Source organism: Musa acuminata, chromosome BXJ2-9, assembly GCF_036884655.1.
Source record: "Musa acuminata AAA Group cultivar baxijiao chromosome BXJ2-9, Cavendish_Baxijiao_AAA, whole genome shotgun sequence".
Lineage (NCBI taxonomy): Eukaryota > Viridiplantae > Streptophyta > Magnoliopsida > Zingiberales > Musaceae > Musa > Musa acuminata.
The window spans coordinates 46052965-46190890 of record NC_088346.1 but is presented as its reverse complement, the minus strand read 5'-3'; the positions used below and the strand labels follow the sequence as shown (position 1 = coordinate 46190890).

The window sequence follows — 137926 nt, the reverse complement described above, 5'->3', positions numbered from 1 at the left end:
AATCTGATTAATCATGAAATTGATAAAGATGATATGTTGTTAGAATTTATTATAAAATCTTTGAGAAGAACTATAACTAGTTGATCGTGCCGAGTCATCAATTTAACAGGCTAACTACCTGAGAATAACTTAAACAATAGTTCTGTAAGCTTACTTGGATAGTTTCATCGATTAGATCCACATTAAGAACAACAGGAACAAAACCAGCTCCTATTCCCTGAATTTTATGTGGTCCTGCTCCATAAATCCATTCATATCAGATTCAATATGATAATTTTTTAAGAAAAAAAAAACAGAAACTTCCATAGCATGTCCCAATTTATATTCTCCAAAAATGCTAGAAATTAACCTCCTTGAATCAAATAGATAGTATAAGTGGAAATATGCTCTTGTTCAAAAGATCCAAATGAATATCGGAACATTAGTAAGTTATTACAAGACATTATCATAAAAAGGATAAACACATTGTATAATAAAAAACTATTAGTTCCTTTTGTGTCAGACCATTCACCCAAACTCCAGTAAAGCAAGAATTGAGGAGCTTACAGTGTCAAGATTCTTATGAAACTGATAATTCAAAGTATAACTCAATATCCCGACTATGTTGTTCTCTTGTCATTCAAACAAGCAATATTATGAGACAATAGATCAATTATCAAATGCATGATATGAATTGAACTTTGGCAACTAAGACTGCAAGGATACATAAAAGAAGTTATTTTGGTCAACACATACTTTGACACATGCATAAAAATTTGTAGAGCTATTGATTATCAAATTTATCAAATCATTAAAAAGTCACTCAGATAGATTAGCTGGAAAAAGAAGGTAGAGCAACAAAGAAGCAACTTTACTCATACACACAAGAAATGAATATTCGACGGAAAGCCATTACTGTAATATTCTTTCCTGGCCCATTGTGGTGAATTAGTGCATATTTCAAATTGGCAAACAAATGAAAACCCCTTATATTTCATTCATATAGTCATACATGATCAAATAACAAATCCACTCCCAAGAAAGTAAATAAAGAACAATCAAGATAATAACTCACCAGGTTTCCCTCCAGATAACACAGCACTTTCAACTGGCTCCACTCCATACAACTAAAACAGTGCAGAATTCATACCAATTCAAAACAAGTGAATCATAACAGTTAGAAATATTATATACATGTAGAAAATCTTTTGATATGGACATAAAACTGTTGATATATAATGTAGATCAACTGACCTTGATGTCTGGATTTTGCTCTTTCAGATATCTCCCTGCTCCAGTAATTGTACCCCCAGTTCCAATACCAGACACCAGAGCATCAACTTTACCACCTGTTCCTTTCCATATCTCAGGTCCAGTTGTCTCATAATGAATCTGCAAGCACCAAAAAGGTGCATCAATATGTCTAAAACCATCATAAAAGTCCATGTAACATCTACCTTTGGATTTGCTGGATTTTCAAATTGTTGAAGGATATATGAATTTGGTGTTTTTGCAGCCAACTCTTCTGCCTTCTTAACAGCTCCTTTCACACCCAAACTAGGATCAGTCAGGAATAATTCAGCACCAAAAGCTTTAAGAATGGTCCTCCTTTCGAGGCTCATCGAGGCCGGCATTGTTATTGCAAGCTTGTAACCCTTTGCAGCAGCTATGAAGGCCAGCCCTATTCCAGTGTTGCCACTAGTAGGTTCAATCAGGACGCTCTAACAAAAATAACAATGGAAGACATATGAGCATGTCAGTGAAAGTTTTGATCAGCCATTTCCAATTATCAAGTATTTGAATTAAGCACAATAAGCTGCAATGCCCTATATAATTAGAAGATATAATCTACAATGTAATTTGTAAAAGCAAGATAGATGGCATGTCTTATGGCTTCCGTTTATAGCAAATCTTCTTCTGTAAACGAAATTGTTAAAGACACAGGTAATGACCTACATCTCATTGATTTCCTCAAAGATCATGCATTGTGTATATTTTGGATTTTGGTTTGCCAGCCTTTGCTTCAATTATAATTGATGAAACAGATTAATTAAAATGAAAAATGGCTTACCTTCCCAGGTTGGATAAGCCCTCTCTCCTCTGCATCAGCAATCATACTGTACCCAATCCTGTGCACAAAGAATTGATCATTGTATAAAATTAAATTACAAAGAACGATCCATTCCCTCCAACATGAACGAGGAACAAATTGTGAGTACCTGTCCTTGACACTGGAGCAGGGCTCCATGCCCTCCAACTTGGCAGCAACATGAGCCACGCAGCCAGTGGTGACATTGTTGAGGTAGACCAAAGGAGTTCTACCAATTAACTGTCCATCCACCATGTCAAATCCACCACACGAGACAAGAAGAAGAAGAAGAAGAAGAAGGGGAAGAGGATCACAGAACTCACTTCAGTGATGTCCTTTGCAATCGTACCGGCTTCGCCCATCGTTCAAATCACCTGCAACAGCAGAACCATATACTACAGTGTAAAAGATCCATTTTTTCAACGGGAAAACATATGTTTGCAAAATTCCAACATCGAAAATTCTAAAGCGGAAGAGGGGAAAGATCCTACAGAGAACACCAAGAATCTAAAGCGGAAGAGAACCTACAGAGAAGCAGAGAACACGAAGCCTGCACGATAAAAAGCCTTCCTTTGGAACCACGAGAGGAGAGCAGAGGAGGAGACGAGAGGGAGTGATGGAGACGGATGGAAACGCGAAGTCCGCTCCTCGGCTTTTTGTAGCAGTTGCTCTCGATGAACAAAGCCTCGGATATGGGTCAGATACGCAGGGTAAAACCAGGTGCCAGATTAGCTACATGTCCCGCGGCAGCCAACATCGTTATACGCTTAATCGTGCGATTTTATTGGCTGACGGAGGTAGTTCCGCGGTGGGACCTCTTTTTACCGTGGTTAGATGCCCACAGTGACGACAAAAATGGAAAGTTCGTGCCCATAGTGACGACAAAAAGGGAAAGTTCGACGAAACCGCATCAACGTTGAATAATGTGCGCCGGGAACAGTGTATCGAGACGCTTTTCCCTTCGTCAAAGGAACGATCTTTGTCACAGAAGATAGGGGGAAAAAAAAATCTAGTGAACTATTTTGGCATCAAATCATAATGTTTTTCTCTTATAAAAAATATTTTTCTTCACAAAACGATTTGTTATCATTAGCACTCACAATCTATTTTGTTTACATTAAAATAAAAGATTTTCCTTGTTCCACAAAATCATATTTTTATCCTAACTATGTAAAATTATATTGAAGAGGATATAATGTTTAAATACAGTGTATTCAACTAATTATTTTATTTTTTTATTAATAATTTTTTAAAAAAGGTAAGTATCAAAGGTGAAATTTAAGACTCATATCTAACACTATAAAGAAAGTATTGGAAGAGATTGTTAGTGCTCAATATTTGATATAATATTTTAAGTATAATTAGTGATAATTAATTATACCAGAGATGAGATTTGATTTTTTTTTAATTTTTTATATGCGAAGGATAAGTGATGAAGAAAAAAATTAATCTTAATTTTTTTTAAGCATGACCAAGGAATCTATCAATTGAAATATCAAAAAAAATCTTTAAAAAAATCTCAAAATAGATATTTACATCGTATCACAAATAAGTAACCTTACCGTTTTTCTTGTCAAAAGTCACCCTACCGAATGAAAAAAACTATCACACATTCTTCCCAAAAACGGATAAAGTAGCACGAGATAGAAGCATGTATATGTTTGCAATAACCAAATCAGAAATACAATACACATCGAAAATTATTCAACAAAGAACTATATCGATGTTCGTTTTAGATATAACCATATAGCAATTGTCACCTGTGTTGTAATTGCTACTCTTTGGCTTCAGCTTTTCAACAGCATCAAGATCTTTAGAGAAAACTAACCCCAATCTGGGGCTGAATTAGCAGGAGGTTGGAAATACATAGAGCTTTATTAGAATATTTGTCCAGTTATAGAGTTTGAAACACAAAAGAGCCAGAGGATATAACATAGATCATGTTGGCTAGTAGATAGATCCCGCTGGCTGGTAGATTAGGCATATTCTTGGAACTAAGATACTGCTGTTATTTATCTACACATTGTTCTTCAGAGGGGATTACCAGCTTCCAACTTCCAATCCATTACCTACAAATATTTGGAATCTTAATTAGACTCTCTTTCCTAGCAAACATAGGTCAAGAACTCTGCTTCCAATCAACAATAACAAATGCATTTCAAATTGCAATGTCAAAAAGACCAGAAGATGTTGCTGTCAACGTGAATGTCAGATTGAGTAACCATGTCTTCCCTCTTGGCAATAAAATTCTAGAAAGGCAATGAGGATAAAATTGAGAAATAAGCATCAGGAAACTAAATTCCAGTGAACCGCAGCTCTTGCAAGTTTTGTGGATGGCATGGTTTATTAAAAGTATTGACGCTACACATGGGAATAGTAACCTATAATCACAAGGGAAAAATTGCAGCCCTTTCATGGTGAACACAAGATCAGCTTCAGTCAGTTGTTCATTATTGCCAAACCCTCATTACCATGAAATTGGTCAGTTTAGTGGTCCAAAGTGATACTGATCACTGAAACCAAATAATACTAGCCAAGGTAAATCATGTTTTAACAATGCCATCACTCGTTTTAATATATTGCTAACTTTACAATAACCTACAGTTTAGAGTATTTACTAATATTTTTTTCTTTTTCTAACTTTTCAGTAATGATCCAAAAGTTAAAGCCATTGAGACATCAATACTCTAGTATACCGTTAAGCATGGTTCGTCTTATCGGTCCGTACCGATGTACTGACCGGTGGTACGATATGTACCAACATACTAACACATGATACGGTTGGGTGTACCGATGGATCGGTATGTATCACTCATACCGGTACCCTATCAAACCGGTATGTACCGCTCGTATCAGTCAGTATGTCGTGGTACGACGAACCTTGGCGTTTAGTGACCCAGATAAAATACAAACCAAAATGACTGTCACAACCATTAAAATGGGTGTTGAGTTGATAACCTCATCTATTAGATTGAGAAGGATCCTAATGTGTTAGACCATACTTACTAACTTGTAAATCTTCCATCAAAATAATTCCCTGAGTATAAATCTTTAGAAAGGAACCTTTCCTCCTATGCTCCTCACCACCTCCAATAATTCATTCATAACCCAAGACAAAAAAAATTCAAGGCCAGTTTGGTTAATTAAGATTGGTTAAACATCTAAGTGGTTAAATCTTTGTATTTGCAACAAATGAAGTTGTATTTCCATGAATCAGCCAGCAGCCTTAATGAGACTTTAAGGCAAAAAGTCGAAAAAAAACTTCATAACATGTTTCTTCCTTTTTCCCTTTCACATCACCATGGTGACAATAAATTAAGTCTAACAAAGTTCACGACAAATTGAGATGCACATATTATAGCTGCCAACCCCAACATGATGTGCTTTTTAATCATGTTCAAATCCTAAACCCAATCAATACTCATAGATTAACCTGACTTGTACAACCCATGTGATAGACATGTAGGGCCAGATAGTTTCAGGTCGAAGAATACTAACAACCCACTTTTCACATATTTTAATTCGATTGTGCAAACTAAATCAAGAACTAAACCCAATTGAAATAATTAATTAATTAACGATGTGAGTAGGTAGGTTTATGGACCCAAAACACAAAATTGATTTGTTAAACCAAAACAATGAATTTACCATGTTGCTCACGTATTAACCAGGTTAAATTGTTCAAATTGATCATGTCAATTATTTATAAGCCAATCAAAACCCACCAATTGCACATTGTGTTTGGGTATGCTCAGTTCTTACTTTCTTTTTTTTTCATAGCATATTAATTCTATCAGTTAAGATTTCATCTATGCTTATTCATCTTTTCCTTTTTATTTTTTTTATTTAACTGAATTTTTCCTCTTTTTAATTTCATTTGTTCTTCTCTTTTAGAGCAGTAGCTTCCTGCATTCTTGTATTTTATCTTTATCATTTTCCCTTTTCTTCATCTTTTTCTATTATTTCCTAATATATGTGCAAGCTGCAGCTAAAACACATAAAGCCAGGTATCAGCCTAAATCCAATGGTTTAGGTCAAGAATTAAGCTCTGAAATTGCATATTTAGGCTAAAATTTTCAACTCTCATCCATCTATGAAATGTCCCTCCTCACCCACAAATGTGACACATTGTTCATGATTTAGTTCCCATATGGTCTTGATGTTGAACGAATGATTTCACATCCTACAGAACTCTCTCTCTCTCTCTCTCTCTCTCTCTCTCTCTCTCTCTCTCTCTCTCTCTCTCTCTCTCTCTCTCTCTCAGACTATGAAGCATATCCAAAGCCAAAGAACCAACACAACTTTAGACTCCAAATGCTAAATAATTTAACCCCTAAAAAAAACAAAAGAAGAAAAAAAGTACATAATTGCAAACAAACTCACCGTCGGGATCAAAGAAGAAGACTTGCTTCGTCTTCCCATCCGGTTGGGTTTTCTCAAACGTCTTGATCCCTTTCTCCTATTAAGATAACAACCCAAGCTAAGTCGGGAAAAAAAAACCCAATCTTTATCCTAAAAGAACAGAGAAAGGACAGGAGCAAAATGAGGAAAGATTGAACCTTCAGAGTTTGGACGAAGGTTTCATAGTTGGAGACAGCGAAGGAGATGTGGTGGCCCCTCGGAAGAGCGCTGGGATCAGCGACAGCGGACGGTCCCTCAGGAAGCTTCGACCGGGGGTCCTTCTCGATGAGATGGAGCGAGAAAGACGGCGGGAGGCGAAGCCAGATCACCTCGAACTCCCCAAATTTGGGGGTCTCGATCCGCTCAAAACCTAACACCTACGAAAAGAGAAGGAAAGAAGAGGAGGAGGAAGGAGAAGTCCGCGAGCATGGAGGAACGAATCGTTTCGAGTGGGTACTGGCACTGGAAATGGTAATTGCATACCTCTTGGTAGAAGGCGGCGAGGCGTTTGACGTCGGGCGATTCCCTCGCGATATGGTGAAGCCGAGCGCCTTCCGCGGCCGCCATAAGCGAGAGGGAGTGGGAGAGCGCAGATGGTCGAAAGAGGCGAGCGGAGCAAAGTGGTCCAAAGGATGATGATTTAAGGACCGGAGTTTTATTTTATTACGTGTATATACAGACATATATTATTGTAGAATTAAAAATATTTATCATTATAAATTTTAAGGTATTTGTTTTTTTATAAATAATTATATATTAATTGGATAAGCTAACACAGGAAGCGTAGGGACAAATATTACAGCATTTCGGATGAGTTTCAACAAGTATTAAAATTTAACATATCCCAAGTTTCACTTATATTTTCGTATAAATTATAATGTGTATTTTAAAAAATAATTGAGAATAAATTTATCAAGGGTAATTTATTTTTTAAAAAAATAAAACATTCACTAATTGATTACCTTTATTAGAAATTTATTATTTTTAAAATAAATAAAATAAATAAATTTTTGAAAAAAATCCTCTTTAAAATTTTTTAACTGAGTGCATTAACTTTGAAAATTTTTGCCCTTTTTTTATTTCAAAACAAATATCCTATCCTTATCGTCGATCGCCCTCCCTTAGTCGTCTATATCATCACGCATGGGTTGGACCTGTCATTTGCACTATCTCCTCTTTTGGTCCTTTGCACCTTTGCAGATAGGCCACTATTCTACCATCGTTGCTTGTGGCACTGCGCATAGGTTGATCCTGCTGTCCATGCCTCTAGGTTTGGTAAGGGTAGTGACAGAGATAATATAGGGAGGAGGAGGTGGAATATAGGGAGGAGGAGGTGGCGACGGGTCCGAGGAAGATACGGGTAAAATGATATTTTCATGTATCCAAGGGTGCTATATGAAAATTTCTCAAAGTTATGATTTTTTAGAAATTCATTCATGAATAAATATTTCTTTAATCTTTTAGATCTATTTGTGTTTTTCTTTTATTAAATTAGAGCAAATCAAATCGAATCGGATGATTTGATTTTCTTCACTCCTATCTTCTTCACCCCTCTTTTCTATTACTCCTCGATTGTGCTTTAGTTATCATCCCCTTGATCATCATCCTTTGATGATGCAGAGAAGGAGGGAAGGGAGAAGAATAATGAGGTTAAGGAGTGAAGGGAAGAGGAGGAAGAAATCTATGAGTAAGAGAAAGGGTTCGCTTGAATTAGTTCACAATCAGAATAGCACTTTGAAAAAAAAAAAATTGTAGTAGACGAATAAAATTTAAATATATAAAAAAGGTCCTTGAGATAAGTTTTAAACAGCATTAAAAACCAATTGGTATGAACTTTTTATGATAAATTATCCATATGTTTATAGTATTTTTAAAAAGAATATTAATATTAATTAAAATTTTAATATTATTTAAAGAATCGATATTAGAAATAATTGTATGTTTGTAATTATTTAGTTATGTATGGATATATATGCCTTGCAAGCCCTTGCAAAAAAAAAAAAAAAAAAAAGTCAACTCATTTTGATTCCAATTCATAAAATAAATCAGAGTTAGATTAAGGTAAGCCATAAGCATGGCTAGTAGTTGAATTCATATTGACTATAAGTGTTCTCTACCTCTTGATATGGTTCTCCACTCTAATCACCCCGATTCTCTTAGTGTTCTTTTGATCAATTTCCCATCCTCTCAAAGTCTCAGATGTTGATATCTCTCGCTCGAATTTCCTCGATTCTCTTGATGTTCATTCGATTAGTTTCTTATCAACTTAGGTTTCGGATGCTAATCTCTCTTTCTCCGATCCTCTCAATTTTCTCAATGTTTCTTTGATTGTTTCCCTATTTGCTCAAGGTCTCATACTCAGATCTCCATTCTCCAATCTCCTTTATCTTGGTATTCCTTCGATTAGTTCCCGTATGCTCTAGGTCTAAGATGATGATTGTAAAAATCAAACTTGTGTATAAACCTCAGTGGAGGTCATCATGTAGAGATAGTAATTTTTAGAGAGTCAAGTGATAAAAATTCTCTATCCATAGGATAGGTACATATTTTAAAGATATTAATCCATTATTTACTTGAGTCTCAAAGAATATATATTACTCAACATCATGATGATAAATATAAGTAAAAAGTTCTAAATTATTGCATAAACTATATCTCCACATAAATCTTACAAGCAAGTATACACGATGGATAAATGATAACGATCCCATGACAACATAAGATCAATATTGTTGAAAGGGTAGCAAAGATGATCGACGAATAACGATTATAGATAAATCAAGCGAATCTGGATAGAGATAAGGGTTATCGGGAGATGTGTAATATCGTTTGATCTTTATCCATCAATTTTAGAATATTACCTTATTAATTATTTTTTCTTTTATTCATCAATTTAAAAATATATAATTAGAAGATTGGGTCCCATTGATCAAATCCTTATTGATCCATTCATTTCCGACAGTTATAAATTGCTTTTTAAGTCAGTCCCTTTCACTCGTTGTCGTTCCTCAAACCCTTCCCCCTCTCACTCTCCGATTTCCCTTGGTCGGCTATTCGATCTTCCTCGCTCTCAAATCCCCTAATTCCATGACGTCGGTCAAATCCTTACAGCTCTACCATTTCCTTTCTTCGTTGCTAGCATTAAGAAGGGCTGGATCCCTACAGCTCTAACACCATTGATCGAGAACCTTGTGGTGCATCTTTTGGTCGGTGTTTCCAGTTCTCATTACCTACTTGGTATTGACGATAGATAACTACTAATAACAATCCTAAGGTAACATGATGATCAATTATAATATAAATCAGGCCTCTGCACCAATCTGGATAGAGATCAGGGCTATCAGGACATGTGATATCGTTCAATCTTTATCCATCAATTTTAAAATATTAGCTTATTAATTAATTTAGATTAATTAATAAATAATCCATATGAATCCCATACGAATTTGGATTCCCACTACTATAAATGGCCCTAATTTTTTGTGTGCCCCCTCGATCCTTTCCCGATAGCCTCAGATAGCGGAATTCTCACCTCGACTTCAAGAAAAGCCTCGGCTGCATCCCTACAGCCCTACCATTTCTTATCCTCATTGACGGCATCAAGAAAGGTCGGATCCCTACAGCTCCGACACCATTGATTAAGAACCTTGCAGTATCTTCTGGTTAGTGTTTCCAATTCTCATTGTCGTCTTCAAGAAGGTCCTCAGCCGCGTTCCTATAGCTCCGACAAATCTTGTGGCTCTTATAAATTATCACATAAACTATGTCTCCATATAAATTTTATAAGCAAGTATGCATAATCGATAACTAATAATGATTCCACAGTAATATAACGATCAATATTAGTAAAAGATTAGCAAAGATTGAGCAACGACAATTATGATTATAGATAAATCAAGCCTCTACACCAATTTAGATAGCAATAAGGGTTATGGGGAGACATGTGATATAGTTTGATCTTTGTCCACCAATTTTGAAATATTATATTATTAATTACTTTTTCTTCTATCAATAAGTTAAAAAAAAAACATAATTAGAAGATTAGGTCCCACTGATCAAATTGTTCCTATCCATCCTAATCCCACACGAATTTGGATTCTGAGTACTATAAATTGCTCTTTAGGATCAGTCCCTTCCATTCACTTTGTCATTTTCATCCATAAAACCCATTACCCTCTTGCTCTTCAATTTCCCTTGGTCGGCTATTTGACCTTCCCCGCTCCCGAATTCCCCCAGTTCCATGACATTGTTTCCTGTGCCCCCTCATCCTATCCAGGTGGCCTTGGATCATGGAGTTCTCGCCTCGGCCAAATCACGGTGTCCTCAAATCACAGAGTTCTTGCCTCAATCAAATGTCTTTAATAAAATTATTAAAGAGATCCACGATTGATTTTATTTTATTTTTTCATATTAATATGTTTTAATTTGTTTGTGCAATGCCTTGATTCATACTAACCTTATGCTGAAACATTGATTATAGGGGCACGACGATAATGAAGATAGCAGAGCAAAGAAAAAGATATGTTGTGATGAAAATAGTAGCATGAAAAAAAGATTTTGGATTGACGTAAGGTTTGTCTCACCGTGTGAGAAGCTTGAGTGGATTTTCTTTTTCTTTTTAAGGTGAAAATATAATGCAATGACTATGAATAAAAAAATGTATTTTTTTTTCAAATTGTGTATTATATCTCACTCTTCTCCCCATCTCCATCGTCACACCATAAGTCGATGTTATTGAAAATAATTAGAATAAGATTTTAAATTCTAAGTTAGGTTGATTAGTTTATCAATATTGATATGGGAGGTGCCATATAATTACTAGTTTGACACCTATTTGGATGACTCATTAGTTCACCATGTGATCAGTACAAATTAACTATCATTTACTTCCAAAAAGTATCAAAGGCCTTGAATACGCTATATTGTCTAGAGGAGATCGTAAAAACCTTAATCCCCGAGATGCTATATCATGAGTAATAACATAAACTAATATAAACTAACTTAAACGTCGAGGTGCTTGGATTACATTGATTTTTTTAAAAAAAACTAATCATATAAAGATGCAAGAGTAATGAGAAAGAAGATAAGTGCCGAAATAAGAAATGATATGGGAGTAATGACTTAAGAGTTATTGACACCTTAGCACCACATGACCGATGCCCAACACAATGCGGCCAACACCTGACTCTCACGTTGTCATATCCATAGTTGGGATTGCCTAAGCCATGAGTTACGCAAGCGATATTTGTCGGTAATGGTCAGTCTAGACCTTAATCTCATGCAGTTTACAAAGGACCTACATAAAGAAGAAAAATTAGAAAAATGAATATGTATATAATATATAATTGTTGACCACCACACTCCACCCCACCAACCACGCTGCCCTAGCTGTCAGTGCCTCGATGTGCGGGGTGTCCATGCTGATCACTTCCTCTCCTCCTATGGCCACCTACGTCTCCATGTGCGAGCTACCTCATCGGCCAACCCACTCCGCACTTGCACGGGCTAGCCCCACCAGTCACCTCTATATTCGTGTGCGAGCTAACTTTGTCGACCGCCACCCTCCATGCGTGGGTTGGCTTCATTAGCTCTTTTGTTAAATCAGAGCAAATCGAGTCGAATTGGGTGATTTGATTTTCTTCCCTCCTTTTTCTTTTAGCCCCCTTTCTATCACTCTTCAATCATTCTTTGGTCATCGTCCCCTCCATTATCATCCCTAGATGACGTAGAGGAGGAGGGAAAGGAGGAAAAAAAAAGGAGGTTGAGAAGGAGTGAAGAGAGGAGGAGAAAGAAATAGATGAGTATGAGAAAGGGTTAACTCGAATTAGTTCACTAATCAGAATAGAGTAATGAGCAACGATTTTGCTTCATTGCCTCACATAATAATTTCTCATTTAATTTTGATGATTACCGAAGGCTCCTATAAATCTCAAACAACTTGATTATACAATACTAATTTTTTCCTTTGAATCTTTTAATTATTTAACTAACATAAGCTATCACAGGTTTCTTGTCATTCATGATCCCAACACAATTTTATAGCATATCTCATAAAATAATCTTGCTCTCAACTTCTTTTAAACTTATAAATTCATGTGTTAGACTTTGATAACAAAAAAAAGAGGATGATAATAATGATTATAAAATTAGACCTGCACATAAATCTTGGCAGAGGTAGTCATGCAGAGATAATCCTTCATTTATAGGACAGATGCATTTTTAGAAAGATATTAATTCATTATTTACTTAAGTCTCAAAATATTAATCTATTATTTACTAATCTTAAAGAATGTATATCACTCAACATATAAATATAGGTGAAAGTTCGTAAATGATCGCATAAACTAAATCTCCATATAAATCAAGCCTTGCACGAATCTGGATAAAGATCAGGGTTACAGGGAGTCGTCCGATCTTTATCCATCAATTTTAGAATATTATCTTATTAATTAATTTTTCTTCAATCACAAGTAATATATATATATATAAAATTAAAAGATTGGGTCCCACTGATCAAAGCCATCCTAATCCGTCCGTTTCGATCCATCTCAATCCCACACGAATTCGGATTCGGACCCCTATAAATGGCTCAATACTGTCAGTCCCTTGTAATCAATTCGTCGTTGTCGTCCCTCAAACCCTTCCCCGTCTCGCTCTCGGATTTCCGTCGGTCGGCTGTTCGACCTCCCCCGCTCCCGAATCCCCCGGCGCCCCCTCCGATCGCGAAGTTCTCGCATCGACTTCAAGAAGAGCCTCGGCCGCATCCCTACAGCGACGCCGTTTCCTGTCCTCGTTGCAGTTCTCGCTGCCGTCTTCAAGAAGGGCTTCGGCCGCATTCCTGCAGCTCCGACAAATCTTGCGGCGCATCTTCTTCACGCCTCCCTGAAGTCTTGCGAGAACGATTCTTTCTTTCGTTCGGGAAGAGTTGTTGTTGTTTTCTGTATCAATTTGTTACCCTTCTGAGGATGTATTCTCGATCTGGAACTGAGAAAACAATGTTTGTGTATTACAAATTTAAGAGTGCTAAGGATTTTTGTTCTCTTCCTGTTGATGGTCCCTCGATCTCTGTTGCCAATTTGAAATTGAGAATATTCCATTCCAAGCGTTATGGAAAGGGTAGGGATTTCGATCTCACTGTCATGAATGCGCAGACGAACGAAGGTTGGCCTTTTCTACAACACTCACTATCTCGGAAGATTAAGCGTTGCAATTATTGATGATCTGTGGACAGGACTAATTTCTTGCTCAATTCCTTTATGGTTGTGTGATTTGCTCTGGTTAATCCATGTTTAGGGTAACTCAATTTTGTCGTCCGCAACTACTTTGCTGGAAGTTTTACTGTTGCAGTTACTTGTTGTCTATGCTTGCTGTCTGTTTTATTTTTTCCAGAGTAATGTATGATTTGCTACATTTAATTCTTGGCAAGGAAATCTAATTATCTTTTTGAAATGGCTTCTTTATTTCAGAATATGTTGATGATGCAGTCATGATACCAACAGGCACATCAGTATTGATTTGCCGAATTCCAGGGCCAAAGGGCAAGAGTATTGTTGTCGGAGAGTATGAACTCAAACATTGGTCTTTTGTTGAATTCTTATGCATTTCCGTGATCAATTTGGAAAAATTAGGCCTTATATTTATGTCTTTAGCTTGCATGAACTTTTTCTTGAGCTACCTCTGGAACATTTGAGTAGATAAAAAAAACACAAGCAGTAACATTGGTTTCTAGTTCAGAAAGAAGAAATAAAAAACCTAAAGTTTTTTATCGGTTGGCAGGCCAAAAAGTGCAGAAAGTAGTGAAGATGTTTCGCCACAAAGTGGTTCATCAGCAACTGAATCTTCTTCCTATAAATTTGTAAGACTACTGATATCTGAATCTCATCACATAGGTTTCTGATTATAGCTTCTTTTCACCTTGGTTATGGGCTTATAATGTGGAAAGAAGTAATATGTTCTATTGAACTTTTCAGCCTGATGAGTCTGACTCCTGTGACTTTGAGGAAGCCTTTTCTGCTATTCATAATGAGGTTGTTGATCAGCCAAGTAATCAAGTGCTAAGTAGATTGGACGAGGACAGGAGAATCAAGGCTTTAGTTGACACACCTGCTATTGATTGGCAAAGGTTGGTCATCTTTGCCAGAGCATTTTCCAACATATACTGCTCTTTTATTTCAAATCTCTAGTAATAGAAAAAAGTAAAGTGAGATAGAGAGAAAGTTAACAAATTACATGGTGCATGCTGATATATGAACTGGCATACTTTTCGGTGTTTAATTCATATATTATCCTTTTATGCAGCCAACCCAAGGAAGTTTATTATTTTGAAGGAAGCACCGGAAGGACATGGGGTGGAAGAATGGCTTGTGGTTTTGGTAATACTTGAAATTCTTTTGATTTATAATCTTGTAAACTTTCGAGCTTTCATACACGTGATCTGTTCTTTTTTTTTTTTTGTATGATTGCCTTCTTTTAGGGATTTGTTTTATCATTAGAAACAAAAATGGTCTCTTGATTTTGTAGCATTTCTACCTATTTAGTTTTATGTTGGGATAACATCTGCTGAAGTTGGGAAATGATTAATGTTAGGTGATGGTTTATTGGGATTCAAGAAACCACCGGCTGGCTACGTTTGTCATAGATGCAAAATGCCTGGTACGTTCAAAGTGGTTTGTCTTGATATTTTCCTATTATATGGATTTACTTTTCTGCATGTGCTAAAGCCAAATTTGTTTGTTCTATTACATTTTCTTCACCAGGACATTTCATTCAGCATTGTCCTACGAATGGTGACCCCAAGTTTGATATAAAAAAGATGAAACCGGCAACTGGTATTCCCAGATCTATGTTATTGGCCACTCCAGATGGCTCTTATTCACTCCCAGATGGTGTCGCTGCTGTTTTAAAGCCAAATGAGTAAGTTGATTTTTCATCATGGGGCTTCTCTTTGCATAGCTTGATATGTTACTCACGATTATTCTTTTTTCTGGGTAGATCTGTTTTGCGTTGCTTGATATGTTACTTATGATTATTCTTCTTTCTGCGTAGATCTGTTTTTGAGAAGGAAATTGAGGGGATTCCTTCTGTCTGCCGTGTCAGTGACCTTCCTCCCGAACTGAATTGTCCATTGTGTAAGAAAGTAATGAAAGATGCCGTCATGAGTAGCAAGTGCTGTTTCGCTAGTTTCTGTGACCAATGTAAGTGAGCCAAGATTTGGGAACCTTGTTTTCTTATTTGTTGTTGGAATTCTAATTCTTAGTTCGATCTATAGTTCTTATTTCCAAATTTTTTACAAGCCTGAAAATGTCTATAATCATAAACCTGTGTGGTTTTTTTTCACTTTTTGATAATAATTATTTTTAAAAAAACTCAGATTTGCACATGGCTAAAAAACATAGTGATGTTGTTGTTTTTTTTTTTTTTTTGCTAGCCATGCAATACGATTAAATGTCAAGTGATTTGACTATTGCATTGTCGTTATCTTGACCAGATTGATTTACTTCTATTTAAGTTATTTCTTAACTACCTAATAGTCCTTTATCCTCTTTATCTTCCTTCATGTGGTGAAAAGTCAATTGTTTTCATGTTTTCTTCGTCCTTTATATTTCAGTGAGAAATATATCTTGATGAAAACTTTTTCTTTGTTTAACTTGGTTTTATTGTTTATTATGCTCAGGCATAAGGGACCACATCATCACCAAATCAATGTGCATTTGTGGGGCCAAACATCTGGTCGCAGATGACTTAATCCCAAATGTGACTCTTAGGGAAACAATCAATAGCTTCCTGGTAATAAGCAGTAGGTCAAGCAGTGCTGGAAGCACAGGTAAGCCATTTCGATATCGATTCTTGTTTGGCCTAGTACCACTTTTTACTAGTTAATAATAATCGTGCTAGATTTTAAGTTATTGTGCAAAATGTAACACTTGCTCTTTTATCAGATATGGGATCGGCGACATCAAAAGCTCTCTCTCCAGTTTTTTCTGTGGCCTCCATGAGTAAACAGAAGGCATCGTCTTGCACCATTTTTGTTGTTTTTGTTCATCAAATTGTCGTGAATGTCGTTGTATGATATTGGTACCACGAAGCATTTAGATGGGCTTGAATGAATGATTTCAAATTACAGCAAGAGTTGATATGTGATCGATATTTTCTCGCGGTAGTCGTGCTGGATGCATCGAAGTCGATTTTTGTGATTTTTAAAGCTTCCTAGCAAATTTCTCTATTTTGATATGTGATCGATATTTTCTCGCCGTAGTGAGATGCATCAAAGCAAATGGAATTAGGTTATACACTCGAGAATAATGGACATCTCGACGATAAGGTTTGCGTACACGGCGGTATTCCGTGATCAGCAAGTGCTTTTTAGATTTAAAAGTTAAATGAGATAATTATTAAGTCAATAACTTGTTCTGTGTTTATCATGGGATGGGCATAATATGTAAGAGGAATTGTGGAAATGAAGCAATTAATATTAATGGAGATCAAAATTGATTTTATTAAAAATTATAACAAATTCAAATGTTTTACTTTAACTAAATACAGTGTGGTATGGACAAAAGATAAACATTGTAGCTTATTTGTTATTGGTTTTGAAACAATTCATATAACCTAAACATGTAAGGCTAAAATTATTTACTCATTTATCTTAAGTTTGTCGCAAATCAAATCTAAAATCAGGCCTAATAATGAAATTATTAAAGATATCCATGACTAATAACCTTTTTTTCTCTTCATATTAATATGTTTTAATTTATTTGCCCAATGCCTCGATTCATGCTAATATTATGTCAAAACGGTTGATTGTAGGAGCATGATGACGACGCGGACAATAGAGCAAAGAAAAGGATGCGCCGATGATAGTGACGAAAATACTAAGACGAAGAAAAAGATTTTAGATTGATGTGAGATTTTGTCACACTAAGTGAGAAGTTTGAGTGAAATTTTTTTTTTCTTTTTATAGGCAAAAATTGTAATGCAACGATTATGAATAAAAAGAAGTTTTTTTTTTTTTTTTTTTGAGAAGTTACATCAGTCTCATTATCTGATGGCTTCTTTCTTGAGAAGCCATTGCACATTCCATTGCAGAACTTATTGTGAGTTATCGCATCTACCAGCGCTTGTCACCTTCCTTCGCATTAACTTATTGTGATGCTGACATTGTTGTGGCCGTTCATTGTGATGCTTTTGTGTTGCCAGCCTTCAAAGGTTCCTACTTTGTAGAAAAAAAGAAGAATATGCCAGTAGATAACAAGAACACCATTCCATTACACAATTTCCAATTGAATCTTTGTTTCTAACCTTTCTTTTGCTTGGTATTTGACTTTGGTTGGGTTCCCTTTGTCCACCCCTAGTCCAATGCAAAGTGTACTTCATACCCTAAAGGAAGCCTACTATATTTGTGTCTTGCCAGCTTTATTCTCTTCTCTGGAGTGACCCTCCTTTCCTGTAACACTCAGGTCAAAAGGACACCACTGTGAGAAGAATAAGATGCTAAAACTTGCTAGCTTTTGCTGGGACTGGAACATTGTTGATTTTTGATTTCAGTGAAGATGGCAGACAGTATGATGAGGCAGAGTGAGGAGAATTGCAATTGCTTGTTTAGAAACCTGTTTTTCCAAAATAATAAATTATAAATTACTTGCATAAACGAATTACCTTTTTCTAAGCTCCCCACTTTTTCTGAAGATACAATTCCCCTTGAAGATCTTACCTGCTTTTAGCTATATAATTTGGATGTGAATTAAAGCCAGCCCTCCATCAACAATGGAAGCCATCCATAACTAGAAAAAGCTGTTAAAAAGAACAAATTGAAAGCAAAAGATTTGACCCTTAAGACATGCCAAATAATAATAGTACTTCACAATGGTGAAATGCCTCAGCAAACACATCAAGGATTCAAGTTAGAGACAGTAGAATCAAACTTTATATCATTTGTGCTACTGCCTGTCGGGAAACATTTACAAGCCACAAGGATAATACAACTTGTTCATCACAGAATTTGAGACTGCATGTGGTATGCAAGAGGGGAGAAACCCTCTGCATTTCTATCATTAGTCACAAGTACAAAAAAAAGAAAAGATGGTAGTGTACTTTAGATACTAAATAAATAGATATGATACAAACAAGTTCCTTAGTTAAGGATGAAAAATGCCATTAACATCGTCTATTCAAGGAGAAAATTTCAAACATTTCATAGGTTTAATCAGCTGGCACACAATACATTCCCTTATTTTCAAGTCATACAGCTTGGTTCGAAGAACAGTAGAAGTACATACTAATTCAAAAACTACAGAAAGCTTGCTACACATAGTTGCAAGATATATCTCTTGTGATCTAAACCAACATATCGGATGCAAATACTTGATGCCTACATATTGACTGTTATGATTCACAAACTTGACATAAATAAAGTCCTGGTTAGATCCAAACTGCCACTAACATCTGGATGATGAAATAAGGCAACTTGAACAAGTATATGAAATGTCAAAGGATGATATATCGGCATACGGATCAACTTGGAAGTGTCTCGAATGTTAGGATCGTGGAAGCTAATGTGTAAGAAGCTCAACAAAGGATAAGAATGATACGAGATCAATTCCAGCCAAATTGCAATGCAAAACTTAGCGAACATACGATCAATTTGAAACGAAAAAAAGAATGATCCCCAGCCTTTAGATGTTTGACTTTGTGCATTTTGCACAGCAGCTCAGTCTAGAGCAGATAAGATCACTCACATCTCGAGACCGAACACTTCAAAAGACTATAAATTTGCAGACCCAAGTCCCCAGTATGATTTTTTACTCACAATTTGGTCACTGGAACTGTATAGGCAGGGAAATAATCATCACCATGGACACACACACATCACTAAAAGCAAAAGGTTGATGGAATTTAGTAGCTGTGGTTCCAAATACATCCTTCAATCCAAAAGAACACTACTTTGAAGCCATGCCATCAAATCATGATACATGAATAAACTACACTTAGGCATCAAACAGAATACATAACTGATTAGATGCTGAATTATCAACAAGATGGGTAGCATATGCTCAAATAACCAAGGAAGTCTGAGGCACAACCCAGCCTTCATGAACACAGGCACTGTTGTCTCGATCCTGCTTCGACAATATGGTTTAATTAAATGAAAAATGTATCAAAAGATCGCATTTTTAAGAGTATGCAGAGCTGAATGAAACTTAGCAAGAGTGCGAATCAAAAGAAATAGCAACCTCTCGTAATTACATCGAGGATAATTAGTTTCAAGAGTGCTAGGCATTAATTGTTCTTCCATGACTCCGAAATCGAAACAGCGAGAACATAGCATCATAGACTTACTGTACAATTACCAGACGGCCACCGAGGAATTCCTGTGCTCCTCCATTTTCCTCCTCGGACCTCGCCCCCTTAGGCACGGTTACCACGAGCACGCCGCCGGTATAAGAGGCGGTGGCCAGCGCCGGCCGGGTGGAGGGCGGCAGCCGGAACCTCCATCGATCGAGCTCGAGCCCCTCCTCGAGGTCGACGCCGCCGCCGTCCCGTACCACCACCTTCATCACCCCGGGGTGTATCTCGATCGCGTGGGCTCGGACGTTGCCCCAGAGACCGTCGGTGGCCGCGACAAACCGGAAGCTCTCGGAGTTCTCCTCGATGGCTACGTCTGCATCGGCCTCGAAGGGAAGCTCCAAGACCTTGCTGAAGATGTGGGGCAGGCGGCGGAGCTTCTTTTGCCGGTTGAGCACGGCTGCGGCGGTGGCCGCCGGATTCACGTCGTAGCGGAAGGTTATGTTCCGCTTCCTGGGTGCTGGATGAACCCTCATACCTCCTGCAGAACCCTAATCTACCCTAAAAACCTCAAATCTAACCCCAAAAACGAAAAAGCACAGCAAACACCGATCGGATGTCAAACTCTCCCGGAAATCTCGATCGGGATCAAAACCAGGATTGAAGATTAAAAACACCAGTTTTGATCGAAATCAAGTAGCGCAATCGACGGAATAAACCCTTCGATTCGGGAGCGAAGATGAACCCTAACTCCGAAGCGGAGGGCAATTCGACAGAAGAAATAGGGCGACCGGAGAGCAGAGAAACGGGTGTTTGGGGAACGAAAGGAAAACTTTAGAGGGGCGTTATGGGAACAAGATCTCCGGGGTTACGTGGACTTCGGATTCGATTAATTAAGGATCCTCTCCAAAGATCGTACGGATGGAAGCACCTTCGCCGATGGTATACGGAGTTTAAGGTGATCTCCGTTTGAATTGGACGTTCTTGATGCAGGGTTTGGAAGGTTTTAGTGAAGGTATGTTTGGACTGGATCCGGAAACTACCTTTGGGGATAACGCACCGGGATTTCCTTGAAGTTGTAACCAAAAACGCCGCGAAATTAGAAAAGAGTAGTTCAAATGCACGTCCCAAACGACTACTCCAACAACTTTCCCTCTTACTCACAGACATGAGGGTCCACATGAATAGTGGGTCCCTATAGAAACAAGATTAAGCTTCTGAGTCGGAAATCGGGGACGTGAAACTTTTCTTCGAAAACGAGATACCTTTCGTACGCGACAAATGACACACTCTTTTCCGTGATGACTTGTCGCGACGCCGTAGTCCGCTTGACGCAACTGACGGAAAACATATACAGCGACTAAAGTCGCGACGTACCCCCACACCCATCGCATCCCCAGCTTGGTGATAAGGCAACGTCAGGTTGTCGTAGCATACGTCGTGACTAAAGTCATGGCTTCTTGAGAGAACCTTGCAAAGCGATTTCGACTGTGGTACCGATGCAGGCTGGGGCCCACAAAGAGGGAATTTGAGGGCAGCACGAACCGTTCGGATGTGATCTGACGTCGGTGACGGATCACGAGACGGTGTGCCAGAAATATCTAATGCTTATATTGCGACCACGACTCGTGGCGCACCGGCCCGGTCCAATCACTGCCATTCAATCCTGTTCGATTGGATCAAGTTTAGATCAGGTTTCATGCACAAATCAAAAAGAATTCTATCTTAAAAAACTAGATTAGGTGAGGATGACAACAATATCATACATCATCTTTCTCCATCGATAATTACATATAAATCTATTTTTTTATATTTACTATAAATAGGTATCATCGTAAATTATTATCATATTACTGTCACATTTAAGTTCTTTATATGTACCACCAATTACAATTCTAATTACTTTTGATATTTCTAGCAATAATAACATCACTAATACGATGATTATGAGCTTGATTCGAATACACATCGATTCTCAAGTCTTATTCATTAGGGTTTGAATGAGTTGAATCTTAAAAGTCATCGAATACTGATCTCATGATCTTTTTTGAATGACTAAGGAAAGAAAAATTAGATTTTATTTATTAAAAAAATTATTTTTTTGAATCTTTCTTGGAAGGTGTATCGTTTTTTATTTTTACATTTTTGTACTCTTTTTCCTCTTATACTCTCGTCATCGTTGTTCGTCGCCTCCGCGTGGCTTTTCTATGTACAACTCATCAAACACGAAAATAATTTATGCCTAACCCAACAAATGTGAAAGCCTGCTTTGGGCCATATCTGGTGCTCAAATGGTTCATATTACTGGACATGCAACAGCAATCATCAATAGCATAATCCACACCTCATGCCATGCCACACAAATCCTGCACTGATTTAGCAAAGCTGATCAACTACATTATGTTAGGAAGTACTTCATCTTTTTGTTGAAGGTATTCTGATACTTAATTATAGTCAGATCTTTGTGGACTTGGTAGCAGTACTTCATCCTATTTCCTTGTCACTGTAGGCTCAAATGTGATCCACTAAATCTGCCTTACCAGAGAAACTGGCATTGCTTAAAAAGTAAATGAAGGGAAAAGATGCATCAGTATATACTTGCATTGGTGTTACTGTTCCTTAGAAACTGCTGGTTTTGATTATTGGAGATCAGCATAAAATAATATAGCTTATGTCTCCCTGTTTTTGTTCTATGGAAAGACTGACAGTAAAAGGTTTCATACCTGCTCTGTGATGTAATTGAAATTCCTGATGCTTCTGTTGTCTGAGTTCTTGGGCTTCCTTTCTACTGGTTTTTCTCCCATGGATAATGCTGCTCTTATGTTGGAATTTAAGCAACAGACAAATTAGCTCAGGTTTTCTCATGTTATTAAATGACATCAAAATATCATACTAAAGAATAAGTGACAACAAAGTTGATCATTGATTTAGTAAGAGGTTTAGCTGTGACTGCAATCCTGCAAAATGGAACAAGCTATTTAGGTGGACTGAAGGCATCACACTAACTCTTTCAAGAGGTGATTCAGTCCACATAATTAGCAATCTCCATGCAGAAGTTCACTGTAGAAGCCTGCAAAACAATTTCTTTCTCATTAAGGTAAATGATTAATGGATGGTCAGGAGAAGCATATGGAATGCACCTGATCTGACATGCTCATTAGACAATATTGCATTGATGGATATGTCTGGTTGAGTAATTGTACCAAGGAATCACATCAAGTGCAGCACAAAGTTTTTATGGGCACATAATGTCAGTTTCAATGATGTCAGGCAGCTGGAAAAAGCTATACCAACAGGTCTCATTCAACAACTTGTTGCTTATGTTACTATGCATGTAGAAAGAGACTACTGGTAGAATATTTATCAAGATTGTTCAGAAAAAAAGGAAAGAAGGAGAATAAAACCAGGATAAATTCACTGAAAGTTGTGGAAACAGATAAATCTGCTTGCCACTTTCTCTTTCTAAGGTAACCTGTCTATTTCATGCAACACAAATATGAACTTAGTTGCATCTGTTTCCTTAATTGGAGTGGTAGAAGGATAATTTCCAGATCAATAGTGACACCACATCAAATTTGAAATGTTTAGGTCAGTGAGGACTGAAATTGAAACCAACCCACAGATAAATTTGATCTCAAAGATCTTTGTTGTCATCATTTCTAGCTTTTGTTATCCTATGGTTGGGTCACCATTTCTTTTGAGATGACATTATCTAACTGTGGGCTGCATCTGGTGCCACATACTTGAAGATTCTATGTGCCAAAATTAGGCCACATTGAATTTACTCCTTTTTGACCTCATCTCCAGCTTTTCTTTGTGGACACTATACTGCACCTTGTTGCAAGTTGAATTTAAAAATTGATTTGAAACCTTCTTGGGCAAGCCTGATCCTGAGGCTCCTATTGCTGACACTGGGCCTCAGAAGTGGGTGTCAAGAGGTTTGCATTTTGTTTTCAACAGAGAAGAAAACAAAGTCCAGAACTGATGACATTCCACTGGAGCTTTCAATAGGTGACTTGGTACAGCCTAAATTTGGATAGATTCCATTGTTTCATAGAGCATCCACAAGATGCTAGTGATATTGTTCTTTAGAATAATATGGTCTTCAGCTTGAAATCAACCCCTTGAAGGCAACTTTCTTTTACTTCAGGCAGAGCTGTAGGGATTTATTATGTATGCTAACTTGTCTGATCAATATATCAAAGGACTTATACTTTTCCTTATCATGAAATCCCAAACAAGGTAGGGATCCAAATTCCATGTTGTAATTGCAATGTTTCATGATCATATTATTTCATAGCCTGAGCAATCTTCGTTTTTCATTTAAAATAGCATCCTGTAATATTATGGAGAAAAGCTGTTAGTTTGAGCATCATGTTCATTTAGAATCAATGACAAATTCAGGGAGTAGAGAATGACATTTCCACCTCAAAATATTTACTTAAACTTCTTAAACTGGAAAAAAGTAAGATTCTGATTGCTTCTAACATTTAGAGTGCTAAGACAACCATTAAAGCACAAGTTTTGCTCTCACTATCAATCAAGAATCATCTCTTTACCTTCTAAATCCTTCATATTGAATTGAATGTGGAGTTCTTCAAAAGTTATATGTGGAGTTCATAATATTTTCTGTAAATTATGATAAGATGAACTTGACTGTTGCATGGTATGGTGTTAGTAAAGCATTCTGTCAAGGTCTACTTGTCAATTCCCAACTTTTAACTGATTGCAACTTTGGATTATTCTTCATTTAAGAGCTTAAATTGGTGACCAATAAAACAAGGGAGAAATTTAGCAGCCCCTTTCAGTATGTCAATATTTTGCTGCAAAATTTGTTGATTGATACTACCTGATCACATCATTGACATGATTTTTGTCCATATCCTTGATCTTTGTTAGTTCTGTCACTTTTGAAACTCTGTGGCAGGCAAATGGATTTCTTTCTTATGGTTTCACAGGCAGAGTAGATATTCTTTGACTTAATGGCCAGCAATTGAACCAGGTTGCTTGTGAGCAGCTGCTGCTCATCTACTTTTTCCAGCTTAATTAATATCTGTTGGAGCATTAAAGATTCAAGTTTGAACATTGAAGTCAACTTTGAAGGTAACAACATTAAGCCTGAACACCTGACTAAACCAGTCATATGCATAGTGTATCTACAATGTTCTCTTTTCTTTTTTAGTTTTACAAAAATAAATTATTTCAATTATCCCCATGTATCACAGTTGTCCCAAAAAAAGTTAAGACCAATCAACACAGTGATTATCTTCTCTATAACCATGACAGAGTTTAACCATCTTAAATGATTCAGAAAGTTTTAGGCAGTCCCAAAAATCTGTAAAGTGATTATTTATTATGAAAATCATATATATTCTTTCCGAAATGACATCAACAAAAAAAAATTGATTTGGCACTAGATTAACATTCAAGCTAGAAATTAGATCAATTTCGTCGGATGAATTAAAGGGTTGTGTCTCAACATTTGCTTGAAATTTGCTAGAAACTAAATTTGTTTAAGCTTGATTCTGGTGCAAGCAGCCAAAATTTGAACAAAACTTTGGGCTCTTTCTTTCTTTCTATCTTATTCTATGTAAACTTAAAAATAAGCAGGAAGTCTTAGCTTAAATAATTTTTAATTTACTATATGTTAAGTCATGATGGCAATCAAATTCAAAGTTCCACACTGATGAATCTGCCAAGCAGTTTATAAAATGACTCACCATTGTTTGCAGACATCAAAATCTTGTGTTCTCAATAGCCAAACACCAATTTTGAGAGGGAGAAGATCATCTTTGAAAACACAACTCCTTCCATTTCTTCCTCCCCAACCAATCCTGTCAAGTGACCCACACAAGAAATGAGAATCAACATCTATGTGATCATATGTGATGGAACCACAATTTGGCTTTGTGAGGCAACAGTTGAAGAGAGACTTTGATGGAACATGGCATTTGTACTATTCAAATTGAAGTGCCTGGAAGTCATCCTTTTCTTCCAATACACACTCCATCTATCATCAGCAGTGAAAGGAACAACCACTTGGGTGATTAAGATATGAAGAGAATGCATAATCCATCAGCCCACTGATAGGGTCACCAAGGTTCAACTTAAGTAATATAGAGAACATGTCTATTAGCATGAAGCTTTTTTCCTTCTAAGCTTTGATACTACTCATTCAAGAAGCATAACATGCACTTCCAAATGCCATGATTGGACTTGCAATGGTTGAAAAAGAAGACTTAGCTCTTTTCTGTGATCTTTGATTTACATGATGAAATATAAATTGTTTCCCAAATATTGTTCCATTACTAAAATTTCAATTAAGGAGCTTCTCATGTTTGAATGACACTTATCTTTTATATAAGTATCTCATATATCATTATTATATGGTTTAGTTTTTGAAGTTACACCACCCACTTCCAAAAGATAAGGCATCACTAGATATTATGTTTTGGAGAAAGTCTTCCATCAATCTGGATATGGAAACTATTGTCCTCTGTGTCTCTATCTTGACAAAAACATGGTGCATTAAAAATCTTTTATAAAATAGTGGATAAATTATCTATCACTTAATTTGCCTAGGGCACTTATTTTGGCTGTTTGTGGATGGTTTTGGATTTTTTTTCATTTTCATGTGATGATTTATAAATCTAAAGGATTTGTAATCTATGATATGATATTATTTATTCTATCTAATGAATGTGTAGATCATTCTATATATGAGTTAAAAATTGAAATTGTGTCATGGATTTTGCAAAAAATAAGCGATGCATGTTAAGTTTTAGGCTCCGTGATATAAAATAATAATACAGATTATATTTCTCATTATAAAATGGTGCATAAACTTAATGAAACCAAAATATAACTAGTGCTTTTAGAATTTGTAGTTTAATTATGGATTTATTCATATCACATTTAGGTTGTTATAGTTCTTAGTGGGAAATTAAGCATTGGTTTGTTTCGCTTATAATTAATTTCCTTTGGTCATACAATTTTCCAACCAAGAATCATTATGCAAAAGTTAAAGTCTACATAATGATTGGAAGTAATTATAGCATTGAAATTTTTATTCCATCTCCTTTACATGAGGTCTAGGGAGGATCAACATAACATACGTAGTTTACCGTTAAATACAAAGAGACAGTTTTCATTTTCATTACTTGAACCTGGTTTTTCAAAGGAACAAAGTCTATGTCAAAAACCATATAAGTCATAAATTTTTTTCTTTTGAAAAGAAGTTTTTTAATTAAAAAAAGGTATCAAACCCAAGTATGCATTTAAAAATTGTAATGCATGCATTAAGTTTTCAGAAACTAAGTAGAGACATGAACTGTTTCTTTTACATTTCCATTTTTGAAGGTATCTTTGTTGCTTAAAATTTAACATCAACTTCTTTGTCAATTTCTTGTTTTCCTAGTGACAGCAACAACATCTAGATGAATCCCAATTTGAAAATATTCAGAAGTGGAAATGTGTTCTTAATAAAAGTAATAATCTAAAAAATCACTTGATTTTTAATTTTTTATTTGTAAAACAGAAAACAGTAGGATAAATAGTGTTAAACTTGCCCTCAAAGTAAGCAACACAAAAGAAAGTGGTATAAATGGTGCACAAGTGATTGAGTGAATGATGAACTCATAATGTTGGAATCTCTTTGTCCTTATCCACCTTAACCATTGCCAAAGAGACCCATCAACCATCTACCCCAATTTTAACTCATTATGTGGCAAGCATCAACCAGTCATCATGACTAGGCCCCACTTTTGAATTGTTGATAACACCCCCCTCCCTCAATGGGAGGAAAATAACATAGAAAAATAGTATGGGACCTCAGCACCAACTACACCCCCAAGAAGACATTGATGTTGTGCACTTGATTACCTTGGCTTTTAACTTCTCATCCAAGAAGACAGAGATAATTTATGACAAAAACTTACTTTATGCACTCATTATAGGGACAAATGCTAGTGTCATGACAAAGATCCTTCTTATTAAATTATCATGATATCATGGATATGACAATCAAATCTAGATATTACAAATAACTCCAACAAGGATGGCTCAAAACAAATGGCTTTTGAGTCATAATAATGACACTCAAACACAGTTATTTTGGTCTTTATCCAACTGTAATTTGTTCTTTAGAAAATGTCTATAATCCATTGTCACTTAACCCACCAAAGGTCTACAATCCATTTGCCTACACCTATGGGAACAAATGGATCATTAAAAATAGCAACAATTGTAGGTGGTCACTGTACTGTGGTCATTGTTGGCCCCTTCAAACAGACTTCTTGCAGCCTCATGACCCAAGCAAGACATGAGAACAAGCCAATAGCATCTTCCTCTTTCTCTTGTCTGCATATGAATCATTTCTGTAATAATTCAGATGCTCTTCCTCTTCTTCTACTTCTCAACATTCAAGGTCCTACACTGTTAGCTTCAGCGAAGAGTAGGATGTTGCTTGCACTTATCCATCAAATGACAGTGAAACATTTTTCCTTTATCCTTCAGATTCTACAATAATTCAGACACTCTTCAGCTTCTACCACTCAATATTCAATGTCCTACACTGTTACCTTCAGCAAAAGTTGGGCTGTTGGTTGCACTAATCCATCAAGTGATGCTTCCTGTATTCTTCAGTTTGTACAAAAATCCAGATACTCTTATATAATTTATCTGCTCTTCAGCTTCTGCTTCTGGTAACTTCATCAAATAGTGTGCTGTTGCTTGCACTGATCCACCAAATGGTGCTCCTTGTAACTTCAGCTTATACAAAGATTCAGATGCTCTGCAGCTTCTGCTACTCAACATTCTTTTTTTTTTTGGTAAGTTCTGCTACTCAACATTCATTTCTATATAATTTATATGTTCTTCTGCTTCCACCACTGATAACTTCAGCAAAGAGTGGGATGTTGCTTGCACTGATCCATCAATTGATGCTTCCTGTATTCTTCAGCTTCCACAAAAATTCATATAATATTAAATTTATACTACTCAATTTTCAAGGTCCTACACTGTTAACTTCAGAAAAAAGTGGCCTGTTGCTTGCACTGGTCCATCAAATGATAGTGAAATATGCTTCCTGTATTCTTCAGCTTCCACAATAATTCAGATGCTCTTTAGCTTCTACTGCTAATCACTGTGAACTTCAGGAAACTGTTTCTTGCACAACACCATCAAATGATTTCAAATACATGTACTGCTCTCAACAAATATGTGGTTTGTACTTGCTTGTAGACCTGATCAGATTACAAAACTGGATTAGAAGAATCACAAGTTGGCTAGGAAGTCTTGCATCAGAGATGAGGAAAAGTCAAGTCAGTTGGGTTGTTCAATGGACTATTTTGATGTGTTTGAGGGCCTCAGTGGCATAAATCCAGATTTGACTAATAACTGCACTGAATAGTTATTGAAATGAAAGCCAATTATTTATGACTAATAAGATTTCTGTCACTCAATCTCTAATAAACATCTACAGGAGCTACATTTACAAAACAATAATATGATTGAATGTGGACATTGAGATGATACTATGAGGGTCCACTTGATATTTAGCTGATGAAAGCACAGAACAAACAAATCATATTTTTCAAAGGTTGGTTATTTAATTCTGGGTGTTTTGAGTTTTCAACACACTGTTCCACCAAACCTTGGAGGTTTCTAATGATACATCTTCAAGCATCAAATCAAGAGCTATTATTAGGAGGAAGAGTATGATTAAGGTAGAAATTTTTTTGTGATCATGAAGTTTAGCCCAACTTCATGATTATATACTTGGGGCTAATATATGAGAAAATTACAAGATTAAAACACACATCAACAACTTGGTTGAACCCTCAACAAAAAAAAAAAAGAAAAAACTTTTGATACTTTTTGACAAACTATTTCCCTAGCAAGACTGATTGTCCTCCTTCATACCATTCCATCTGTTAGAACAGTGCAATGCCTGTGGCCCTCAATCATCTAATTCTCTATTACCACCTTTCTGAAACATTGGACTTAGTCAACAAGAACCTTTTGCCTTTATAAAATATAACCCCACAAGACCAAGCTTCTCCACTAGCCAACAAGCAATCAAGAGATGCACTTTAGCTCCCCAAGAACAATTCCATCACACTCCAAAACATTTTTCTTCCTCTACACATGGTAATACTTCCATTTAACCATGGTCAGGACATTGTTGAACAAATTATATATGAGAAAAAGAAAGAACCTTAACTTTTAGTGCTTTTGTCTCAATTAATGGACTTTTTACATCCAAGGTTTAGTATCACAGAATGGTGATTTTCCATTTATGACTGCCATAAAATTCCATGGTCCTCCCCCTACTCCAACCCCTACAAGCTAAAGCTAAGTAGAGAAATAAACACCTTCCCACTTCAAGGCCACCAATGATTGTCACCAAGCAACAACAACTCAAACTAGGCTTCAACAAAAACTATTAGGCCACACCACCCAATGGTTTCACATATCTATCCTTTCAGTGTTAGAAAATATCATATTTGCCCCTTCATATTATGGTATATATAGAATATAGGCTAATCACTAATATTGCTTTAATTATTCACCTCCATATAGGCTAATCACTAGCAACCATGAGTACCAATGAGTTAAAAAAAAAAGTAGAAAATATGAAAATTATTGATTTAATATATACATGATATTCTAGAAAAAGTGTTAATGCTAGTCAAAATTTTAATGTCATTATTATGCTGATAGTCACATGATGGTAATTTTTTGAGTTTTACATGGATTTATTTGTTAAACTCAAATTAGGGAAATAAATATGTAATTTCACCAAAAAATCACTTTTTTTTTTTTGCCAGGCATTGTGATGTCTTCCACTGCTAAGTAAATATTATGATAGATAAATAAAATGATAAATTTGCAGATAATGTTCTTGACTCATTAAATATTAAACATTAACCATTGACCGAATTCGAACTTCATATTTGCAAGTATGTTGTAATATACAAGAAAATATGAACTTTTATTTTTTTATTTTTTAGAAAAATGAATATGATAGTCATCAACAATTCTCACTTGGCTAAGCCAAGCCAAAAACCCTGCTACAGTTTCTGAGCTATACTGTTCATTTCATACTCACATCAGTGTCACAGTAAAGATTAAACCTCCGTACTGATTTGGATTGAATGCGTAGTGCCATCATCTCTCTCTCTCTAATTATTCAGCCAATGCCATCTGTTTCAGAGTAATTACCATAAAAGAAATAATAACTGCGGCATTGATTGCAGTCACAGTCAGTAAAAGACGCGAGAGAGAGAGAGAGAGAGAGAGAGAGGTTTCAGTGGAAGCAAATACGACGCTTAGGAGGTCTCTCCTCTGTTTTGGTGAGGTGATCCCAGCGCACGGTGCCTTTAAATAGGCCCCCACCTTTGCTTCCTGCTTCCCCAGGCATAGCACCACCACAGCCTCCCCTGGCCCTGCGATCACCACTAGGAGTGGATTGCGCAGGTCCAAGAACTCGTTTTCCCTTTCTTTCTTTCTTTCTTTCTTTTTTTTTCCTGTAGTGATCGCTCTCGGAGGAGGAAGGAAGCGGAAAGGAACGATCTTTTAAAGGTTTTTGCAGCAAAAATCGGACCTTTGAGTAAAAGTGATCGCTCTAGGAGCGGCAAGGAGCGATCATTTCGAGGCTTTTGGTCTCTGGTCTTAGATTGAGTTCGGAGAAATCACTTTGGTCGTTGTTCTAATGGAGGTCGAGTCAAGTAGGTCAAAAAGATGATACCTTTGATCTTTCTGTTGTGCCGCGGGCTGCAATGGTTGATAGAGACATGTTATTTCCAGTTTCATGAGGTTGAGGCGCTCTTCTTTGTTGGAGTAGAGAAGACCCGTTGATAGTCTGTAGGAATCCAATCTTCTTTGTCACAGAAGCAGGAGCTTAACGATGCATTAGATGAAGGGAAATGGAAGAGTTTTGGCTTCCTTTTTGCCTCATTCTGAACATTGAAGAGAAGAGAATCTGAAGCTGACGGCCAGGGCTGGTGAGATCATACATCTCATTATATTTGTCCTATTGGATTTGTTTGCTTTGGATTACAGAACTGCTCTCTGAAGTTTTTCATTTGTTTCCATCTCCATAGCAGAGGAGCAAAATATTATGCTGAGGAATAGATCCAGAGCAGTTGGTGGCAAACAGGGCTTGATGTCTGATTCCCAGCCCTTCCCATCTCCCACTGGCAACAGCCTCAGTAAGCCCACAACTTCCTCCCTTTTCCCCTCTCCAAGGCTCTTTCGGAGCTTCTCTTCGAAGGGCTTCGCAGACAGTGAAGTTGCCATGAGCCCGACCTCCATACTTGAAACCAGACACTTGTCTTCCTTTGGGAATCTCTTGTACTCTGACAAGCAGCCAAAGAAGCCTCCTTGTGAGGTTGTCTCAGCCTCAACAGAGAGCAAACACCATTCTCGGAACTATGGTAGACCGGAACCCATTGGCCTTGGGTTAGTTGATGCACTCAATGATGACAAAGCCAAGGAGTCATCTAAGTCTGAGCGTAGAATGGTCGTGTCTGGCTCACAGTTAAGGATTCAGATCCCCTCCATCAGCTCAAACTCCAATTCGCTGGGCAGGTCCATGGAGCTACCTAGTTCTCCGATAGAATTTGGCATCAAGAACAAGGATTCACAATTGGCTTTGTTCTCTCCCATCCGGAGATCCTTGGGCCATCACCATGAGGTGTCTGTCTCTTCCCCTCGTGTTTTCACCGGGAGCATCTCCGCGAGCGAGATGGAGCTCTCAGAGGACTACACTTGTGTGATCTCCCATGGGCCAAATCCGAAGACCACACACATATTTGACAATTGCATTGTGGAAAGCTGTGGTGACGAATTCATGCCTGCAAAGAAGGATTATAGTTTTGTGCCAAGTCAAGGCTATCCTGCAGATGATTTCATAACCTTCTGCTATGCATGCAAGAAGATTCTTGGACACGGGAAGGATATCTTTATGTATAGGTTAGTCTCTTAAAACTTTCTTCATGAAATTAACATTTAAGTTATTTACTTTAATTTGACAATGCATGAACTATAATTGCAGAAAGTTGGATTATAGTAGTATTTTTTAGGCATCTTTAGCTATGTCTGTCATGAAACTCTATTACATGCTATAGGCACGAGTATATTGGGGATAAAGCTCATCAGTGCTTGCTGAAGATTTATTCTTTGCTGGTTGTTAAAATTTCAGCTTCCTGTGATCATGTTTAGGTACTTATACCATGAAACCTCATCAGTCCTGCAATCGCCGAGCAAACTAAAAAGAGAATAGTTCTCTTTTTGTGCCATTATGTTATGGAACTCTTAGACAAGCTGTTTGATTAACTTGAATGAGATCAATAATAGTGGTGTTTGCTCACTGAGGGCAACATTTAGGTTCCTTGTCACTTTCATAGCCAAGATTAGACACTACTGTTTCATTTTGTCTCATATGTTTTCTGTTCAGAACTGTAGACATTAGACCATGTACATGTTGTTGTTGTTGGGATCTTCATGACTCCACTGGTTGCTATTGGGGTCCCCAATCTCTCTGCAGGGATTGCTTTCGTGGTCAATATAAAGCTTTCGGCTCTTGATTCAGAATTGAATAACTTCATGCTTTGTGTTGCTGTTACCCGACAAGGACTAGGCATCGAGAGACCAAGAGGGTCACCATACATGTCCTTTTCTTTTGGGCCATTTCAGCCATTGATCTATTTGATTGATCCATGAATTGCTCTCCTTCCTTGTTCTTGCACTTGGTTGTTGCTTAATCACTGTAGCTTCTTTCTGACCTTACCACATTTGTTCTTAGAAAACATTTCAGTTGAGAATACTTTGTTCAGCTTGTATTTTGGATTTCACCAGTATGATGTGCAGGACTGATGATACATGTTTCTTTCAGAGGTGAAAAAGCATTTTGCAGCAACGAGTGCCGGTACCATGAGATGCTCATCTATGAAGAGTTGGACAATCACTCTACAGATTCATCGCTAAAGTCTAGCCCAAGCTTCTCTTCATCTCATTCGTGTACTATGCAGGTGATGAGGAAGTCGCAGACGTCGACCATGGAGCATATGTAGCTTCTTGTGAATTTGATTTTATTGTGTTGGATTTAGGTCCAAAAGAGATGAAGCTGATCCTAGGAAAATGCTTGGTCATTTTTGCATCCATGTGGGTGTTCTTTCATTGTTTCTGGTTTCAGTGGAGGGAGAAAGGTGAGGTTTTGTAGAGATGTCTCTGGATCAGGCTACTGTGGGTTTGTGCCTGCTACTGTGGGTTTGTGCCACAGTTTTTTTGGCTGAGAGAGTGACATGTTAAGGTTAATCATGTCAATCAATGTTATGTTCACTAGGAAACTCATCTCCTTTTGGCTCACTGTTCTCAAGCTATCACTTTCAGATTACCTAATAGATGCTCTCTTACTACATGTTAGTCCAAGCAGTAAGTGGAGAATAAAATGTGCACTGTGGAAAAAGAAGCTCCATCCCATTATGGATTTTAACTCATGATGTGTCCCAAAAGTCAGCAGAGTTCTTCCCTTGGTGGAGTTGCCATCATGAGTTGATAAATTATGTTTCCAGATTATAAATGATACTGGGGTTGCTTTCAAAAACCAGCATCACTATATATTTCTTGTGCAAACAGCATGGTTGATTAGTATTTATTCTATCTTAATTAATGATCAATAGGTCAAAACCTGCTAATTTGTCAAGACTTGATAATTTATGGCAGCTGCAACTGTGTGCTATATTTATTTTATGGCAAAACCTACCTACTTTGTAGCATGGTGTCATGATTTGGGTGCTTACAGAATAATTGCATAGACAAAGTGAAGTATAAATTAAAGGTTATTATTGCTTGCCTGTTCAGAGGGAATATTTCCACCACTGTTTTCTTTATACTTATCAATAAATTATTATTAAGCTTTATGTCATCTGACTCAAAGCTAAAGATTTGAGAGTAGGCAGTTTGACCATATCAGATTGTAAGTTCAGTTTAATTTACTTGGATGTGGCTTCAGTGCACTTACTGTTGGTAGAATAGTACATGACATTAGCATGCACAATGCAAGTTTAACTGGTGAGTTCTACTGTCACATAGATTGATCAGGCATTGTTGAACTTACAACACATTCCCCAGCAAATACCAGCAACCATAGTCCATTTCTTCTAAGTTCTTGAGTGCCTACAGTGTTCAACCTTTTACAGTATCATTTTTTCTGCTGTAATATAGCAGTATATAAGAATAGTTTGTTTGAGCAGGAACATCCATGTATGGACTCTTAATTGTAGTATGTAATCAGTAATTGATTCAAGAACACAAGAACTCTACCAATCTGAATCTGATGCATCAAAACCCTTCCAAACTGATATGAACAGAGTGGACAAACAACTCACATGAAGAGATATGACAACAGAGCACAACCAGACAACTGCATTTAGAAGCTAATAAGGAGGATCTAATTGTCCGAGCACAGCAAGTGAGAAGGTCTCTGAGAAATAAGCAGGTAGCTTGAGATTTTAGCAGCTTAGGATGTTTCTCTCCAAGTAATCCTCTTTCACCATCTCCTGCAAGAATTGCCAAACAGCATAAATGTGGGATTTGGATTATGATTGTGACCTATGAATTTTCGTGCAAACTTCAAATTGCTTACAAACTCTTACAAAGCTTCATCAGACATAATAGCATTGGGATCATTTCTCCCTGCTTTTCCTATCTGAGAGATTTGAGTTTACTGCAATGTGGAAGTACAAGGAAGAGTACCTCAAGGAATTCCAGCAGGTGGTGGCGCGGCAGGGAAATGGTTTCTTAGAGCTGCTGCTGCTCTCAGTGATGAAAGTGCTGCTGTTAGTCCCCATTCAAGCAAGTGTTTGATAGAATGATCTCCTACAACTACACTTACAAGTTGGTAAGGCCTGAGGTAACTCTTCTTCTTCTTCTTGGCACGCTTCAGGGAGGTTGATGGCACGGTCGGTGTCAATGGGGACTCCAAGCAGCTTCGATGCTGTTCCATCGAAGACAGCACAAAGGCAGAGAGGCTGAGTCTTGATCACATTGGTTAACTGCTTGCAGCAGTCCAAGGATGGACAGGTTGAAACATCAGTCACATAGTCAAGGCAGGGAGCAAGCTCGAAGAGCACATCAGTGCAGTCCGATCGATAGCGGGATGTCGCCGTGCAGATTATTGTTATCAGGAGGAGCAACACACCCATTCTCTTGTCCAAGTATATGATCAAAAGAAGATGGTGGTCTGGCAATGGAGCTTACAGGATGAGAGTGAAACAAAGAAGAAAAGCAGAGTACAGTAATGTAGTGCATGTGAATGAGCAGTCCTTCATGATTGAGTAGGTCATGATGAAGTGATGCAGGTTCTTGTAAGAAAAGCACAACATTAAGTTGGAGTGTTGTTAACCTGACAAAAGAACAATGGTCCCAAAGAACAGCAGGAGAATAGGGATGGATAAGTATGAGGCATGTCCTATCAATTAGCTCAGCATTGTGATTCCATCTGATGACTGTAGTGTGCCATGGATTCCTTCCTTCTCTGCAGTTCCATAGGTTCTTATGGCTTACTATTAGCAAAACTGTTATACCATAAGATTAAGAACATTATTTTTTTCTTCTATTCCAAATCAATTGGATAAAAGCACATCATGTCAGTCACAGATTAAGCAGTCATAATCTTAGAAGTCAGGGATTGTTAGAATAGGCCTATCCATCATATCCTCATGCTGTAAATCTGTTCCTTTTGTTTAATTATCTTCTTAGTCTCCTAAAAGTCATTCTTGATCTTTTAAGGTTCAAACAAGCTGCCTAAATGGATCATAATTGGATGAATTTTCAACTTAAACAAGACTGATGTGAGTAACTCCACTCATCAGCATCAGATGCCAAGAATTCTGGCTTTACTCTGTCTCTTTGGACTGACAAATGGAGAGCAGTTCAGGCCAAAAAAGAAGAGAGATCTGCACAAAGTAAAGAAATGATTAATTATGATCAAAAGTTGCTCCATGTGATGCCAATGCTTGTATCTCTCAATTTCCATGTCAAAGAGATCTTCACTTAGAGTTTGATTGCAATGTAGCTCTTAATTCCCATGAGTTAGTAATTAGACTAGACTAACAGAAAACTTAATGGAATTCCTTGCAACCTGTTGTCCTGCATCCCAATGTTCTTGCTAACCAAGAAATCATTACATCATGTATTTTCTTTTTCTTCTTTCTGAAGAATGCATCATTCATTTTAGTCATTGGAATGACTAATATGTAAACACCATCAAGTGGATTATGATGATTCAGAACACAATGCATTAACAGGAACAGTAGATGAATTCTTCCAGTCTGATACAAGGTGGTCTTTCTCAATTCTGACTATTACAACACAGTTGACTGTAGTCTATCAAACATGGATTAGATTTAGGAAATCTCAATTTGCTAATCAAGCTTAGCTCAGATGGGAAGTATCCTCTTTTCCAATCAAAGGTTTAAGAGTCCAAATCTAAAATGCACACTCACTGCACTTTTCCTGGGCTTTGAGTATCACTTTAGAGGATTGCTACAGGTCCATTTTTGTGCCAGAAAAGAAGGCTCTGTTTCATTTGAGATTAGCATTTGTCATTGTTGAACACCATTGAATTCCATATGACAACATAGAGTTGGTGTCTACTGCAATCGAGAATATGAGCTGCTTTCTCCAAATGCAGTAGATATTTGAACATGCAATCAGCTGCTTGAACACAGAACCAAATCCAACACTAAATTCTTGACAAGTATTCCTGATGAACTCTTCGGCGAATCGAAATGAGGTCGACAAGTATCCCATACTAGTCCAGACGAAAAGTCCTTCGAAACTTCAGACCATGAATAAGATTACATGTAGTGATCCCTTCCAAACTTCATACTGGTGATGATGTTTTTGGATCAAAGCAGTCCAACAATATCGAATTACTTGACATAAGCACCAAGACTTCGCCATTGTAAACATTTGCAGATTCAATGTACTAAATTGGAATCAAGCATAACGAATGATTCTAAAAAAATAGCTGGTAGAGATGGCCATCTCTGACCAAACACATCAATCACTCCAACCCAGTGCTATCTAACAACTACATTCAATCCATTTCTTACAACGTAAACAAAGATGAACATCCAATCTCTCAAATATGAATCTATAACATGTAGATAACAAAGAAGTATTTATATAACACGCCATGGATCAACTTCAAGCACAGGAAGCCACAAAGAGGAGGAAGAAGAAGGAGAAGAGAGCAGTATTGGACTTTGTAGAGCTCCTTGCCATCGATGCTTGGGTCGTCGTCTTCGCTCCACTTCCTGCGGCAAAACCAAACATAAGCTGTTGATTTGCTTCGATTTAGCTTCTCATGTCCTGTATATACCTGAAGGAGGAGTCGAGACTGGAGGGGTCGAGTCAGTGGGCACACTCTCAGGTGCTTGTGCGGCTGTAGGAGGTGCGGCTGCAGGAGGCGCGTCTGTGGGAGGTGCTGCTGCAGGAGATGCGGTGGGCGTCGGCACGGCCGTCGGGGCTGCTGCTGGTGCAGACACGGTGAAACCTGCAACACCACGACACGCTTCAGCAACGCGAACCTCTTAACCGATGGAGAGACGCTCGAGCAGGAGCAGCAAACAGGAGGAGACCGCTGCACTGGGTGGCCGGAGACATCTTGATCTTGCAGGCGCCGGGGAGCGTGAAGGCCTGCGTCTGGTTGAGGGCGAAGCCGAGCTGGGTGATTCCGCCGCCAAGGATCGCGCACAGGCACTGCGTCTGCGTCTGCACCACGTCGGCGAGCTGAGTGCAGCACGCCGACGTCGGGGACGAGGAGTTGCCGACGAGGTAGCCGATGCAAGGCGAGAGGCTGGCCAAGGTAGGAGAGCAACCAGATGTTTGAGCTGAGGACGGTGCACAAAGCACGGCCGCAGCCAGCAACGCCAGGGTTATCTCGAACGCTCTTCTCGCCATCGATCACTGGGAATGTGATGTCTCCGCCAAGCTGAGATTTGCTGAACTTGATGGAGAGAGGAACGGAGAGATGAGTATTTGTAGGGAGAGGTTTGGTGGTTGAAGAAAGCAAGCAAAGTGTAGTTCGTTAAGGGTGGTTGGCCCAATTCTTGCTCGACAGAGACTGGATGTGGATGATTTAGGTGGTCTGCAGGAGATGCAATCTGGTCTTTTGTTTCGTTGTTTGTTGTTTGCCAGTTTGGTTAGGTGAACAAAAAATTAAAAGTCATTTGAATATTAATTATGATATAAAAATAATAATAATAATTATTATTATTATTATTTTATATTTTAAAAAAATATATTAGAATCATAATACTTATGAAAATAAAATATGTAATCTTGTTTCTTCTTGTATACTCAGTGATAAATCGAAGTAAATCAAAGTTAATACTCAGTATTTCGATAGTCGATGATGTAAGGAGAAATAAAATTAAATATTTTGAATCTTAATATAATTTTAAAAAATATAAGGATCAATATGTAAAAATAATATGATTCTTCCCGCCATCCGAAACCCTATAACCCTAGAAGCAGGCGACGTGATTCGACCCAAAGATGGTGCTCGCACAGCTCGGTGGGACGAGAAAGTGCTCAACGAGTGCCTTAACGATGTTTCGCATATATTGTTGTCGTCCAACGCCCGGTTCAAGTTGGTACATGACATGCAAGCCAACATCAAGTGAATCATAAATCAAAGTTAACACTCAACTATAAGTCCTGTGATATTTCGATCGATCAACAGAGTCAACGACACGAGGAGAAATAAAGTTAAATGTTTGGATGTTAATATAATTTTTAAAAAAATAGAAGATCGATATTTAAAAATAATATTATTCTTCCCGCCATCCGAAACCCTATAACCCTGGAAGCGGGCGACGTGGTTCGGCCCAAAGATGGTGCTCGCACAGCTCGGTGGGACGAGAAGGTGCTCAGCGAGTGCCTCAACGATGTTTCGCGTGCGCTGCATTCGTCCGACGCCCAGTTCAAGCTGGTACGCGACATGCAGGCCAACATCAAGCGCATCGACAAGCACCGCATCATCCAACAGGTTGGTCATCGGATGGAATCGTTTAGGATTTCTGTTAGGGTTCAATTTCCGATCATCGGCTTCAAAAATCGGTCCTTGATTTTAAAGAAAGAAGAATCACATTTATAAGTTTCATTGGTAATCGGACATGAATTTAGGGTTCTCGTATTCTACCATTGGTTCTTTTTTTTGTTTTCTTTTTATTCCCATTTCGATTTGCAGATTCTGGATTCCTTTATAAAAAAATTTCGGTGTTTAAGTGATAATTGAAACTAATAGGATGGAAGTTCTAAAAGGTTTCCTGTAAATTAAAAGGATGTTGTATGGAGTGGAAATGATGCAGGTCCAAGGATCAGGTTTTCTGAAGCTGTAGATGTGGTTGGAAGTGAATGCTACGTCTTTTTGGATCCATTAGTTATGATGAGGTTGGAAACATCAAAATTGATCAAGAGAAAGCATATGCAAACCTGTAGTACCTTGACTCTGTCTACTATCTTCTAATTTGGTCAAGCATTATGAGCTTGCCATGACTAAATGGGGCGCGAAATTAGTTTTATTGAACTTGTATGTGGTATGTCATTCTTTGCATTGGATGGTACCAAATTTATTTTCGGAGGGGTCTCTGGTTGTGGAACACATCTGATCATTAAAACTTCAAAGAACCCATAAAACTTCCCATCCAGAAAGGTGGCAGAATCCTGACTGCCCATCACGTTGATCAGCTGGCTACCATGAGGAACCAGAATCATATTCATGCAACATGTCTGATTATTGGAATTTTGAAATCTTGATAATCAATGGCTTTGCTTTGAAGAAAAGGGACAGGTCCCTGAATCCCATTTATAATTATCAATTGGCTACCATGTGGAACCATAGTATTTTCATCTTCTTATGTTCTTCTGTTTTGAGAAGCATTTGCATTATTGTCTCATTCGTACAGAGACTGTCTTTTCTTCATTTTTTTCCTTTGTCTTGACATTTTCACTTAGTTATTTTCTTGCAGCGTGTCTGATTTGAAACCTTTGTTTTAAACAACAAACATATACGTACTCAATATAGTTTGGTCCTTTTGATGCTGTTTGCTGATTTTGATGTGTGATACAACTCTGTTGTTCTTTTCTCAGGCTGTCTTCAATGAACACTGCAAAATATTGGATCCTGGAAAACCTTCTTAGTTCTTTCACTCCTAAGAAAGGAAAGACCAGTGTGGTAATTTTTGTCCTCTAAGTTGACGTTTGCATCATCTATATGATTAGGACTATTGGAAAAGTAGTTGACAAAATCATATAGTAGATTACATAGACTAATTAGATAGATACTATGGTCAATAATTTTACTCAAAGGACTTGAAGAAAGGCAAAGACGAAAGGCAGGATAGTCTAAAATCTAAAAGAAATATGTCGACAACATGATTATCGGCAGACCATTTTATGCAACCACTAAAAGGTTTATGTAGTTTGAAATGCATAAATATTAAATGCTGATTCATGTTATTATTAGTTGGTGTTTTTTGCTTGAACTTCGACCATTTTTTGTCACACGATAACCATGTACAACATCCACTGTTGTTATTTCTCATATATGCAAATTGAGAAGTGATTTCTATTAGTTCAACCCCTTTTACAATCTCATTTCACATATTTTCCATTTAATCCTTGTATGTAGAATTAATTCCCTAAAGGTGTTGGCCACAATGTTAATTTATCAGAAGTTAATAAATTGCCTTAGAGTTGATTGTATGGCATGTTTCATTTATTTTTGACATTATTAGTCATTATAAGCATGGTTGTCCTATGTAAAGTTAACCATTGGTTGTTGTAGAACTTATTAGCAGATTGAATCCATAAAGAATTAAGACCTCGGTCACTGCATAAGGCTCCCACCAACACAGTATCTGAGAAAGGTCAACTATGTGATCTTATCCTTGTAAGTGTAGAAGTTGTTTTTGTGACTTGAACCTTGGTCACTTAGGTCATAAAGGAGCAATCTCACCATGATGCCAACTGCCAAGGTTTGCCCTTGGTACAAAAAAAGATTGCATGTATCTAAAATAAACAATGAAATATAATTAGTCTTTTAATGTTAGATTGTGTAGACTTCTAATTTTTTAAATTTCAGGTGGCATTGAACTTTGAGATTGTACTAGAATTTTGGAATCCAGTATTGAACTTAGATTGTGTAGACATCTAATTTTTTCTTATTTTTCATTTTTCACAGAGAGTTATGTCATATCTAACTTATCATTTGATTTTCAGTTATACCCTGTGATTATTCTGCATGTACTTTAGTTGAGTTATTGTTTGGGATAGTAATACTTCATGGATTTTTTTGATTAAGAAATGTTTCTGTTTCCCCAAATGATTTAAGTTTCCAATGTGTCATAACTTATTTCACTTATTGACTTTGCTTGCCCTTTAATCTATTGTCAGGTTCTGGGAAGACCACAACTTCTACTAAACATGCACATTATTATCAAAAGAAGGGATGAAAACCAACATTAGTTTGCGCCGATACATTTAGAGCCGGTGCATTTGATCAGTTAAAGCAAAAATGCAACAAAAACCAAAATTCCTTACTATGGAAGGTATTGCTTGAGTTGTCGGAATGTTTTATTTAGGGTGTTATTAGTTGCAGTCTCTCTATTTTATGGTTCTTTTGATCAAGGAACCATCTTTAATTACCTGTTAGGTGTATACTTACTGTATCCATCAATCATGCTTGACAATTAGGTGGAGTTTCTACCAGTGCCAAGGGTTAAGCTCTGGCAGCACAAAGGAGTGCTGCTGTAACTCTGGGAATCTGGAGGTTCTAACACTATTGATTTTTTAGAAGCATGATATAGTTAAATATAGCCAAACAGCTCTTGATTATTGGAATTCACCCTTTCATGAATGTGCTACCTTATTGTGCTCTTCATAATCATGTTGTGAACTCAGCAGTTGTTGGTAACATTTGACACACTCGTTGTTAATGGGAGTCTTATGTATTGGACCTCACTTTTCTGTTGGCAGAGACTTTAACTATTGTTGCAGGACTACCTTTTATTTCTTTGTTTAGTGGTCTGAAGATGCACGGCCACGAGTTTCTTTTGTCCTGCACTTTTTTACACCAACGCAGGTTTCTATTGTACTGCACTTTATTTGTATGGTATTGTGCTAGTTATTTTTGTAATGTTTCTCGAGTCTATCGTGGTTCTTGATCATGTGTGGTTTGTACATGCAGCTACAGTAAGTCCTTCCATTTTTAATGGTCACTTTGATCACTACTTGCTGCAGCAGTAACATGGAATCAGATCCTGTAAAAATTGCTGTTGATGGAGTTGAAACATTTAAAAAAGAAAACCGTGATTTGATTTTTGTGGATACAAGAGGACAACACAAACAGGAAGCTTTTCTGTTTGAAGAAATGCCAAAGTGTCAGTAGCAATGGTAGATATATTGTTCTTTTCAATCACATATTCAACTGACAGATGTTCTAACAGAAATTTGCTGGTTTTTCTTGTTCCTTTTTCTCAGAATACCGATCTTATAATATTTGTCATGGAGAGCAGTATTGGTCAAGCAACATTTGATCAAGCACAAGCAACTCTCTGGCCTTATTTTCAAATATAACTTCAAAAAAAGTGTAGCCATTGGAGCTGTGATTATTATTTTCAAATATAACTTGCAAGGTCAACAATCTGGTCCGGACCTCTCTGGCCTTTTTATCTTTTTTTTTCCTTTTCTGAAACTTTGATTGATATTTTGTTTAGCATGTACACTGCAACTTTTCATTATTACTAAGTACTAAGTTATACCCTCTTGCAGGCAGCTTCTTCTTCCTTTTTGGTGACCTACCTTCCTTGAGAAAATTTTTGAATTGTCCATTGGAAACAATAGGAAATTGTATTGCACTATACAATGTTGTCTTGTATAGCACATGATATGATTATATAGCAAGCTGTAATTATATTTCACAGACACTTTTTTTCCAACGTATAGAAACTTGTGTTTGTTGCATATACAAATTTGAATTTACATTTGACTCCCAGTTTTTCTGTTAAAATAGATAGTGATTATTGCTACTTGGTTTGCTTGCAGAGTTGCAGCCACCAAAAGACCAGCCCCTTTATTGGAACAGGAGAGCACATGGAGGAGTTTGAAAATTTCGATGTCAAGCCATTTGTCAGTCGTCTTTTAGGTGAGCTATAATCTTTGATGCTCGGATCTCTCCTCCTGTAATGATACTTATCACCGCTTGTTTATTGGTATGGGTAACTGGTCTGGATTCATGGACAAAATTCATGAAGTTGTACCTACTGATCAACAACCTGAGCTTTTTCAAAAGCTCTCCAAAGGAGGCTTTACCCTGCGGCTTATGTGCCAGCTGTTCAAAAACATTTCTCAAAATGGGTCCTACAGGTCAGGTTGACATATGGTTTTGAATATTTAGTTTTCACCAGTATTTTCTTCACTTTTTTTGAAAAATAATAACCATGTATTATATCTTGACCACTTTCGTTTAAATTATTCTGTTTCTCTGGTCATTGTATTCCTTTGGGTTTGATTCTTCCTGTATCTCAGGATTTATTTGATCTCAGCAGAATCTGATTTCTTTTTCTAATCTTTTCGATCATCTAATGAGGGGCTCGGTATTTCTGTTACGTTCAGTTATTCTCTATGCTACCTTGGTTTAGTGCCAAGTTGATGTCAGAAGGTCATGAAAAGGAAAGTCAAGCAAAAATCAAGCTGTTTATGACAATAATGGATTCCATGACAAATGCAGGTAACATGTCCCTTAATTATATGTATTCCTGTAGAGATCTAATTCCAGTGGAATGATATATCCCGACACTGCTCTTCTGTGCCACCCAGAGCTGGACGGCACAAACCCAAAACTGATGAATGAATACCATACACTGCACACTGCGAGGGGTTCGGAAAGGTCAGTCAGAGATGTCACAGAAATGCTGGAGGAACACAAGCGCGCTTCGCAAAGATGTGCAGCGAGATGAAGGGGTAGTTCAAGATCTCAGAAAGGTGAAATGAGTGCATTGTCTCGGAACATGAATGCATGGCACATGAGCAAGGTCCTACCACCGCAGATGCTGAAGCAGATCGGTGGCATGGGTGGCCTCCAGAACTTCATGAAGCAGATGGGATTGAAAGACATGGGTGGGTTGGTGGGATCTTCGGATGAGGGTACAAATAGAATAATACTTTATATAATCTAACACATCACCTTGCGATTATACTTCACTGTGCTGTGATTATCAAGATGGTTTATTTTTCGGACATCCTTGAATCCTTCTATTATTTCGGATGTCTTTGCCTTGCCTGTGCATCGTTGGATGATTTATGCAAGGAATGGGCCGTGTTGTGTGTATCTAAACTCAAGAAGTGAAGCACCTTAAGGTGTTAAAGGTGTCTATAAATCATTCAATCCAACTCGTAAGTGTCGATCGATGTCTCAATCATCAAGAACTGGTGGTAGTTGAGTTTTGTTATATGTGGTCAAATTTGTGACAATGTTTCAGCTCACTAAAAATGGATTGGTTACAAACTGGCATTTGTCTTCTTGGAGAAAACATTAAGAATCATTCTGCCGCAATTTGACATAACTATTTTGCTTGTAGTGTATAACATAAACATGAGCATTTTCATTCTTACCATTTTTTTCCTAAATATTCACTTCTCTCTTTAATTTCCCAAAGAACTGCCTCTTAGAGGTAGGAATGTTGTGCATTTATCATGATCCAAACTTCAAAATCATGCACATGACATAAAAAAGTACTCACAAGGAATTCAAGAACCCACCATGACAAATGAAGCTGACGGAAGTGGACAATTGGGATGTAAGAATGTGATCCATCCATGTGAAATGTACAAACCCTAAACAAGTTCATATTTGAGTTCAATTACAGCCCAAAACTTCCCTCCCAAAGTCTATTGTCCTTCTATCCCAACCAAACTGATCCCCTGATTTCTACTTACTTCACTGACATCAGTAAAAGTAAGTCTTCTAGGCACTGACTCACAGACCCTTCTTTGTCTCCTCACACCTCACCAAACCTTCTTCTACAATGTCACTTCATGCAATCATGGACCTATCAGTGTACTGCATCACCATGGGGACACTGCACTGCTGAAAGAAAAAGTAAAAGAGCATGCAAGCAATACTGCCTGTGTTACTTTATCTCAGCAAAATGCCACTTGAGACTCATCTCTTCTCTCTCTCTCTCTCTCTCTCTCTGTGTGTTACTTTATCTCAGCAAAATGCCACTTGAGACTCATCTCTTCTCTCTCTCTCTCATGAGACTCGTGATTGAGCCCCGCATGCAGGTGGCCACAATAATTCACAGTCACGCACACAAGACAGCCATCATCAAGGTGGCATGGGGTCAACACTGTCCCTGAGGAGCCACCCCAAGCACAAGGACAAGGGCCATGGCAGGAATCAGGTGATGCTCGAGGGGTGTTTAAGCACAGCGCAAGCTCATGGTTGGGTTCTGTATATACATACTGTCCAACAACTGCAGGAGGAGGGAATGGAAGGATTGGTACTCCCAGCAAAGTTACAGAAAGACACAAAAGTATTGGTTATTTGTGACAAGGGAGAATCTCATCTGTAGCACAGCAATCTTGTGATCGAGACTGTATCAGCTTTTGCTTAGTTATCATATTACATGTATATTCATATCAACTTTAGCAATCTCGTGGTCAAGATTACATCAGCTTTTGTTTCATTAGACTATTATTGGGCTCAAAAAGATTATGATACATCTGTTCTTCAGGTTTTATTTGTTTTCGGGAAATAAATACTATTTTTTAGTTCATTTCAAGTAGTAAAATTCCATTATTATTCTTTTATGGGGATTCATTTCATGGTCTTATACGGCATAAACGATTTCCGTTTCCTCCGCTCTTCCCCGCGCGCAACGATGGCGTCCCCATCGGAACACAACCGTAACGGAAGCCCAGCCGTTATCTCGCTCCTTACTCTCACTTCGAAACACCGGATCTCGCATTTTGCCAGGGAGGATTGCCGGACTTACACGCCTGTCCACCTTCTCTTTCGTCCTGCGGGGTCCAATGCACTCGACCGCTGGTTGCGTGTGTAGCATTAGTGTTACCCATCCGCGAGTGTGGCTGTATAAGCCTTCTTCACAGTTGGAGGATTTAATGTATCATTATTTCCCATTATTATTGACTTAATCCTAATTTCTTGTAGCTGTCTGCCATCTGTACATCAAATTACGTTTTATTGCTGATTTGACCACAATCACACACAATTTTGGTGGGAATATTTTTTATAAAAAATGTTATAAAATAATTTATTATATTTTTATGTATTTATGAATATATGACAAGAAGAGGTGCATTCTCTTTGATAATAATATAAAGATGAATGAAATCTATGCATGCACCTCAAAAAGTAAATAGACATAATTGAATGATTTGCATGAATGCAAATTTAGATGCATTTTCTTTTATTTATATGAACTAAAAAACAAAAGTTTGAAATAGCAATTAACCCCTAATAAATGTTTATCTATCTAAAGAAAACACTTACAACCATTAATCATGACATATAAATAGGTAGATATTTTGTACAACCACTAATAAACACTTACCTTTAGTGTTCCTAACCATATCACAGTATAATTAATTTTAAAGGATGATTACAATAATTAGAATTTAAATGGCTCTACTCTAACACAAGTTTTTAGGATAGTATGATATATATGTTAAGAAAATATAAATAACAGGAAATATAAAATATAGTGTATAAAAATAATCTGAATTTTATATTGTTCTTGAGTCCTATGTGAATCAATAATCTTACTTAAGTAAGATTTATAGTAAAACCACATGTCTTTTACTAATATTAATTATATCATTTACTTACAACATCAATAGCTTTCCTTTATATATATATATATATATATATATAATTCTGGTGAGAATACCGCAGGATCTGGTGAGGGATCGTCGGATCGCCATTTTACTTTTCTGTCCTCGAGTCGTCCTTATTCTTACCGCCTCGTAACCGCGACGTGGAAGCTGGTAATCAATGTGTTTTGCCCTACTTTTGTCGAGGAGAAATGGCGAAAGGGTGCGAGCTGTGGTGGGGACGGCCGATTTGGACGAGAGAGAGAGAGAGAGAGAGAGAGAGAGTGGATTAGATTAGAATGCATCGAGGATGAGGAGGAGGAGCCAAAAATAATCGCATTCCCGCCTTTGCCACCAAACTCCTCCTTCAAATCTTGCAGCTCCGAGACTGAGAGGAAGGAGAAAGCAAAGTGGAGGAAGGGACGGGGAGGAAGGGGAGGGAGATGCGGGTGAGCTCCCGGAGGGCGCCCAAGAGAGATGGAGACGCCCCAGCGAGGCAAGACCGGCGGCGCGTCGCTCTCCAAGTTTGAGGTGATTGGCGTCAAGACGTGACCTTGTTCGGCCTGTTTTTGGGTGTTCTAATGTGTTGTGGAGGATTGGGTCGAGTGTCTCTGTCTTTTGTATTGGAAAAAAATTGGATCTTTGGTCTTCTTTTATATTCTTTCTGAGATTTCACCGCACGGGTTGAGTCACTGGTCGGTGGATTCTTCGTTTTCATGTGCCTTCTTTACAAATAAGCGCTCAAAATGGGTACTTTATGCTACAACATGCTCGCTCAGTGACATTTTGGCTGAATTGGGTTCGAGTTGACTGTCTTCGATGCAAGAATGGAGGTTCGGTCGGCTAAGTTTGCTTTGGGTTCTTGAATTCTTGATGTAGAATTGTCGGGACATTTTTATCCTTCTGTATTCTTTTTTTGATGTGGTTTCTTCGTTTTCGTTCTCTTTTCTTGAAAGAAACAGGCACTTTTAATGGGTTAATTTATCACAATTCTTTTTGGGACTTCATTTTATGTGGTGACATTTCGACTGAGATGCCGCTCGGATGTCATCTGCAGTGTTTAATTGTGTCTTGGAGGATGATTTTTTCTGAGTGTCTTTGATGCATGAACAGACCTAACCTTTCTATCGTGTTGTGCGTTATTATCACTTTGTGTTCTTTCTTTATTTCTTTTTCTATTTTAGTTCACTTCATTTGCAAATTGTTTCTATTTTAGTCATAGATGTTTGATTTATATAGCCATAGATAGATAAGATAGATATCGGTCTGTTTCGTTGAGAATCCTTGAGATTGGCAATTTTATGCTCATTTGTCTCTACATTTTTTTTTTTGTGTACTTTCTTGAAGAAAGTCCTTGAATTGTTTGCTTCTGCTAGAATTTTCTTGGTGGCGATGTTTTTGACTGAAGTGCTATTTAGAGGTTGTCTTATTGTTTCCTCTTTTGACAAGCTTTTGGGGTGTTCGGTTTGTTGCGGTTACAGTCATATAGATAAGATTTGATGCTTCTTCTTTTTCCTTTTTATGCATCACTTTTCCTATGAATTCTCGTCTCATAACTGCTTTATTTTGTCATATGTCCTTCTGGTCTTTGTCTAGCTGAAGAAGAAAAAAAAAATTGCATGTGATTTGGTGGTTTAATCTTTTTGGTGAAAATGGCAAGATTTTCACTTCTTTCTGGATATCGTCAAACAAATAGTTGCATTTTTCAAAACTGACTTGATTCTTTAGTAGTCTTTTTGTTTGTGCACACATCGCACTCTAAAATATTTTCTTGAGGTTTTCACCGTGTAAGTGATGAATGATTACCACTATCTTACTGAATTCTTACATCCACACAACTAATGCTGTTCCCTGCTTTGTTTTCAAAAGCAAACATTTTAATGCTCGAGTTTCTTTGACTGTGTGCCAGCCTAAATCCTTGTTAGGCTCTGATTTTGTAGAATCAACCTGTATAACTTTGTTGCTAGCTCAAATGCTGTATGACATGAGTGTGCTTGTAGGTAAGTGGATGGTATGCATCCGGCAGATGTGTGCTTACAATAGTAATGCCCATGTTTGCTCTATAGATAGATGAATGGGTTTTATTTGCAGCCATGGTTGTGCTGTCTTGTTGCTTGCATGCTTCCTTGCATGACCATTATCTTAGTCCTTGGATTTAGGTAGTAACATATGCTGGTAAAGTTTATTTATACCATTGGCCTTCAACTTTGGAGTCTCTTCTGTGTTTATCCTATGGTCTTCCTTTATCTTGGTAGAAAGTGTATTATGTAATTCGGTTATGGAGTACCATTGTTGTCCTCGCTGCATTTTCTAAATGATTTATGACATTCTTGGGTTATGCGCGTTATATGCTTGATAAGTTCTTTCTGCATTGCAGGATTCACCCGTCTTCAACTTCATCAATAATTTATCTCCTATCCGACCTGTTAAATCAACCGATTCAGCACATATTCCGCATACATATCAGTCATTGAATTTTGCTTCTCTTTCATCTATATTTAGTTCACCACATGCCAATCCTCCAAGAGTTACCAGGAACTTGACAGGGTAATTATCAATCACATTTTTCATATCTTAAGGTCAGATTAGTGTATGTTCCAATTGATCCAAATTTGACGATGATTATTTTCTTCTGTTACCAGGCCTCCTTCCACAGATTTATCCAGACGTGAGGAATTTTTGGAAAATGTTGGTGAAAGTAGCCTATGCTCAGAGGTTTCTGATGTTGTTAGGCCATCGAGATTTACTGCCACCACACAGGATAATTGCAATATAACATGTTCATTCAATGAGGCTGCCATCGATCCTCCTGAGCACTGTCCAATCCTTCCAAGTACTCTTCCTCAGTCATCGCAGTATGATTCTGGTAGTCCAGATCATAACACCAAAATGAAATTTGAGTTAGACTTAGGTCATGCACCAGCAGAACTTGTTCCTTTTGTTCAAAATGATATAGACAGACGAAAAATTTTGTTTACCATGGAGGCTGGAGTTCAGGAAAATCATCCACTTGAGCTGAACAAAGATGAAGTGGAAGGGGTTCAGGAAAATTTGATCTTTGATGATGCTGAAGATATGTTGATTTTTGATTCATTCATGGAACCAGTGGTTCATGAACGAGGAGGTGAGGAAGTCATAGGCAATGATGTGACTTCTTTTGTTTCTTTATTGTCAAATTACACAGAGAATGTTGATCAACTACAGAAAACACAACCTGATATCCCTCATGGTCCTTGTGTCCAAGATATCACCCAAGATCTTCAATTGAAATGTAGTGAAGATTCTAGGAAGAAGAAACCTGAAACAGAACATGGCAAAAAAATGCTCTCAGTAACTCACCAAAATCAGGTAATGTTGAGTTATTAAATTAGAAAATTGATTATGTAGCTTGTGATGGCGTCCTACTGGCAACATGGTAATTTGTCTTCCAAAAAGTGATTTCTTGTTTGTTTATTCTGCTCTTGTTTCTCTATATCCCATTTTATTTGCTCAATCTTGACACTTATTTTTTAGCTTATTGATCTGTTGAGCAGGGGCATTTTGTCCCATATTTTTTCATGAAGTTTAGGACTCCATTAAGCTCCATCCACTTTCTTCCTCTATGGAGGTTCCGACTACAATATCCTTGAGTACCTTAACTACTGTTGATTTCTACCTACATTGTGTGAATTCTTTTAAGTTGATATATCTATCATTTTGAGTGTGGGTTTTGGTATAATAGTAAGGTTACTCTCTTGAGATATGGGTGATCAGGCTTTAGATCATAGAAAAAACTATGCCTTGAGTTACACTAACTGTGTTATAACTGGGACTTTATGGAATGTGCTGTTATTGATGTTTTCTGTGTGCTTGATCTTCCATTAATGTTGGGTTTACCCTTTTTTCATAAATCTATCAAATTACCCCCTAGTCCATTCACAAAACATTTTTAATGTGCCTTAGGAATAGTTATACTCGATTTGTTTTATATGTTCATGCCTGAAACTGTAAAAGCCTTCTGTCAGAAGCTTAGGTAGTCTGGTCAATTAACCTGCTATACTTTTGTGTCTGAGGAGATTTAAAATGGACGTTTTGTCATTTCTGCAAGAAAATAATTGTGTTGCCTCTAAGCGCATGTCACACTTTTTTACAGAGGAGAAGGTATACAAAGGGGTGGAGTGGACAGCTGAGGGCATTATTCACCCATAAGGAGTTTAGGTCTATAGCTGAATGTTGCATGTCAAATTATGACATAAACCTGCCCATTCCAACAATACACTGTGTAGATTTGATTGATATGCGTTCATCATGTCACATTGATCCTGTTGGCATTACTTTGAATACATGAAATATGTTTTGGACAATTTAGAGGTAATTTATGCCAGTTCTCTTATTAGGTTGATGACCACAAACAACATGGCATTCACAGACGCTGTTTGGTCTTTGAAGTAGCTGGTATTTCTCAAAGGAACATATATGGTGACTCAAGCCACAACCAGTCAACTACTTTACCATCCAAAAGCAGGAATATTTTTGATGCCAACTTGAAGCCTGCCATTAGTCCATCACTGTGTGCTTTTCCTGGTATTGGGTTACATCTGAATGCTCTTGCTACAACATCAATGGATAGAATGGTCAAGAATGAGACACTGGCTCCCGGAAAACAACTAATCACTATGCCATGCCCCATTGATCCCTTTGCATCAGCAACAACTGGGAGGAACAGTCCACAGAAGTCCTTGGCCATTGAAGCTGATCTTTTGACCAGTGGTGAAATTGAAGACCTTCAGGTTACATATGATGCTGCTGCAAAGGATATTTCACTTGGCAATTGTGAGGAGTTAAGTCAAGGTAGTCCAAAGAAGAAAAGGTATGTTGCATATGTTCCTATGCATGGTCGTGTTTTGTTCTTCGTTATATCAATAACAAAGGAACCTCATGATCTAGATGCAAGTCAGAAAATGGAGGTGAAAGTGAAGGATGCAAGCGTTGCAACTGTAAGAAGTCAAAATGCCTGAAACTGTGAGGCTCTTTTCACTTCATCTGATGCTCTTATAAGAACTTTAGTGATAGATATAAGAAAGATATTGTATTTGATATGCCTTCTTTGTTTATTTAAGTAATTAATTTAAGAACAAGCAATTAATCTAGTTTTAAATTTGTCAGTTTTAGTATGTCTTTTTAAGTTTTGGTATTGACATGTCAACATCTTATGTAGTTATTGTGAGTGTTTTGCTGCTGGAGTTTACTGTTCCGAGCCTTGTTCATGCCAAGGATGTTTTAACAAACCCATTCATGAGGACACTGTCCTGGCTACTCGGAAGCAAATAGAATCTCGCAATCCACTTGCATTTGCCCCAAAAGTAATTCGAACATCTGAGGCTGGTGTGGAAATGAGGGTAGGAATATAATATGTAATATTATTCTTCTGTCTTTTCCTTTTCTCCTACTTCTGGTTTTGATGTGATCATTCTTTTGACATCTTCAGGATGATGCTAACAAGACTCCTGCTTCAACACGACATAAAAGAGGATGCAATTGTAAAAAGTCAAATTGTCTGAAGAAATACTGTGAATGCTATCAGGTTTATGTCTTGGGTACAACATGCTTTTACTATCTTATGTTGCATGACTTGGACATATTTGTTTCTTTTTAGTTTGGTGTTGGATGCTCAATCAGCTGCAGATGTGAAGGATGTAAAAATGCATTTGGAAGGAAAGAAGGTGAATGTCAATTATATATATACTTACATTTATTTTTTTTAAGGCCATATTAAAGTAGAGTTACTATCTAAACATAGTCTGCAATAAGTATGTCGATTAGGATCTAAGGAAGATTTAAGATTGGCAGAATAAGTTGGATTTGTAACACCCCAATTAGTTCCATATCGGAAGTGAGAGAGATTAAGAATAATTTATAAGGGTTTGATGAATGTACTATTGTTAACTTTAGCTTAAGTATTTTGATTAGTGGTTTGGGCTCAACGATGTTGATAAGGCATAGAGCCACCACTGGGTTATGATTCAAATGCACTGTACAAGGATTTGATTTGGGCTATGTTATGCTTTGATAAGGACATCAAGCTTTTAATCTATGCATTTTGACTAGTAGTTTAGGCTCAACGAAGTTAACATGCTAGTTATTCCATAGGTCGGGTCGTGACAAGTACATTCGAGAAAATAATTGAAATTTAAAAACTTAAAATAATAAAAATTGAGATTAAAATTTAAATTAAATTTTGTGACAATAAAGCATTATATGATAAAGGATTTTTTGACTGTATTTTTTTGTAATATCTAACTTATAAAAAAAATAAAGCTAGAATAAATAAAATAAAACTATATAAACGATAACAATAAAACATAATGGACATTAATTCATCCGTAATATATTTATTAAATATAAATATGAAACATGTCAAACAAAGATACTAATGTAATTAAATAACCATTGTGTATGTCATACACAAACCCAAAATTTACCCACTTATCCTTTTGAAGATATAAATGGGATGCTTCTATAAGCACTGACAAATGAATTGTATGTATTACAAAGACAAATAAAGAAAACAAATCGTTTGAAGGTGTGTCCACATGATTCAAGATTAATTGTAGATCACATGATATCTTTTTTGCTTTATGATAATTCCTTTTTTCTTAAAAGGTTAAGAGCTACTCGTCAAATTTTTTTTTTTGTCCCATATCATTTCCTTGTCCTACAAAATAGTGGATGGTACTGCTTCTCCTTCATTTCATTGTTAAAGCACAAGTTTCTTTTCTATCTTTCATTGATCTTAGATGTACCAACAAGGATCACGGGTATCATCTGATAATTGCCCAATAATGCAAACTATGTGTCTATGGAAAGACAATTGATATGTTTCTATGATAAATAGGATAAACATATTTTCAATGAACATGATCGTAGACCAATAAAGCAAACTATGTGTAGAGGGAAAGATAATGTGTTTCTATGGTAAATATGATATCGGAGCATGCAAACCTACATCCAGGAAATGAGTATCGTATCTTCTTTTTGGTATATTTAAGAACGTAAGCAATATCATTAGGATTATGATGAGAAATTTCATGTCTTAGTTCAATGTCAGCAATATAAGATGAGGAAAGTTAATACTTCATACTTATCCGCTGAGTTAGAAGAGTATTTAACAAGACAATGTTTTAGGAGAAAACTTAAGTGATTATTTTGTATCTATATTGTTGCATTTTTCTTGTGTTTCTTATGTCTGAAACCAAGTTTAAATCAAAACTTTAAGCCTTCTTATGCATAATTCATTATTCTGGTTGATAAATTCCTTTTTTATTAATGTTTTATCCCAGGTGTTGGAGAAATTGAACATGTGGAGGAAGAAACTGATGCTTATGACAAGGAAAAGGAAGGTCTAGACGATGGCCCACAAATTGCTAAAGTCCAAATCGATGAACGTAATTCTTTTGGAAATATATTACCCATTACACCTCACCAAAGTTGCAGGTGCAGCACTCATTTTGATAGCTTAGTCTTCACTCTCATTTTCCCACAACTATCTAACAAAAGTTTATTATTTTCCCTAGGCGATCGATCAAACTGCCATCTTCTTCAAGTGCAAAGCCCCCACGAGTTAGCAAGCTTTCAATTGGACGTTCTCCTGGATTATATGGCTCTCACATACTTTGGAAGTCTGAAATCCTTCTCTCTCAAGATAAATCAGAGAACAAGATCAATGCAAATTTCGAGGATGACACTCCAACTATTCTAAAATCCAATGCATCACCCACCACCAGTATTAAGATTGCTTCACCTAATCGGAAGAGGGTCTCACCTCCACATATTGGAGTTGGCTTGTCACCACCAAACCGTAGAAGTTGCAGGAAACTGATACTGAAATCTATTCCTCCCTTCCCTTCACTCGATAACGATGATGCATCCACTGAACATCCATTGAGCTACTCCTGCAACAGCTCTTTTAGTTCATCTACTGTCAATTGATATGTTGAGGTACTCACAGAATCATCTGAAAAGACAATTTTATTATATTTCTCCTAGTTCACATATATAATATCTTTTCATCATTTTGTAATCAGGTTTCTGTGGCATCAGATCTCAATTGTTATCAGTTGCTGCCCATTGCATTCCACGAGACTTGCAGTCTATGGTATAAAAGTAATGTTCTTGTTGCAAGTTTTGTTAATGGAATGCATTCATATGTACTTGAAATATGTTGTTCTTTGATATATCAGTATGTTCATTACACATCTTTCGACATGTCTACCTTCTCCTACTTGAGTAAATATGTGCAGATGCCCATCATTTGTTATGATCTCTTACTTTCTCCCTTCTTTTTAACTGTTGTATTGCATGGAAACTACCTGTAAGAACTTGGTACTCCACTGGTGAGGTGGTGATGATGGCAGATCACAGGTCTCTGCACTCCCACATCATCTACAAGAAAGAAATACTCTTGTGCTGCCTCACCCTCTTCCAAGAAACTACTCTTGCGAGCAGTGTCGATCCTTGTCGAAGACAATGATGGATCTAATCTATGATATAGACATTGATGGTGATGGTGTGGTAATGGGTGATCCAAAATGTAGCTATGAGCTGTGCTTGTAGAAATATATCTTAACAAAGTAGTGAGAGTATCAATTTTGGCACTCTCTACCATCAAAGCTTAACATATTATAGTCCATATGGAAAATAGAGCAGTATGATATTTAGCTGAACTAAATGAAAGGTATAAGTTGGATTAGTAGAAACTTATGATCATGAGAAAGTAATAAAATAACAAAATTGAAATAAAAGTTATTGGATATTTTCAATAACTTGGGAGAATTTTTAGTCAAAGATGGCTACATCACAGGATAAAGTTGAATCTAATTTGTTATAGGATTTAAAGAACAGAAGTCATGAATTGGAGTAGGATTAAAATATGAGGTCATGTGATTTTGCCAATTTCTTATGGCCGATCAATTGTCACCCAACACGTTTCATGTTTTTTATCTAATCAAAATATTTTTTATTCCACTCATTTTTTTTTTACATGTTTGGTCTCTTCAAACTCTTCATTTTTTATGGATAATTTATCAAAAGGCTCCTAATAATAAAGTTTTCTCATATAATGAGAGGGTATTTTTAAAATACCAATAATACCCTTCAACTCAAGTCTGATATTTTTTTATTGGATTGGGTGGGTTGATTCAAACCCGATCGATCCAAGGGTTGGTTTGGTTTGGTTTGAATCTCGATTTAGGTCAAATCCATTTGGGTTGGATCTTACGAAGTGAATCAGGTCGGGTTTAAGATACTTAACAAGGGAGTCACACGAGAGTTACATTAAATGAGTACAACCTTAGTGTAGGCAACGATGACCGATACTCCTCTCCGGTGATGAATGATAGTAACAAATGACGATGACATCCCCCCTTTTTGGCATCAACTTCATCGATGACCTTATCTCCTCTCCAGTTTGAAATAATAGTATTTTTATCGATGGCTATCACATCATCGAACACTGAGTTAGTCCTTTCTTCTCCTCTAGCATGTTGAACGAGGCATCTGACTTCATTGACGACATCATCAAGCATCGCAGCCGTTGGCATCATTGAGCGTGGATCTCTGCTCCTCTTCGACGATATCAAAGGCAGTGATCCATGATAAGTTTAAGTATCATATCAAAGGATCGATCGAGTCAATTGGCATCAATTGATCGACATATATCAAGAAGTCAAGTGTCTCTTGCCCACCAATATACGATTCGTATCTTCTCCCATTTCCATCACTCTCCTTCCTCTTTCTCTCAACTCGGTATAACGATACGAGCACGTACTACTCGGTATAGGAAATCCACTAAATTTCCTAGAAGGCCTTTCTTTTTTTTTCTTCTTCTTTTTTTTTGTTATAAAAACCTTTTGTCAATCTTATAACTTTCATATACATTACCCCCTTTACAATATATATTTTATCTTATATTAAGTATTTATTTATTAAAAATAGGTACAAAAATTCAAGAAAATATCACCTGTTGATTTAGACCGTCTTCATCCTACTATTATAGAGAAAACTACTAGTAATGAATAAAAGATAAAGGTAATAAAATATCCTCAACAAGAAGCATCATAAGTTAATCATGTAATTCACATTGCTCGATTTGTATGATTATTATACTAATTGATTTTATTTATTTTAAGCAATGATTGCATGATATTTGTGATGAAGTAGATGGATCACTTGTTAATGGACAAACAAATGAAATTTAGCCAAATGGACATGCTATTATTTAGGATCCAAATTGTTAATGATATATTTGACGATTATTATTGTGTGGCAAGGCACACAATAATAAAATATTATGAAATATTAAAAATATTATTTTTTATTATTAAATATTAAAATATTATGAGAGATTTGAACTTATGAAATATTAAAAATATTATTATTGTTATTATCCTGTATGATGGCCTCTGTTCTTATCCAAATTATTTGACAATATAATGTCATGTTGGTAATTGGATTAATGTTAATGTGAATTATTTTCATGTCATATTGGTAATTTATTTGGTTTGTGAATTGCTTCAATGTTATTATGAACAAGTATTTCTATCTTAATACATTGTATATATTTATCATGTTTCTCAATTGTGTATTAGGATGATTCACTTTTGAAATAAAATACTTATGATTGAATATGTGATAATTATAATTCGAGTATGACTCAAGTGTAACCCGAGTATAATCGGAGTATAAATCTAATGTAAATAAAGAGATTATCCTCAAACCAATTCAATTTTTTTCAAAACTATCATAACATGTTTAGCATTATTTTTATTTTATATTTTAAAGCCATTAAATATCGTAATAATAGATTTCTACATTGAATATCTGATTGAGTGTAACTCAAGTGTAAATCATCGAGTTATCTCTAATCATATTCAAAATTTTGTAAAACTATCATAACATGATCATAACATATTTACTATCATTTTTTATTTTAGGATGCTAAATTGTCTAACTAGGGGATGTGTGAGATCAAATCTATTATTGAATGTAATGTAAGTATTACTCGAATATAATTCTACTAATTTTTTCTAAACATATTGAAACTTCTCTATAACAATCATAACATAATTCTAATATATTTTATTATCATTTTCTATAATTTATTTTTTTTAGATGATTTTAGAATTTATTTTTTATAAAAATATACTATAATTTTGAACGATACCATCACCCCAAGTCAATAGAGCACTGAGTACGGTATTATCACTTGTCTAGGGGTACTATCGCTATTATTATAGTGTTACATTAGGGATTTGAAATAAACTATTATAATATATATAATCGATTGAAACTTATTGAAAACTACTAGTCATAATTCTAAGTTGATTGGTAATAATTTTTTTAATTTTTTTTGATAATTTTAATATAATTAGTAGAATTTATCATGCAGTGATCCGATTATTAAATTATAATTCTTATCCTATCCGTAACTCGAGTGTAACTCAAGTTAAAATTTACTCAAATCAGAATCAAATTCTCCTGCATTATTATTATGACATGATTCTAAGCTAATTAATAGTAATTTTTAATTTTAAATACTTTTAATGTAATTAATAAAATTTGACATTCGAATATTTAGATCATAATCCTATTTTTTTATAAGTAAAGTTGATGTTGTGGATGTGATCTTAATTTTTATCATTTAATCTGTAATCATGTGGATATTAAACTTTTCCATGACCAGATCAACAAAATGACTAACCCTTTAAACTGAAGTAATGCTACCATAAATTAATCTGCAAGCATGCTAAATAAATTAATCTATTATAAGAGAGAAGACTACCACAAAAAAGAAGTCTGCCTTAGTAGTCAACGAAATAATTTCGTTGACTTGGTCGGCGTTATACCCAACATGTGTCCTCTGTTTTACAGGAGAAGGAATAGCCACTGAATGCAATCAATGCACCGATGAGACGCACGCCGCCGGCTTTCTTCGTCCTCCGCAACGCCGTCGTCGTCGTCTGGCTCCTCTTCCACTTCCAGGTGGCTGACCTCCAACAGGTCGTCACGACCACCACCAGCTACGAGACCTACTCCATCTCTTCCTTCAACGACGTCGCCAATGGCACCACGCTCCTCATGCTCAAGGACGCCGGCTACGGCCAAGGCGCGCTCCAGGTCACCCCCTTTGGCCTCAACTACTCAGCTCACCTCGCCAACAAGTCCGGCCGCATCGTCTTTACCATCCCGTTCAAGCTGTGGGAAGGCGACGACGACGCCTCCAACTCAGTCGCCTCCTTCAACACCGACTTCGACGTCATCATCTATCGCCCGGGCGGTGCCGTCCCCGGCGAGGGATTCGCCTTCGTCATCCTCCCATCTCTTGATGCTCCGCCGTCCGGGAGCGAGCGCGGCTTCCTTGGTCTCACCAACGCCACCCTCGATGGTAACCCCGACAACCATCTCGTGGCCATCGAGTTCGACACCGTTAAGCAGTCATATGACCCCAACGACAACCATGTCGGACTTAACGTCAACAGCGTCGTCTCCGACGTCGCTGCCGAGGTCGACATCCCGATCGCCCCTGTTAACGTCACCAACTACACCGTGTGGGTGGACTACGACGGGATAGGACGCGCCGTGTCTGTGTACATGGCGGTTTCCGGCACGCCGAAGCCATTTGTTCCGGTCCTCAACACGTCGCTCGACCTTAGCCGTCACGTCCGTCGATATTCCTACTTCGGCTTTTCCGCCTCCACGGGCGCCACCTACGAGCTTAACTGTGTGCTTTCATGGAATCTGAAGGTGCAGAATCTCTCCAAGCTGCAGGACCTCCCGAAGCGGTATGACGACGGTGCTACAGCAAGAGGGAAACTAAGTCTCAAGATAGCAGCGCCACTAGGTGCGACTGTAGCACTCGCAAGTTTACTTGCGGGGCTGTACGTGAGAAGGTGGAGGAGGCAGAAGGCGCAAGAGGAGCGGAGCGAGATGGTGGCGAACGCTCTGAGGCGTCTCCCGGGGATGCCAAGGGAGTTCGATATCGGGGAGTTGAAGAAGGCCACCGGCAACTTCGATGAGAAGATGAAGCTGGGGCAAGGCGGGTTTGGGGTGGTTTACAGAGGCATGCTGCCCGGGGAAGACACCGAGGTGGCCGTCAAGAAGTTCTTGAGGGACAGGACCAAGGGATTGGATGACTTCCTCTCCGAGCTAACCGTCATCAATCGCCTCCGGCATAAGAATCTTGTTCCTCTGCTTGGTACGTCTTCCCCCTTCTCTCTCTCTCTCTCCCTCTCCCCCCTCAACAGACTCTGTCGGCCGCAGGGTGGTGCCACAGAAACGGGGCGCTGCTGCTCGTCTACGAGTTCATGTCGAACGGCAGCCTCGACCAACACTTATTCGGCAATGCGAAAACGCTTCCGGTGCTCGGTTGGTACCGCCGCTACACCATCATCGCCGGCGCCGCCAACGCCCTCCACTACCTTCACCACGAGTACAACCCCATGGTCGTGCACAGGGACATCAAGGCCTCCAACATAATGCTCGACGCCACCTTCAACGCCCGCCTCGGCGATTTCGGTCTCGCCCGCACCCTCGACGCCTACAAGACCTCCGTCACCGACCACGGCGTCGTCGGCACCAGAGGCTACATCGCCAGCGAGTGCTGCATCACCCACAAGTTCACCCGCGAGTCCGACGTCTACGCCTTCGGCGCCGTGGTCCTCGAGGTCGTCTGTGGGCGCCGCCCGCTGTGCCGCGTCGCCGGCTTCGATCTCCTCGCCGACTGGGTGTGGAGCCTCCACGGGGAGGGGCGGATACTGGACGCCATGGACGCCAGGCTAGGCAGCGAGTACGTGGCGGAGGACGCGAAGAGACTGCTGCTCCTGGGGCTTGCTTGCAGCCACCCTCTTCCGGGGGCACGACCAAAGACCCACGCGATTGTACAGATCATGTCGAGATCAGTGGCGCCGCCGGAGGTGCCGTCGAACAAACCAGCATTTGTGTGGCCACCGGAGGGTCCGATCGTAGCGGAGGATTGCGACGCCATGTCGAGCACGTCGGCCGGTGCGGCGGCAGTGACGACGACATCTAATTGCAGTAATGCACGAGCGACGCCGGCGAGCAGCCTCGAAGTGCAAGTGGGAGAGATTGGCTATATATAACATGGATTCAAACATATTGGGCTCCAATCAATAAGAACATGGATTCAAACATAGATCATCCAGCCCACATTTGGAGAAATCATCAGTAATACACATTGATATTGATAGTAGTATACTAATCAGATTCTTATAAGTCAATCTTAATCTTATTCATTTCGTACGTGAGACTAATCAAGAGTATTATAATTAAGAACATAAGATTATTGATAATCCAATAAATTGTTTTTATCATGGTATCACAGTAAGTGCAGCTCTGTTCAATTAGCTCTGTTTGGTTATAGTATTTTATGACCAGAACTTGGCAGAATGATCAGTATCTGAAAGGCCTGCAGCTCCTCATGCAAAGATTAAAGGTTTGATCTGAACTTCCATAACTCTGTGATGCTATGTAAAAGAATAATAATGTTCCCATCTTTCTATTGTTCTCATCAGAGACTCCAAAAAGTTGTGAACAGTGTAGAAGACCTTTGTGCTTGGATTACTTACATACTCATCCACTCCACCATGTCTGTACTTCAATGACACACCAAAAAGAGAACATTACATTACTAGAAGGAAAAAGAAAGGTGGAGAAAGGATGGCAGGGAAGAGAAGAAGAATATTATCTTAGTCTATAGTTTTATCAGGAAAGACCAATACATCACAAAAAGGTGAAGACAAGAATAATGATCTCCTGTTCTATGGTTATATATATCAGTAAAGAAACAACAATACATTACAAGAAGGAGAAAGGTATAGGGAGAGAGAGAGAGAGAGAGAAGACCAATGATCTCCTTGTTCTACAGTTTCATCAGAATAAAAATAAATAAATCAATACAACACAAAAAGAAGGAAGATGGAAAGCAGGACAAGATCTGCTGGGTGATGGAGTCACTGTTATAGGGTCGGTGCTGGTCCCAGCTCTCTCTTGGTCTGTCCATGGCGATGATGAGATGGGTTGTCACTGCAATCATCCCAAAAAGCACCATGATACAACAACAGGATACCTTCATGTCCATTCTTTTCCCCTCCTTTTTGGATTCTCGACTCTTTTTGCAGACATATGGGGGCATGATGAGGAAGAAGGCAGATAGGTTGTGCATGAGACTGGCAGATTGCTCATTGCAAAGAAGCTGTGGTTCAAGAAATTTCCTTTGTGATTGATTGACTGACCAGTGTAACACTGCAAAATTATGATAGTATAGAAAGATCATTTCTCATATAATTTCTTTATCATATCAGTAAATCTATCTAAGTTTATTATATATATATATATATATATATATATATATATATATATATATATCTTAAGAATGTAAATTGATAAATAATATAATAAAATTATGATAAAAAAATATAAAACTTTGAGATTTCATTTGGTAAATTTTTAATCCACAAACCAAAGACTATTCATTTTAGAAGATGTTAGATAGGTTGACTGATAAGCACAACAACAACAAAAATGATATTGATTAGCATTGTAAAAATATAGTTAAATTATAGTGGTGGTTTATAATGATATAAAGATCAAATATATACTCATTATTTATGGTTCATGTAAATTTAGGTTTACTATATTGGACCACTAAATCTATCATCTTTACCCCCACATAAATGCAGAAGGCTGCAGATAAAGCACCTTGATTTGTGATCCTTGCTTTCATTTTTGGCCTTAGGATAAAGATCAGAGGGTTGTCAAGAATTTGCAATGGGGTTAGGTGATAAATAGGCTTTCATGTATGAGACTTGGACATAAGTACATATATAATAGCATATTGTGAGGTTGAATCTAAGCATAGCAAGCAAAGATATTTGGTGAGATAAAATAAAGCCCCTAACTAAGAAATAAGGAGGGAGGGAGAGAGAGAGAGAGTAATCAAACTTTAAGTATAATGGGAAATATAATAAAAAAATACAATAAAAATAGGAAAAGATAGACATAATAAAATTCTATAAAAATTAAGATAAACCTAACATGAAATCAGTACATGTCTCATTGGATTGTCTCAACAATTGTCACTTTCCTTGTGCAGTATCTATCAATTGTCTCTGTGATGATTCTGTGGACATTCCTTCCATGACATGACATATTTTTTAGGTGAATGCAAATGATTACAAAAAACAAGCCATAATATCCCAATAAGTCATTTCTTGTGATGCTTATTCTATCATTTCATTTGAAGAACTCTATGTTTAATTTTCTCATGTATCATTTGACATGACAATTTAATGAAAGGTATGGTATATTGGTGTCAATTAGGAAACATTAGACATTTGATTTATTCCACATAAGATGGATGACAAGTTGGAAATACATGAAACATGACAAAGAAAATGGGGGGCTTATCTTTGAAGAAAATGGAGAACCAACTTAATGTTTAAGAAATGAAGAATATTTGTCCCCAAAAACCTTAAAATTTGATAAAGAAAAAGCATAGAGTTAGAGAAAGATTCAAATACACAAAATTACTCCTACAAAGAAGAGATTATTTTTATAATTCAAATAATGGTCATCTAGATCATAAATGAATAATCTCATCCTCAGACAAAATCTAATATACGCGAATACACATATTTAAATATTTAATCTCTAGAAATTATTAACCTATTAAAGATTTAAATATTTTTATCTTAAAAATCCAAAGAGGGTTTTGCTTCATTTGAATTTATAGATCACATATAATCAGGTCAGTAGTAAAAACATAAATGATATATATACATGTACATTGCACAAAAATCATAACATATTTCTAATTTGGTATATATAACGTACAATATTCATTGGCAAATTATAAGAGCATGATTAACTTCATCAGGAAGTAGCCATGCAACTCCACATCATTTGACCAACTGATATGTTGATGACAGCAAACAATTGAAAGATCCATAATACTCTCATGCAACCAATTTGCAATACTCTTCACATTGATCTTGGAAAATTTATAGACAAGAAATATATATATACATATATATATATCACAACCACACATATCCTAAGAATAAAGTGAGACATCTCTACTAGTGATTTAATGCACTTATGAAGCATGTGCAGTACTAATAATGATAGACTTGTAGTGTGTAGAGCTACATGTGAGGAGGTGGTTATATGTAGCTATGCCTTTATTCACTGCAGTATTCCCAGCTGTAATCCCCAATCCCTGTCTCAATTCCCACAAATCTACCAACTTTGGCTTCCAAAATTCCATGCCACTTCCTTAACTCTTCTGCCATTCCCCTTAATTGTTTGTCTTCTACTCTCTCTTTCTTTCCCCTTATTTTAGTTCCTCCTGTGCTTTCCTTGCCTCCCCCTCCCTTTCTTCTTGCCAGAGCAAAAGAATATAACAGAGCAGCATCTTGAAGAGGAGGAGGGAGAGAGTGAGGGCACATGGGATGAGAGTGGATGAAGAGAGCAGCTGGATCTTTCTGCACGGCCGCTGCTTGATGATGTTAGAAAGGGAAAAAAAAAGGCTCTTTTTTCATGGTTTGATCATGAGTTTCCAGAAAGATTGCTTCTTGCATTGTTTTGTTGGCTGACCTGCGGTTGTGGGAAAAATGCGATCTTGCTGCGTTCTTTTTTCTCTTGGCGATCGGACCATTTCTTTGGGATTCTTTTGGCTTGGTGGGATTGATTTCTCTGATTCGTGAGGGTTCAGCGTCGGTAGGGTGTAGATCATTGTAGGAACTGTTCTTTTTCCCGGTTGCTATTTGAGCCTTCGGGGTGAGGAATCGTCGAGGATCGAGCTCCTGTCTTTGCCTCGGTTATTGTTTTGGGTGAGTTTGATTTGTCCGAGTATATTCAGTTGTTTTCTCTGATTTGTGTGTATAAAGTTGCAGAGTTACATTAGATCATGTTTAGGTGATGGATCTTATGCTTGGACTGGTTAAGTTCCTTAAAGATGTTCTTCGTTTGTTGTAGAAGTTAGGGTCTTGGGTTGTCTTGGAAGGTTGATTGCCTCTTGTCAACATCGAGGTGAGAGAAACATCATTTTCATCAATCTCTTTTCATCTCTGATAAATGCCTTTGTTGTTGTTTAGTATGTGGTTGGTATCAATCGATGATTTTTTTTTTCCCATCATGTTTGAGCATCAAATGTTGCTACCTTTGTTGTTCTTTAGTATGTAGTATCTGATATCACTTTCTTCTTCTTAAGCTGATCTCCATTTTGTTTTACTTAGGTGGTTCAAAATGCCTCCAAGTTGGAATATATGTCAGAGGTCTCTTCGTTTGCGTCACCAAATTTGGTGTTAGCTTTAGTTGGGTGTCTGGTGAAACTGTTTCAGCTCTTGTTCTGTGTTGGATCTTTTTGTTCTTTGTATTTGTCCAACGACATTGCCATTTGAGATAGAAGCTGGCAGTAGTAGCCGTCTTGCCTGGAATCATGGCCACACTCTCACATGCTGAATCCAGACGCTTGTATTCGTGGTGGTGGGATAGTCATATCAGCCCAAAACACTCCAAATGGCTTCAGGATAACCTTGCAGGTATGTATATGATTCTCCTCCTTGACTCCTGTCAGGGACAAATTTATCCGATTTGATGTTTTAATTAAAGTTTACATCAAAATTTCTAACCTCTGCATTTTAAGCATACACTGAGGTTTCATTTGAGTCTGAGATGCTGAATGCTGCATAATTTTTTCAGTTGAGACCCTCCAAAATCTAATGCATGAGGAGAATATCAACCATATTTTTTTCTTCATTAATGAAAATGAAACCACTGCACAAATAGTGGGACTACTGTTTTTTGCATTGAGAGGCTTTGGATGGATGTGTAGGAGACTAGTTATTATCATTCGTCATGCATCATATGCTTTCTTCATCTCGTTGAATAAAAGTACACCTTTTGCATAAAAATGTCTGTTCATTGCCTGTTTATAGCAATTAGATAACTTAGCACTGCTAATTGTAACTTTGGTGAACCTATACTAATGTTATTTATCTCTCATTTGATACCAGATGAATGGGACAGAATTATTATATTGTATGTTACGTTGGAGAAAGTTACCTTCACTTTTTTCAAAATTTGAGGTCCCTGGTCCAAGTGTAATAATCTATTTTTTTTCTTCCAATATTGTAAAAATTGTTCCAGTCTCCAATGCTCACAACCAGCCTAGCATAAGATATTCAACTTTCCATAATAAAATATTATGTGGCATCATTTAATTCAGCAAATGTGACCTTGGTTTCATGATCTAATATTCTTAATTAGGTGGAAAAAAATATAGAGTTACAAATATACATAAATAGTAAATGATCTTATTCCTTTTACATGTCAATTTAGTGACCCTTTGTAGCATAGCCTTTCATAATTCTTTTGACCCTTTTATTCTATTTTTATATATGCTTAGACTTTTGGTCCTGGTCATTGTAGGATTTCACATTTTGAAAAACAAACAATCTGTAATTTAGTAAAATTTAATATATAGACATGCCGATAGGCAACTATGTCAGAAGGTATTCTTTTGTCTCCTCATATTTTTGTATAGCAGCTTGTTTTATTCCTTCTTAAGAGGAATTCTCAAAAAAGTAGCTCTGTGCATTATGCACAAATCTCATGCAGAGATCTTATAGTACTAGTGAAAAGCTTTTGGTTTTCCTGGATATTGATCTCAGTCCTGGGCAATCCATTGGTTATTTCAGGACAAATTAACCATCTCTAGCACTAATGTTTAAAGACAAAAGCAAAGGTCCTTCAAGTCTAAGCATGAATTGTCAATCATGATTATATGATGTATTATGATAAATTTTAGATTGCTGTATTCACTAGATTTTGCTGATTTAAGTTGATATTGCCAGACAAGAGTGTGCTTTCTGTTCTTTGAAATTCTTGTATAAAATAATTGTAGTTGGCTTTCTCTCCATATATGCTTATGTATAATGAGGATGATGCTCTCTAGTTATGGCAGGTACCAGTTCATCCAATATTATACTGTTACAAATTGACTTAGCCTATTTTGCTTATATCAAGTATAACAAAGACATCTTGATTGTGCTGTTCAGTCAATCCTTTAGCTTATTAGCTCCCCTGTACTAGTCCCACTTAGCTCACTAAATCAACAAATGGTTATCTTTGACAATATGTCTCCCAGTAATAAATCTTTTCTCTATGTTTTCTCACCATAGATGATGAAAATTATTGATTTCACACATTGACACTAACCTGTGCAGATATTGATGATAAGGTCAAAGCTATGATCAGGCTTATAGAAGAAGATGCTGATTCCTTTGCCCAAAGAGCAGAAATGTACTATAAGAAACGCCCTGAGCTTATGAAACTGGTGGAGGAATTTTACCGAGCATACCGTGCTTTAGCAGAACGATATGATCATTCTACTGGGGCACTTCGTCAGGCTCACAGAACTATAGCAGAAGCATTTCCTAACCAAATTCCGCTTGAACTTTTTGATGAGTGTGTAACCCCAGATGCAGGGACAAATACCCACCAAATGCCTCAAGGAATTATTCACCCAGATGGTCTACAGGTTGATCTGCTAGGCTTGTTATTGCATGATAACACAATGAAATTGAATGAAGCTTGTTCTGGAGTAACCAAGGTAACAACAAATGAAGCCTGTTTGAAGCAGTTGGATCAAATGTTTGAAACTAGTGAGGAAGCAACTGGTACAAACTTTGCAGCAGGGAGGGAAGGAAAATTTTCAGAATATAAATTACTTCAGAAAGAAATTTCCAGGTTGTCAAAGGAAAACCAGGATCTGAAGAAACAACTGACTTCAGAATCAGCACGTGCTGATATAAATGAAAATGAAGTTCAAAGCTTAAAAGAGACCAACTCCAAGGTAAAATCTGAAAAAGATGACTCTCAGACTCGATACCAAGAATCCATGATAAGAGTATCTTGCTTGGAAGATGAAATTTCTCGCACCAAACAAGACCTTAAGAAGCTTAATGATGAGATGCTAATGGAATCTTCGTGTTTAAGCAGTGCCAAGGAACGGACTCTTGTCTTGGATAAGGCTAATCAATCATTACAGTTGGAGCTTGACATCCTAAAGCAGAAAATAAAGCAACAACAGGAGGAGCTTAAGAAGAAGGGACAGGACCTGGAAACTCTCAAAACCTCTTTGCAAGATGAACTCCAAAGAAATTTCAAGGCTGAAATGGCTTATCAGTCCATGGAAAAGAAGCATAAAGAAACTAAGGAGGAGATGAGGCATCTGGAACTGGAGCTTAAAAGCAAACTCGAAAAGCTGCAGGATATGGAGATTGAACTCGAGAATATTAGGGAGGAGAATGTGAGCTTCAGTGAACAAAATCTTTCATCTGCTCTGACAATAATGAATATGCAGGATGAGATAATTTCTCTTATGGATCTGAAAAGGAAACTTGAAGATGAAGCTGATCTTCATATAGAGGAAAAGGAATCTCTTGAGCTTGAGCTATATCGTCTTAAAAAGGACAGAAATGATTTGGAACAGAAGTATCATTTGCTAACAGACGAAATACAATCAGTCAATTTAAGTGTAGGATCCCTTCAGGCACTGATAAAGGAATTGAGAGATGGAAACCTCAAGTTGAAAGATACAATCAAGAAAAACGAGGATGAAAAAAATCTTTATCTACATAAGCTAAACCATATGCAAGCAGTATCACAGAAGAATACAGCATTGGAAGCTTCCCTTTTGGATGCAAATAATGACCTAGTGAGACTAAGAGTGAAAATAAAAGAATTAGAGGACTTCTCTGCTCATCTCCGCTGCAGGATTTCTGTGCATCTAGCTGAAAAGGCTGCGCTTTTGTCCCAAATAGAGGCTGCTGCTCAGAATATGGAGAATCTTTCCAGGAAAAATATATTCTTGGAGAATTCCTTATCTGACATGAGTGTGGAACTTGAATATTTGAGAGAAAAGCTGAAAGGTGCAGAAGAGTCCTGCGATTCTCTTCATGATGAGAAATCTGCTCATCTTTCAGAAAAGATCACCCTCATGTCTCAGGTAATTTTCAAGTGTCATTTCTTTCACCTTCAAACTCCTAGGTATTTGATTTGGATATCTACTGTCATGACCCCTCAAACTGGATATCTACTGTCATGACCCACCCAGTTAGATGGAAAATTGAGCCTAGAACCACATGATGAAAAATTATTAAGTCTAAGTTGATTGTAGAAGGCTCTTCTCGCACTACATATCATCACAACCATCCTCTCACTTCCCGTGTGGGATTACATCAGGGTGCAATATGTTCTTCGAAGTCTGAGATTATTTTAAGCTTCCAGATTTTGTCTTTGATTTAATATGCAATTCTTGTTTGCATCAGGTAGAAAGCTTTAAACAGAGTCTTCAGAACTTGGTAGGCAGGTATCAAGAGTTAGAAGTGAAATGCTCAAATATAGAGAGGGAGAAAGATTCGAGTCTTCATCATGTGGCAGAGCTGCAAGAGTTATTAAGACTAGAAAAGGAAGAACATGACATCCTTGTTCAGTCTAGCAAGAGTCAGCTGAATGCATTGGCAGATCAGATACATCTCCTTCAGGAAGAAGGTAGGCAAAGGGAGGAGAATTTTGAAATGGAACAGCACAAAATCATAAACGCTCAGGTTGAAATTTTCATCTTACACAGATGCTTATGTGACATGAAAGAGGAGAATCTGAATCTTTTATTTGGATCTCAGAAACATAAAGAGGCATTGAGCTGCGCAGAGAAACTTATTCTGGAGCTTGAGCAACAATGCCTGACACAAGAGAAAAAGATAAAATCTTTAATGGAGCATAACAAGAAACTGAGGGAGTGGATTTATCTAATAATAAAGTCACTCAAGGTGGATCTCGAACATGCTACTTTCGATGAAACTGAAGATGAGTTGCTTTTGCAGCTTGTTTTTAACGAAATTCAACAGTTGCTGCATACTATTTCAGAGGCCCACGATGAAAAGCAACATTTGCTTCTTGAGAAATCAGTTGTTGTCACCCTTCTGGAGCAGTTTGGGAAGTATGTTGCAGATCTGAGAGCAGAAAAGGCTGCTCTTGAGAAAGAATCTAAACTAAAACTAGAAAATTTAACACTGCTAAAAAGCAAGAATGATGAATTCCTCGAGATACATGAACTTATGAGGAAGGAGATGCATGTCAGCAACCAACGGGAGGAAGCACTGGAAGTTGAAGTAGATCTTCTTTTCAGACAGCTCACATATATCCAGGAGTCTCACAGCAAATTACAGATTGAATTCTCCAAGGTATTTGAGGAAAACAATTTAATGTGTAAGAAACTTTATGACTTGAGAGAAGAAAAGGTCAAGCTGGAAGAGGAGAACACTATTTTCCTTAGAGATGTTATGTCCTTGGACTACCTGTCTGTGATGCTTAGGAGTCTTAATTCAGAGAGAGCATTATCACTACAGCTACTAAGTAATGAAACAAATTATTTCCGTGGGTTGAAAATCAAGCTGGAACAGGAGATCTCACTAATTAATGGAAAGTGTTCAATGCTTGAAGTTGAAAACACACATCTCAAGGAATCATTTGCTTACTTGAAAGAGTGCAGAAGAAGTTTGTCAGAAGACCAACATGATGTTCACAGTGCACGAAGTGCCAGGAGAGAACTGAATCTTGACACAGTAGAAAATTCTTCAATCAAGAAGGATATGGAGTTGTCACAGGCAAACCAGAGCTTGAAAACAGCACAATACATGAACCCAGAGTTGCATAGAAACCTTAATGATCCGAAGTTGGATGTTGATGAGGCTAAGGTGACCAGAGAAGAAACAGAGAAGATTTCCAGCTTATTGGATGTTTTTGCAGTTGAGGAAATTGAGAATGAATGTCTTCAGCAAGAAAATAAGGTGTTGAAATGCGAACTTGGTAAATTGCAGAACAATGTTGAGGAGCTACTGCATGATATTCAGTGGGAAGCAATCAATGCAGTAGTATATAAAGAAAAGGTACTTGAATTGATACATAAAAGTGAAAACGTCGTGACTAGTATTACGGTACAAAAGAAAGTTTTACAAGAGGAAATGACACTAAGAAATTTGACAGTTCATGAGTTGGAGAAAAAAATGTGTGTCCTTGAAGGAGAAAATAAAGGACTGAGGGCTGACTTGAATGCATATTCACTGTTTTTGGGATCCTTGTGGGATGATATTGTGATCCTGGAAGAGCTTACAATTTCCCTTGCAAGGCGCCATTCTACATCAATCAATCAGAAAAATGAGGTACTCCTTTCTCTAGAAAATGAGAAACTTACTGATTCTAATTGTCTAATTGAAAAAATTAATTGCATTTGTTAACCAAAATTGTTACTATATTGACTATTGTGTTTGGGACTCTTTCACTCCCAAAAATACAAGATTTCATTCTTAAGATCCAAAAAGATTTAAGAAGAAAACCATTAATTTTATTCAATGGATTTGCCTTGGTTTTATAACCCAGTTAGGAGTAGTTTCAGAAATCCTTTCAAAATTGAAGTTCAGTTGTGTATAAACCAACAATACAATTTAGCACAAAAAAAACTAAGGAAACTCTGTAAGTATTCATTTTGAATGAACTCCATTGTATATTCAGGATGATGAGATTGCGGCTTGTCCTTATACCATGAGCTGTCAAAAACGGAGTCAGGATCATAGTGCTATGACACCTCCAGGACTTCTAAGACTGCAATATTTTCATAACAAGATTAAAGTGCTGCAGGAGGTCATGATGAATACCGGGAATGTCCTAGAGCTGGAAAGGTTGGATTCAAGTGCTAGTTTGGAGACTGCATGGAAACAAATTGAACTGCTAAAGTCAAAGGGAATTCCGGACAATGAAATCACTAAATCAAAATACGAACAAATTATGAAAGATATACAGCTTGATATTGTTCTAAATTCTTCTCGATATGGGAATGACATTCTTTCTCATGGACATAGAAGAGCTAGAGGAACTGATGAAGCCACCAGTGAGATGCTTGAACTATGGGGGACATCTGAAGAGGGATGCAGCAACCAAAAGCAGAAAAGTCCCTTGATATTCGAGAACAGTATGGCACATTATCAGATTGAAGAGGTGGAGGGCAAGTACACTTCAGATGAATTGGTAGCTGAGAAAGAGTTGGCAGTTGACAAGCTAGAGTTGTCCCGAAAGTTGGAGCCCCACTTGGAATGGAACAGAAGGGTCGTAGAAAGACTTTTTTCTGATGCTCAGAGGTTGTTGCTTCTTCAATCAAGCATACAGGAACTCCAGAGTAATATGGAAATTTCTGAAAAGATCAACCAGCCTACCAGATCTGAGTTCAATACTTTCAAGGGACAATTGAAAGAAGCTGAGGGAACCATAACAAAGCTCATTGATGTGAACAGTAAGTTGACAAAGAAAGTGGAAGACTATTCTGCATCACCTGACAATTATGCTGAGAAAAAAGATAGTGTGAGCAAAAGACACAAGCAAATTTCTGATCGGGCAAGAAAGGTCTCTGAGAAAATTGGAAGGTTGGAATTGGAGATGCAGAAAATTCAATATAATTTGCTGAAATTTGAGGAAGAGCTCCCGAGTAAGAGAGCAAGGTTTGTCAAAAGAAGATCAAGGGTTCGTTTAAGAGAATACCTATATGGAAGGAGAAACAGTAGGAGACAAAACGAAGGCTCTTCCTGTGGCTGTATGAGGCCAACAGGAAATAGTGACTAACTCTCTTTCATGTTGCTTTTACCACTTTGCATCCTGTCTGATGTAAAAAAGAATGTTTTTATGTTGGTTTTTACTTGAAATCTGAACTGCAATCTCTTATGGATGATTAGCAACTAATTTGATAAGAGGTTGTCCATGGTAGGCTTAATCTGTATAAGCTGCTCATGGAAATTTACCTCTGTATGTTTTAGTATGTGACAAGAGTTAACAGCTTTTTGCATTTATTTCTCATTAGAATCTCTTGAAGCTCTACTAATTTTCCCAAAAATTGGAATTTGTAATGCATTTTTTTTCTTGTGTTCAAGAATACTGCACAATTTTTTTGAGGCAATACTATTCTTCCTTTTTGACAACCAATCTAGTACATGTTATCCTGCTCTCCCAGAAAATGATTGGATTCCAGTGTCCTTTTGGATAACCATTTGGTACTTAATTGGTAAGCATTTGAAATCCTTCCATCTCAATTACTGTCCTTTTTGAAAGAATCTAATATACAGACCCTAGCTGTCATGAATGGAACCTTTTCTATCCTCATATTTTTCTAATTTTCTAAATTTTTCTTCTCCTGCAACTCAACCACCACTTCTACCCAGCAGAGGTACCACCAGCACATTCAAGCTGAGGTTCGAAGAATTCTCTTTTTTGTTGCAAGTATTAGTTAGGCATCTAAAGTATGCTTCTAGATTTAATGTTGTAGCATTAGCTTGGTGGCTCATTCATGAGGACAGACTAGCTGATATGGTTATTGTTTGTTTTTTGTAAACATCAAATTGTGGATGCCTGGACGAAGTTGGCTCCTACTGCACTTCGAATCTTGCCAAAAAGTGCTGTTCCAAGCACATGCAAAACTTTAGTGATACATGCATCTGCCAATCATAATGTTCTCATATGAGCTCCAGCAATGACAGGCCACTGTTGTTGTTGTTATTATTATTATTATTATTATTATTATTATTATTATTATTATACCTTTTTGTCATTCTCATTTGCATCAGGGACTAAGTAGTGCAAAAGTTGTGAAAATAAGATTATGAAGTTATTTTTCTACAAAATAGAGCCTCATATTGAGTTCATCTATCTTGCACACCTGACACTTAGCATATGCCATTTAAATGCTTCCTTATCTATTAAAAGAGCTGGTTATTATTTTTTCTGAAGGATTGAAACCAGTGTTGTTGTTGCCTCCCTTCTTTCTTATTTAATTTTAGGTCTATGTTTGACAAGCTATCATTCCTCATAACAGTAAGCACCATGTTAAATGAGTTCTATTCAACTTTGTTGTTAAAGAACTTTTTTCCACCCTTTTGCTATACTGTTCAGTTCTTGATAGTGTGGCATTTCAATCTACATTATCTATTTTTTATGCTCCAAAACAGTTGGACATCATCTATTGCAATTCACAAAATTTCCTTCTTGTTTGTTTGTATATATTTGCAAACCTTTTCATTCTAATACTACTGTCTAGAAATTATGCTTGAAACAATGAAAGCAATTTCTCCATACACTGGGCAATATCAGATCAACTCTTAGATGAACAGGAAAGAGTTTATTGGTGCAAGATATGTTTGCTTCTTGTACTCATGCTTATTGTTACCTTCATCCTTGTGCTGTAGACTAAATACTGCTTTCTATTACTAGTCAAGCTTTGGAAGGTCTTTTAAACCCTTGTTCTGCAATCTATATGCTTGCTAGCTGTAAGTCCTTAAATTTCCATCTTTCCCCTTTGTTCTATCATCAACTAGATCAGTGAACATTGTCTGGTGATACTAATTCAATGATGGGCCTTTAGAGTAGTTTCTGCTACATTAAATCATCAGGGGAACTGATTAGTATAATGTTGCATGCCATCTTTAGGGCTTCCCCTTTACCACTTTGTATTTGTGTGGACTATACTGAGTAGTAGGGCCCTTCAACCACCTTCTAATGGCAACAACAGGCTCTAACATTTCAGAGAGTTATCAGACCCAACTCATACCTGCAAACAGTGACATGGTGTTGGCAGACACAATCATGTGGCTTATGGACCTATGTTCAAAATATGATAAAGCCTTTTCTACCTGCTTCCTGAAGTGCCAAATGATTCAAGAACTTCCAAGCTGCATGGAATGTAGAGATTAGGAACCTAATAGTATGCTGAAATTTTGGGTTTTTCATCCTCTTTTTTTTTCCCAACCAGTTGCTTTTAGATTTAAAAGTTTCAGGAGAGGAAGATGTGCATACAGAAGTGTAGGTACTACAGCAATCAAAACTGTAGGGGATCAAGACCTAGACTAAAAGTTTGGTAGAATAAAATTATGAAATAAGTTTAACTTTCTTTTGTTGATCATTCCATGAAAATTTTCATGAAATTAAAAATTTATGTGATATTTATCAGTCAGGACTCAGGAGAATGCAGCTAATCTGAATGGGGATAAACTATTCTGTCAGGTATTACATTCAATGCCATTTCAGAATTAAATATGTTTCTCCCTCTAGAAAAGACTCGGCTGTTTGCAGCCGAAGAACTAATGTGCCATATCCTTTAATATGACTGCACTTGAATCACAGGAAAAGAACATAATAGTGTTTGTTTTGTTCTTCTCCAAAATGATGAGTTCATGAAATCAAAAGCAGAACTGCAACTTGAGCTTACAAAGACTCTTTCACTGGAAAAAGAATCTGTGGGAGAATCCTGTAGCAACAAACAGTGACAAGCAATGAACTCTATATTGAATTAATGTTGATTGATGGAACCTTGCAAAAACTTAGCTACTGATAGATCCACAACTGGGTATAACTGTGCATGGCATAGAATCCCAGTGCAACTTCTGCCATTTTCTTGTAACAAAATCAATTGCAGAACAGAAAGATATATAAATCTTGTGGAATGAGAAATCTGAACAAAAATTCAGCCTCTCTCTCCTGCAGTTTCTTCTCTGTATCATAACATTGCTTTATTTTGTTCTTTGCAGAAAGAAAACATTGCTCAAGTCTGATTCCTCTTGTTGTTTGTCTGCTTATGTTGGAATTTTATAGAGCTTCTAGTGGATCAAGCTATGCATAGTAATTTTTGAGAAGATCCTATGCTGATATAGTCCACAGATGGGTGAGATGAAATGTTCAGGGTTAGGAACTGTAGGATCCATGTGATATATTTTTTGCATCTTATGTTACAAAATGAGGTCCAAGAATTTTGGCATGATATGGATTGAAAAGAACTACTCACACTCCAAGGAAGGTATCTAAAGATCTAATTACTAATCTAAATTCTGCAGGAGGCATGATCATGGAAAAGGGGATTGAAAGATAAGTCTAACTTTGGTTGGAATAATAATTGAGTGCAAGTCAGGTACTGTATTAATTTTGAATGTGAGTAAATCAAAAGATTTATGTTGAGATATAAATATTAATAATATAGTATTCAAACTTTATCATTCTGAATCCCAAGTGATGCACTCAAAATTACTTTTAACATTGTTTCAGTATAGTTCAATCCATGCTATTAAAGCACAAAAGACAAGTCTGATTTCAATATTATTTCAATGTTGAACTTTCATTACAAGACAGGATGAAGAATCCTTATCTATCATGATCATCAAGTAGTAAGAAAGAAGAGCAATTAGGCTTCTTCCTGCTCACAAGAGTTACCACCTGAACCTTGATATATGCAGCTTTTCCTCAAAGCTACAATCAATGGCAAGAGTTTATTTCTTTCATCCCATGGAAAGAGACATTCATGGTGCAGCTTCACTCCTTTGTCTTAAGGCAGATGAAGGCAAAAAGAAAAAGCAGCACCAGAAGAAATCACCAAAAGAATCTCTGATGCTGAGGACATCCACAGTTCCACACTGCATTTGATGAACAAGCAGCAGTAGCAGAAACACCTACAGTGCCACACTACATATGATGAACAAGAAGCAGCAGAGGAAACAACCACAGAAGTTCTGGTTGTGAGGACATCCACAGTTCCAAACCTACATTTGATGAACAGGCAGCAGCAGGAGAAACAGCAGAAACAACCAAAGAAGCTTTACTACTGAAGACATCCACAGTTCCACACTATTTTTGATGCAGAAGAAGCAGTAGAAGAAACAACCAAAGAAGCTCTGCTACTTAAACCCATCCACACTTCAGCACTATAATTTTGATGCAGAAGAATCAGCAGTAGAAACAACCAAAGATCTGATCGGACATCCACAGTTCCACACTACACTTCTGATGCAGAAGAAGCAGTAGCAGAAACAACCAAAGAAGCTCTGCTACTGAGGACATCCACACTTCCATACTATACTTTCAGTGCAGAAGGATCAGCAGTAGAAACAACCAAAGAAGCTCTGGCAGTACATCCACAGTTCCACACAAACTTGTGGTGCAGGAGAAGCAGCAGCAGAGACAGCCAAAGAATCTCTGATACTGAAGACATCCACAGTTCCACACTGCTTTAGATTGATTGCTTGAAGATAACAAGACAGGAGAATTCCTTAGCTACTGCCATGGATGAACAGGTAAAGCCAGTGGCACATTTGCATAATGTTTCATCTTGTTGATGGTTCTTTTGAAGATTGCATGATCCTCATTCAGTGGACACTTCTAATGTTAATTTATGCGTATAGCAGATCACAAAGAAAAAGGAAGAAAGTAGTACTTCAACTTAAGCTAGATGTAATGCAAAATTCAAATGGATCATCAATACATGTTCATCATAACACAGAGTCACTCTCCTATTGGATAGCTCAGATAGAGCAGTCTGATCTATGGTGAGAGGGAACAACTTCTTCTCACAGGTCAAAAGATGCTCTACAGTAACTGTGAAGCAGCAGTGTGGAAGTATTATATCAGTCACAACAAACACACAAACCAAGAACTTTGGCATCATGACAGCAAACGAAGTAAACAAAGTAGGATCACCCTTGACTGCACTCAGAAATCAGCATGGTAAAGTTTGATCATTCCCAGCTCTTGCAAGGTGAAAACAAAGTAAAAGGATTGCAGAAGATACCACACTGAGGCTAGTGATGAAGGATGAGCACTTGCTGCAGCCTTTGAACATTGCCAGTTTCCCTGGCAGTCATTGAGATCTTGGTATCGGTCACAGGCTCTTACAGTGATGAGCTGCTGATTAAGCACTAATTAATTTTGTGCTATTTATAATCTACACAGTGAACAAAGTTACTGAACAGACTTCCAACTACTGACTCTAAAGCTGGTCCTTCTGTCAATCCTACAAGCAATTGCTTATACTCAAAACTACAAAAATCCAAACATAGTCTTGACAATACCAAGTTCTAAGATGCAGACTTCTGCTGTTACTTCTAAGTGGGGGTTTCTACCATTAATGGCAAGAGAGAGAAGGATGGCTCTGTGAGTTTTGCCGAGTCAGATAGACACACTTGTACTGTTCTTGTCTTGGTCTGAGAACTTCCAAACATAATCATAAATCATCTCTCAGATAACTTTACAGTGAGAGAGGCATACGGTATCACAACAAGAAGACAAATAGACATATCTCGAGGAAGAAGAACAAAAGAACAGTAGACGTGAAAACTACAGCCCACCATTCTTAGCGAACGCTTTGAGCAGTAAACCAGACTGCGCCGCGACTGCCATTTCCACTGTTGCATCGTATCCAAAACCAGAGCACAAGCAAAATCTTATCCCAAGAAAACCTTTAAACTCATCATATCTCACCCATTATATTACCCGTCCAGTGATCGGGTGAAACGACGGGCCCATAATTTGGGTCCCACGCATATCGGAAGGGACACGGTTCTTGAGTCCGTGGAATTGTGTGGCCGTGCTCCGCAACATGCGACGCAAAAAATACTTTTCCTACTTGCTTCCTTCGCACCCAAACAATACCCGGCCCTGGGACCCGAGACGACGCGGGGGCTTTTACGCGGACCCCACATGAAAAGTCACAGGTCGGATGAGTTATGTGGATATGGAACGGACGCCGTGGGAAGAGGCCCGTGAACCTGTTGACGCGCAACATGGACAGGTGAGAAACCCAATGGACGCACGACACGTAGCGGCTTCTAAATGGCTAATATGGTGAGCTCGTATGACATCTCCGTTACTTGCGTCGTTGCACTGAAAAGGGCAGGCCGACGAAAGCAAAGCAGAACAGGAGACGAGACGGAGAAGAGAGGAAGAGAAAGGGAGGGAGACTTTGAATTCCGCTGTCGTTCCCTCCTTTTAGCCCACTTTGCCGCCCCCCCCACCCTTCTCTCTCTCTCTCTCTCTCTCTCTCTCTCTCTCTCTCTCCCGAGTACTGCACAATGTGAGCCTGTCAACGGAGAGGAGACCAAGAAGAAGATGGTGTTGAAGAAGGAATAGCGAAGAAATCCTTTCCTCACTCTCCCTTCCAACACTCCAATTAGAAATGCGTGATCTTTGCTGAGCCTTAACTCGATTCACTTCGAAACGGTGCGGCTCTTTGCATTCCGTGGCCTGTTCTCGTTCTCCTACTATCAAGGTCTCCTCCGCTTGAATTCTGAGTAGCTTTCTCTAGTTTTTGGTAGAAATCATTGCTTTTCTAAAGATGCATTTGGATTTTGGCGTCTTTGCCTCTCGTGCGCCTTTGAGAGAGAGAGAGAGAGAGAGAGAGAGAGAGAGAGAGAGAGTTATCTTCTTCTTTTTGTTTCTTGATCTAACATCTGCATTTTTTGTCTGTGGCGTTAAGCTACGATAAATGAGACTATGTCTTCATTGATCAAGAAGTAAGCGAGTCCGAGCTGTGCATTTGTGAGTTGTTTGGTTTCGGTGTAGGAAGGAAAAGGTTTGATTTTTACTAAAATGGAGGCAGGTTGGGCGAGCGGTGGGCCTAAAATGGAGCATTATGAGGTTTTGGAGCAGATTGGAAAAGGAGCATTTGGGTCAGCTTTGCTGGTGAGGCATAAGGTTGAGAACAAGAGGTGAGGGATGACGACGTTCGATCCTTCTGTTTCAGTGCTTTGTGTTGTTTTCCACTTGCTGAGTGTAGTTTCACTTTTCGCATCGAGTTGTTGCAGGTATGTCTTGAAAAAGATCCGTCTTACACACCGGACAGAAACGTCCTGTTGGTCCGCCCACCAGGAAGTGAGCATCTTTACTCTGTCCTCATTTAGCATTTTTTGTTGCTCATTAATCCTATCGAACCAAGAATTATTTTCAAACTATTGAGTCACTTTTTAACCCCATCTTCCCTATTTGGACACGTTTCTCTTTTGAATTCTGTCACACATCGCAGCAAAGTTCTGTACGGCTTACCAGGTGTGATGGGGAAGAAAGTTTTGAAGAAGATTTAGATGATGATGGTGATTTCAGTTGTTTGTTGTGTCACATGTGACAAAATTTTGTAGTCTCCCTTCTTTCTATGCTACATGAGTTGCAAAAGTTGGTGAGTTTTGATTTAATGTTTTGTTCATCTTCCTTGTTTGTGCAGATGGAGCTTATTTCTAATGTAAAAAGCCCATTTATTGTGGAGTATAAAGATTCTTGGGTCGAAAAGGTTTGCATTTCTCTTGATGAAAATTGTTAAGCACATCTTTTTGCTTCCTTTTCATCAACATCTCATGTCTACAAAAATTTGTAGCTGCATTCTTGTTTACGTTCTATGAAGACATAATTTTTGTTCTTTTACCATGTCTCATTTCATAGTATCATCCTCTTGTATAATGATATGAAGCATTATTTTGATGTTTCAATAATTCATTTAAGAATCATCCTTATTCTATCATATTGCTCCTATCATTTCTGACTGAGAGCTATTTTCCTACCATTGCCAGCCTCACTTACCTGTGTGTGAGGATAGGCAACCGGAGACATAAGAAAGTGGTTGGGAACCTGAAAAATGGTTCCACAATCACCTCTTAGTTTCCCTGTCTTACCTGCGAGCATTTCTTTTTCTGACCACTAGTGAAACCTCAGGTGATTGTAGTTTGGAAGACTTGGTCAAACTTCCTGACACCTATTTAGCAATAAACGTAGTGATACATTGTATACCATGTAATGCACTGGACAATATACCTGCATCTTGACAAACATATGTTGCATACATGTTTAGATAGACACCTCTAAAGCTAATATCGGAATGATGCATCTTTTTTTAGGAGATAATGATTACTTCAGTGATAAATAATCTCCCTCCTGCTATGATGTTTTTCCACTTTAACTTTGTATATGATTCATTTTTTCATTATTATGGGGAGATGCTTTCTGAAATTATATTGGTGGTGACATCGTTGGCTGTATTTCTGTGTATTTTGTCATATTTTAAGAGCTTCATCTTTTATGCTTCCTTCAGGGCTGCCATGTATACATCGTAACAGGTCATTGTGAGGGAGGTAACATGTAAGTTTTACCTTTTAAGTGAAGTCTAGTAGTCTGATGATGCTGAGATATGCTTATGAATGCATGGCTATCTCCTGCAATTTTACAGGGCTAAAGCCATAAAAAAAGCCAATGGACATCTTTTTCCTGAGGAGGTTGTTTATTTTATTAATAATATCTAGTATGCTTATAGTATGCCTCTTATGATAGGTGTCCACTTTCTGCAATTTCTTCTTTCCCTGCATCCTCACTTTCAATTGGTTTTATCTTTCTGCAAGCAGAAGCTTTGTAAGTGGCTCGTCCAGCTCCTTATGGCACTTGATTACTTGCATAAGAATCATATTCTTCATTGTGATGTAAAAGTAAGTGACATCGTGATGCTATTGGGTATGCTCTGTGGATGCCTAATTTATGTTTACTGATTATGATGCATTAATGTTTTTTAGTGTTCAAATATATTTCTTACAAAAGATCAAAGCATACGTCTTGGTAAGCTCTTATTGTTTATGGCAATTAGCATCTTCATTTTGGCGAATATTATTAATTGGATTAAACTCGACATATTAGCTGACATGATATTCTGAATTTGTCATTCTGCAGGCGGTTTTGGGCTTGCTAAAATACTAACCTCAGATGATTTGGCTTGTTCAGTGAGTGCTAAATCTCCTAAAACCAATTAATCTTAAAATAGTCATCTTGTTGCTTATGACTGGAAGCTGTTGTTTCCTGATGCAGGTAGTAGGAACTCCTAGCTATATGTGCCCAGAACTTCTTGCCGATATACCTTATGGTTCCAAGTCTGATATCTGGTCTCTTGGTAAAGCTCCCTCCCACTTGGATTACAAAGATGCAATTTCAGTATTCTCAAACTGCTCACTTTACATTATGAAGATTCAATCTCAGGATTCTCAAACTGCCTAGGGTTTAACATATTTTTATCGTTCAGGCTGCTGTATATACGAGATGATGGCCCTCAAGCCTGCATTCAAAGCATTTGTAAGTTTATGGAAATTGGATTATCAATTTGCATATTATATTGCTTTACTATTGGATTCCATATCAATTAGGCTTTGAGACTTAGTTCCAAGGCAAAAGAGCTTTCTGTGCTGTTACCATGAACTGTTTATTCTGCATTGTGTTTTGTTCTATAACTGAACAAACTATTCATCTTAGCTTTGAGATACAACTTGTAGGTCATTCTTTTGACTGAACCTCTTGGGATTGGCTAAGTGGTGACCTTTCCCATCATTTAGCTATATCACAATTATCTAGTGTCACTAGGTCATGTGATTTTATTGCTATGCTTAAATAGGAAGATTACAAAGTTCCAAAATGCAGGAAAAGGAGATAAAACATCAGAACTCCATCTTGTGAATCTATTGCTTTCTGATTTTATTTTGGTCATAATGTTTTATTGATGATGTGTTGAATCAGATTTTGAAGTTTTGCCAAGTTTTGATGAAAAATTAGTGTTACTTGAGTGCATGGCATCAGAGTTGAGTGTCATGATGTCCAGAATATAGATGTTCTTATGATCAATCAGAACCATGGTCTATTAGGTCCCAACACTGCAACAACCCACAAACTGAAGTGCACAGATGATATGAAAATGTTTCACATTATTGTTCTTAATTTTTTTATTTGAAATAGATATAGGTTCTTTTCTATGGTAAAACAGACTTCAGATTTTTTATTGGTGAATACTGAGATCTTACAGGGCATATTGCATGATTTTTTTTTTTTGAAAAATTAACTTTCTTTGTACAGACCTTTGCATTGTCCATTTATTCCCCTTGGTAGTATTTTCACCCAAAAAGACACAAGATAATCCAAGTATTACCCCTGCCTTCTGCTAGCTTTCATACAATAATTTGTCAAATTTTCTGATAATACATAACTGTACAATATAAATTAAAAGACCTGAATGCCCTTGTATTTCATCCTTTTCATTAGCTCTACTACCACACACTTAATTCTCTACCCTGTGTCACCAGCACTATTAACCATCATCATTAACTCCACCTCTTCCATCTGCACCACCTGCTATTCTGTTGATCATTATCACCATCACCACTTATTTTCATCTTTCTCCACCCCTTTTACCATCATCACCAGCTGATCACCTGATCACTATAACTAGCATAAACACAACCTCATCTTATCCTCTCCTTGATATCCTGGTGGTAGGACGAAGGATGAAGAAAGTAACTGAGAAGGGAATGATGGTAATTTGATGAAGAATTTTGAATATAATTGGAATATTAGCCTCTCAGCTACTACTAATCATCCGGGTTTATTTAATTAATGAAATATACTATGGGAAGGAATGTAGATATCCATAAGGAGCTGTTTTAATAATTAATGGTGTATGCATTATTACAATAAGGCAGCCAGCTCTTGACTTATGAGAATAGTGGCTGATAATTTTTAGGTAATAACTTCACAATTAATAGATAAATTTCTAGAAAACTAATTATAGAACTCAACCTCTCTGCAGCAATTTGGATTTTTTTCTATTTTCATCACATGTTAAACATAATTACATCTTTAGTGATGCATGTATTTAAACTGTGTTCTGTCTGGTCCAACTGGTGAAAAGCATATACAGTTGGATTTTTTTATGCCTAATTGGAGAACTTGCTATGCAACTTATGTGATACCTTGTCGTTCTGTCTCCTATTTTGGACTACATCGTTTATTGTTTATGCAGGATATGCCAGCTTTGGTGAACAAAATTAACAAGTCCATAGTGGCTCCTCTACCAAGTTCTTTCTCTGGTCCATTGTGAGCCATTCTTTTGTTTTACAGATTTTCTTCTTGTAGATTCAAATATTGGTGATTGTGACAGATCATGACTATTGTGTGCAGTAGGGGACTCACTAGAAGCATGCTTAGAAGAATCCCTGAACATAGGCCAAGTGTATGTTTTCATAAAAGTATTATGATTGTGTTTAAAGGTTCTCTAATATTCTATGATTCTACAAATAGTTTCTATCATCTTTATTTTATAGTCAACAGAATCTCATGTGACTGTTCACATTAACAGGCCGCAGAACTGCTCAAGCATCCACATCTTCAGCCTTACGTTCTTCAAGTCAATTTAAAGTATCATCCTACATGGAAAATGCTCCCTGTCCACCAAGCTACCAAAAGGCACATCAGAAAAATCAGATTTGAAAATGATGAAGATGATGCCATGTATAAAGACAAGGACAAAAGAAAATCTTCAGGAAACGAGAGGATCTTGACAGTGAGCAAGCCTATGGAGGACTCCATAAGTTCAACTCAGACTATTAAAGATTCTTCAAATCGTCTGAACCAAAGAGTAATGGATCTTTCTGCAGGAAGCAGTCGAGCTGCAGAGAGAGGTATTGACAAAGCAATTGGTGAGAAGCACTCAAGTACTGTGAAAAAAAACCTTCCTGCTAAAATCTTCACGACTCCTAGGACTCAAGTGGAGCCTACAAAGGCATTGCATGCTGGACCAAAGCGTGATGTGGTATGGCCATACATATTCCTTCTAATGTGTTTATCACCATGGAACATAATAATAATCTTCCTTGAAAGAATTTGAATGTTAGCTTCTAAACAAAGAACTTTTTTTTTTCTGGCCTGATTGTGAAGCTTTTATAAGCTGTTGCACAGATAGCACTGACGAAACACAAATGCACATCTGTTTTTGTTTCTTTTCTATAATGTAATCACATAAAAGTTCCTTAAAATGATAAATGTCTTTGACATGCTAATCTCATGGGGGATGTAGCAAACTCTTGTGGTTGCTATTCTAAGAAGGATAAGATTTAACATTTTTGTTCTCATTATACCTATCGATCAGTTTTCTGATCAAGATAAAGAAAAACTTCAGCTTTTAGTGATGCAGTAGGTGCATTGGTTCATCTAGTAACTGTACTCACAACCACTAATTTTATTTCTACTGCAGCTTGCATTGCGAATTCCAGCAGATAGGATTGAACAAACCACTCGAAGAGCCTCTCTTCCTTTACCTTCATTTGAAACGCATTCCAAATGCAATTTCAGCATTTTCCACCAATTGGAATCCCCTGATGTCTCAGTCAACTCCCCTCAAATTGGTAGAATTGAAGAATTTCCATTAGCCTCATCGGAAGATCCCTTATCATCTATTCATAAACTCTCTTCAGCTCATGGTTCCTCAACCACCCCTCAAAACTATGGAGATCATTCAATCACCAAGGACAAGTGTACCATCCAAAATTCCAAAACTGAAGGAAACAACAGGAAAGGTTCATCAGACCAGAATTCGACAGCTGCAGATGCCTCAAGCCGGGGATCATCAGAGTCAAGGCAGCATAGGTTTGACACCTCATCGTACCAGCAGCGAGCTGCGGCCTTAGAGGGATTGCTTGAATTCAGTGCTCTGTTGTTGCAACAGGAAAGGTTTGAAGAGTTGGGAATCTTATTAAGGCCTTTTGGTCCTGGAAAGGTCTCTCCACGGGAAACAGCGATATGGCTAACCAAGAGCTTCAAAGAAAATCTACTGTGACTCAATCACTTGTGTCCATATACTATACTTTTTGACGCTAGATCTCAGTAGGTCTTGCATCAGTTTTGTAATGTGAAATAGTTTTATAGGCTGACAATTTAGCTCAAGGTTAGTCTCTACAGGTATCAATATTGTTCTTGCCCTGTAAGTGCATTTGCTGACTTGAATCAGGAAGATTTCTGGGTGCAGTTGTGCTTGCAGAACCTTGCTATCCTCTTCTTGAACCAATAGGGGATGAGCCAGTCATGTATCCCTAAGAATATGATACAAGTTTATACACCATCATTTTGTTTCTAAGATGACAGACTACTGAACTTTTTGTTATCACTGGTTCTATCTGCATCAGCAGCAACCTTTCCCTGCTACAATGAACCAAGTCCAGTTTGGCTATGGCTTTGTTGTGCCAGAGGTCCCATTGTGCTTGCTAACTCTCAAGGATCTAATGCTTCCAACTGATCCTACTTCATGTCTGAGAAATTGGCAATCCTAATGCATTGAATTACAAATAGAATTTTGTTTGTCCATTTCCTTAATTTGTCAATCCAAAAAATGGTCTAATTGGATAGTATCATTTCATACTCATGCATTTATAGAACAAGGGAAAAAAAAAGAGGATATCAAAATCAATTTTATTCTTAGAATGCAGTCAACCTCTCATTCAAACAGGTTCATTTTCTCAGACACTTTCTATGGAATTTGAAGAACTACTGGCAATTATGAGCATATGAAGCAAGTGATATTGTTCTGATAACCATTGATTGCTGCATATGCTAATCACTCTTCTATGATTTCTTAATATCCATTGCCTTTTCAAGAAATTCTCCAGCAAATCAAAGGGAATGAAGAGAATTTGGATTGATCCATTTGCTCTACAAAATGTGTTTAACATGACATTAAATATACAATATTGTAAAATTTGCATTCCTCCATATTGTGAAATGGGAAATTGTAAAATAAGAAGTTACAATTTTGTGAATTATACATCTTATTTATAATAAACATATCAATGATTTTTATGCATTATTCTAGTAAATGATAATGCAATATATTTAACGTAAGTAGATATGATAGCGGATCGGATTTTCTCGGATATTGGGTTCGTTGATCCACTTAAATTAGTTCAAATGTCCCCTAATTGGATTTGGGATGAGTTTAATGGATCCGTTGGATTTATGTGTTCTATCGATTCGGATCTAATCCAAAATCTCAGACTTGTTGGATCCGTGATCTTATCGGATGCCGATATAGTGCATTTTGCAACGAGTGATTCGGATCCATATTTTACCCGATTCGAGTATAATCCGAAATATGTGTCATGGATCCCCATTTTGGATCCATGTCAGTGTCGGATGCGGATCGAATAGATCATACTAATAGATCATACTAACACCCGCCCTGTCATAATCCCTCGATCCGACCCGAGTCCCCTCTCTCCCTCTCGTTCGTGGCGATGACTTCGACGCCTTCTTCCTCGATCCCGCGGGGACAGGTAACTCCCCCTCGATGAAACCCTAGTCTCTTCCCCCGATTCGCTGCCTAGATCGCTGATCGATTGCTGTTTCTCAAGGTGGATCTCGTTGAATTCGTGGACTGGAGCGGCGTCGAGTGCCTCAACCAGACAACGAGTCACCCCATCGTCAATGCCTTGAAGCAGGTGACCCGTCCACATGTGGCAGCTATCTTCTTTGTTCCTTACTCGTATCTGATGCACTTTCCTGCATTTCTACTGAATCTGCTGTCCTGTTTCATTATTTTGCGTCTTTGTTGATCTTAGGGTTCCAGGGATGACGATGGTTTGCATCTGGAGAGCGATGCGGATGAGCAGCTCTTGATTTACGTTCCTTTTCTCCAAGTCATAAAGCTTCATTCGGTTGTCATCGTGGGACCGGAAGAGGAAGGTGCTCTAGAGCTCTGTCATAATATCATGTTACAGAATTAGTTCATTCTCTTTTAATTGATTGAAACATCAAGAATAGTTTCATGGATGGGGAAGAGAATTAGAGAAATCAGTGAAGAAATGATTAAACTTTGGTTTAATTGTTTCTTCGATGATTTTCATCAGAAGTTAGTTGTACCTTCATCAATTATAGTGTTCACGATATTGCACTCTTTGCACTCTTTGTTTGTTATAGATAATGTCAAGTCGCGCTTACAATTTATGCACTATCAAATGTCGTGCTCCAGTTGCTTGATGTTTCTATTGGCAACTTTGAGATGCATCCTAATGAAATTTAAGTAGTATTGTGCTTTTTAAACTGTTATGAGATGTTTCCTATATTCATAGAAAGTGTATGTTGCCTCTGCTTTCTCTTATTTGATGCTTTTTGTATGTTCTATTGATTTAAATGCTGTACTCGTTATATGGTTCTAGTTTCTTTTCTGGTCGAGAAACTATTTTTGCATGGAAAACGAGATCTCATTATGTTAAGGTTATAGATTTCCTACCTGTATGTGCTGCAACCCTAAACTTCATAAAAACCAAATCAGAAAGTTTTACGAAATCATTGGAACTCTTTAATCAAAATGCAAACGTTATTAGTAACTGTAGGTTAGGCGAAACAAGACCAATTACCAATTGAATAACAAATTTTGGGTTACAATGGTTTGCCTGGTACGACTGATGTGACAAAGATATTATTTTTCTTCGTGATTTAAAAATTCCAAGTAAGTGAAGAATACATCTTAGATAAATGGTTCATTGATCATTGGCTTGTTACATAGGTAAATGATCCAAATTTATTGTTATATTCATGGAATATGGCGACAATTGTATGAAGGTGGTGGTTGCTGAGTTAGGAGGGCTAGAGGAGAGAGAGTTTCTGAACTAGGATGGTAAGGCCTAAGTTGTAGATGCCTTAAGTTCTACACCAGGAACACTGTGGTTGTTGCTAGGCTTCCTATTAGCAACAAGGAAAAGGGTGTGCTGATTACATTATAATAACCAGGTGGCATTAGCTGTAGCTAGTCTTTTGTGTGGAAAGTGAATGTCAAGTTGTGTCCCAAGATGTGGCTTTTTTGTGATAATCTGTATGGTTCCAGAGAGATTTGTAACTTGAAGGTGGGAAATCATGAGATATTGGATCTGGCATTGATTTAGTTTAATTCCTGGGATATCAGGTTGGGTATACAGTGGGAAGGTAATCCTTTAAAGCTTTGCTTTTTGTTGCTTGGATGCATACCCATCATCTGGAATTTATTTGTTTAATTAGACCTTGCTTCGTATGGTTTTGTGTTGAGCTTCACATTATTGCAAGAATAATGCTTGGCACAATCTTAAAGGTCAGACACATGGCTTACACTGGTTAGGTTTCCAAGTGCTCTTTACTACATTTTCAAGGGTCTGGATTGATCTGGTACCTGAGTGGCAGAACTCTCTGTTCATGATTTGAATATAAAACATTTAGATGTTTATCCTGAGTATTTTTCTGCCTGACCTGTACCATCCAAATTTTATATTTCTGTCTGACAGGAGTTCTCTTTGTGACTAATAAATGAAGTGACTTACAACATATAAGATCTCTTCTATATATTCACCATGATAAGTTCAATCCCAAAGGGAAACTTTGCCATATTTTTGATTGGCTCTATATGATGATTAGATGCAAGTTACATATATTCTTGTTTCCACGTTAATGTAGTTTTGTCATTTCATTTGTTGAACAAGTGGAAAAGAATGTCATCCATGTAAAATCTGTAGGTGCTTACCCCCTAGAAGAGCCTGAGCAACTTGATGTCTCGCCTGTGCTGTCCAACTTAACTTGAGATATTCCTATCTGATATGACTTCTACCTTTTGTTTTATTGTGTATGTATTATTACACATGCATCTCATCTGCTAATATAACTCTTACATTAGAGAAGAAGTATGAGATCTCTTATATTAATATATTTATTTCACCATGATAAGTTCAATATTAAAAGGGAAACTTCACTATAATTTAGGTTGGCACTTGACAAAAATTGGATGCCAATTGCAAAAGCTCTTATTTCCATCTTAATGTAGTGTCTTCATTTTTTTTTTCCAGTTCCACAACTGCAAATAGTATGCCATCCATATAAAAACTTTAGATGTTAGCTCCTAGAAGAGCCTGAACGGTTTTCTGCCTCACCTGTACCGTTCAATTTAACTTGAGATTTCTATCTGATGAGTCCTTTTTCTCTTATTACACATGCAACCCATCTGCTAATATAACTCATTTTCAATTAAACCGTAATTTATCTGACTTATAACATTAGTAAATAAGTAAGATCTTGTATGTTCCATCTATTCACCATGATAAGTTCAACCTTCGAAAGGGAAACTTCATTATGATTTGGGTTGGCACTCTACAATGACTAGCCAGTTACAGGCGTTCTTATTTCCACCTCATTATAGTTTCTTCATTTTTGTTCCCAGTCCAACAAGTGCAAAACATATGTCATCCATGTTGTACCAATGTAACATACATGTGTTACTCATGGATTTCACATGGACCCACGTATGTGACTATAAGTGCTTTGTCCTGATTTTGAAATTTGTGCTTCTTGCACATTCTGTTATGTTTATCATTTTTAAACAACTTGAAATATCACATGCCAAAGCTCTACTTTGTATTGTCAGGTCCCAAGACAGTAAAACTCTTTGCAAACAAAGAGCACATGGGCTTCAGGTATTGCTTTATTAGCTTCTGAACTGTTCATCTCATCAAGATTGGATGTTTCATACTTGTATTGTTTATTTGATGGGTTGATTTATATTGTGCAGTAATGTTAATGACTATCCACCTAGTGATTCCATTGATTTGTCACTTGACAATCTTAAGGTATGGTTTATGTTTTTTGTCTTTATAATCCTTCTGTGTCTGTACCATTGATTTTTTTTTTCGATAAGATCCTATAGGCATATAATTTATCGTTTAGCTGTGTTTCATTTCCAGGGGATGCCTGTTACGGTGAAGTATGTCAAGTTTCAAAATATTCGCAGGTATGTTTCATGAAACCTTAGCTAATAATGTTTTCTGTAGATATTCAAACAAGAAATAAGTGTTATCTCATTTAACTATATTTTCTCAGCTTAACGATTTTTATTGAGGACAACCAAGGTGGTAGTGATGTCACAAAAGTTCAGAAGATTGCTTTTCTGGGAACAACGTGAGTAATCATGTCATGATTTGATTAATGGCTTATATTTTGTGTTGTTGTAGATGTTTATCTATTTATCCTTGTGGTTAGAGCCCTCAAATTTGGCAATAATAATGTTGAAACTTGCCAAGAGTTTAACACATGCTAAACACAAACGGTTAACCTTATAATATTCTCTTAACATGCAACATTCGAGGATGAGACCAATGGTCTTTTAAGTTTTATGTATGTGCAGAGGTAGTGTGGGAACTTTAATATACTAGAAAGTAGCGTTGTCAAAAGCACTAGACGATAAGACGCCAAGGATCCTTGTTGCCCAAAGCGTTAGAAACTGACTTACCTGATAAAAATTATAAAAGATGAATTTTAAGGATAAATATAATCATTAAACAAGAACTTCAATCGATACATGAGTTTTATACCATTTCTTGTGTAAGATGATACACTAAAACATCAAATGAAACACATCTGAGTAGATCACTCAGTTAATAGAATGATAATTAAATTAATTTACATCTAAATAACAAAATAAAATAAATTCAAACATCTATCAATCCAGGAACTCTAATCATCAAAGTCAGGTAAATAACATTGAAGATCCTTTGTTGATGGTTCCACACTTTCATGCCAATTTCTCTTTTCCGGCGTACATGCTAGCTACATTTTGCTTGAATTTGGATTATCTTTTTCACAAAGTGTTCAACGTCAACATCTTACGCTTGTTATGGTGTCTTATAGCCTAGGCTTGTATCGCCATCTCCGATATTCTTGCGACTTGCATTAAGCCAGTCAATAATGACACAATAGTTTTTCTTGATTTACCAAATAAATAGAATATTGCTTCACTACTTGTTACAGGGACTAGGTTCGCTTAATATTAGTGGAAGTTAGAAGTAACTTTCGAATAGGCCGGGTTGAGCATAACCTCAAGTCTTGACTTCCGATTGTGATTCTAGGATCTTTGTTTCATCGGAGCAGCCATGTGTACAGTCCATGAAACATGTGTTATATTTTTTAGAGAAAGCTCTCTTTAAGTTGCAAATTACAATTTTTAATCTTCAGTGGCTTATACTTTATGTACTTGCAGGGTTGATACCACAAACATGAAAGATTTGAAAAAGATAGAAGAGCACTAATACATCTTACCGTTTCGCTTGAGGTGAGATGTGATTCCTCTTTTTCACCTGCAGTATACATCTAACAGATGGAATGAAAGCTCTCCTATGTAGCTTCTGCTGAATGCTTCTTGTACTGCTTATACGTTACTTGTTTTCTCCTTTAATGAGAGTTGTTGAGGTGCATTTTCTCAGATTCCATTTTCTTCCTGCTTTTGATTGTGATGTGGTGTCTTTTATGTGTTCTTTTGTGGTGGATTTGATGATCGTTGTCTTGTGCCTCTTGTTGCATGGCATATTACTTTAGCATATTGTGCCTCTTGTTGCATGGCATATTACTTTAGCATATTGTGGCTCTTGTTGCATGGATTTGATGATCGTTATCGGCGGATACTATATGAAAAAAGGTTTGGACCTCGCTATAACCTCACATGACTTGAGAGGCTTCGAGTCCAACCTCTTCTAATCTAAGCATTGACTTATATTATCTTTAAGATAATATCCATGGAAATCCAGAACCCAATCAATCAGGTTTAGATATTATCCAATGTGGATTCGAGTCTCAAGTATAAATGTGTTCATAAGGTTACATAAACAATTTATTGGAATTATCATTTAACATTTGATTAACCATAGGATTAGGGCACTTGTAAAATTTTTTTCTCACCCAAACTGGATACATAATTCTCTAAGTTCGACTGACTGAGCTAATATTATCTTATGTAGTCAGCTATACTTAAAATAATATTAAAGATTTTTTTTTATAATCCTAACGATGAATGAGACAAAACTTAAGAAAGAAAGTTCTTTCATAAAAATTACAAAAGGAAAAAAAACACTTGATGCTTTTTGTAGGGACGACAGTGGTTAATAATGCCTGCAACCAATCTCTGGTGGCTTCTCATATGTGCCACTAGCCACTGACACGAGTGAGGTATCTTTCACTAGTCCATAGATGTAAGAAACAATGTAGTGATTAAATCCACCACGAGTGAGGTGTTATAAGCCTATAAATAAAAAAGAACCTCTGTTTCAGAGTGTACTAAACTAGAAAAACATACTGAGATACTGATTACAGAGAATTTCAACATATGTATCCTCGATCAATTAATTCTTTGTATTTCACTAGTAGAACACATCAAAATGGAGCCACAGCACAATGATTACTACTGAAAATAAAGACCATTAGGTCTATCTCCCCCATGGGAAGATCTCAGGCTGTATGATCTTTAACTTTAGCTTCCTGCTGCACTTGGTATGGCGGTGGGTTTCGAGTCTTCGGCTTTCTCATGTTCCTTGTTGAGCATCTAACATCATGAAACAGTGTCATGTCAAATGTTTGATTCATACAGAACAATACAAGTGTACCACAATATCAGATACAAGAAAGCCCTTCCACAATTAAATTTAATTGAACATGGTATATATATGTATGTGTGTCTCTCTATAGAGAGAGAGCAACAGCAGATGAATCTAAATTGTTGTTTCAAACCATAAAGTATATACCAATTTCGAATCATAGGTTTTAAAAAATCTACGTGTTCACCAAATCATCCCAAAAACATGCTGCCGTTACATACAAAATCCAAACTGTTGAAATCTATAACTAAATTTACCCAATCTGAAACTTCCTAACCATTAAAACAAAATTAATATATAAACTTATATATAGTAAAAAAAATGGAAAAGAAGCTTAACTTACTTTGTTGTTTATCAAGTTGTGAAGTGCGATAACACTCCGGATGAGGGAAGAAAGATATATAACTAACATCATATCATTCGTTTTCACTGCAAAAAGGAAAAAATAAAAGTAAATTTGTGCTAAGTTAACAATACTTCTCTCCTTCATTTGTGGCAGGAGCATTACCTGCAAAAGCCTTGATCAATTCATTGACGTTAAGATTTGGAAGTAGATTGAATATGTCCTGTAAACGAAATTTCACTTGAGATTCAATATATTATCGAACAATAAGAATTTGTAAATCTCTGCCAAGAATTTCTAGCCAGGAGTTTGGCATCTAGGATAGAATTGCACAGGTTGATGAATGCAAATTGACATCAGTAGTATAAAATGCACAAAACTGAAACCAAAAAATATATATAATTACAGTTATATGATGAAATACTAGAAATATCAAGGATAGACGAACAACATACTTCTTTTACCTGAATTGCATATAGTGAACTTTTAGATAGACAAAAAAGTTAATTAGAAATAGTACAGAAAATTTTGTTTAAAAAGTAGATGTTCATATGCACAATTGCTCATGACAAATTTAGCTTAACAATTGAGCCAAAACCCCATTGTCTTCAGCAGCGTAACCAGGAAATGGTGAAGTATAAATCCAAGCAAAAATTAGATAAGCATACAAGCAAGTGCTTAGTGTTTCTGATAAGACCAGACATTTAGAAAGAAAATTTAACATACTTTTAAGAATGGAATGCAACTTGACCCAGTTTGGTACAGTATGGCTGGTATTTACTGGTCCTACCATCGACCAGCACAAGGACCAGCCCAATTTCGGAAATACCAAACTTACCACTCTTCCCTTATCCCCTGCCTTGTGCTCCTCTCCTTTCCTCCACTCTTCCCTGCTAAGATGCCATCTCTCCTCCTTCCCTCCTCTCCTGTTTGCGCCCTTTCATCCTCCACCTCCTTCCCTCTCCTTTTATGCCACCACCTCTTCTCCTATACTCTGCAGCCACCTTTCATTCTCTCCTTCTGTACCACCATGTGTCCTCCTTCCCTCCTCTGCCACTTCCGCTCTTCTAATCTTTCAATTTTCAGCTAATTTTTCAGCCTTTTTCAGAAAATGATACATACAAGTGTACCGAATGTCGAAACACTGGTACCTGCAGAATATACCAGTCCAGCTAGAGACCAACACAAGGGTCTGATACAAGATTGCATCCCTTGCTTCTACGCATTGATATTCTTATTGGAAATTGAAGTACTCAAAATATGTCAAGACAAAATATATTAAGATCAACCGTGTTAATTTAAACGATCATCTTAAACTGTTAACTGGTTAGTAGTATGTGTAGCAACTTTTAAACATTAGCAGCGAAGAAAGTTGCACAAGCTGGGATACAAAAACCCATACTAGAGAAGATATTTTTATGAACGTTTTTTGTAAAAACGAAAACAAGTACCCAAATCTAAACTATGGATAAATCTTCTCTAGTTAAACTCACCTTGATAAGGGTCATTTATTTCAAGAAGTCACTGTGTAACTACTGTTTCACCAATCATAAATGGAAGATTTATATTGCAAGCAATTCCAAAGATCAAGCAATATTATGCCATAATCAATTCCACTATTTCATGCACATAAGACAAGTGGATATAAACAAATATTTAACAAAACAAAAGTGCAATATATCTTATCCATAATTTGCTACAGATACAGGAATCATATCGCGAAAAATATATGCATGTGCAATGTGAAAAGTATTGACATAAAATGAACAAAAGAAAATAGAAAACAGATGTACCTGCAAATGGTACAAAATCTCATGATTCAGTGGTAGCTTGCCATCAATTACAAGATCTAGATAACTACGTATCTCACGTAACCTTGCATCGAGCCCCTTCAAGGCTGAAAGTTTGCCGGTGACCTGTATCAGGTCCAGGAAAATTAGCTTGTTGTTATTGTCATCTCTAAATCATGTCACTAGTTTGATATCCAATCTTGTAAATAGCATCTCTGAAATTAGCCACAATTCTTTAAAGAATCATTCAGCACACTGAAGAAAATAACCTCTGTTGCAAGCGTACTGATTGTTGTATCCTTGACATCCCTCAACAAGTGTTCCACCCCTATAAAAACACAAGCAATTAAGAAACAATTGTTATTTTGAGTCATTAAGGTAAAGAAATTGCTAAATTTTCTTTATTGTATAGAGCATAATGCAGTTCGAGGGGTTATTCAACTAGTTAAAGAATTAAATTATCTAAACAAATCAAGCTGGTTTCAAATTAAACAATCTTAGTTAATGTATACCAATTTCCTCGACTTCATGAGCAGCAATTTCTGAAGACACATGCACAAACACCTTCTGACTTTTCTGGGTAGCATTCTGCAATCAATGTGTCCTAAAGAGTGTGAGCCTTGCATGCACACCACACCAAATAAAATTGGAAAATGCATAGTAGAATAATACACTAGACCAGTCAACCTTACCTCCTTGACCTCTTCAACAGCATAGTAGGCTTTGGTAGGTATACCAAGCTCTTTAGGTTGGACATCAATAATCACCAAAACAGAATTAGGAACATAACTGCAGTGAGAAGCATAAGATTAACTTAAAGCCTGAATATCAATTTACCTCTGTATATGTTATATTATGGAAAAAGAAATTAAACTTAACCAGCAAACTTCAGTACATAACAAGAACTTCACAGGTAACAGGTGAAAAACATAGAAAGTGAAAGGGAGCATAATCCAGAAACCACAAACGTGGGTCTATGTACTTCTGACAGACCTATTATTTTTTTAAAAATAGAAAACATGTGAAGTATTGGTCTTTTCTGCAAAAGAATATATTGATGTAGTCGACCACAAATAACTGAGGCCTCATGGGTTCGTCATTGTATTCGTGATATCCACCATTAACTATCATAAAAAGTCACAAACATGGAAAGACTTGTTGAAAGTGTCTTACATCTATTATTGCCAATGTTTGACAGGATAAGCCGAAGAATAATTGAACAAATAAATCAGATTCAAGGTGAAATAATCTTTGGGATGTTGCAACTAGCTACCATTGTGCAAAGGTGCAAATTATGATCACATGATAGAAACTCTATCAATGAGCCATATAGAGAACCACCAGTCATGTCTTCATGAAGAAACCAGAAAAGCTTTTTGATCCTCTACAAATAGCTTTAGGAAATAAAGTTTCTGAAAAAAAATCCACAAAAAAATCTCATGGTTCACAACTAAGAAAAGCAAGTTGGATGATTTCATAATCTTACTCATTGAACAAAGCATGAATGTCCAAATCATTCTCCCTTAGTTTTGGTCCTGTGCTATACCAACCCACAACATGCTCCTTGGCTGCAGAACAATAAGTTTGGTTCAAACATATAATGAAACTTTTGAACTCTTTAAGGACACATATTTAAGTTTGAACAAGGTGGCACCATTTATTCTCTTAAACATGGAGAACATTGACTCATGATAATTATGATCCAGAAACCAAATGCTTGGGTCTTTCTCATCTTCTTCGAAAGGCACTGCAAATAAAACACATGAGCAATATGCTTTAAGGAACTAGAACAAAACCAATCTGACTGGTAGAACAGTATGTAGTATATAAGAATAAATCAAACATAGGAACACTTAAATGAAATAAACAGGGTACTGAAAAATCTGATTGATAACAACGACAACTAATATAATGGGATGGAATGATGTCCAAGAAACCCAACTAACTGCATGAAGCACAATAAAGAAATATAGCCAAGAAACTTTCATAAAAATAATGCATCAGCTCAAAATTTGCAACTTAAATGGTGCTTAATCATTTACAATTGGTCATCCCTGCATTATATTATCTGCTTGAATCATTATCTCACAATTTCACCAAACCTCTACTTCACTTATCTGCTTGAACAACTATCTGCATTCAGCTAGAATTATGCTAAGCAAGGTCTCAGAAATTAGTGATAGTCTAGTTATAATAAAAGCTGTCTAACATGATCCAACATCTATATCAATTTATTTGTTAACTTTGATTCTTTAATTCTATTCAAAGTATAGAATGCCCTTTGTCTCACTATTATAATGATGCATAACTTAAAAAATAGTAAACCCCACTAATTGCAAACTAAATCCACCTTTTTTAGAACATTAAGCAGATTATTCACATAAACCACTTAGTAATCTAAAAATCAAAATAAAAGGCAATTATTTTGACATATAACTCTGCTCTACCAATTTGTCGTCTGGCTTCACTTTGTTCTACTTAAGGTAGACATTCTGTTCTTTGCATTCTTATTTGTTCAAACCTTGAAACCATGAGAACAGGTTACATATATCCTTGTTCTTCTACAATAAGTTTTGATGTTGGCATTTCATTACTCTCTTTGGGCATTTGGTGGAGAAAAGAAGAGAAAAGAAATGCAAGATGAGAAAATATTAGCTCTTCGTTTAACATACATGGAAAAAGAGAAAAATATGAATCACTTCAAAATGCCTTCAGCATCCATGGCATAGTTATTTCAAAAACAGATATTAGTCAAATGCTTCCTAATAGTATGACGCATACTTCAGCATATATGTAGGATCTGCAGATGATATTTTATGCAAATAGAGAAAACAAACTCCTCAAATGAGTTGGAGGTAAATTATTCACATTCGGCAAATTGTGCTGACATAAACATAACATTGTTAATTACATGATGCTGCATGAAGATAGCATATACATAAACTTAGAATCCTTTCCATTTATGTTAAATTTGTTGGAAACATACAAGACTAATCTCATACGATCTTGTCTGGATGCTTTTGCTAAGTGCATTGGTGACTTGGGATAACAAAACCATTCCACATTTTGGTTCAGAACAGTTGGTAGCAGCCCAAATGACGTGCTAATCTGATTTTGTATGTTTCACTATGAAGCTCATAAATTACAGCCAGTAGGAGATAAGAAATTATAGACAGTGAGTAATGCTCAGATCATAAGAAGTTATACTAAAGCAACTGATCAAGATGGGTCACCACCATATCAGTCAATTAAAATGTTCCAATTGACTATTTATCCCCTATCATAATTCAAGTAGCCCTTCATTTTTAACTGGAACTAAAAATCATTTAAGCTCCCAAACAACACTGGTGGAGGTGGGCTACCAAGAATTTGGAAACCTATCCTAACTCAACATACATCTAAAATATAGTGCATCTGCACTTAACAACATCAAATACAAATAATGATAAAATAATTTATAAAAATAACTATTGCGTACAGAAAAATTCTAATTATACTCAAACCTAGTCAAGCTTACAACAGAAATCAATCGGCATAATAAATCAACCATATCTCTCAAGTAGCAATACCAGCAAACTGAAGCCAATACCCATCAGTAGAAGACAGCAACAAAAACTCTATTTGATTTCCAGGTAAGATAAATATCGTCTTCCATACTTGTCTTAAGCAATAGATTGAAATAAACAAACAGAGATACACAAGAAAACAGAAAAAGAACATAAAATAAAGAATTCACACCTACACCAAACTTGTAACCCATAGGTTCTTTATACTTATTTGCAAAAACATGAGTAAAGGGCAACAACCTAAACCTAATTTTGATTCCAATTATGCCGTGAGACATCTTCCATACTTATGCAACCTTCGACACGAAGAAATGAAGAACGAAAAGAGGAAAGAATCAAGACAACTGAATCATTAACCTATAGTTCCATATTACTTCTAGACACTCTAGGAACATGAAACAAAATATGCAACACCTAAACCAGAAGACGATGGCAAAAGATCGGGAGAGGGATCTGGTGGCGGATTACGCCCTGACCTGCATAGGAGTTGGTGACGTCGACGGTGCCTTTGGCGGAGGAGCCGAGGAGGACGCCGATGACGCGCTTGCGGGTGTCGCGGGCGACCCGGTTGTAGTTGTCGACGATGCTCAGCAGCACCAGCGGATGGACGATCACCTTCTCCACCGCCCTCCCTGACATCTGCTGCACCTTCACCACATCCATCCTTCCGCCTTCTCTTCTGTTTCGCTTGTTAGGGTTCTCTCTTCCCCTCTTCTCCGCTACAGAGAGAATAAAGGAAAGTAGAAAGAAAAGAAGGGCTTATATAAAATCCAATAAATAACAACTTATTTACATATCTATCCTCGGAATATATATATATATATATATTACCTTACTATATTATAAATTATTTATAATATAGTCTATTAAATTATATATATATATATATATATATGTATTTTTGTATATATGTATATATCATGTAATTGATCTCATTGTTAGATTAGATATATATATATATATAATTTAATAGAGAATATATTATAAATAATTTATAATATAGTAAGGTAATATTCCCTTTAGGTTTTATGTTGATGTGGCATGCCCAATTGATTTATTATCTTTGGTGAATGTGATAGAATGTTCATCATGCACTAATAGGATTTAGTATGTCTTAAGTTTTAATTGTTCGAAAATAATGATCATATCATTTATCGTCATTGTGCTCAAGGCAAAATCTTATCCCTCTTAGAGTATAATGACAAAGCGTATTATACACAAAGAGGACGATTTGAGATAAATTGGGTATTTATTTTTCTAGTCAAAAGCTCATATGCAAAAGAGATGCTTCAATTTTCTTTTCTTTTCTTTTCACAAACACATCATCATGTGCAGTGCAAAGGAGATGCATTGACCATGTTACACACTTGCTTCTTTATGTTGGGCGAAAATATCACTTGCATTAGTTGTTACATTGGGTGCTTTTTTTTTTGTCTAGAGCGAGAATGCATCAAGAACTTTGAATACTTTCTAACGATGGATGGATGGATGAATGCATCACACGCAAAGAGAATGGTAGAAACAAACGAATCTTTCTAATGCTGGATGGATGGATGGATGGATGGATGCATCACACGTAAAGAGAATGGTAGAAACCTTGAATGTTTCCTTCTTATCATGAACAAACGAATCGCGCACAAATGAGTCACTCACTCAAGAAAGCATTGGGTGTCATGAGTTCAAAGTCACATTTGTGTTGTTTAAGTATTGACACAAATAATGGTGATGTGGTGACAAAACGGTTTGCTGAGCCTTCTTGTGACTCTTTTCAAGTTAATTGTCGATTTCACTGTGATTTATTTGTCCACAATTACATCAATCCTTTGCAATCCTTTTCAACACAGCAATATAAAAAGAAATTAAAAAAAGCTTACCTACGATGAGATTACCACATGAAGAAAAGAGAGAGAGAGAGAGAGAGAGAGAGAGAGAGGAAAACAAAACACTTGATCGATACATGTTATGAATAGGATTACCCAAAAACTTAAAAACTGTCAGCAGAAGAAAAACTCAAACTTATATTAAGCTTCAACATCATGATGTGCAAGTCAAATTAGACACATGAAAGTGAATTCAAGAGCACGGTGGTGCAAATCGATTAGAAAAACTATAGTGATAGACGTTAGTTACATACAAGTAAAATAAAGAATGCTCACAGCTTGTCATGATAAATACTTCGAACTGGGTAGGTGGTTATCACAAATTCCAAGAACTTGAGTGATAAACAAAAGACACAAATCTATGTCAAATTTTAACAATTGGGAATAAACAATGTAACTTTTAATCAAAACAGATTTTCTTTTTTGTTACATACTTGATAAGTTACATCATAAACTACTCATCTCTAGTTGAGCACGGGCTTCTAACCTCAACATTCCCAAATGATGCACCGGCAAGGATGGAACCTTTCCAAGCTTTTGCAGAAAGCTTGATCTTGAATTCGAACCGCTTTAGCTCCGTCAACTATTTCGCTGGTCAGGATGTGCCCCAAGGTACTTATCCAGCACATTCTTGAATGCCTGCAACGCAGTTCCATGATTATTATCAGCAAAGCAATGCAACCTTGGTAGTCTCTCTTATGCGCATGACACTTTCTTTTCTGAATAAAAGGAAAAGAAAGCTATCGTATCCATGCAGAAAAAATCTTCCCTAGGGAAAAAAGCTGATGGCATACAAGCTCATCATATCAGCTGATTTCTATTAGTGTTAGATAGGCATAATGCCTGCGCTAGATATTTAGCTCAAAGAAGACGGTTCACAGAATGGATACATCACTGCAGAAAACCAAGTACCTGAAGAGCAAATAATTCTTTCCCATTCAATATTGCATCCATTGCAGCAAACTGGTCATCGAAAACACCATAAAATTGACGGTAAAACTCACACCTGGATACAACAGAAGGGAGGCAATAAGAAATTCATCTCTCAAGTTGCATGTCTATGAAAAAAGAAGTTAGGATCCACTCACTGTTCTTCTTTCATGATTTGTTGATCCATCTCATCAAACTTCCTCGTCAGAACTTCTGCTCCCTTTGGTGAAAGCATGTGCAAGATAAGGGCTTCCAATGTCCTTGGAAAGTGATGCTAAAAGAAGTGTGGATTCTCTATTAGTTCAATTTAGACCGATAATGTAGGCTGTTAGAACGTTGTAATAGTATGATAGAAAAACCAACGGTAACTTGTATTTCCCTCAAGTAGGACTACAGTAACTTTTTTATTTCCCTCCAGTAGGGCCAATCCTCGATGACTCACTTGCAAAAACAAGTAATTTCTATTGTGATAATTTAGCAAAAAGCCTTACACTGAATGAAAGAAGAACCAATAACCCTTCTAGATAGTTAGTAGGTAATGGTTTCTATATTGTCTCCTTGAAAATGGTTAATGAAAAGGATGATACACTCAAAATCAATTCAGATAAATAACAAGTAAGCAATTTTTCGAACAAATAATATAGCCTAGCTTAAATTGTTATGGTCTGAAGTTCTGAACGCCAACTTGCTCACAAACGAATTGCCACATGTCCTTAGATTGGATCGTAACAACTCCATGTCTCTCAGATCCACCTTGTCCCTAAGGTAGAGGATCAGGACTATTTTGCAGATTTAGTTTCTTGAACTGCATCTTTTCATCTTCACATTTCAAGGATGTGAATTTTGTTATAAAAGATCATCTCAAGATGATAAACTTCTGTTATAGAAGATGATCTAGGGCACTTTGTTCCTACAATCAAGATGATCTCAAGAAATTATCTTGTTACATCAACTTATTTCATAATTTGTGCCTGGAAATAAAGTACTTGAAATAAAATGCACTACTCCAGTTCATCATTTGTGCTTGCTTGCTGACTTGACCAATCTAATGCAACATTATAAGAATACAGTTCAGACTAACAAATTTTCTCATTGATATGCTTATAAGGCAATTTATGTCAATCACATTTAATGCCTTTGAAATATAAGCAAAGGATATGCTTACCACCATTCCCAGCAGAATATTTCGGAGCACAAGTGGTTCAACAGCCAAAAAGATGTTTGCAACTGTGTCAATTTCTGACAGAGGTGGATTATCTTTCACTATCTGCTCCTTTTCAACATCTGGACTAGACGAATCTTTTGAAGTGGACTCAGTAGATCCATTTTGATTATCAACACTAATAGTATTATGAACTAAAGAGACAAGTTCATATAGCACATGAAGTGCAAAGGGTTCCAGCTGCTGCAAGATTCCATGCCTCCTGCTATTTTCTTTTGTAGTATCTCTCAGCTTACAGCGATCCATTTCATGATTGTCTGATCAAGTTATTACAAGAGAATCATATTGCATGAGGAAATGTCATAACAGATTAAACATGGGACAGATTATACATCAGCATACTGAATCATCAAGAATCCTACACCAGAAGCTATTTGCTCGATTTCCATAAACATCCTATGTTTGCAACTACGTGCATTGAGGAAATGATCTTTACATGAGCAATGAAATAAGACACCTAATTATTTATTTTATTAAAAGAAAAAGCATCTCATCACCCTATACAAAATCAAAATTGGAGTCGTAATTAGCCAGCAACAATAGAATCAATATCAACCAGACCAATCGAATGAGATTTGTGAGATCTAAACCAATCTGAAATAATCAAAAATATTAAAAATGAAAATAGAAAATAGAAAATTCTAAAATTTCTAAAAATAAAGGATGTACAAGAACACGAGTTTATTGTATTTTCTCTCTCTCTGACTTCTCCCCACTCTTTTAATCTCCCACCCCCCCCCCCCCCCCCCTCAACTTCCTACTTCGGTCCTCCCCTCTCTCTCTTCCTTCTCTTTTGTTTCTCCTCTCATGTCCATTCCTCCTTTCTTTCTTTTTATTAATCATTAGATAAAGATTTCATGACTCAATTGTCCAAAAATTAGCCAAAATTGGCTGGAAATTGTTTGATTCACCCAATTTTTTCCCAAAATCAGCTGATTCCAACAAATCTGATCAATTTGGACTTATTTCTGATCAATTCTGGCCACAAATTTATTTTTTTAATTTGGATTTGATTGATCCAAATTTGACTTGAGATCAACCAGTTTGGAGACTATGCAAAAAATTATAGTAGTTAAAACTGAAACCAATACTTCTAACCTTAGTCTAGACATGAAAAATCTATTTCTGTCATCTCCTAAAACACATTCTTAATTTGGGCTAATAATTTTTATTTTTATGAAAATATGTTCAAATAAACTAGGAAAGTCATTTGTTCTGTCTTAAATTGTTCCTTGATAAAGGTATTTGCATCCAACAGTGTCCTATTCAAAGTGATCAATATTACATTTATCTAAAAGAAGCATTAATTAAAATGCAATGGATAAAAAGATAAAGATAACTTTAACTCTCATTAATTTGCAACGATATGGACATAATGCTAACTCCTGATAAAAATCACCACTGCTTGGAAATTACTTTTGGTTTTAAAATTGCATCTAAATAGTTGCTACAAGTTTAATTCATCTACACTGCTCATTCTTCCAAATTCAAAAACCTTTGTTTCCCTCAAAACTCTCACATCTTTAGTGGACTTAAGACTTTGTCCAGACCAATTCTTTAACCCCTCAATTCTCTTGTCAATGCTACATGTACAAGAAACCTATTAGCATATACTGTTAGCATTTTTAGTTAATGATAGCTTTGGAATTTATAACTTCATAAGGTGCAAGCAAAGATGTTCAATTTCGTGGAAAGGAATTGTGCCGGGAATGCGTAGGCACGAGACTTGTTAATCAACAAAAAAGTCGTGATTTTGTGCAAGGCTTGTTGTACCGCCCGAGTTGGTATGGCATGGGCAGTATGGACAAGTACAACTGGAGACCAAGACGCAGATCATCCGAGTCCCCGTTGGCATGCCCAAGCATACTGTGTGTCAGTACATCAGTACAAATCGGTATGTACCGACCCGACAAATCTCCGAGACAAGTCCGATACCTGAAATGGTGAACCCTAGTTTTGTGACTAACTAACGTTGTATCTACATGTCATTGCATTGTACAAAGGCCCATTCAACATGGGCTAGAATGCATTATATGAATCTTTTCGTTTATATGCAAATGGCACACAATAATGGCATGTTCAACCACATACAAAAACTCGTGTTGTTTTCAAAATAATATTATGGAACTCCAAAGACCTTAATATAACCCAGAAGTAAAATATTCAATTCACAAGCAAAGCATGGCCCAACATGTTCCTGGCAACAAGCTGAACTGTGGATTGAAGCACTAATCTGCTACAGTAGGCATAGCCATATGCAGTGTCATCATTGGGCTGCATGCCACATGCATGCTCATGTTGACCATCAGAATATAAATTCTGGAAACACAGTGTCATCACTGGGCCCGCATGCCACATGCATGCTCATGTTGACCATCAGAATATAAATTCTAGATACACGCTCGTTCTATTACTCCACACCATGGGCATAAGGCACTATATTAAGGCAGAGCATTCTGCACCTCATTTCATAAATCTAAGATAACTTTTAATTCACACACAGATTAAAACAACTCTTAAAATTTCAGAGTTGATTAGACATCCAAGGTAGCGATTGAAGCTTCCATCTTCAACTACTTATATATTAATAAAAAATAATCTACTCGACAATAGTGTCTACATGTCTCCATCAAACTCGTGCTCATTACAGGCCAATAACATGAAAAGATGCATAAAAGTCATGCAGTTGCAAGGATCAATCTAAAATTTGTTCAGGAAGAAGGCTAACCTTCTGAGGCATCATCAGCAAGTTGATAATTTTCTATAAATTTGGAACCACCACTGAAGCTCTCATGTAACATATGATTCTGTCCTATTCCCAGCAGAATGTAAACAGATTACATAGTTAAATTGCAACTGAAATTCAATAAGTTACCTATCAGTTAAAGAGTCATTGAAAAATACAATAAAAAATCACATATTCAAATCAACAAGACTAATATGCTTCTCAGAACATCTTCGTATATAGCCCATTAAACATTGAAAACAAAGATGTAGTTTGCAGACTCGGATATATTTGTTGTAGCCACTGGCGGAGGTGGTGATTAAATAAATAAGGCAAAATGCAGCTATAGTTAAGTTAGAACAGAGGTGGTCACTAAAACAAGGCAAGGTGTGGGTAGTAACCTTAAAACATTTATTGCTGAGAAACTTCACATCCAAAATGCAGATACGGGCTAATTAAAGCATAACCTATAAGATTAAAAGGATGGTCTTTGGGGCTAAGAAGAGACACTTGATCGCAAAGAAGAAAAACTTGATCCATCTGATCAACAGCAGCGATTTCAATAGGCGCTCGGGCGAGGCGAGGCAAGGCCCAAGTGCCTCGCTTCATGTCCAGGTGGTGCGCTTCAAAGAGGCACCACTTGGGCGCTCGCTCGAAGCACCCGACGCCTGGGCTCAGGCGAGCGCCTGGGTTAAACCAGGCAACCCCGGTGATTTAGTTGGTTCAATCGAACCAACTAAAGCACCGATATCAACCTCCCAGTATCCCTCTCGCGAGTTCCCCAACCCTAACCCTGCTTGCGATTCTATCGCCGACATTTCCTCTCCACTATCGTTGCCTCTCTCCACTATCGCTCCTCTCTGACCACTGCCATTGTCGTTGCTCTCCACTGCGTCTGTCGTTGCTCATCGCTCCCGTCGCTGCTCGCCACTCCCGCTCCTGCTGTCGTTGCTCGCTGTTGTCAGTCAGCATCATCGGTCTTACTCTTACGCTACGCTCTCGCTACCATTGCCACTATCACTGCTCGTCGCTGCTTGCCATTGTCGCCGCTCCGATTGTCGTTGCTCGCTGCTCACCGCTGTTGTCTTACTCTTACTCACTCTTCTCACATCGACTCGATAGCATACTGTTAATAGTATATTAACAATATACTGTTAACTGTATACTAGTAACAGTTTTTTTATTTATTAGATTAATAATATATTATTTTGATTTTAATACTGCTAATTTTTATTTATTTGAAATTATTGTTATTGTTTTGAATTTTGAGACTTTTTGTTAATGTGATATTGTAATTTTGCAAGATTTTCTTAATTTAATATCATATTTTTATTTAAATAATTATACTTATTAATTATATTATATATTTTTATATTTTAGCACCTTGCTTTATTCGGGCGAACGCCTAGCGCCTCGGACGTTTTTGGACCTTGACACCTTTTGACGCCTAGCACTTCTTAAATCACTGATCAATAGATTACATTTGCTAGCATGGTTTAACATTGCATGAGACACAAACTACATGTTAAAAATCTTTAGAAAAAATACAGATTTGGTGTCCCAGAGATTTTGATGTAGAAAACTAAAGGTACAACCATGGAGATGAGAATAGGAGTTCCAAAATGTGAGTGGATTTAGGAACCTATTAAATTGTAAAACTTGTTCAGACTAATAACAATGAAGTAAATTAAATTATTTTCCTAACATTCTAAATATTTATGCACTTAATGGTGCCCAAGATTCCAGCTAGGATATGCTAGGAATTTGCCTAAAGTAACAATCTTCAACCTAAATTATTCATATTTACTTGATTTTGCCTTGAGCACCTTGCTTCCATGAGTTTCTTGATTTTTTTCTTATCTTCCTTTTTTCATCCTATTTAACTTTTTTCACATTTTATTGAAGTGTTACCTCCAACCTTTTTAATTAATGACCAATAATTAACCATTAATATATTTGATGAAGCAAATAACTGAAATCATAGAAAATTCGAAGGACTTGGTAACTAAGACACAAGGTCAACTTAGATAATTCTTATTCTGACAAAAGGATAGTTTATCAGTAACAAGAGAATAGGTATAAAATGTAATAATGGAGGCTAAACAGAAAGATTCCACAAAACAGAAAATTCCTGCCATTAAAATAATATGATTGAAACTGAAAAATGTGTACCTTTTCCTTCTCCACCAATCTATTTATACATCAGGAAGATAGAAATGCCATCCCATAAGGCAAACAGAAGAGAAAAAAGATGTAAACTCTAATTAGATATCCACAAAAACAGTTGCACATTCAGAAGAATAGAAAAAATTAACATTTATTAGGATATGAATACCAAGGGTTAAGATGCATATGGTTTGGTTATGCCAGACAAAATACAGCAACTGCAAGGAAAAGACATTTCAAAAGGGTAATGCAACATAATACCTATTCAATATCCGCCTCAAATAATATGGATCCATGTGTTCCAACATGTTAGACATCATGTCTGATTTCCACCAAAAATTTACTGCTATGGTTAAATCATCACTATCCACTTGGTGAAACCTGCTAAAATCTTCCTAATCAGTGAAACATATAAAGCAAGCACAGAGAACAGGTTCACTCAAAGAAGAAATACATATCGTAATCATGGCAGCAACTATACTAAGTGTTCTTTGCTAACAAATATAGCAACGAGCCTCCAAAATTGTATCAAGGATAATAAGCAAGACAATCACACAAGTTACACCAGTGCAACAATTTTGCCTTCCGAAAGTCAAACTAATGTCAGCAAAAGCAACCTATCTGTATCTTTTATGCTTTTATAAATTCTTACAATAGCATTAACTGTCAAATCAAATACAATAGATACTGAAACTTATAGCTTTAATAATCTAATACACAAAATAAAGGAATAGAACCATAGAACTATGCATACTGAGGTTAGAATTGTTGTGTGTGGATCATTTCAGCAAATCTTTTTCATTAACCCCTCGATTATCAAAGGTGTCTTTTTTTATTTTTTGACACACTCTAGATACTACATTAAGAAAGATCTATTTTTTGAGACACTCCAAAAATTATATGAATAAAGAAAAGGAAAAGGACACAAGAACCTATCAAAATTTCAGCAAGCTCATATTAAGTTTTCCAGCTCCAATTGGGCCAGTTTGGATCAGGGAAAAGTAATTTCCAAATAACCCGACTAGACCAGGTCTCGTTTAATACATATCAATTTACAACCCCCAAATGTTTCCTCTTCAGGCCTTATTTCCCTTCTATTCTCATCAACCTCCTCTTTCCTTCTCACTTTTCCTACATCTCCACTTCTGTTTCTCCCAACCTCATACTCCCATGTTATATTCATATGAATAATTGTTGTCTTCATCAGCAGCATCCTGACCTATGCCTATAAAATTTCTCACTGGCTTTTATTCTGAGTCTCCACATCTCTTGTTTCACAGCTGGTTTCCATCTTGTTCACCTTATTCTTGCATATGCCCACCCATACATTTTACAAGGGAGGTCAATGATGTCATCCTCACCACAATTTAATCCTTGTAATTGTGTCTATATATATATATATATATATATATATATAATGTTATTAATGTTATCTATACAGAGAGACAGACATGTGCACTCAAAGTCATGGTCAAGATGGAAACTAAGCCAATAGGTTAGGCCCATTTATAACCATAACAAGGCTATTCCAATGTCCATATGCATAGGTAAAAAGGGTGAGGCATGCTTCAAAATTTCGAAGGTTGGGCTCACGATGGCACGACCAATGTTTTTAAAAGTGCTAAGCACCAAAAGGTATTAAGGTCCCAAAACGCTCGAGATGCTACATGCCTGCCCGAGCAAAGCGAGACGCTCAAGAATTTTAAAATATAAAATATATATATTAAAATATAAAAAATAGATAAATATGATCATAAAAATAAAAATACCACATCAAATTGAGTTCCCACAACCGACTTGAAATATATATTACTGAATGTGATTCTTTAACTACTATACCTAAGCTGGCTAATAATTTGACCTCAATAGCATTTGATAGGGTGATTCTTGACCCAAATTTAGAAATTAATGAGTCAATTGACATCTTGACGAAACGGAATTGGAATCAAAAGTGCTATTTATTATGATTTAATACTTAGTGCACTACTTATTATGCCACTTATTGCTACTTAGTGCTCTACTTATTGCTTCTCACAGCGCACTAATTGCTTCTCATGTCCATCATGCATCGTGTCTTCGGCACTACTTATTGCTTTTCACAGCACACTAATTACTTCTCACGTCCATCACGCATCATGTCTTGAGCGTGAGAAAAGGTAGATCGTGAAAGAGAAAGAGAGGGGAGAGAGAGATCACATCTTCCAGCGAGTCTTCTACCCTCCCATCTATCACATCTTCTACCCTCTCATCCGCCACCGAGCACAAATCAAGTCTTCACCGCCGAGCACTGATCGATTCTATTGTATTTGCTTTCAACTTAGTGCCCTCCTCACCTGGACCCCTTTCTCTTCCAATCTCGTCCTTTCTCTTCTAATTTCTTGTGCTACGCCACTTTCACTCAAGTGAGCGTCTAGGCGGCACCTCATTGAATCATGTTGCCTAGAGGTCGTGCAAGGCAATCAGCCTCACCTCACCCAAGCGCCTATTAAAAACACTGGGCATGACCAACCTAACATAATCCATACACACACATGCAATATCAATTTTGCACGATAAACTTTTCTCCCTCCCAAAAGGAGTATATGGCAATTGCCATTAGATAGAAGTACAAAAGTTTAACCTAAACTTACTATAATCTTCAACAATCAATAACATTTAGCACTCCTATTAGTATATCAAATAAAAATTTCCTGGAGATTTTAATAATATTTTCAGCATTTTATAGCAATTAAGAATTATTATCTTTTTATTTTTATTGCACAAGAACCAGATAGGCTAGGATGCAAATTTACCTAGAAGAGTTTGTTCCTCAAGTTGCTGAGTTAGCACCGTGTTTCTTGAAAAAAAATAAACTAACAAGCATACATGTCTTGCAAAACAAAAACAAAGAATTGTAACCTATAGCACAGATGAATGTAAAAAATTATGCTTAAGATAGCAAGTAAGAAAATGTATTATAAACAAACAAACAATTTACCCTACCATCCTTCAGGAATAAAAAGAGCATCTCCAGGATGTAGAACGATCTTCTGGGAATGCTCCTCATAGTTTTTGGCTCTTGGATGGACCGAAAAATCAGGCTTCTCTATATTAACAGCACTGCAGAGAAAAATGAAGATTTCAAGTGGGTATATAGGTTTCCTTGTATAATCAAAGAACATCATACCTATGGTTTGAGGCCTCTCCATACACTGGCATCGGGTATAATATGGAACATGCAGAAGGGGGCGATAAGACAACTGAGAAGGAAGAGTTTGACAGATGGTGTGATCAATATACATTATATTAAAACATAAAATGACTATTTATCACATGTCATACTGGTACACCTAAGCCACACAAATGGCCAAATGAGATATGACTCACATAGCTTATCAACAAAACAGTTCATGAAGAAAGTTAAGGTTTACTATTAAAATATAGAGTGTGAAGATAGAAGTATGATGGCACATAATATAGAGACCTAACCACTTGTGTGCAGGATCATCGAAATATAACAAGCACTAATTATAAGTCATGATCAAAATATAGGAAAAAGATCACAAAATGATGATGGAAGGAGTTCACATCTTTAAAAAAAAAAATCTAGCTTATGCACCATAGACCACTATAGGAACTAACTGGATAACCATTACATCGTTTGTGTTCACTATGCGTATACATATTCAAAAACACAAGTTTGTCAGTGGGAAGAATAAAGGACCACTACAACCATGTATAACGGCATGTGTGAGTTATCAAACATGAAGAGAAGTGCAACAAGACAAGCAAATTGTCAGTCTTTACATCATAAAGTGTCACTTCAGACAAACAAACACTCAGCTTGAGTGAATCCCAAAAAATCCATATGCCCCAAGTGGAAAGTACATATCAATCTAGGGCAGACCATCACCTGATAAATCTAACCAGAAGTTTATTTTAAATCAGGTCAAAAGTTATTAGTTGCATGATGTTCTGTTACAGATTGACTTTGATACTGTTTGTGCATTGACCAGCCAATATGATTTAAAAGTCCATCCTACCAAAGCTAAAGTATGATGTGTAATACATGTACTTGCAGTATGTACTACTGTCAAAAATCCAGACAAAACAATTGTATGGTTATCAGAAACTTCATGGTAAGTTAGAAAAAAAATGTCACAATGCAAGACATGCCCACTAGGTTTAGCAAATTCTAGTTTGTAATCCATTTAACTCTACAGACCAATTGAAATGCCAGAAAGGCCTAAAATATAAGCTTATCTAGTTCCATGTCATTTATCAAGGCATACACTGGCATCCAATTAATAGATCTATTATTAAAATACAGCTCAATCTAGTTACTCAACCAGTTCTCAAACAAATTGTTCAACCTACATTGCAATAAAGGCAGAAAAAAAAACTAATGACTTTAACCACTATAAACCATGGTCACAAAGTTGTAAAAAGGTAAAGAAAAAAAAAACCTCCAATTGGAACAGATTTAGGATTTTTGTCAAGTAAGAAAACATGAACTAAGATAATACCTCTTTTGCAACCAGATACCACGCAAAGCAGATTATGGTGTGGATCATAGTGAGTGCTTGATCTAGAATGAGCCATATTCATCCAGAAGTTAATCGATGCCAAAGTTTTGATCCCTAGAAACGCAGGCTACATCACAAAGAAAGTCAACCACAATTACATATGTCCATATGCAACCTAACTCAAAGATCTGGTCTCATACTAGGAAAATAACAAAGGAAAATGAAGGCTGAGCAGAACCATCTGGATGTCTTCTGTCAGAGTCTCCAACGGACACCTTTCATTTCTTTCCGTGTTCATGATGGGAACCTGTGGATGCAGTCAGCTCATTTTGTCACACATAAACAAGGTTATTTCTTAGATTCATGATTGCAAAGAAATTTCAGAACAACTTCAGCCATTTGTACTACATGTGCTAAATGATTCATATTAAAAATATTTCATGGTTCCAACCTGAGCTACATATAGTTCACCAGGGATATCCGAGTTAGCCAAGTCTGAATCTTCTGAACAGACTTGTGCCTCAAAAGAGCTACCAACATCCAAATTTTGGAGATGCTTCTTGCAAGAGGTAATAAATGTAGAGAATGGTATTGGTACCTATAATCAGATTTAAATACGCCAAGCTAAGGAAGCTAGTCTGTGAAAACCATGAACATGATGTGCATAGATATATGTGATTTATAATATTAAAAAGCAATTGAGAGAGAGAGAAGGAAGGGGGATCATACCCTCTCATGACTTCTAATATCACCGTAGAAAATTCGCCCTGATCTTGACAGCATAGCCTCTAAGACAGAAGACCCAACACTTTCCTGCAGTTATTTTACCATCTTTCACATAACATTGCACTATTGTGAACTAAGGATAAAGTGTCGTGTAAAAAAGATGGCCGCCCATGAAAGTTCCTACTTTACTAGAAATTGTCATCTACTTTTGGATCTCCTAAAATAGATCATAGCAGGCAGTACCCACAGGTCATTTTACCCATGTTTACATAGAAAATGTGACGTGTCAACTGAAGTGTTGAGAAAAGAAAGATTGCAATTTCAATCAAGATAATAATAAAACCTGTTCGTCCCATGGCATCCAGTCTTTTTCAAAAAAAGCCTCACACAAAATCTAGCACTTACATTCAAATTGCCTATGAGTCCCTCAGCAGTCGCCCATAATTTTTACAGGTGTGAAACTTGTGAAGGCACATCCTTAAAAGTGTAAGAAAAACACAGAAAATGTCTTTCCAATAGGACTCCAGCCAGTGTACATTCCCTCATCAAATATTTACAACAACATTTATGAAAACATTAGGCTGCCACCCTAACATTGTAAAACAATGGATTTTCAGAATTAGCATATCGAAATATCACATCAAAGTGAAGCCGTTATTCTGCAGCATTAATCTGGAAGTTTCATTAGTGCTGGAGAAGTTGTTTCAGTAATTTAGTTTGGCAAGAAATTTTTGCAACCAACTCGAGGCCTGAGATCACATATAGCGATGGAGGTACTGATCCACACAAACAGACCCTCTTGAACCAATCTGATACTTCCAGTTGTAACTAAACGTTCTTAAACTCTTAATCATCGTATCAGCAAACAGATCAACAACCAACAAACACTTATCCTGAGTTCTTTGTGCTCTTATCACAAACCAAACCCCTATAAGAATACTGTCATTACAGAGTTATCACCGAACGTGTTGTTCATTCATCTGCTGTCAGTACCAGCTATTTTCTAGAATACACAAGTAATTTGCACCCAACCCGCATCTTATACAACAAACCGACAGAATTACCCAACCATAAAACCGAAACATCTCCAATCATTCTGACCTCTCGAAGTTCATATTAATAAAAAAAGACAATTTTCTTTAAAATATTCAAGATTTTATTCGGAGACAGAGAGTAGTTATGAAATGGCAAAGCAGCAAGAGAGTATTAACCTCCAAGTAGTCAAGACCTCCATCTGAAGGGTTCCACCGTGAGATGGCCTTCCAATCCTTAACAGCGCCGTGAAAGACCTACAAAGAGGGCAAAAATAGGACCGAGATCATTTTCGTGAAGAGGTGAAAAGGAAGAGTTCTGAAATCAAAACACGAGAAGGAAACTACGGAAGAACGATTGGGAGGCAGATCGAGTACCGCGGCAACATTGGCGGGTTCGATCTTGGAGGAGAATTCATCGGGGGAGGGGAGCCCTTCGAAGCGGCGGACGCGGAGAGACGACTCCATTTGATTCATGGTCGGAGTGGAGAGCGAGGTTTTGGGGGTGCAAAACAAACAGGAGATGACGCTAGTAATTGAATCTTATAACCCGTTAAGCAATCTTGACCCGACCCGATAACTGCGCGTGGATCCAATATCTCCAAAAACTTGTCTTTATCGGATCGGGCATATGACAATGCAACAGGAAACGACGGAACTCGATCCGTTTAAGACAACCCAATGGGTTGACGGGTCGGATTCTATCTTTGTCTGAAATACTTGATCGATAATTGAAGTGCACAATTATAATTAGCTAATAACTCTTTTACTTGCAAAAAATAAAGATGGGAAATTAAGTAATTTTAGCTGAGATTTACTCAAATATATACAGTAATTTCATTCATTACACACTTAATTAAATATATATATTTTTTGATAAATATAACCTGTAAGATACAGAAATCAAATTATCATCATATTTAAGTCTTGATGGCTATCTATATTCATGATTTATGTTCTTCATTTTTTTTTTTGTGTGACATTCATGCCAAATTTCTCAATTAAGCTCAGTTTAACTCTACATTTTTTATCAGATAAATCTTTCTTTTCTACCTTAGCTTCTAATTCACCTTTGCAGAATGCAGATGATGAATCAGGGAGACTTAATTGTCATTTGCTGAATCTTGAAGCCTCACAAGAGCAGTTCCTGTTGGAGCTTCAAAGCCATCACTTCAGGATGAACACAGTATCATCTCTTGTTCTTTGAGGGGTTGGGTTATCTGCTAATAAATTGTTGATTAGATCTCACAATCTAATTAGCTTTATGTTGTCAAGATACTCTCAAATGAAAAGCTTCATGGATACTCACAAAGATCCTGCACATCAAATCAAACTTAATCTCTTCATTGTCAGCCTGAAACAAGAAATTATATTCACCTGTCAAAAAAAGGTAGATCAGCTGAGGGTTGCTTCTGTTGCAGTATGTATGTATGTAGATTCAAGAAATAATAATAAGATTGTCCTTTATATTCATGCAAAAGCATCAAACTAAGTGTTTTCATCATACTCATCTTTTGCATTTAGGATGAGGCTGATCTTGCAAACATGATATGGAGAAAAGTGCAGGAAGAGAAAAATACTGGGAGAAGCAGGGGAAGAAAGAATGATTTAGACATTAAAAAAAAATTAATAGTTTCCTATTTTATACTTCAAATATTGACTCAATAATAATGCATTAGACTTATTGAAGATTCGAAATCTTATCTAATAAATTTGTAAGATTTATTGATAAAAACTTTCTATTATCGTAAAATTATCGGATCAAATCCCATCTTTATCATTTAATATTTGTATAAAAAATAAATATAATAAAATATAGATCCCTATTGCTGACTTGTGATGCTAAAATTAAACTATCATGGTTTACAAAATCTCACCTACCACATCTTTTAAAATCCTCTGCAAGTTTCTAATTGCTTCAGATGGAATTGGATGGTTTGCTGTATCTGTTCACAGAGAAAAAGTTTAGTACTAATCTTCCCTTACAAATGGTTCTACAGCACTTTTAACATTGATATATTCACTGCTTGGAGATGGATAGCTAATTACTTCAGTGAACAGCAGAATTTTAGCTGACATGATTAAGGTCCTGCCTGATGATGGCAAATCCTCACCTACCTCTAACCCATTGCAGGTTGATAGAAAAGGATTTCTACCAATTCTTTTGTCAGAATCTCTAGCCAAAATGAGTGACTGCAAGGTGTACCTAAATAAAGAACCATATTTATAGTTGGTGGAGTCAAAAAAAAGATTTGACTGATGAAGTGTTCATGATATAATTTCAATTTGAAGAATATATTGATTTAAATTGGGATATACACTGCAAGAACCAAATCTCCATCTTGTAACAACTGGACAATCAGTTCATTATGAAAATATGTAATTAGAAATATGTTTATTTGCAGGAAAAATTGAATAAAAGTTGCTTTGAGGATAAGTTTACTGGCAGGATGCATTTGAATAATTAATAAGAAATTCATATTTGAAAATTCTTTTGCCTTGATAAAAAACATTATTAAAGATTAGAAATTCATAGATCTATATATTTCATGTGTAATTTGAGGTTTTGAGAGGTGAGGTGGAAGAAAAAAAAAAAGAAATTCAACTATTTGAGAGAAAATCTGATGGAATATATGAGGATTTTGGATTTGAATTTGGATTTAAATTGAGTTAAGAAGGAATTTTTTTTCTTTTTTATGATGAAGAATGAATATAAGTAAAGAGTCTGGAACTAAGTAAATCTTCTATTTATTATTCTTGACTTTATGTTCTATTTTGTTGGTTGTACTAATTATTCCTTCAATATTAAAGATTTCTTCTCTATGAGAAATGTGTTGACCCTTTTGTTACAATAATTAAATTGGTTGTCCAGAGATGAGGATGTATGGGAAACTTGAGCATCTCAAGATAGCAAGGTAACAACATTCCTTCCCCAGTAGAACAAAAGCTTATCAATTGACTGTTTGTTGAAAGAATACAAAGAAAGACTACAAGAATGACTTGTGGGGAAATCAAAGTGAGGCATCTGAGTGTCTTTAAAGCAAAAGTAACTTGAGGATGTAACCTCTCTCATGAACTTTAGACACCTGTTTTAACCTTAGAGATGGAGTACACACCAACACAAGTGTAGCCAGTGCTTTCAACTCCTATTTCTCTTTCACAAGGCTCCCTCTCACTTTGCTTTTCTCTCTCTTGGCCATAGAAAACATTGCTTCTTTTAACTTTATTTGCAATGCTTTCTTCATGTCAAAGTAATTGGCTTTGGTGAGAAGATTTGACTCATGTGTCCTCTCTTCTCATGTCTGATTTTTATATGGTGCATAGATAAAATGTCTAATATGATTCAGATTCTTCTCTGTCAATCACCCTACCAAAAACTATCTTTCTGGCTTTTGATCTTACACTGCAAGCTAGTAAAACACCTCCATGCTTATGCAAGCAATGCACTTCCAACTAGCCAATGATGTGTGCCATTCATGGTATAGGATATGATCATACTTAATTAAATATTTACAGCAATTATTTGTCATTTCACTCATTTTCATAATAATAATAACATTATTATCAAACATTTGATCAATCAACAGAGTCTGCCATATTTCTATCAAATTAATCATAAAAATAATCACAATTCTTGCAAAAAATCTGAAACAGTACGTTTATTAAATCAAATCACACCAAACAGTACGTTTCTGCATACTTTCTCGATCCAGAAATGACACGAAGCTTCCTCAGAGTTCAAACATGGAGTTAATGCCGATGCGTCGTCTCCTTCTCTCTTCTTTTCCTGCACTCACGCGGAAAGAATAATCTCGACTCCTCGCGAATCTCCGCGTCGAGATAGGCCGTCCCACGACTTGAGTCACGGTTCCATTATTCGCCGGAGTGCCACCGTCCCCGTGGCGGTCAACTCCTCGCGTCGAAAACCGCTGTGTCGGAAATAACGGTTGCCGTACTCACGTTACGAACGTGAGTACCACAAGAGATTATGAATCCCGGGGGCCCGCGACTTGGGTCACGAGCGTGCGCACTCTCTTAAAAACGTTATATTGGAAATAACGGTTTATGTAGTCACGTTATAAACGTGAATGACTAAAGCAGGACCATCGCGGTCGTCGGGATACGATTTTGGTCACGAGTGAGCATAATGACGTATCAATCCTCTACGCTTCCGTTATTCACTGAAATACCATCGATCGAGGACATCTACAGGATCGCTTCCCTGATTTGCCCCTCACGTGTCATGGGCTATGCTGGTGAAAAGCTCGTTAATGGAGGGGTAAAATGGTACATTAATCTATTCTATTCTGAGGTTTCGTGTCCGCGATGAAAAATCTGGTGGACGGCTGCGCGCCGCCTCATCCGGGCGGATGAGACACGTGTCATTATCGGAAGGAAATTTAATGCCGAGCCGCGGAATTCGCCTCACGTCTCGATTTACTGATCTACCCCTCACGTGTCTAACGAGAAGTTATGGATAATTAGGAGGATAATTAGTTAATTAAGTCATCGATTAGATCTATTTCGGACATTTTGCGTCTTACATTTATACATAGTGGACGGTTGTGCGTCACCGGTAGTACCAAGAATGGACACGCGCCATGATCAGAGGGGAAGTTCGTGCCGCTCGGCGAAGTCCGCCACGTAGCGGAGCTAAAAGCGATGGGTTTTTTCCATGCCTTTTTAAACCACTCCGTTCCTTCGGACCCCGAACTGTTCGACCTCAGTCACCGGAATCAATGGAGGAAATCGCATCTCTGGCGCCGACCCTCGCTGGAATATCGACGGGGTGTGTCTCATCGCGTCGGTGACCTCGGAGATCGCCGTTTTGTGGTTGAAATAGGTGAATCCTTGCGGACGTGAGGTGAGATGGCGGAGTTCTTTTGACTGCTGAACGAGTTCTTGGTCGCAGTGCGTCTTCCAGCTTCTTCGTGTCGAAAAATTAGTTCTTTCGTGTTTCTTGTTTTAGGTGGTCCTCGGATTCGGTCATTTCTTCCTGGTGTTCGGGTTATAGGCTGCGATTTTTGATAGGGTTCGGCAGTGGTAGGAGATGGCGTGACTGGAGCGGTGCGCGGAGGAGGAAAGGTGGGGTTTTGGTGGGGATCGCTTCAGCGATGCCGTTCCAGATGAAGGTTCGGCCGATCGATTCGGAAGGGGCGATCGCTTTCGCGCCGAGAAGCGACCCGTGGAAGGCCGCGGCCAAGTCGAGGCTGAAGCGGCTCCTCGAGCGGCAGTTTCCGAGCGTCCTGAGGCCCTCCCTGGCCGAGAAGCTCGCTGGCTCCGGAGACTGGAGGGAGAAGGAGAGGGAGGAGGACGGTGGCGACGTCGAGCCGAGCTCGGTGTGCTTGGATACGATGGTCCTCAGCTTCATTGAGAACGGTAACCACGAGAAGCCGCCGCGGGGCCGTTGCAACTGCTTCAACGCCAGCTTCGACGACAGCTCCGACGACGGCTTCGATGCCCGCGATGGCGATGCCTCGGGCTCCTCCTCTCCCACGGGAGACGCGGCCGAGTCAATCGAGGTAGTTTCTTGCTCGAAAGTTTCGATTTTGGGAGTTTCCTACTCGAATTCAAACGCGTCTCGGCAATTTGAGCAGGGTTTGGTACCCTGCGCGAGCGTAGCGGAGCGAAATCTCTTGGCGGATGCGTCAAAGATCCTCGAGAAGGCGAGGAACTCGAAGAACAAGGACGTTTGCCGAAGGATGGTGGTCGACGGGCTTCGATCCCTCGGCTACGATGCCGCAATTTGCAAGTCACGGTGGGATAAAAGTCCCTCCTTCCCGGCCGGTATCGTTTCACTTTTCCTCCGATTTCTTACCTTCCCAATCCTTTCCTCTCTCCTTCATCGCCATTTGACGTGTGGATCGCGCGGCAGGGGAGTACGAGTACATCGACGTGGTCGTCGACGGCGGTGACCGCCTCCTTGTGGACGTGGACTTCAAATCGGAGTTCGAGGTGGCGCGGCCCAGCAAGTCGTACCGCGCGGTCCTCCATCACCTGCCGTCCGTGTTCGTCGGACGACCCGAGCGGCTACAGTCGATCGTCGCCCTCGCGTCGGAAGCGGGGCGGCAGAGCCTGAAGAAGAAGGGCCTCCATGTTCCGCCGTGGAGGCAGCCCGAGTACACGAGGGCCAAGTGGCTTTCCCCCTACCAGCGGACGACCGCCATGGAAGCCAAGGAGGAGTCGGCGAGCGGAGGGGTGAAGAGCGGCCGCGGCAGCGGCATAATCCCCTGTTCGATCTCGGCCGTCAATTTTTCTGGCGAGTTCGAGGAATCCGGCGTCGGAAAGTTGGGGGATGACAGCCCTGTTGCGACGGCAGTAGCAAAGAAGAAGACCGAGGTGGCAGCTTCGCCATGGCGGCCGTCGCCAGCGAGGCCGACGGCAGCAGGGGTTAAGGCCATCACCGGCCTTGCTTTGGTCCTCTAAAGAGTAACGAAGGAAGCAAAGAAGCGTTTTTACCTCTTTCTTTGTTCAGTGAGTAATATGTATAATTTTGCCCCCTTTTTTTGCCCATATAAAAGGATTTTGTGAGAGTTGATAAGAAGAGGAACTCTGCATCTGTAGAATACTGCAATTATATGGAATCTGGACATCCTAATATCTAACAATTAATTTGAGCATAGCAAAAGAACAGACTATGCTTGTAAGAGATGGAAAGAAGAATAATTTTGCTATCTCTTCAATATGCTAGAAATTATTTGGAGGATGGTGAAAGATTAGAGTTGAAATATATGATCATGGTTTCAGTTGTAAGAGTTGAGGAGATGATATCTGCCTCTGATGTTCTAATGAAACAAAACTTGATGGATTATTACTCTTAAGAAGGATTTATGAAAGATCATAATTCTGTAAACTCTTTACATTCAGCTGTTACAGTGTGTCTCTAAGAATTCAAAACATTCAAGTCCATAAAACCTTTATGTTCTTATAAATCATATGAGACCAAACCAATTATCACAAAATATTTTACTGTGGCATCTAAAGAAGGAAAAATTGCATGGTTTTATTACAGTTTTGATTTCCTAAACATGAAGAGATTGTGTAAGAATATATGAAAAGGACTTCATATAGAAAGTGATGCACACATCTTAGCACTTCTTATCCATAAAATATTCATCACAGTTTTCTCTGCTGTAAGCTTTGTGACAGCAACTGAGATTATTGTACTGATCGAAGCATTCCCTGTAGAACTTGGGGTTGTCTTCTCGGGTCGCAGAAGCCATGGCAGTGGTGGTCTCTCCGAGGGGAGCATGACCAAGAAGGGCACACAAAGTAAAGCTCTCTCTCTCTCTCTCTCTCCCAAGCCCCGAGACGCCCAACTCTGAGAGCACAAAAGCAAAGGGAAAGGAAGCCTCGTGCCGTCTCGATTCGAGTGGTGGTGGCAGGAGAGACACCGCCATGAGGACTACGTGGGATCTACTTTTCTTAGCTGCCTCCGGCTTTCACTGTGCTAATATTCTAAGGGGTTCTCTGTTTCCTGTGGACTGCTATGACTTCGAGACTTGCAACTCTGCTTTCCCTTTCACTTTGGGACGTTGGGAGGCAACCATCCCTGCCTTCGAGGACTTGCAGCAAAGTTGCAGTGGCTCCCAATTCAAAGGCTCAGTGCCACACCATGCACACCATAGTTTAATGTAAATGTTGCTTGCATTTTGTTAGAGATTATTACAAGAGGAAAGCCTCCAAATTTTCATCTCTTAATCCTAAATGATACCAATTGTTGATTTCATTTTATTTTGATCCACATTCTATCCATTAATTAAATTTCATGATTTTTTAATTTTTTATTTAACCATTATTTTATGTTCCCAAATTAGTTCCAAGAGGAGAGAGATGTATTGAGGTCTATGAACTTAATTTTATGCATGAAGTTAAGTTTTAATTCATTTTCTAGTACATTATTTTATCGTTGAGACGTTTCGTCTTCATCATATTTTTTTTTTCAAATATTCTTAGGATATTATCTTAGGATAAAAATTTGCAGAAAAAATAACTTCAGACAGCTTTGGATTATTAAGAAAATTTATTAGTATTTTAATCAGATTTAATATTTATGTGTTTGGGTTTGGTGCAAAGATAGAGATGAGTAACAACAACAGCAGTGATGATACTAGTAATTATGCATTGCTTTCAGGAAAGCAACTTCCCACCCTCTGCCATCCTTGCATTCCTCAGTGTTGTTGAGGTCATTATAGTTTCTGGGCCTCCTTTATTAAAGTCTCATCAATTTTGAAGACAGTGCTGCAAAAATCTTATGGAAAGCAAAGGAAAGCAGAGCTCTAAAGTTGTCATTGTTTGATTCCCTGCCAACAGCAAGAATTGCAACACCTAAAGCTTCACCTGGTTTCCTACCTAAAAAGAATACTGTTCTTAGTGTACTATTCTCAGTAATCATTTCTGCAGCATTTGTCAGCTATGAAAGAAAATTCTGGAGACTGTGGCATAGAAACAATGATGAACATTTGTTCAGGTAATCATTCTGGTGCCAAGGCAGGTTAACCATTGTTTTGATTCTAATCTCCTAAATATATATATTTTACTTCCTTCTTTCCTTTAATTTTTCCCTTTGTGCATGAATTCTTTTTAGAAAATTTTCTTTCTTTCTTTCTTTCTTTTGAACTTTTAAGTGTAATCAAACAAAGCATAGAATTATCAACATTTGTAGTTATATGTGTGTCTAAATCTAAATTTCAGCATAATCATAAGTTCATCAGTGCTTTCTTTGTAAGATTTCAGAGGAGCAAAGTGTCTCAGCTCAGCTCAGTATAAGCAATTTATGTTCTGCAAGACAAACATCAGCAGCAATTTATGTTTATAAGATGATACTTAATGTGATAAATCTCATCATTCTATTGCAACTTCACTACGATTACAATTAACTGTGTATTTTCTTGTGGAAGATGGTCTAAACCTATGAAATCATTCTATTAGATGAGATTCCCTGCAAGCTAAGACTAAAACTTGATGTGGGTTATGGCTCAGTTCTATATATCCTCACCAAGCTAGTCATGAAATCAATGCAGGAACCAAAAAGAGATTAAGTCTCTTGATGCCATTAATCTTTGCAGCTTTAAGCATCTCAAAGCTGATCATAGTGTTATCTACATGAATGACCACAAAATGATTTGATTGATGAAAACCCATTCCACAAAGTGACCTCCAGGCAAAAGGTACAAGACTTCAAGACAGACAAGTTGAGACTCATGGCAGAAGATGTCCTTGATCATATATATATATGCTCATTCTTCTTATGAACAGAGGCTATGATTCAGTGGCCCTAACCCTAAGTTTTTACATGTGTATCAGAAAATTGTTCCATCACTCCCACTGCTATCCCTTTCTGCATTACCTTGATACAGCTAATTGTTGTCCAGATTATAATGCTTGAGTTTACTGTTTGTTATATAGTTTTAGATCAGAAATTATCAGGCTTACTGGCTGGAGAAGAAGGTATGAGAGTTAGAATACACCTCTAATTACATGATCCACTGGGGGAGTTAAGAAGAAAGAAAAAAAAAAAAATATATATAGCCCACAAACATCTAATAATAATCCTATGTCCTAAAAACATGCACATATTAGTCAATAAAAAATTTCTTCAGTAATATTTGGATTAACTCAGTTGAAAATTCATCTTCAATCTAACAAATATCATCATGTTACTCAATAAGATTTATTGGTTCTGTTTAATAGATATCTGTAGAATCTTCTGATCATAAGCCACTTTATCCTATCCTAAAACTGGTTCTATCACACTGCAGGGTTTTTAGTGGATGTTTCAGATTGCTGACAAAAAAAATATTCTTTTTGGATAAAATTTCTTGTGATTTTCCACTCAATAACATCTCTCTCTCTCTCTCTCTCTCTCTCTCTCTCTCTCTCTGAGTTTTTTAGCTGCAGTTTGGAACTTCTTTTGTCTTGATCAATGATGGTAAAAGGTCAGCTGAAATGAATGTTAGGTGTGCAGATTATAAGCATCAAAATATCAACAGAGGTGGTTGGAGATTGATGACTAATAAGATGAAATAGTCAGAACTGAAAGCAATGTTGCCTTGAGACAGATCCCTGTTTTTGATGGACATATCTATCCATCAAAAACTTATCTGAAGAGCTTACCGCCATTGATAACCCGAGACCATCGAAAGTCTCATGCGAGAAGGTCAACGTTTTGTATGGATCATATGCATATTGTCAATGCTACACCATTATGTTCTTCACATGTCGCTATCAAGGAAAACAAATTGGAATTTTTGTCCTCATTCTGATTCTTGCTTTTAGACGAACCAAACCAACGGGTGATTTCATTATTGTAGTAAAGATACAGAGTTGCCACTCGACTGATGAAGTGAAGAATTATTCTGGTGAAGAACACCAAGAACACAAGCACTACAACCACAAATCATGGAGGTTCGATCAACTGGAGACTGACAACAGGCTCTGCGCCTGCTTCTCGTACCTGAAACCATCGCTCTTGGAAGAGTCTGCAGCCCAGATGAAGATGCCACCGAGCTTGTCTTGCTTCTTGAGAGTTCTACATGCCCTGAAGAATCCATTCTGTGGTGACAGACCGCCAGGGTTCTTCTCAGTGGAGATACTTGCGAGGATTCTTCCTCCCCTGTAGTTGGACTTCTGCTGATCGAAGTGGCTCAGAAACTGAGAGACCGTCGTCCCCGCGTCATACGCATAGAACTGGAAGTTGACGTAGTCGATGACCTGACCATACTTCTTCCACAGAGCCAAGTAATGCCGCTGCACCTCATCGTCGTCGAAGGGCGCGATGGAGGCGAAGGATATGACTCCGCTCCGCTTCAGCCTCGTCACCAGCCGCCCTACGCACTCCGCGAAGGTGTCGGGGTCGGCCAAGAAGTGCTCGTAGTCGACGTCGATGCCGTCCAGGTGGTACTGCTTGATGATGCCGGTGAGGGAAGCGACGGCGTTGTCTACCCAGGAGTCGATAGAGGAAGGGGTGAAGTTGGCGAAGCGGCCGCCGACGGTGTCGCCACCGAGGCTGACCGCGAGGCGCACGTTCGGGTGGCTGCTCTTGATGGCGGCGGCACGCGCGGGGGACAGGTTCTGGCTGTCCCAGAAGATGTTGAACTTGCCATTGGTGGGGGAGGGGGAGCCGACGGAGGTGTAGTCGATGGCGAAGGCGAGGATGAAGTGGAACTGTACGCCGGGGTCGACGGGGACGTCGGAGAAGCGGACGCCGTTGAATAGGGCACCGATGTACTCCCTGAAGAGGTTGGAGCTCGAGGCGGCGGAAGGTGGCAGTAAGAGGAGAGCTTGGAGGAGGAGGAAGAAGAGAGACAAGACAGCGAAGGAAGCCATTAGATTCCTGGCTGCGACCATGTGACGCGGTCACTACTTATACGCGACCACTCGGTGTGCTTAGTCGGATCCGGATCCTCTCGGATCCGGACCCGATATCCAAATATATTGCATAAATATGCTTGAGACTTGCATGTGATCCATTATACTATGCTAATGAGATTATATTTTTCTTAGAGGAGTAGAAACAAAATCATCGATCATTTAAAATGTCGAATAGATTATGCAGCCGGCAAAGCTTGTGGGATCAATTTTTGGCTTCGTGATGATGACTTGTGAAGGACAGACAAACTGTGTGCGCCAAACTTGATAGGGATGTTATCGGGTCGGATACAATATGCCCACAGATCCGAATCCGGGTTGGCTTTCGAGCCTGTGTCATGCCACTGATTAAGGATTTCCCACGACAGTCATACGTGATTGGTTGAGGCACCGCTGACCCTGTGCTGTGGTTGGGAGAACACAGCGTCCACTCGACGCATCCGAGCGTGTAACATCTTGAATGCGGATTCGGTGGAACTTGATGTTTGACGGCACTCGGTCAATGGGTGGTGGATGATTACATCAGTCCCACGACAGTCGATCATTATCTCACGTAAGAGTATGAGAGGGAGGTCGTGATGATTTATGGAACCAAAAAAGAATATAGATTATAGATTGAGGAACAAGAAAATATAATCTAACAGATGGAGGCAATAATATCACATCACATGTTTGATTAGACTACATTATGTCAAATTGGATTAAGAAAAAATTAAAATGATTGTGTTAAATGTAAATAAAGATTAGAAAAGAATCACCTCATGCCTTGAGATTCCTCTTTCTCAGTCAAAATCTAACAACCAGTCCAGGGGTTGACTATAATATGGCCAAGGAAGTCAGAGTTCTTATCCACACCCATCCCACAGTTGCCATATCAGACTTGTCCTCCTTGGAACGTTCAACATCCAGAAACAAAATCTATCTCATCTCCCGATTCTAATGCCACGACTGAATCATGATCTCTGTATTTTGCAGAGCATGGGGTTGACTTACAGATAATTTCTAGATCCTGTCATTTTCCATTATCAAAGGGGTTGACTGGCTGATGAGAAGATCTTGATTTCCACTGTACATGCACTTCCAATAATCCACAGCCAAGTGAAATGAAAACAAACTCTAATTGCAATTTACTTTTATATAAATCACCTTTTATTACATAAAACTTATGACATATGGCCTATGAACTGTATGTCTCAAAAGAGAACTTCAACCACAATTGGAGGAGGTATAGCTCGCAGCATATGCTTGAAAGGCAATCTTTAATTAGCAGCCTTCAAGTTCTAAAAAATAAGAAAGCCGCAAAATGAGACCTGTAGAAAAGCTGAAAAGAAAAAAAAGAGAAATGGATGTGGATATTCCTAGAACATTATTCATTCAAGTCCCTGTTAATGCAAGCATAAGTCTAACATAATCATCTATCAGAGGCAATTGGAGAGTCAGAGCATTTACGATCAAATTATAGTTTCTATGATATCCTAAACCTTCCAATTCTATGACAATTTCCTGTTTGGGTGTTTTCTGTCTTCGGATTCTTTTCCCATCATAGCAAACTATGACCACATGTTAACAATGCAACCCAAAGAAAACAAAAGTAATTCATTTATTTTGGATATCAGTGGATTGTAGGAAATTATATGAAATTACAGACAAGCATCAAGATAAAACAAGCTAAATGTTGAGATTTGAAGGTAATTCCTTTCTTAACATAACTTATTGCTAGCTTCAAGACTGAAATTAACCAGCAAATAACATCATTCTTTTGCCAGCAAACACCTACCACAGCACCAAGCAACAAAAATATCTCAATGATCAGTGTTGTAGTAACTTAGCAACACCAGAAGTTCTTGTTACCTTAAACTTGCACTGTGAATTATTCATTGGTTGTTGTTCTTGCGAGCAACTTGTCGGGCCATCTCCCTGAGTTCCTCTGGTGAAGGAGGGCGAGGACCCTCGGGCGGATAAACTACATAAGAACGCTGCATAAAGCTCATTATTAGTAACACTTTCTGTTATGGTTAAATAGAGAATTTCTCCTGAGTTCACAAAACAAAAAGAGAACCACCATCAAAACGACTGGAATGGTAATCAGATCAAGAAGTTTAACCGAGTAGCCAGACTAATCTCATGTTTTCTGCAATAAGTTTATAAAATAAGCTATACACTACTTAGTTTTGCCAATATATTCATACTTTTGTCAAAATGCAGTAAGTATTAAACATTCTAAAAGCTACCCGAATAGTTCAAAATGCCTCTTGCTTTAACAGGTCAAACAATTATGGCCATCGGATTGGGAATTATCTCAAGTAACAAAGTTCAGGCGAAATAAGTTTATTGATGCACAAATGCAGCAGAGGTAAATAGCAAGAAAGAAACAAAACGTATGGGATCTCCATTAAATCAACAATTATCAAAATGGTTGTTCTCCTATTTCTTAGATAATGGATACAGTAATGATTTCACCAGTTGCAACCTTTAACTATTCTAGCAAATATGCTATGGGTTTTAACCAAGAATAAGTGGTGCTTGATCAAAAGTAAGACACATGACTATCTAAATATCAAATGGGTGAAGATTCAGGACTCATCCAAGGCATTCAAGACAACCAAGTAGCTGATATTGGTTGATACCAAGATTTGTACAAGCCACAAAATCTCTGCTGCCATTTGACTTGAGATATATATTTGGTTCAAGAAGATGAGACACACTAACAGACCACTGTCTCATTATCAAAAAATTAAACACATGAATTAAATGATATGGTGCAAATGTAAATTAATTCACAATCTAACTGATGATTAACTGTTAATATTCACTGTCCTTCCATTTATTTTTCATTGAAACTTTGTAATTTAATAAGCGGGAAAAAAAATTAAGTCTCATACATTGTATGATTTAGTCAGAAAATCCTCACTGCTCAAACCAAGCATCACTGAGATGATGAAGTACCACAATAACAGGAGAAAGAATTTGTTTATATCATTGAAAAGGCCAGAAGAAAGAAATGTATTGAAAATGGGTACATGAGTCCAAGTGCCATCTATGATGGCAGAGTAAATTCTGGATTTGGAATGATTAGATACACAATCTAAAGTGCAGAAAAATGTTTAAGAAATTTGCATTTTAAAAAATGATTCTTCATCACATAAACCTGTTGTGTATGAATAGAGAATAAGCCACATTATCCGGTTAATATGATGAACAATACAAGAAGCTCGACAGTCACTCATCAACACATTCACATTTAACAATATTGTGAAACCTTAAACCACAACTAATCAAAGAACAAAAGATAGGTGAATTTGTGAGAATTGTCATGTAGCATTAGTCTTTACCTCACAAAATCTCAGATCTCAGACCTTCAATCAGCTTATTTGTTCACCCATGAGAATATTCAATTTTTGTTCCCCGTAGAGCAACCGAAGGGTGTAAGCTAGAATGGATAGTTGTCTAGCTTGATTGACCTGGAAAAGGTTGAACAGAATGGGGCCACCAGTCAAATTTGTTTAGAATGTTTACACCTTGGAACCAAAAGGTGCCATGACTCTTGATGCATATCCCAATTAATTTTCAAATTAGGATAGCCAAGGCCGAAAAAAGTTCATACAATTCATGGCCACGGGCAATTTCTGCATCGGTCTTGACCAGAAGTCGCAATAAATCGTCCAGAAAGAATTGTATGCTAGTGTACTGTTCCACATGATCGATAACCACTGATCCTTCGTAGCCACTTCCAGTTACTGTGATTCCCATTGGCATATAAACTCATGTTTGATATTTATTTATTGTTCTCAAAGCCCACTCTTTTAGGATGAAAATCGATTACTTGTACTTTTCAAAAGGAGAATTGAACACTCATGAACAATCGTCTTTTATTCCATTTGATACTTTCGAATAGGAAATTGAGAGCAAACAAGAATACAAAGAAATTGAGAGCAAAAATGAATACAAACAAGCAAAATCAAAGTACCGAGGCAGCATTCACAAAAATAATTTTTTTTTCGTGTATCCAAGCCGTTTCATAAACGATTGGAAGGCGAAATTAAGAGAGAAAACCTAAAGCCCTAAACGTTTCATGTCGAGGGGAAAGGCAAACACACACAAAATCAAGTAATCAGGAATCGAATTGGCAGAGAGAGATCACGAGCAAGAGTTTCCATATATCCCCTCACTACTCATAATCAGCCAAATATCTAAAAAAGGGGAGAGAGGCAGCAGGAGACGGGGTAAGAGCGTACGAAGGCCATGAGCTTGTGGAGGGTCTTGGAGTCTGTGGCGAAGCAATAGGTGGCAACGACGGGTACCGTCACGTACAGAGCGAACTTGCCGATCTCCAACAGCCCCCTCGACGACGTCCCTACCGACGACATCTCTCTCTCTCCTCGCTCCTTCCATCGCGAGCGCCACTCCTCGAGCGGACTTAAAGATGCCGACGGGGTTAGAACCAGCCAAGCCCGAGCTTCAAGATTCGTGCATTAGCCCTACGGACGGCGATTAAAAATGGTGATTGATAATATAAGCTCACATTTATTTCATCATTATTGTCATTAAATTATTAGACATAATCTCGTTTTGTACTGACAATAAAAAGAATTAAATACTTTTAGAACGCAACTTTTAATAATAATATCAATTTCTTTTTAAAAGAAAAATATTTCTCTCTCTCTCTCTCTCCCTCTTTCTAAAGAAAGCTTCTTTTTTTCCCTCTTCACATCCTTTTCGCTGTCTGTCTTTTCCTTTCTCTATATATGTATAGAAACAAGCACTCTGTTTCACCACCTACATCACACGGTTCCTCTTCCTCTTCCTCTTCCTCGGCCCCTTTGGATGCGATTTGAGTCGTCGGTGCCCGAAGCCGCCGCCCGCTTCGTGCAGCGTTCGCCTCGATCCAAACCTCCTGGCCGCTGACGCCGCCGTCATGGCGAGCCACCCGCCCCCGCCCCCGTCGGAGGGCCTAGGCGACGATTTCCTGGAGCAAATCCTCTCCATGCCCTCGTCCTTTGGCGGTGGGGATGACGCCTCGCTGGCCGCCGGGATGGCCCTCCATCGGAGCTCCGGCGATGGGTCCTCCGTCGCCGCCCGCGGGGGCGGGGCGTTCCCCCTGGGGCTGAGCCTGGAACAGGGGTCCTCGACCGGGAAGCGGCTCTTCGAGGGGCAGGACACGAAGATGGTGAGCGCATCGTCTCTTTTGTTTCGTCTTGTTTTCCCGTTGGATTTCTCCTTAATGTTGGGTGTGTAGAATCCTGCGCCTTCGTTTCCCAATTGGCAGTCTGGTGTTGGGGGTGAATTTGAGTTGGGAAGCTCACTGGGTGTGGCTGTGGAGCAGGAGAGGGATTCGATGCCGTTGGCGGGATTGTTCCCGCCGGGCTTTGGGCACATCCATCCTCATCAAATCCGGTCTAATCCTCCTCCGCAGGTGCGTTGGCTTCTAGAAACCTTAGATTTTGTTTATTCTATTTCTGATTTGGTTGGAAATTTAAATTCTTGAATGTCACTCATTGAAAACTTGAAAAAGTGGTTCTTTTATGCCATTGGGTTGCTAATGGAACGAAAATTTTGTGTTTTCTGGAAATGATTTAAGTGGTAGTTGTGTCAGCATAACGCTCATTTAGGAAGAATCTTGTTCGATGAAGGTGTCATCTGCTCAAACATGAAATACGCCCATCCGGAGTCTTTTATCTTTCCTTTGTGTTGGTGGTGGTGACTTCAAGTTTTGAAGGTGTTATGTTAAGGTTTAAATTGACTATCATTATGGACACATAAATTTACCAATTGATGTATAGTTGGGTTTTCTAGATTAAAAATCGATAAGGACAAAACAATATAGATTTTAGTATATTACTGTTAATTTGTTGCGATTGTCAATTGTGTTGGAGGATGAAACTTTTGAAGATATTTTCTCTCTTCAATTTCAAGTGTGAATGGCTAATATGAAAAAAAAAAGAACATTTTACTGGAGTGAGCTCTCATTTCAAAGATGCTAACTGGTGAGCTGTGTATTCTTCTTTGTACTCGAGTACCAAAGGGTAAAGAAAAAGAGAAGAGGAACTTATACTATTCGTCCAGTAGGAGCATATCAATCCATGCGCTTGCTTTGACACACTCTTCTCTCATGCGCTGCATGGCTAGAGGCTTATCATATGTGACATTCTTTGGAAAGTTCATATGTTTGACATGGTAATATATGCCTTTTGCGAGTTCTTTCTATCAATTGTTTTACAGGCTTTCCATGGACAAGTGAAACAAGGTGGAATCACTACAGTACCACAGCCTCCAGCCCCACGACCAAAGGTGCGAGCCAGGCGTGGCCAAGCCACAGATCCTCATAGCATTGCAGAGCGGGTAATGTTTGGCTATCTGGTACCTTTTTTGCAGCTCCCCATTTTTTCTGCATCAACATCTCTCCTATATTGAAATTAATTATTTTTAGTGAATCTCAGAAGGAAAACTTTACAATGATCTCCATTTTGTCATTCTGTCAGTGAGTTATTCAATTGACTATTTTTTAATCTGATTATGAGATTTGGGGAGTCAAATCTATACTCAAATGGGTTTTCTAGCCCTTGCTTATTCAGACCTGCAATCTGCACTAAATCTTTAATTGCTTAGGCAAGGTATGATCTTTTGTGCTGTTTTTCTAGCATGACCTGAAGTATCAATTGACTTGTTAAGCACCAGGATCCAAATATTACTTTTTCTCTTGTACTTTTTCTTGTTGTGGGATATGAAATCATTCTTCATTAGAGAACAACAGCATTTTATTAATATTGATCTACACTGTGTGGAAATTTTTTGATGCATACTGTCAGAAAATGTGCAAATAAGTGGATAAGCATTGGTCAATCATCTTTTATATTCCAACTGGATTTATTTTTTTAGTACACTCAACAAGAACAGCAATATCAAGCCATAAAGTGTTTATGATCTAGTTATATCTTGTCATTTTGTCCATTTTTTATTTTCATATTGCATGAAGGCATTTTGAATGGGCCTTTTGTGGTTGCAGCAACGGAGAGAAAGAATAGCAGAAAGACTAAGGGCTTTGCAGGAATTGGTCCCCAACACTAATAAGGTCAGTACCTTGCATATTATGTTATTAGAAAAATACAAAGCACGTAGAATTGTAACTATTTGTTTCTTTGCATGTTTAGAGGAATTAGCTTTGTTGTATCGAAATCTGATTTGGTTGCCTTGAGAAGAACTTAGCTTTGTTACCAACCCTTGGTGATTCATTTCCAGTGTTCATAAAGTAAAATAATGATTGGTTTTCATTATTCTAGTTATATGTTGGGGAGTTGAGAAAATTTTAGAGAACAGCATATGTCAACTATGCAACCAGGTGGTTGTATTCCGGGTGATTGATACTGGTTATGTCACCCTGTCCCACCAATATGGTACTGGTATACCAGGTGGCACAATGACCAGTACTGTCCGGCATAACTGAAAAATAAATAAAAGAACTGATTGGTAGCTAGCTATATGGTCTGATATCTGTCCGTAGGTAGACCAGCAAATGTGAGTCGGCATATACCTGTCTGCCTGGTATTTGGAAGAACATTTTTGTCTGGTCTTATTGTGACCGTAACTTAATTGGTTCTTTTATTGTTGACCCTGAGTTGCTTTGTTGGGATTACATTTTTATATTTTGCATGAAGTGAAGAGATATATCTGCTGATTGCAGATCCAAGTTATGCGGTAACATGGTAAAAGAACTCGGAATACATGTTAGTTAAATGAACTACATTTTTTAAGGATGGTATTCTTGCCATTTAGTTACCAGATTAATAAGATGGGTGAATCTCCAGAGATAAATGTAGAATATTTCTCTCTAAATTCGATTAATTACCTGTTTGTTAAAAGCGTGATTCTTATTGACAATGACTAAACATTTTTATCTTGTCTATGTACCAATAGTTTTATTTTACATATGCAGGCTGATAGAGCAGCCATGCTTGATGAGATTCTAGACTATGTAAAGTTTTTGAGGCTGCAAGTGAAGGTAATTGTTATCTGATTTGAATGAACAATATTTATGATATATAGTTCATTAGAAACAACAATGATGCTTATAGTTATGTCTTTAGTCTCTTTTCTGCTAGATTTATGTGTCAAACAGTTTTTACCTGCTAAGATTTCAAAACATTAAACATAACAAAATTTGATGTACTCTTACTGTTCCAGTTGCTTCACCCTTTTATTAAACTTAATGGCATTTTGACAAATTTGTAAGAATGTGATTAGCATTTCATTCAAGATGCTAAGCGAGGAATATTTTGAAAAGATACACCATTGCTGTAAATTTATAACCCACCTATTATAGGAGATCATAAGTCTCATGACTTGATGGTGACAAAGTTTAAAGCTGTAGCCCTAGCTTGTTTTTGCTGGCTTCCTTGTAAAACAATACATTTGCCTTAAATACTTTTTCTTATCAGGAAGTATCTCTCTCTCTCTCTTAAAGTAGCTCGTGGGATATTTGAGCTTCTCATAGACTATATATGTTTTAATTGTGTCAAACATCTAGATATCTCGGTCATTATTCTTGAGTCCACATTAAAGGATCATTATACGTTAACTGAATAATATTACCATCTTGTTTTGTTTGAGTGACTATAGCTTTGCAACGACAGTAAATTAATCAGAAGTGAAGTTAGTGATAGCTTGAATGAGTCAGAACCTCTATTTCTGTTCCAAAAAACAGCCATCTGCAGTAGATAGCATATTATTCTAGACTAACACATACTTAAAGTTAATTTTTATGATTTTGAAGCAACATAAAAGAGGATTTATTGTAAACTCTAGCCTAGATCTGCTGTATTAATTTCAGATACTCCATCTGCATCAGTTTTTGATGGTTGATGAAAAATACCCAAGCCAGGTGGAATAAATGTGAAGTTTACCTGATTTTTGGTAAATTTAAGAATTGCTTTGAGGCTCAAAACTTCTGTTTTGTGCTATTATTGTTTTTGTCTAGATCTTTTTCTTATTTGTATTTCTCCCAAGCCACACGATGTATGTCTTTCCTTGAACCTTACATTCAGTAATTCAAATAAGAGCATATTCTGAGATCTGAGAAGTTAACTAAGTGTTTCTTTTCAGATTTTGCATTTCTTTAGTAAATCTTTCTTGAAAGTGGATCTTTATTGTTTTTATTCACTAATGGCAGGTCCTAAGCATGAGCAGATTAGGTGGTGCAGGTGCTGTTGCCCAGCTGGTAGCTGATATTCCAGTGTCAGTTGAGGTAAGCTTAACACTCCATTTGGTGGATAAAATCATTGTTTTTAGGGACTACTATGGTCACTCTTAATATACATGTAAGTTGTTTCTGTGTATTTTCTTTATCTGCTGTTGATTCCTAGTTCAAATAGGTAAGTAGTAGCTGAAATTCATGTCCTATATAATATATTGCATGTGCATAGGTAGCTAACTCATGGATCGAATTTTTTTGAAAAAAATCTGAAGGTAAACGACTGCAGATTTTAGTGCTAATATCTTTTATTGTTGCACAGGATAATTGAATGTATAGTTTGTGCTTAGGAAAAAACTTGACTATGTTACATAAATGCTGGTATTAGATGTATGTGTATGAAATTTGAAGAGGAAACAGAGGGTAACAGGAAAATTTTGAACTAATTGGTGGAATTTAAATGTGAAAACAGGTTATTATTTAAGAACATATTGAAAGTTAAAAGGAATAAGAAAGTTAGAAGAAAACAATGTCAACATCCCATGGACATTAGTTGAAAGGTGGAGTAGAAAGAAAGGTACTGGTTGTACTAATTAAAGATATAATAAAGAATACCATCTAAAGTGGTTTGCTCCATGGAAGAACTAATAATGCATAGGCAATGTTAAGGTAAAGTGAATCAGTTCAATTAGTGGAAGCCTGGAATAACAAAAAAGGGGGCCAGATATATAGGGAAGATGATGACTTTTGATCATCCAGTGACACTTTCCTTAACGGAAGCTATATTTTGGAAAAAACTTCATGTAGTTGACCAGAGATAATTGGGAACAATGTATTGCTGTTGATGGTGCTTTTGCCATAATGTGCCACAAATTGAGGCATTGCATAAAAAGGCTCATAGGCATGCCTGAAATTGAGAAAATAGATTGAGTTGAGGCCAAACCTTTTTTTATCATGTGGCTTGAGCTCATGTGAATAGGGAGCTCGGCTGTGTGGTTTTTTTAGACAAGGAAGGAATGGATGCAAATGTGAGGAGTTTAGGAGTTGATGCAAAGAATTGCTTGCAGCTATGATTGATAAATTAAACTTGAGAATATGGAATGATTTCGTTTTTCTTTGACTCTGGTAGATTTTATGTCATTAAACCTTAATGGAGAGTTTAACCCCAAGCATTCTGCTGATATCTGAAGCATTTCTTATGTTTAAATAAAAGCCTTTTTAGTTTACTTATGGAGTACATACAGTCAGTTGGAATGTTGACTTCCAAATTTCAGCCCATCACACCGTTCCATATCTTTAAACCCTAGACCCTGCGAGCATGGGATGATGTTTTCTACAATTGTAAAGTGGCAAAGCACTTCCCAATTATCATGTTCTCATCCCATCATATATTCTACATTCCTGTTGACATTTTCTACATATTCACGATGATCATGCACAATTTTATAGAAGATACGTTATGTAGGTGGGTGTCCGATTAAACTGTCTTATAAATAGTTTGACCTGGTTGCATTATATACTTGTGAAGGGGGAAACTAGTGAGGGCGGGAGCACACAGCATATTTGGGAGAAGTGGTCAACAGATGGTACAGAACGGCAAGTTGCAAAACTTATGGAAGAAGATATTGGAGCTGCAATGCAATTCCTTCAATCCAAATCCCTCTGCATGATGCCAATTTCACTTGCCATGGCAATTCTCGACACACATCACCAGTCTGAATCCAAGACAGTCAAGCCTGAACCAAATACCCCTTCATAGGAATAAGCAATAATCAACAAGAGCTCTATAGCGACAGCAAATACGTGTCTCCATCAGTATGTAGAAACCAGCACTCTCCGACCTTCAACAGCATGTTGGATGTGACCTAAAAGGTCCTGTGTGTCGCGCAAGTGCCAGATGATGTCATTCTCCTGTTTACTTTCCCCTACTTTTGATGAAGGTGTTATTATTACAATCCCACGGTAAAGATTCTACTCGATTACCTAAATATCTCAATGTATCTCTAAGTGAAAGAGGTTAGCTGCCAAAGTGCTCACTTGCTCTTAATTGTTGTCGGGTACTGTAATGCACTAAGCTTATTACTTTTGGGTGGGGATTGATGTATTGTAGTGTAGTGGGCAGCATGCTTGATGAGTGTGGATTTACACACTTTTCATAGAAATGGAAAGCAAGTTTGACATGATCATTGATGATAATGATCGCGATGTTATATTTTTCTTTCGTGCACTCATTCTTGCTGTTAAGTGGTACTTGTCTCCTTAGTGGTTTGTGCTTTATTGGGGTGTGGCTTGCTGATCTAATGGATAGAGATCTTTTCCTCACCTTTCAACTTCATTTCATGTTTGAACTGGAGCCTACTGGCCATCTTGCCATCTGCACTCTTTGCTTTTCTTGTGTAGTGTATTTATTGACTGGTTGAGAAAAAATATATATAAAAGCACTATAGATATGATCTTTTATGACATGAATATATAGTAATTAAGAAATACCATGTAATATCAACATACTGAAAGTTCACTCTTCCTCCACATGATCTTCCTTTTGTCAAAGTGCTTCTCTCATGTCCCTAATTTGATAATAGAAAACTTCTGCTTGAGACTGGTTATTTGAACTATGGTTTAGAAAAATAGACAAGTCAAATTCCACTCTCTAAGTTAACCCCTTTCTCTTTTGTTATCTTTCTAAATGC

The 137926-nt window shown here is 37.5% G+C and overlaps 17 protein-coding genes, 2 long non-coding RNA genes and 1 pseudogene across 30 annotated transcripts in view; 10 read left to right on the top strand and 10 right to left on the bottom strand.

Moving 5' to 3' along the window:
* Positions 1-2759, bottom strand: part of LOC103999037 (cysteine synthase) — a 3873-nt gene extending 1114 nt beyond the window's left edge. Inside the window, exons 1-9 of one of the 2 annotated variants that reach the window (XM_009420672.3) lie at positions 2597-2759; positions 2392-2442; positions 2199-2308; positions 2051-2108; positions 1437-1700; positions 1234-1371; positions 1055-1106; positions 155-234; positions 1-3 (exon numbers count right to left, since the gene is read on the bottom strand). The exon at positions 1-3 is cut by the window's left edge and continues 57 nt beyond it. In XM_009420672.3, the coding sequence (XP_009418947.1) occupies positions 1-3; positions 155-234; positions 1055-1106; positions 1234-1371; positions 1437-1700; positions 2051-2108; positions 2199-2308; positions 2392-2430 (744 nt within the window). In that variant the 5' untranslated portion in view covers positions 2431-2442; positions 2597-2759. Of the gene's footprint in view, positions 4-154; positions 235-1054; positions 1107-1233; positions 1372-1436; positions 1701-2050; positions 2109-2198; positions 2309-2391; positions 2443-2559 lie in introns of both variants that reach the window. The other variant, XM_009420673.3, reaches the window with a different exon arrangement.
* Positions 2760-3924: 1165 nt separating this feature from the next.
* On the bottom strand, positions 3925-7108 carry LOC135623650 (glyoxylase I 4-like). Its single transcript, XM_065126847.1, has 4 exons — positions 6953-7108; positions 6628-6846; positions 6452-6527; positions 3925-4137 (listed from the first exon to the last, which is right to left on the bottom strand). Exons 1-4 carry the CDS (start codon positions 7034-7036, stop codon positions 4109-4111), a joined length of 408 nt encoding a protein of 135 aa, XP_064982919.1. The 5' UTR covers positions 7037-7108; the 3' UTR covers positions 3925-4108.
* A 5989-nt stretch (positions 7109-13097) lies between these two features.
* On the top strand, positions 13098-16643 carry LOC135621955 (E3 ubiquitin ligase PQT3-like). The gene is made up of 9 exons (XM_065123585.1): positions 13098-14029; positions 14246-14324; positions 14440-14591; positions 14768-14841; positions 15056-15121; positions 15226-15382; positions 15515-15663; positions 16143-16292; positions 16408-16643. The coding sequence occupies exons 1-9, from the start codon at positions 13956-13958 to the stop codon at positions 16536-16538; spliced, it is 1032 nt and encodes a 343-aa protein (XP_064979657.1). The 5' UTR covers positions 13098-13955; the 3' UTR covers positions 16539-16643.
* A 3038-nt stretch (positions 16644-19681) lies between these two features.
* Positions 19682-20563, bottom strand: LOC103999035 (uncharacterized). The gene has a single exon (XM_009420670.3). The coding sequence runs from the start codon at positions 20284-20286 to the stop codon at positions 19801-19803; it is 486 nt and encodes a 161-aa protein (XP_009418945.2). The 5' UTR covers positions 20287-20563; the 3' UTR covers positions 19682-19800.
* A 10564-nt stretch (positions 20564-31127) lies between these two features.
* On the top strand, positions 31128-34120 carry LOC135623649 (FCS-Like Zinc finger 8-like). Of its 3 annotated transcripts, XM_065126846.1 has the most exons (4): positions 31131-31479; positions 31559-31755; positions 31855-32725; positions 33648-34120. In XM_065126846.1, the coding sequence occupies exons 3-4, from the start codon at positions 31872-31874 to the stop codon at positions 33823-33825; spliced, it is 1032 nt and encodes a 343-aa protein (XP_064982918.1). In that variant the 5' UTR covers positions 31131-31479; positions 31559-31755; positions 31855-31871; the 3' UTR covers positions 33826-34120. The 3 variants fall into 3 exon arrangements, with proteins under 3 accessions (XP_064982917.1, XP_064982918.1, XP_064982915.1); XM_065126845.1 differs by having other exon boundaries at positions 31128-31755; positions 31858-32725; XM_065126843.1 differs by having other exon boundaries at positions 31131-31755.
* A 952-nt stretch (positions 34121-35072) lies between these two features.
* Positions 35073-36132, bottom strand: LOC103999033 (uncharacterized). The gene is made up of 3 exons (XR_001975500.2): positions 35649-36132; positions 35510-35566; positions 35073-35313 (listed from the first exon to the last, which is right to left on the bottom strand). It is a non-coding gene; the product is annotated as an uncharacterized LOC103999033 (long non-coding RNA).
* A 1580-nt stretch (positions 36133-37712) lies between these two features.
* LOC135621891 (non-specific lipid transfer protein GPI-anchored 15-like) lies at positions 37713-38760 on the bottom strand. The gene is made up of 3 exons (XM_065123515.1): positions 38401-38760; positions 38142-38315; positions 37713-38076 (listed from the first exon to the last, which is right to left on the bottom strand). The coding sequence occupies exons 1-3, from the start codon at positions 38720-38722 to the stop codon at positions 37967-37969; spliced, it is 606 nt and encodes a 201-aa protein (XP_064979587.1). The 5' UTR covers positions 38723-38760; the 3' UTR covers positions 37713-37966.
* Positions 38761-39255: 495 nt separating this feature from the next.
* LOC135622089 (signal recognition particle subunit SRP54 2-like) lies at positions 39256-45123 on the top strand (annotated as a pseudogene).
* Positions 45124-47870: 2747 nt separating this feature from the next.
* Positions 47871-55968, top strand: LOC135623647 (protein tesmin/TSO1-like CXC 2). Its single transcript, XM_065126841.1, has 11 exons — positions 47871-48193; positions 50040-50209; positions 50305-51010; positions 52039-52511; positions 52589-52663; positions 52860-53040; positions 53130-53225; positions 53298-53364; positions 54982-55135; positions 55216-55639; positions 55726-55968. The coding sequence occupies exons 1-10, from the start codon at positions 48140-48142 to the stop codon at positions 55628-55630; spliced, it is 2391 nt and encodes a 796-aa protein (XP_064982913.1). The 5' UTR covers positions 47871-48139; the 3' UTR covers positions 55631-55639; positions 55726-55968.
* Positions 55969-59598: 3630 nt separating this feature from the next.
* Positions 59599-61924, top strand: LOC103999030 (probable L-type lectin-domain containing receptor kinase S.5). Its single transcript, XM_009420663.3, has 2 exons — positions 59599-60893; positions 60959-61924. The coding sequence occupies exons 1-2, from the start codon at positions 59606-59608 to the stop codon at positions 61795-61797; spliced, it is 2127 nt and encodes a 708-aa protein (XP_009418938.3). The 5' UTR covers positions 59599-59605; the 3' UTR covers positions 61798-61924.
* Positions 61925-64914: 2990 nt separating this feature from the next.
* On the top strand, positions 64915-73586 carry LOC135585332 (protein NETWORKED 1D-like). Of its 3 annotated transcripts, none has more exons than XM_065126839.1 (6): positions 64915-65547; positions 65693-65746; positions 65953-66258; positions 67945-69728; positions 70051-71943; positions 72293-73586. In XM_065126839.1, exons 3-6 carry the CDS (start codon positions 66156-66158, stop codon positions 73391-73393), a joined length of 4881 nt encoding a protein of 1626 aa, XP_064982911.1. In that variant the 5' UTR covers positions 64915-65547; positions 65693-65746; positions 65953-66155; the 3' UTR covers positions 73394-73586. The 3 variants fall into 3 exon arrangements, with proteins under 3 accessions (XP_064982911.1, XP_064982910.1, XP_064982912.1); XM_065126838.1 differs by having other exon boundaries at positions 65633-65746; XM_065126840.1 differs by lacking the exon at positions 65693-65746.
* Positions 73587-76874: 3288 nt separating this feature from the next.
* On the bottom strand, positions 76875-78477 carry LOC135623645 (uncharacterized). The gene is made up of 2 exons (XR_010491453.1): positions 78372-78477; positions 76875-78286 (listed from the first exon to the last, which is right to left on the bottom strand). It is a non-coding gene; the product is annotated as an uncharacterized LOC135623645 (long non-coding RNA).
* A 1015-nt stretch (positions 78478-79492) lies between these two features.
* Positions 79493-86502, top strand: LOC135585325 (serine/threonine-protein kinase Nek2-like). Of its 2 annotated transcripts, XM_065126837.1 has the most exons (15): positions 79493-80091; positions 80178-80286; positions 80383-80449; positions 80796-80861; positions 81657-81703; positions 81792-81837; positions 81964-82044; positions 82129-82171; positions 82283-82332; positions 82418-82499; positions 82629-82678; positions 84393-84466; positions 84551-84602; positions 84729-85181; positions 85623-86502. In XM_065126837.1, the coding sequence occupies exons 2-15, from the start codon at positions 80201-80203 to the stop codon at positions 86202-86204; spliced, it is 1779 nt and encodes a 592-aa protein (XP_064982909.1). In that variant the 5' UTR covers positions 79493-80091; positions 80178-80200; the 3' UTR covers positions 86205-86502. The 2 variants fall into 2 exon arrangements, with proteins under 2 accessions (XP_064982909.1, XP_064982908.1); XM_065126836.1 differs by having other exon boundaries at positions 79493-80286.
* Positions 86503-87597: 1095 nt separating this feature from the next.
* Positions 87598-92633, top strand: LOC103999028 (PITH domain-containing protein At3g04780). The gene is made up of 8 exons (XM_009420658.3): positions 87598-87693; positions 87772-87858; positions 87979-88102; positions 90804-90852; positions 90948-91005; positions 91120-91166; positions 91256-91333; positions 92412-92633. The coding sequence occupies exons 1-8, from the start codon at positions 87655-87657 to the stop codon at positions 92458-92460; spliced, it is 531 nt and encodes a 176-aa protein (XP_009418933.1). The 5' UTR covers positions 87598-87654; the 3' UTR covers positions 92461-92633.
* An 820-nt stretch (positions 92634-93453) lies between these two features.
* Positions 93454-100235, bottom strand: LOC135623644 (26S proteasome non-ATPase regulatory subunit 7 homolog A). Its single transcript, XM_065126835.1, has 10 exons — positions 99974-100235; positions 97586-97678; positions 97418-97499; positions 96624-96720; positions 96444-96519; positions 96201-96259; positions 95935-96057; positions 94307-94364; positions 94142-94227; positions 93454-93746 (listed from the first exon to the last, which is right to left on the bottom strand). The coding sequence occupies exons 1-10, from the start codon at positions 100158-100160 to the stop codon at positions 93675-93677; spliced, it is 933 nt and encodes a 310-aa protein (XP_064982907.1). The 5' UTR covers positions 100161-100235; the 3' UTR covers positions 93454-93674.
* A 1330-nt stretch (positions 100236-101565) lies between these two features.
* Positions 101566-115179, bottom strand: LOC103999400 (lysine-specific demethylase JMJ31). The gene is made up of 15 exons (XM_018831193.2): positions 115061-115179; positions 114863-114940; positions 113655-113738; positions 113377-113523; positions 113164-113232; positions 112926-113052; positions 111587-111659; positions 111403-111519; positions 108682-108801; positions 108427-108445; positions 106258-106336; positions 103473-103786; positions 102466-102581; positions 102290-102383; positions 101566-102016 (listed from the first exon to the last, which is right to left on the bottom strand). The coding sequence occupies exons 1-15, from the start codon at positions 115157-115159 to the stop codon at positions 101957-101959; spliced, it is 1596 nt and encodes a 531-aa protein (XP_018686738.2). The 5' UTR covers positions 115160-115179; the 3' UTR covers positions 101566-101956.
* A 4209-nt stretch (positions 115180-119388) lies between these two features.
* Positions 119389-121226, top strand: LOC135623643 (uncharacterized). Of its 2 annotated transcripts, none has more exons than XM_065126832.1 (4): positions 119389-119546; positions 119652-120204; positions 120280-120469; positions 120558-121226. In XM_065126832.1, exons 2-4 carry the CDS (start codon positions 119797-119799, stop codon positions 121106-121108), a joined length of 1149 nt encoding a protein of 382 aa, XP_064982904.1. In that variant the 5' UTR covers positions 119389-119546; positions 119652-119796; the 3' UTR covers positions 121109-121226. The 2 variants fall into 2 exon arrangements, with proteins under 2 accessions (XP_064982904.1, XP_064982905.1); XM_065126833.1 differs by having other exon boundaries at positions 119399-119546; positions 119714-120204.
* A 3721-nt stretch (positions 121227-124947) lies between these two features.
* LOC135623641 (chitinase 2-like) lies at positions 124948-126046 on the bottom strand. Its single transcript, XM_065126829.1, has one exon. The coding sequence runs from the start codon at positions 126029-126031 to the stop codon at positions 125096-125098; it is 936 nt and encodes a 311-aa protein (XP_064982901.1). The 5' UTR covers positions 126032-126046; the 3' UTR covers positions 124948-125095.
* Positions 126047-127156: 1110 nt separating this feature from the next.
* Positions 127157-130454, bottom strand: LOC103999023 (uncharacterized). Of its 3 annotated transcripts, none has more exons than XM_009420653.3 (3): positions 130288-130454; positions 127904-128028; positions 127157-127332 (listed from the first exon to the last, which is right to left on the bottom strand). In XM_009420653.3, the coding sequence occupies exons 1-2, from the start codon at positions 130417-130419 to the stop codon at positions 127927-127929; spliced, it is 234 nt and encodes a 77-aa protein (XP_009418928.1). In that variant the 5' UTR covers positions 130420-130454; the 3' UTR covers positions 127157-127332; positions 127904-127926. The 3 variants fall into 3 exon arrangements, with proteins under 3 accessions (XP_009418928.1, XP_009418927.1, XP_064982903.1); XM_009420652.3 differs by lacking the exon at positions 127157-127332 and adding an exon at positions 127634-127825; XM_065126831.1 differs by lacking the exon at positions 127157-127332 and having other exon boundaries at positions 127634-128028; positions 130288-130453.
* Positions 130455-130815: 361 nt separating this feature from the next.
* LOC103999022 (transcription factor UNE12) lies at positions 130816-137446 on the top strand. Of its 3 annotated transcripts, none has more exons than XM_009420651.3 (7): positions 130816-131219; positions 131376-131465; positions 132272-132391; positions 133056-133121; positions 133983-134048; positions 135216-135290; positions 136765-137446. In XM_009420651.3, exons 1-7 carry the CDS (start codon positions 130968-130970, stop codon positions 136993-136995), a joined length of 900 nt encoding a protein of 299 aa, XP_009418926.2. In that variant the 5' UTR covers positions 130816-130967; the 3' UTR covers positions 136996-137446. The 3 variants fall into 3 exon arrangements, with proteins under 3 accessions (XP_009418926.2, XP_009418925.2, XP_009418924.2); XM_009420650.3 differs by having other exon boundaries at positions 131319-131465; XM_009420649.3 differs by having other exon boundaries at positions 131289-131465.
* Positions 137447-137926: the final 480 nt, after the last annotated feature.

Excerpts from the sequence above, each read along its gene's own strand:
- LOC135623650 (XM_065126847.1), bottom strand. The coding sequence starts at position 7,036 with ATGGCGGCCGCGGAAGGCGCTCGGCTTCACCATATCGCGAGGGAATCG. Across the intron at positions 6,847-6,952 it reads TCGCCGCCTTCTACCAAGAG|GTGTTAGGTTTTGAGCGGAT; the intron begins GTATGCAATTAC and ends CTCTTTTCGTAG. Across the intron at positions 4,138-6,451 it reads CTTCTTCTTTGATCCCGACG|GTAATGGATTGGAAGTTGGA; the intron begins GTGAGTTTGTTT and ends AAATATTTGTAG.
- LOC135621955 (XM_065123585.1), top strand. The coding sequence starts at position 13,956 with ATGATACCAACAGGCACATCAGTATTGATTTGCCGAATTCCAGGGCCA. Across the intron at positions 14,842-15,055 it reads AAGAATGGCTTGTGGTTTTG|GTGATGGTTTATTGGGATTC; the intron begins GTAATACTTGAA and ends GATTAATGTTAG. Across the intron at positions 15,383-15,514 it reads GCTGTTTTAAAGCCAAATGA|ATCTGTTTTTGAGAAGGAAA; the intron begins GTAAGTTGATTT and ends CTTTCTGCGTAG.
- LOC103999035 (XM_009420670.3), bottom strand. The coding sequence starts at position 20,286 with ATGAGGGTTCATCCAGCACCCAGGAAGCGGAACATAACCTTCCGCTAC.
- LOC135623649 (XM_065126845.1), top strand. The coding sequence starts at position 31,872 with ATGCTGAGGAATAGATCCAGAGCAGTTGGTGGCAAACAGGGCTTGATG. Across the intron at positions 32,726-33,647 it reads AAGGATATCTTTATGTATAG|AGGTGAAAAAGCATTTTGCA; the intron begins GTTAGTCTCTTA and ends TGTTTCTTTCAG.
- LOC135621891 (XM_065123515.1), bottom strand. The coding sequence starts at position 38,722 with ATGGCGAGAAGAGCGTTCGAGATAACCCTGGCGTTGCTGGCTGCGGCC. Across the intron at positions 38,316-38,400 it reads TCCGGCCACCCAGTGCAGCG|GTTTCACCGTGTCTGCACCA; the intron begins GTCTCCTCCTGT and ends GTGGTGTTGCAG. Across the intron at positions 38,077-38,141 it reads AGTCTCGACTCCTCCTTCAG|GAAGTGGAGCGAAGACGACG; the intron begins GTATATACAGGA and ends GTTTTGCCGCAG.
- LOC135623647 (XM_065126841.1), top strand. The coding sequence starts at position 48,140 with ATGGAGACGCCCCAGCGAGGCAAGACCGGCGGCGCGTCGCTCTCCAAG. Across the intron at positions 53,041-53,129 it reads AGGCTGGTGTGGAAATGAGG|GATGATGCTAACAAGACTCC; the intron begins GTAGGAATATAA and ends TGACATCTTCAG. Across the intron at positions 53,226-53,297 it reads AATACTGTGAATGCTATCAG|TTTGGTGTTGGATGCTCAAT; the intron begins GTTTATGTCTTG and ends GTTTCTTTTTAG.
- LOC103999030 (XM_009420663.3), top strand. The coding sequence starts at position 59,606 with ATGAGACGCACGCCGCCGGCTTTCTTCGTCCTCCGCAACGCCGTCGTC. Across the intron at positions 60,894-60,958 it reads GAATCTTGTTCCTCTGCTTG|GGTGGTGCCACAGAAACGGG; the intron begins GTACGTCTTCCC and ends TGTCGGCCGCAG.
- LOC135585332 (XM_065126840.1), top strand. The coding sequence starts at position 66,156 with ATGGCCACACTCTCACATGCTGAATCCAGACGCTTGTATTCGTGGTGG. Across the intron at positions 66,259-67,944 it reads GCTTCAGGATAACCTTGCAG|ATATTGATGATAAGGTCAAA; the intron begins GTATGTATATGA and ends TAACCTGTGCAG. Across the intron at positions 71,944-72,292 it reads CAATCAATCAGAAAAATGAG|GATGATGAGATTGCGGCTTG; the intron begins GTACTCCTTTCT and ends TTGTATATTCAG.
- LOC135585325 (XM_065126836.1), top strand. The coding sequence starts at position 80,168 with ATGGAGGCAGGTTGGGCGAGCGGTGGGCCTAAAATGGAGCATTATGAG. Across the intron at positions 80,287-80,382 it reads CATAAGGTTGAGAACAAGAG|GTATGTCTTGAAAAAGATCC; the intron begins GTGAGGGATGAC and ends GAGTTGTTGCAG. Across the intron at positions 81,704-81,791 it reads CATTGTGAGGGAGGTAACAT|GGCTAAAGCCATAAAAAAAG; the intron begins GTAAGTTTTACC and ends GCAATTTTACAG.
- LOC103999028 (XM_009420658.3), top strand. The coding sequence starts at position 87,655 with ATGACTTCGACGCCTTCTTCCTCGATCCCGCGGGGACAG. Across the intron at positions 87,859-87,978 it reads TCGTCAATGCCTTGAAGCAG|GGTTCCAGGGATGACGATGG; the intron begins GTGACCCGTCCA and ends TGTTGATCTTAG. Across the intron at positions 91,334-92,411 it reads ATTGCTTTTCTGGGAACAAC|GGTTGATACCACAAACATGA; the intron begins GTGAGTAATCAT and ends ATGTACTTGCAG.
- LOC135623644 (XM_065126835.1), bottom strand. The coding sequence starts at position 100,160 with ATGGATGTGGTGAAGGTGCAGCAGATGTCAGGGAGGGCGGTGGAGAAG. Across the intron at positions 96,058-96,200 it reads TCAGTACGCTTGCAACAGAG|GTCACCGGCAAACTTTCAGC; the intron begins GTTATTTTCTTC and ends GACCTGATACAG. Across the intron at positions 93,747-94,141 it reads ACAACTTGATAAACAACAAA|ATGCTCAACAAGGAACATGA; the intron begins GTAAGTTAAGCT and ends TCATGATGTTAG.
- LOC103999400 (XM_018831193.2), bottom strand. The coding sequence starts at position 115,159 with ATGAATCAAATGGAGTCGTCTCTCCGCGTCCGCCGCTTCGAAGGGCTC. Across the intron at positions 113,739-114,862 it reads GAGGTCTTGACTACTTGGAG|GAAAGTGTTGGGTCTTCTGT; the intron begins GTTAATACTCTC and ends AAATAACTGCAG. Across the intron at positions 102,582-103,472 it reads ATATTCTGCTGGGAATGGTG|CATCACTTTCCAAGGACATT; the intron begins GTAAGCATATCC and ends CACTTCTTTTAG.
- LOC135623643 (XM_065126832.1), top strand. The coding sequence starts at position 119,797 with ATGCCGTTCCAGATGAAGGTTCGGCCGATCGATTCGGAAGGGGCGATC. Across the intron at positions 120,205-120,279 it reads ACGCGGCCGAGTCAATCGAG|GGTTTGGTACCCTGCGCGAG; the intron begins GTAGTTTCTTGC and ends CAATTTGAGCAG. Across the intron at positions 120,470-120,557 it reads AAGTCCCTCCTTCCCGGCCG|GGGAGTACGAGTACATCGAC; the intron begins GTATCGTTTCAC and ends ATCGCGCGGCAG.
- LOC135623641 (XM_065126829.1), bottom strand. The coding sequence starts at position 126,031 with ATGGTCGCAGCCAGGAATCTAATGGCTTCCTTCGCTGTCTTGTCTCTC.
- LOC103999023 (XM_009420653.3), bottom strand. The coding sequence starts at position 130,419 with ATGTCGTCGGTAGGGACGTCGTCGAGGGGGCTGTTGGAGATCGGCAAG. Across the intron at positions 128,029-130,287 it reads TCCACAAGCTCATGGCCTTC|CGTTCTTATGTAGTTTATCC; the intron begins GTACGCTCTTAC and ends AGCTTTATGCAG.
- LOC103999022 (XM_009420649.3), top strand. The coding sequence starts at position 130,968 with ATGGCGAGCCACCCGCCCCCGCCCCCGTCGGAGGGCCTAGGCGACGAT. Across the intron at positions 131,466-132,271 it reads GGTCTAATCCTCCTCCGCAG|GCTTTCCATGGACAAGTGAA; the intron begins GTGCGTTGGCTT and ends ATTGTTTTACAG. Across the intron at positions 135,291-136,764 it reads ATATTCCAGTGTCAGTTGAG|GGGGAAACTAGTGAGGGCGG; the intron begins GTAAGCTTAACA and ends ATACTTGTGAAG.